The sequence below is a fragment of the Oncorhynchus nerka genome, linkage group LG27 (genome assembly GCF_034236695.1).
Source record: "Oncorhynchus nerka isolate Pitt River linkage group LG27, Oner_Uvic_2.0, whole genome shotgun sequence".
In the NCBI taxonomy this organism is placed as follows: domain Eukaryota; kingdom Metazoa; phylum Chordata; class Actinopteri; order Salmoniformes; family Salmonidae; genus Oncorhynchus; species Oncorhynchus nerka.
The window spans coordinates 85,530,967-85,675,145 of NC_088422.1; the positions used below are offsets into that span (position 1 = coordinate 85,530,967).

Here is a 144,179-nt window from a genome sequence, read left to right on the forward strand (position 1 = left end):
AGAGGTGAAAGAGAATGGACCTTAAAACAGATGGAATACCCTAGTAATAGTGTCACATCCTGACCTTAGTTCCTTTTTTATGTCTCTATTTTGGTTTGGTCTGGGCGTGAGTTGGGGTGGGCATTCTATGTTTTTCATTCTATGTTTTGTTCTGTGTGTTGTATTTCTATGTGTTTGGCCCGGTATGGTTCCCAATCAGAGGCAGCTGTCAATCGAGAACCATACTTAGGTAGCCTGTCCCCACCTGTTGTTTCCTGTTTTGTGTTTTTTCACCTTACAGGACTGTTTCGTGTCGTTCACTCTCTTTTGTCATTCAGTGTTCAGTTTATTGAATTAAATTCACTATGAACACTTACCACGCTGCGTGTTGGTCCGATGATTCCTATTCCTCATCATCAGACGAAGAAGAGAGCCGTTACAGAACTACCCACCACCAAAGGACCAAGCAGCGTGGAAGAATGGACTCCTGGACATGGGAGGAAATCTTGGACGGCAAGGGACCATGGGCACAGCCGGGAGAGTATCGCAGCCCCAGAATTCTTTTTGGGGGGGGCACACGGGGAGATTGGCGGAGTCAGGTAGGAGACCTGAGCCAACTCCCCGTGCTTACCGGGTGGAGCGTCGTACTGGTCAGGCACCGTGTTATGCGGTGGAGCGCACAGTGTCTCCAGTGCACGTTCACAGCCCGGTACGTTACATCGCAGCTCCTCGAATCGGCCAGGATAGAGTGGGCATCGAGCCAGGAGGGATGAAGCCGACTCAGGGCATCTGGTCTCCAGTGCTTCTCCTCGGCCCGGGTTACATGGCACCAGCCCTACGCACGGTGTCCCCGGTTCACCAGCACAGCCCAGAGCGGCCTGTTCCAAGTCTCCGCACTTGCCGGGCTACAGGGGGTATCCAGCCAGGACGGGTTGTGCAGGCTTGTTGCTCGAGACCTCCAGTGCACCTCCACGGCCCAGTGCATCCGGTGCCTCGGCCAAGGAAGAGGCCGCCTGTAGGTCTCCCCAGCCTGGTGAGTCCTGTGCCTGCTCCCAGAACCAAGTCTCCCTCCAGTCCGGATCTGCCAGAGCTGCCCTCCTGTCCGGAGCTGCCAGAGCCTCCCTCCTGTCCGGAGCCACCAGAGCCGCCCTCCAGTCCGGAGCCACCAAAGCCGCCCGTCAGTCCGGAGCCGCCAGAGCTGCCCGAAAACCTTCTTCAGTCTGCTTTACACCAGACACTGGGAGAGGAATTCACCATTCAGCAGGACAATAACCTACAACGCAAGGCCAAATATACAATGGAGTTGCCTACCAAGAAGACAGTGAATGTTTCTGAGTGGCCAAGTTACAGTTTTTTCTTAAATCTGCTTGAAAATCTATGGCATGACTTGAAAATTGCTGTGTAGCCATGACCCCCAACATCTTGACAGAGCATGAAGCATTATGAGACATACCCAAGAAGACTCAAATCTATAATTGCTGCCAAAGGTGTTTCTAACATGTATTGACTCAGGGAGCTGAATACTCATGCAACAACTATATTTTAGTTAATTTCTAACCATCTTTACAATAAAATAAAAATGTATTCCACTTTCACATTACAGAGTATTTTGTGTAGATTGTTGACCAAAAATTACAATTAAATCAATTTAAATCCCACTTTGTAGTACAATAAAATGTGAAGAAATCCAAGGGGTATGAATACATTAGCAAGGTATTGATTCTTGAAGAATATTACTGATAGATGCCTCATGAGCTTAGTTTAACTGTCTTACCCCATCAGAACCCAGAATATAAACTTGTTTTACCCCAGTGTTTTTTAACAATGTAATTGTAAACAAACACTGTACAAAAAGTGTACACAAACCCTGGTTCAAAACACAAATATAATAAGAATAACATGTGCTGTGTACTATGACACAACTTAAAGCCAGCCAGTCTTCAGGAGATCTGCTCTCATCATGGCAAACTGCTGGAGGTTTACTGTCACACCAATCAGCAGTGTATCTGGATGCACTGACTACTGCCTGTGGACACAGCTACTGTATGGGCTGTATTCAGGGCTGCTGGGATCAGGATGATCTGAAGGCTGTCTACAGCTGCCCAGAGTGCCGACAGACACGTTGTCCCAAGACCTGTTCTGAGCAGAAACACTTTGCTTGCTAAAGTGGTGGAGAAACTGACAAATACTGCTCTTTGAGTTGTTCCTCCTGCTCAATATCTTAGCTACTTAAAATAACTAACAGTTCATTAACTGTAATTTGGGTTTCTGTATGATGATATACGTTTCAGTAATCTTAAAATATGTACAGATTGTATGAAAATCAAAGATACAAATCAATTAAATGTACTATATCCATAAAATGTGAAATGACTGTCCATTCTGATTCTAAGCAGGCAATAGTATAACCTTCCTGTAGACGCAATACTGCTTCTGCCACGTCCTGACCATAGAAAGTCTTTATTTTCTATGGTGGAGTAGGTCAGGGCGTGACTGGGGGCTTAGTCTAGTTTATTCTTTCTTATGTGGGTTTTCATGTTTCTATGTTGGTGATTTGTATGATTCCCAATTAGAGGCAGCTGGTAATCGTTGTCTCTAATTGGGGATCATATTTAAGTAGTGTTTGTTCCCACCTGTGTTTGTGGGATATTGTGTTTTGAGTTAGTGCACGAAGCATCGCTGTAGTGACGGTTCGTTGTTAGTTTATTGTTGATTTGTCTTTGCTTAGTTTCACTTTCTAATAAATCATGTGGAACTCAACATCCGCTGCGCCTTGGTCCGACATTTATTCCAGCGAACGTGACAGCTTCTGCCAAGAAGTTACTTGCCCTGTAACTACAGGCTTGCATGTTGACTATGGCGGTTCCCCCTTGATCACTACATTAGTGTTTGTCTGACAGACAGTGAGAGGATGGAACCCTGCCCCCACCGTCAGTATGATAGCCTCTCCTTACTTTAACATGATTAACACATAGTCTCAGTCTGGTCCTTCCTGTCTCCATTGCTTTGACAGGAGCCCAGGGGGCGTGACGGGTGTGACAGACGTTAGTGAACACACAGTTCCTGTTGTGTCCCATCACCAGACCCTCACCAGACCATCACTAGAACACTGATGTAATAAGAGGGATTGAGAGAAAAAGAGACCCAGGCTGTGTTCAGGCAGATTGGAGCCACGTCTATAGACACTGTGTAGTGAGGCTAACTGAAGACAAACAGGATCAAATTAGAGAAACGAGGGTAGTAGTTGTCTGTCGGCCATCTTAGGATGTCAAGGCCAACTGTTTCACCAAAGATAAGTTGAGATGAGACCAACATGTGGGCAACGAATATTCACATACTTTCAAAGAGATAATTGCTGGAGAGAAGAAGAGAGAGACCTATTGCAAAAAGTGCATTAAAATCATATATTTAGATTATTACAAAAGGTGCATTAAAATCTTATGTTCATAAAGAAGCCTAGAGCGCCTGGCGTTGTAGAAGGTTCTCCAGTTCTCCAGAATGCCTGGAGACATTCGTCTACATTTCAGCGAGGTATTGCACAAACTGTTTTGAGGTATTGCACAAACTGAGTCAGAGATTTCACCACCCCATTTGCATGCTATGTCTTCACAGGAAACATAATGGATCTTACTTTTATCCTATATGAATATCATATATGAAATAGATTAGTCTTACATAAAACGTTCAATTTGTATTTGATTTTATATATTTTTGTCCATACCTTTTGCAATAGAGAGAATGAGAGAGAGAGAGAGAGAGAGAGAGAGAAAAAGAGATTCTCATTCACTTTAAGATACACAATCTGGATATCAGGATGCCTAGTTTCCCATTAACCAGATTCACATTTTTCTTGACACCTCCAATCCCAACAAATACATTTCTTCACATACACTCACCAGACGCGCCACCACCCAGACGCATACATTACAATGACACCCCTTAATAATGTATCGCTCACAGCGACAAATATCCCAAACAGAGCGACATTCAGCCATAAACATGTATCATTATTGACATGGGTTTTTTTGCACACTGAAATAATGCATCATGGTTGGAAAGGCAGTACCATGGGGTTTGTGCTTGACTCGCTATAATTTCCCCCCAAAGCAAGAAACCAGGGGATCTTTAAATGAGCCATGCTCTCTAACATTACTGTCCTTTTATGGACTTGTGGATGGAGACACTCTGAATTGCTGGGATGTGCACTCAATGCAGTCCGACAGCTAGGTTATGGCCCATTGTGTTTTATACCTGGTTTCAAGTAGTATTTTTTTTCTTTCAAATACATTGAGGGTTTGATTGAGCTTGGCTGGAGTGCCAGATGGGCAGAGGACACAGGGTTTGGACTTCTGGGACGATTTCATTAGTTCCATTAAGCCAGAAAAACTCCATAAAGTGCCGCTAAAGCATTTGAAAGGAAACCAAGACTATTTGAACCCAAGTCCTTTCTGATGTTGTGCATTTGAATGTTTGACCTGAATATTTACAGTAATGGTGCATTATAAGAGGGTTTGGCTCATATCACAGCGGGAGGATATGGGTCCATTTCTGGTCACAGTGTGTAGTACTTAAGTGAAACAGTTTTGTGTGAATAAACAAACATTATACAGTGTGCAGAACCATGTACACATGGCTCAATAACCATGGTATTGTGTGGAATGAGGGGTATCTACCAGGAATAAATAGGACAGTCATTTATCCTAATCCATAAGAAAGCTTCCATACTTTCCACTGTTGTAAATATGTGTAGACATGACACTGTTTTTCACAACAACAACAACAAATTAAACTAATTGACACCAAATTCAGTTACATTTCCAACTGAATTATGCTGGGATACAATCCAAGGTGCGTTATAGAGCAACACACTGACAATGTGACTTTTAAAGGCAATTTTACAGACGTTTGTGGAGATACATTCCCAAACCAGAAACCGTGGATTGATGGCAGCATTCGCGTGAAACTGAAAGCGCGAACCACTGCTTTTAATCAGGGCAAGGTGTCTGGTAACATGACCGAATACAAACAGTGCAGCTATTCCCTCCGCAAGGCTATCAAACAAGCTTGGCGTCAGTACAGAGACAAAGTAGAATCTCAATTCAACGGCTCAGACACAAGAGGCATGTGGCAGGGTCTACAGTCAATCACGGACTACAGGAAGAAATCCAGCCCAGTCACGGACCAGGATGTCTTGCTCCCAGGCAGACTAAATAACTTTTTTGCCGGCTTTGAGGACAATACAGTGCCACTGACACGGCCTGCAACGAAAACATGAGGTCTCTCCTTCACTGCAGCCGAGGTGAGTATGACATTTAAACGTGTTAACCCTCGCAAGGCTGCAGGCCCAGACGGCATCCCCAGCCGCGCCCTCAGAGCATGCGCAGACCAGCTGGCCGGTGTGTTTACGGACATATTCAATCAATCCCTATACCAGTCTGCTGTTCCCACATGCTTCAAGAGGGCCACCATTGTTCCTGTTCCCAAGAAAGCTAAGGTAACTGAGCTAAACGACTACCGCCCCGTAGCACTCACTTCCGTCATCATGAAGTGCTTTGAGAGACTAGTCAAGGACCATATCACCTCCACCCTACCTGACACCCTAGACCCACTCCAATTTGCTTACCGCCCAAATAGGTCCACAGACGATGCAATCTCAACTACACTGCACACTGCCCTAACCCATCTGGACAAGAGGAATACCTATGTGAGAATGCTGTTCATCGACTACAGCTCGATGTAAAGTTTCTTTGATTTCTTGTTAGTTTGACTTGTACAATTGATCACCTGTGCAATAAACACAACAAAATCCACCTTCTTCACTATCAGTACTTCAGGATCCCTCAAATGATAAACCACACTCTCTGCAGGCTGCGGGGCCTCCATTGCCATTTCTCCCTTCCGTTATTTGCGCTGCCTCTGCATAAGAGACCTGGTGAACAGCCCAGATTCTTGCTACTTCGACCTCCTTCACCCTGACAGGACATTCCTGGAACGTGGTTCCCACCACAATTGCAACACTGTGTATCCACCGACTCTTCCACAACATATTTATTCCATCTGCACACACTTGCCACGTGGCCAAACTTTTTACATGAACAACACTGCAATGGTCTGTTCACAGAAGCTCTCACTGTGTATCTCATATACCCCAGCTTCTGTGGGAAGAGATTTACCATCAAATAGCAATAGCACCGATAGGCTTTGCTCTTTCCTTCACCATACAGTTCAATCATCATACATCCATTACTCCTGGTACATTGTATATTTTCAGCCTCAATTTCCACCGCAACGCCAGACATGACATTTGACCTGTTCCCTCTTCAGAAAATATCAACTTTGAATTATACTCCGATAATTCAGAGAGACACAATGCACTTTCCTTTTGTTCTTCTGACACAATAAATCAACACCATACAGCTCCTGGTCACTTTGATTGACACCACCTTTTCCAGTGGGTCCTCCACCATCTCCTTGACTGCTAATGGATCTCCCAAAAACACAGATTTTCCCATGAAACTAACTCCAACAAGGAACAGACCATTAATAGACCAAAGCCTGTCTTCATGAACAACTTTATCCGGTTTTGCTCCATTCCTCAACGTGACAGTTTTCCACTCATTTCCATTAACGTTACTTAACGCGTCATCCGACTCAGTGCTTCCTCTTCTGCCAACTTTCCCTCAGTTCGGAGGCCAAGAAGACGACCTTCCATGTCACATACTCCTTCACGTGTTTAAATGAAGGTGGGAAGCCGTAGTACTGACAGAATATTGGCACTGAAAACGGCACCTCCTTTACACATAGCTCAGGCTACCAGTCATGCTGTACTGCCTTTTGTTACAGTGGCAAGCAAATAGGTGATGCAAATGTGTTTTGTTTGTGATACCCATGTAAATATTTGCTATGTCCAGGAGCAGCCGTCAGGGTTACAGTTGTCTTCTGGAACGATGGCATTGAGTTGTATTGATGTTTACTAGCAAACAGAATCATATCTAACCTCCTCATTCTAAAAAAGTTAACATTTACATTTACATTTAAGTCATTTAGCAGACGCTCTTATCCAGAGCGACTTACAAATTGGGGAAAGACCATAGTAACACTGCAAAAAGACTAGAAATCATGGTGAATAACAATCTAACACAGGATGCAGTCGAAATAGCAATAGCCTTCAATTCCTACTTTATTGACTCTGTCAGGGTACTGACACAGAACCCCTCCACTGGTTTCTTGGGATCAGTGCTAGTGAATGACACTCAACCTGTCTTCATCATAAGGGAGGTTTCTGAGTCAAAGGTGAACAAGGTGATTAGCTCACTAAAGAACTCTAAAGCCAAAGATGTGTTTGGGATGGACTCTACCTTTCTTAAAAACTACAAAGAGTCACTCATTGGCCCCATTACTAAGGTCACCAACACATCTATTGGTCTCGGTGTGTTTCCAAGGGTATGGAAGTCGGCCATAATAATGGCCATCTTTAAATCAGGCGACCCTGCTGACATGAGTAACTACAGGCCCATTAGTATACTACCTGTGGTGTCAAAGGTTGTTGAAAAGTGTGTAGCAGAACAACTGATTGCCCACCTCAACAACAGCCCCTTCACATTACACTCCATTCAGTTTGGCTTCAGAGCGAAACACTCCACAGAAACGGCCAACTGCTTTCTTCTGGAAAATGTGAAGTCCAAGATGGACAAAGGGGGTGCTGTTGGGGCTGTGTTTCTGGACCTAAGGAAGGCTTTTGATACTGTTAACCATGAGATTCTCATCACAAAATTGTCCAAGTTCAACTTTTCCCCTGATGCCTTGAGATGGATGAAATCCTACCTTGAAGGCAGAACTCAGTGTGTCAGAGTGAGCAATGAGCTGTCGCCCACTCGTAGCTATGATGTGGGCGTGCCCCAAGGGTCAATACTGGGGCCCCTCCTGTTCAGCCTGTACATTAATGTTCTGCCTTCTGTCTGTACTGGGTCTGAAGTTCAAATGTATGCAGATGATACAGTGATATATGTGCATGCAAAGAGCAAACAACAAGCTGCACAAGAACTCACTACTGTAATGGTCCAGGTTACAAAGTGGCTCAGTGACTCGTGTTTGCATCTCAATGTGAAAAAAACTGTTTGCATGTTCTTCACAAAGAGGGCAATGCTACTGAGCCAGATGTCTATGTGTCAGGGCAGAAGCTCCAGGTGGTATCCGATTTTAAGTACCTTGGCATCATACTTGATTCCAACCTCTCTTTTAAAAAGCATGTGAAAAAGGTAATTCAAATAACCAAATTCAACCTAGCTAATTTCCGATTTATACGAAATTGTTTGATTACAGAGGTAGCAAAACTGTACTTCAAATCTATGATACTCCCCCACTTAACATACTGCTTGACTAGTTGGGCCCAAGCTTGCTGTACAACATTAAAACCTATTCAGTCTGTCTACAAACAGGCTCTCAAAGTGCTTGATAGGAAGCCCAATAGCCATCATCATTGTCACATCCTTAGAAAGCATGAGCTCTTGAGTTGGGAAAATCTTGTGCAATACACCGACGCATGTCTTGAATTCAAGATCCTTAATGGCCTGGCTCCCCCTCCACTCAATATTTTTGTTAAACAGAAAACCCAGACATATGGCAGCAGATCCACAAGGTCTGCCATGAGAGGTGACTGTATAGTTCCCCTAAGGAAAAGCACCTTTAGTAAATCTGCATTCTCTGTGAGAGCTTCCCATGTCTGGAATACACTGCCATCAGACACACATAACTGCACCACATATCACACTTTCACAAAATGCTTGAAGACATGGCTAAAGGTCAATCAGATTTGTGAACATGGTCCCTAGCTGTGTGTTGCCGCTTTCCATGTTGTCTGTTGTCTGTAGCTTGTGAGGTGTGGAAACACTTTGTTACTTTTATGAATTTTGTCTTGCTGCTTTTTGTTCTATGTTACTCTGTCTGTATGCTACGTCTTGCTTGTCCTATGTTGCTCTGTCTGTATGCTATGTCTTGCTTGTCCTATGTTGCTATGTCTTGCTTGTTCTATGTTGCTATTGTCTATATTGTAATTGTTTTTAATAACCTGCCCAGGGACTGTGGTTGAAAATTAGCCGGCTGGCTAAAACCGGCACTTTTACTGAAACGTTGATTAATGTGCACTGTCCCTGTAAAAATAAAAAATAAACTCAAACTCAAACTCATTAGTTTACATAATGGTTGGTTTCTCCTGTGCGCTGAAAGATGTCCTAAAAGGCAGGGTTGTGATTATTAGGCCATAACGTAGGAAAACATTTTGCAATGAAAACGTTTCTTATTGGACAAATTCAGATAGTCCTACCTCCCCGTTTGACTTTGTTTTCTTCAATGTTGTACCTAATGAACAACACCATGGGTCGTATTCATTGGAGCACATCATAGCAAAATGCTCAGGTAGTCCCTCCCCTTTTCTTCATTATGAACACGACCCTGAGGTGAACATGTCCTGGATCAACACAGGACACTGGAATGTAGATAGACTGCGAGACTCACATAGACTGTGTTACATGATAATTCCAGATATGACATTAAGAGACTATCGTAGATCTATGTGTTGAACTATTTTGTAATTGTGTTCTTAATGACAGCTGGAATGCATCATATCTTAAAGTGAATGATTTCTTTAAGTCACAGTTTGATCCCAAAATTACCTTTTGGATTTTTGCATTGAGGTATTGAAATAAGAACAGTAAATCCAAAACAAGTGAGATGACCAACATGTTTATTTGTTTGACAGAGTGCACATGCTGTAAATGCTTTCTGGGTTACAAAACACCTCCATGCTCCTCTTTCAATGGAAAGGACTTTATCAAAGCACAAGAACAAAACAAGACAAAACTCAAGTGCCATAATGTTGGCCATAATGTTGGCCTACAGCATATCCCTTGCGGTTGTGGACACAGTGGTTTGTCGCAAACTCCCCATATTCCCCAAATATTGCAATAATATTGACCCGAGCCCTTGGGGACATGGTCTAAAGTAGTGGGAATAGGGTATCATTTGGGATACAGGTGATGATACAAGTTGATGATGATATTCCTCTGTCTTGGCTGGAGCGTTGGATGTGGTGGTTCTAGTGAAGTGTTTCTCCTTGAGGGAGCTTAGAGACATTTGAGGAGGAAGGAGTTGCAGCTGCTGACTCTGCCACAGTCACAGAGCTTCCCAATGCGGGGTCCATGCCTCAAGGCACACCGGTCGCCCATACCACACTGAGAGACCGAGAGAGAGTGAGGGAGGGGGGAGAGATAGATAGAAGGAGAGAGAGAAAGAGATATAGAGAGGAAACACAAAGTAGCTTTATGGCAAAACACAGTCCTTAACTAAAAAAACACCTTTAATTAGGAGAGAAAGAGTTAGTCAGCGATGGTAATGAAAGTTCTAATGAGTTTGCTGTATGAATGAAGCGGTGTTCGCTGGTTCTTTAGACTCTTCCTCCTTTCAGTTAATTAGACTTAGGGACGCTATCTAGAAAAGGCTGTATAATTGCACTCAAATCAAAGGCTGTTGGCATTTCTCCGCTTGCATTTAATTATACTGACAACTTCTACTCGTTAATTGGTTTTACATAAACTTTCAATTGAACTGCATTGAAATGGTGGCCAGACTATAACACAGAGTGGGAGAAACATGGGGGGCTTAACGGGGATGTTCAGGATTTTACAACAAAAAAAAGCCAAATGCCCGTGACATCAAATTAAATATGGAGTTGATTTGAGTTGATTTCAGGTGATTTGGCCATTACAAAAAAAACAGCTCACATGCCACTATTATTGATTGTTAGCTTGTAGTGGCTAAAGTTAGCTGAAATAGGGAATATTTCAAGAAAACCAAACCATGGATTAAAGCTTCTCCTGACCGATGGACTGCTTTCAGGGTGAGGAACTATCTAACATAAAGTTGTCAAATCCTAAACTTCCCCTTTAATAACATGCATTCACATTTTGTGGGGTGTGGTATATGGCCAATATACCATGGCTAAGGGCTGTTCTAATGCAAGACGCAACGCGGAGTGCTTGGACACAGCCATTAGCTGTGGTACATTGGCCATATATCACAAACCCCTAAAGTGCCTTATTGCTATTATAAACTGGCTACCAACTTAATTAGAGCAGTACAAATAAATGTTTTGTCAGACCAATGGTATACTCTGATATACCACAGCTTTCAGCCAATCAGCATTCAGGGCTCGAACCACCCAGTTTATAACACCCCTTTGATACTGAGGATTTTAAACTACTGAGGATTTTAAATGCAGACATAACCTCCATTTGGTCAAAAATAACATTGGTAAAAGTTAGTTTTAAACAGGAACATATTAGGACTCACAGGAGGGATCATCCCTCTCTTCTCATTAGAAGGCAGATGGTTCTGCATCTTCACTAGAAGAGCCTCCATCGCATCCACCTGTGACACGGAGTAAAGGAAACAGGGTCAATGGAATTTCTCATTGCTTTTCTCAAGGGGAGTTTTCAAATCTATACTCCTATATGAGTGCAATTTCCCCATGAGTTGATGTACTACCTAACGACAATGTCAGTGTTATAGAGGCTATATGTTTGTTTCCAGAAGATCCTCTTGTGGAACTTTATCTCTTCAGGTGTCACATGTGACATTTAGCGATATGTTCCAGAGGTTCAACCAGGGATGGACATTAATTAAGATAGCCAGCTAGACCGAGGCCGGTACTTTTCAGACGGGCTAGTAGAAATGTTGGTTTACTGGACACAATCTTTAGCTCCATCCCTGTGTTCAACCATGGATAAAACTGATGGATAAATCGAATTCTCAAGGACACCTTTATCAGGACGAACTGCTGAATAAGGTTATGTTGACCATAATACAATCATGAGCAAACATTTAGATTGCATTTATGTTTCGAATTATATTGACTTAGATGTAGATATTAAATTGAGAACCTGTAGTGCATGAATATATAGATCCGGACCAACATGCCAGGGTAGCCTGAAACAACAAAAGTGATTCCCTATATGAACTTACAAGTTCTTTCTCTGCGGCCGCGGCAGAGTTCTGCGCGCCAAAGTCCTCTGCGGAAACTTCGTGTGACGCCTGTCCTCGGCACATAACGGACATCAGACAGATACACAGCAGTCGGAGCAGCACTCCTGAGCTATCCATGGTTCTGATGCGGTGCGTGGTAAATGCTGTGCAGTCGTTGCGGCAATAAGAGAGCGCAGGGGATCAAAGTGGAGGGTCGGAAGTTCAGAGTGAGTAAATGTGCAACGGACTGCCGGACCTCTGCATTTATACTAGCGAGTAGCCCCGCCTGTAAGGTCATTTAGCTGGGTTTCAAGACCCATTGCGAGGAACTCCAGTCTTCAATGCATCTTGAATAGTTTGAAGGATGACTCTTAATTGTGTTATTTGAACTGGTGGGTTCAAATCCCACACGTTACACTTGCATCCCATAGCTTCTTATTTTGTCAATTGTTCAGATTTAAACTCCCTCTATTTATAATTGTAGATTATGAAGTTGTTTTTCACTCTGTTGCAAGTCCCACCTCAATTACATTGCGTAAGGCAACTGTAGGCTATTACATCAAATATTCCTTGTAGGGGCCATTTCTCACGTTGAATGAGACAATTACAATCCGCAATAGAATTTCAACGGTGATTTTAACTGAGTTGGGGATCAATTGTGATTTCAACATAATTAAAATATCTAATCACTGATATCCATAACAAAACAACCCCGTGTCTCATTTTTCCTTCACAAACCTAATATACAGTGAAATAGAGAAGAACAATGTTCTAATACTGAAGCTAATATAATAATAAAAAGCTCCATTCCCCTTTGACTTTGACTCACAGAGCCATTACCCCCCAACACACACACACACACTGGGGAATTATAGAGAAACACTCATCTGTTCCAGTCCATTCATCCCCTATTGATTCCCTGGCTTAAAGGTGTGTGACATGATACACCTCAGCACTATGTCCAGTCCTCACTTGAATATAACCTGCAATTAAATCTTTGTTGTATTTTCCTTGAACTCACAGCAACATGTTAATACAAGACAACACACTGGCATACCTTTCAGCCTGAGCCTTCCTCAGAGTGTTAGTGGCTCTAACTGGCTCACCCAGAGTCTCTCTGGACAAATTATGGAAATGATTTGCAATTCCTTAAAACGAGTACTCCAGTCAACTCAATGGTGTTGTTCCTGTGTCTTTATCTACAGTCGGAAGTTTAAATACACTTAGGTTGGAGTCATTAAAACTCATTTTTCTACCACTCCACAAATGTCTTGTTAACAAACTATAGTTTTGGCAAGTCGGTTAGGACATTACTTTGTGCAGGACAAGTCGGTTAGGACATTACTTTGTGCAGGACAAGTCGGTTAGGACATTACTTTGTGCAGGACAAAGCAGATGTAAGTAGTTTTTCCAAAGATTGTTTACAGACAGATTATTTCACTTATAATTCACTGTATCACAATTCCAGTGAGTCAGAAGTTTACATACACTAAGTTGACTGTGCCTTTAAACAGCTTGGAAAATTCCAGAAAATGATGCCATGGCTTTAGAAGCTTCTGATTTACATAATTTACATACATTTATGATTTATGATTTACATAAATTTACATAATTTGAGTCAATTGGAGGTGTACCTGTGGATGTATTTCAAGGCCTACCTTCAAACTCAGTGCCTCTTTGCTTGACATCATGGGGAAATCACAAGAAATCAGCCAAGACCTCAGAAAAAAATGGTAGACTTCCACAAGTCTGGTCCATCCTTGGGAGAAATGTTCAAACACCTGAAGGTACCACGTTTATCTGTACAAACAATAGTACGCAAGTATAAACACCATGGGATCACGCAGCCGTCATACCACTCAGGAAGGAGACGCGTTCTGTCTTCTAGAGATCAACGTACTTTGGTGCGAAAAGTGCAAATCAATCCCAGAACAACAGCAAAGGACCTTGTGAAGATGCTGGAGGAAACAGGTACAAAAGTATCTATAACCACAGTAGAACGAGCCCTATATTGAGATAACCTGAAAGGCCACTCAGCAAGGAAGAAGCCACTGCTCCAAAACCGCCATAAAAAAGCCAGACTACAGTTTGCAACTGCATATGGGGACAAAGATCGTACTTTTTGGAGAAATCTCCTCTGGTCTGATGAAATAAAAATATAACTATTTGGCCATAATGACCATTGTTATTTTTTGAGGAAAAAGGGGGACGCTTGCAAACCGAAGAACACCATCCCAACCATGAAGCACAGGGGTGGCAGCATCATGTTGTGGAGGTGCTTTGCTGCAGGAGGGACTGGTGCACTTCACAAAATAGATGGTATTATGAGGAGGGAAAATTATGTGGATATATTGAAGCAACATCTCACGACATCAGTCAGGAAGTTAAAGCTTGGTTGCAAATGGGTCTTCCAAATGGACAATGACCCCAAGCATACTTCCAAAGTTGTGGCAAAATGGCTTAAAGGACAACAAAGTCAAGGTATTGGAGTGGCCATCACAAAGCCCTGACCTCAATCCTATAGAAAATGTGTGGGCAGAACTGAAAAAGCATGTGTGAGGAAGGAGGCCTACAAACCTGACTCAGTTCCACCAGCTCTGTCAGGAGGAATGGGCCAAAATTCCACCAATTTATTGTGGGAAGCTTGAGGAAGGCTACCTGAAATGTTTGACCCAAGTTAATCAATTTAAAGACAATGCTACCAAATACTAATTGAGTGTATGTTAACTTCTAACCCCCTGGGAATTTGATGAAATAAATAAAAGCTGAAATAAATCATTCTCTCTACTATTATTCTGACATTTCACATTCTTAAAAGGAAGTGTTGATCCTAACTGACCTAAAACAGGGAATTTTTACTAGGATTAAATGTCAGGAATTGTGAAAAACTGAGTTTAAATGTATTTGGCTAAGGTGTATGTAAACTTCCGACTTCAACTGTATCTAACAATGACCTCTTATCTCTTCTGCAGTAGATAACCACCTTTGAACTGTGTTGCTGCTCGTTGCTTGTTGTCATTGTAGAGACATATTGCACAACGGTATTCCCAGGGAATAATGTCAAGTAGAAAACTCAGTAGTCTTAGAACAGCATTTACTAAGCTTACATCGGAGTACTGGCTAGAACTGCAAACTGCAAACTTAACATGTGTAAATATTTGTATGAACATAACAAGATTCAACAACTGAGAAAAACTGAACAAGTTCCATAGACATGTGACTAACAGAAATTGAAAAATATGTCCCTGAACAAAGGGGGGGTCAAAATCAAAAGTAACAGTCAGTATCTGGTGTGGCCACCAGCTGCATTAAGTACTGTAGTGCATCTCCTCCTCATGCACTGAACCAGATTTGCCAGTTCTTGCTGTGAGATGTTACCCCACTCTTCTACCAAGGCACCTACAAGTTCCTAGACATTTCTGGTGGGAATGGCTCTAGCCCTCACCCTCCGATCCAACAGGTCCCAGACGTGCTCAATGGGATTGAGAGGCTCTTTGCTGGCCATGGCAGAACACTGTCATTCCTGTCTTGCAGGAAATCACGCACACAACGAGCAATATGGCTGGTGGCGTTTTCATGCTGGAGGGTCATGTCAGGATGAGCCTGCAGGAAGGTTACCACATGAGGGAGGAGGATGTCTTCCCTTAAATGCACAGCATTGAGATTGTCTGCAATGACAACAAGCTCAGTCTGATGATGCTGTGTCATACTGCCCCAGACCATGACGGATCCTCCACCTTCAAATCGATCCCGCTCCAGAGTACAGGCCTCATTGTAACGCTCATTCCTTCGACGATAAAGGCGAATCCGACCATCACCCCCAGTGATACAAAACCGCGACTCGTCAGTGAATAGCACTTTTTGCCAGTTGTGTCTGGTCCAGCGACGATGGGTTTGTGCCCATAGGCGATGTTGTTGCCGGTGATGTCTGGTGAGGACCTGCCTTACAACAGGCCTACAAGCCCTCAGTCCAGCCTCTCTCAGCCTATTGCAGACAGTCTGAGCACTGATGGAGGGATTGTGCGTTCCTGGTGTAACTCGGGCAGTTGTTGTTGCCATCCTGTACCTGTCTGCAGGTGTGATGTTCGGATGTACCGATCCTGTGCAGGTGTTACACGTGGTCTGCTACTGCGATGACGATCAGCTGTCCGTCCTGTGTCCCTGGAGCGCTGTCTTAGGCTTCTCACAGTACGGACATTGCAAGTTTATGCCCTGGCCACATCTGCATTCCTCATGCCTCCTTGCAGCATGCCGAAGGCACGTTCACGCAGATGAGCAGGGATCCTGGGCATCTTTCTTTTGATGTTTTTTGATGTTTTTCAGTCAGTAGAAAGGCCTCTTTAGTGTCCTAAGTTTTCATAACTGTGACCTTAATTGCTGACTGTCTGTAAGCTGTTAGTGTCTAAACTGACCGTTCCAGAGGTGCATGTTCATTAATTGTTTATGGTTCATTGAACAAGCATGGTAAACAGTGTTTAAACTCTTTACAATCTGTGAATTTATTTGGATTTTTACGAATTATCTTTGAAAGACAGGGCCCTGGAAAAGGGACGTTTCTTATTTTCTGAGTTTAATCATTGTCGATGCGTAGCGTGCCTTTAGGAAGGTTATTTCAGTGCCTGTAGTAGGCAGCAGAGGGCGCTGCGCCTGCAGTTTCGCGGAGTGGCTGCTGATGGGCGTTTCCTCGAACGCATACTTTAGGATTTAGGAAGGAACACACACCCCAGTGACATCAGTTAGGTTTGAAGAAGAAAAAAAGTCTCAGCTCTCGACTCAAACCGTGCAGTGGAGCAACAAGGGGGCCGAGAGCGCCTTCCCGACTTTTTCAATTATATAGCCCGCAAAGAGAACTGGACGAAACTATAGGCTATCATCTCAACTACTATAACTTGACCTCGTGAACCCGGGGAGAGAGGATTATAACACTTATTCAGAGAATATGTCAACCTCAGACGAGGCAGACGGGCTGCGGCCGAGATATGGGTGTGAGTATCTAAAAACTTTTCCGGCTCGCTCACCTTGGGATCATATTTTACCTCCGTTTACAGAAGTTTAACAATTTAATTGTTTTAATCAATACATACATTTTCACAGTTTTTTTTCTTCGTTCTATCTATATTCACATGTTTGACTTTGGTTAGACTTTTGACAGCGTGGTAGGTAGGCTCTGACTTCCGCGTTTTCATCTACATCGGCTACAATATTGCAACTTTACGTGGCTACATCGAATTAAATTAGCCCTCATTGAATTTGGTCAATGCAATCCGGGATCCTTGAGACGTCATTGGAGTAATAGAGTTTGAAATGGTTAGGTTTAGTCAAGGGTAAAGGTAGGGGTTAAGGTAGGGACGTCTATGGTAGGATCCGTATAGCACCAACTCATTGAATTTGGACATGTTTGCATTTTTCCCAGTAAAGGATAAGGCTCTACATTGTTTTCTTATCGGGAATCTGAAGTAGCAAGACGATGCAACAGTTGAGTGGTTTACCTGGTCGATTCATTGAACTGTATTGATGGCCTACTATAGTCTATTGATATGTGAACTAATATCCATTGATCTTAATAAAAACACTTACGGTCGTATATTGTCCTTTTCAATTATATTTTACAAAATAATTATAGAATTTTTGTATTGGTTTACATTTGTGATTTTATCCACTTTGAAATGATTCTGTAATGAAAAGTTCTTTACAAATCTAATTTATTCGTTTTTAATTTTATTTATACGTTATTTTACCAGGTAGGTTGACTGAGAACACGTTCTCATTTACAGCATCGACCTGGGGAATAGTTACAGGGGAGAGGAGGGGGATGAATGAGCCAATTGTAAATTTGGGATTATTAGGTGACCGTGATGGTTTGAGGGCCATATTGGGAATTTAGCCAGGACACCGGGGTTAATACCCCTACTCTTACGATAAGTGCCATGGGATCTTTAATGACCTCAGTCAGGACACTCGTTTAACGTCCCATCCGAAAGATGGCACCCTACACAGGGCAGTGTCCCCAATCACTGCCCTGGGGTATTGGGATATTTTTTAGACCAGAGGAAAGAGTGCCTCCTACTGGCCCTCCAACACCACTTCCAGCAGCACCTGGTCTCCCATCCTGGAACTAGACTTTCCTGAGGCAGTCAGTAGCCTTGGTTTAAGTGGGAACCATACCACTGTACTTGCTGGCTTGTCAACTGCTTTCAAGATTACTACCACTGTAAATTACCAAGTTGTTTGATACATTTATTAGGCTAATAAATTAGATTAAGGCCGCTCAATAATAATAATAATAATAATAATTGTAATCATAGTCAGTAGAATAAAACCCCACAATAAAATCCTGGAAATTGTAAGTGGCAATTTTTAGACTTTTCCATTCTCTAATGGTCACGTAGCCTAGGTTCTAATGAATATGCTCGTTATTCAGAAGGCCTAGACATCACCAGAAGGAGACGGAAACAATTAGCTCTTGTAATGCGAGTGCTCATGCCCACTTTTTTTTTCTCTCCCTCCCAGCTCTAAAAATATATTTCCAGCAACATTACCATGCAGGTCTCTTTAATCTAGGCCAGTGGATCCCAACCAGGGGTACTTCGACCCCTGCTGGTACTTGGCCTATCCACAGGGGGTACTTGAGTAGACTCATGAGACCATAGGTCTACTGGTAAAATGCATACGAGGGGGTACTTCAGGGGTACTCCTGGCAGAGAGAAATTCAGTTGGTGGTAGAGTAACAGAAAAAGGTTGGGAACAAGCGTTCTAGACCCTAGCCTAGACCACAGAACTGTGAGCTACGAGCTTTGTTTACCTGCAGAATAGGTTTGATTTATTACGGTCTCTTCAGAGTTCTTTGAAAGAATGCCCATGCATTTCATTTGGCCTATTTGCTGGATCACTTGAAGTGATAAGAGACATTTTCCACAGAAATAAAAAATGTCAAACGCTGGAGATGTTTAAACAAAGTTTGCATAGGCTAGCCTACATTTACCTAGCCTACATGTACCTAGCCTACATGTACCTAGCCTACATGTACCTAGCCTACATTTACCTAGCCTACATTTACCTAGCCTACATTTACCTAGCCTACATGTACCTAGCCTACATGTACCTAGCCTACATGTACCTAGCCTACATTTACCTAGCCTACATTTACCTAGCCTACATTTACCTAGCCTAGCCTACATTTACCTAGCCTACATTTACCTAGCCTACATTTACCTAGCCTACATTTACCTAGCCTACATTTACCTAGCCTACATTTACCTAGCCTACATTTACCTAGCCTACATTTACCTAGCCTACATTTACCTAGCCTACATTTACCTAGCCTACATTTACCTAGCCTACATTTACCTAGCCTACATTTACCTAGCCTACATTTACCTAGCCTACATGTACCTAGCCTACATTTACCTAGCCTACATGTACCTAGCCTACATTTACCTAGCCTTTACCTAGCCTACATTTACCTAGCCTACATTTACCTAGCCTACGTGTACCTAGCCTACGTGTACCTAGCCTACGTGTACCTAGCCTACGTGTACCTAGCCTACGTGTACCTAGCCTACGTTTACCTAGCCTACGTTTACCTAGCCTACGTTTACCTAGCCTACGTTTACCTAGCCTACGTTTACCTACTGTGTAGTGAGTGACTAAAGCTAAGTTGTCCTCCCCGATCAGTAACCCTTGAATCATCTCATTATGTGGAACTGGCGGTGAGGCCAAGTTGTAACCAGACTGGGAGGGGATGGAGTAGCCTAGCGCTGAGGACAGTTCAACATGACAGCTGAGATGAATCAGCCTGTCAATCAATCAACACATGATTTCTTGGGACTGTTTTACATCTTTATGATGGCGGCCAACACGACTATGTCAGTTGTGATATTCAGGATGGATGGGTCAGTCTCTACCCCTCCTACATGCAGAATGAGAGAAGTCTGTCTCACTGTTCATTTGAAGGTTCTTGCATTTTATCTTGTTAATCGTCCCTACTTGTTTGTGTGTCTGCTAGTCCGTGTGTGTTTACTATAAATGTGAGTGTGAGCTAGACTCAACTCAGTGTGTGTACTGTGTATGTTTGTAAATGGTGTTTCTTGTACAGCTATGCTGTTATGAGCGAGCTAGTATTCACCTAGTGAGTGTTGTTTTCCAGCCGTTCTGGATGGTGTCGAGCGACTCACAGCAGAGGAGATGGACGAGAGGAGGCAGCAGAACATGGCCTACGAATACCTCTGTCATCTCGAGGAGGCTAAACGGTAAGAGTGTGTTTTTCATTAGTTGGTAATTGCCTTTTCGTTTGGCTGGTATAAAATGAATAAAAGCAGACAAATACAAATTCTGCCGGATATGTACCTGTGGAGACTTCAACCCGCAGTAGGAAGGGAAGGGAAATGGCTCACCACAGTCTGTGAAGGACAGAGAATGCAAATGGTCTGCCATTGATCCACACTTCCAATGTGAGAGAATACAGAAGTGTTCTTAGGGAGTCTGGGGCCCTATAAGAAAACAGGGGCCCTGTTTCGTATTCTTGCTCCAGTGTTGCATCTCAGCTATTGCAATGGTGTTTGTTGTAATTGCTGTCATGGGCTTTACCTCAGAGTATCATAACATGTGGTTGAACTGCTGCCTATCGGACTTCCGTGTTCAGACTTTAATTGCTTTATTCTTTTTTTGAGGAACAGAGTTGAATTCTCACATACTGCTGAGATCAACAATGTTTGGCAATGTGATCTTGAATAGAAAAGCTTAAGTGTTGTAGATTAAAACGAGGTTTAATGAGCGTCATGCAAGGTGAAAGTGCGTGTGAATATCCTTGTTAATTTCCAGCACCTGGACTGGAACCTGTTGTTCTGGCCTGGTAGTACAAATGTCAGTATTTTCTGAAACATTGACTTCTGTAAGGTTAGACATGTTTTATGTCCATGTCAGCCATAGTGCTCCCTAGGGATCACATTTCAGATCATTTTTGGACTGCCTTTTTGGTGGTCATTATCACTCTGTGTGTTAGCAACCCCTCTTGAGGTTGAGGTTTTTGTATGTGTGTTGAAACCTGCTTGCAATGCTGCAGTTTCCACATTGGATGTGCTGTTTACTTTCTCCCTGTATAACATGTGGTACCAGAACTAACATGCTATACTCATTCATTAATACCTGCTCACTGTCATGTGATGTTTGATGTGTTTCATATTGTAGAAGTATTGAAAAGTGTGTTTTGTCTGTTGTGGTGATCAGGCCTACAGGTTAATGATGCCTGAAGTAGCTAGTGGCCTAGGTTTTGAGAGGACTCAGACACACACCCATCCCCTAGGTCCCCCAGTGGACTCACACACTCAGAAGAGGAAGGAGTGAACGAGACAGGAAGTGACTAAGTCCCTGTTGAGTTTAGTATCTTCCGCTGTTGCCACAGAAACCCCTGGCTGTCATAGCAACGGGTTCCGGTGTGAGTGTTTGTTTGACTGTATGTTGTGAAGATAAACAGCATTGGTACGCTGGTCTGTTGGGTTCTCCTCCTCTCCTGTGTTTTCCCACTGTCTACTAGTTCTCTAAACATGGCTTGACAAATATATTGCTAAAGAGGTGAAAGAGCCTTATGTCAGGGCCTAGGTCCTATGTTAAGTCTACATACAACGTTTTCCAAACACCTCTGAAGTTGTCTGTGGTTCTCATGCAGTTCTGTCCCTACAGTATCTTTAGCAGATGAGGTATCGCTAGCTGGTTAGCCTAGCACCAGAATGAGCGTTGTGTGGTGACGTCACCCTGCCTGAGAATTAAAGTAGTGTCACCCTTGCTCAACAAAGACTAGTTTGTTGTAGCGATTGGTTAGAAGTTACAATGCTGCTAAGTGAGTGTGAATTGTGATGTTCTGTGAAGTGCAGAAAGCCCTGCGTTGACTCCCAGGTCAGGACAGAGACTGGACTTACTCTGTTATATATAATGAGACTCTAGCTCCTCATAGGTAGGTGCTTGTTGTTGTACAGTGTCAGGCTGGGGAGACCATTGTGTTCCAAATGGAAACCCAGCCCATAGGGCTCTGGTCAAAAGTAGGGCACTATGTAGTGCACTAATGTAGGGAATATGGTGCCATTTGGGACACTCCTAGAGAGCGAGAAAGTGAGTGTCAGGTGAAGGAGAGCGGCAGACAGGTGAGAACTATTGGCTTGTGAACAACTCAGCCTGGAGGCAAGGAATGCTTATGCTCATGAAGGTGATGTGTGGTATGACGGGAATACTTCTCTCACAGATGTGGACATGTGAGTAATTACTCTCCCTGTCTCTCTCTTTCTCTGTCATATATGCAAAAAAGGCCTTTGTGTTATCTGTACCAGTCATTTCCATGCATTAGTGTTTAGTTCTATAGCTGTCACTTCTGCCTGTAGATTATGATGGTATCAGAGGAGATATTTGAATATTGCTCATCTCTCACTGACTATTTGAGGAATTTCCTAGGTGGCCAATGACAAATGACCAATAGCTGTAGACATACTGTGTGAGAAATAGAGCTCCAGTTGCTGAAGTAAGGTTGCAGGTTGTTTGAAGCGTTGTTCAGGACTTTGATTCAGGACTACAGTACTACTGTTTGTTCTTTCTATTTGTTTTTCCTCTTTAACTTCTGTCTTCTATTTAGTCCCGTTCTCTCCCTTTCTCTCTCTGTGGGAATGGTCTTTCTCTGCCTCCAATTCAATCTGAAACTACATCAGGAGAAAGTAGTTAGCAGTCAGCTTCTAGGGTAAAGTGGTGAAGATGCTCTGTAAGAGGGTTCCCCTTGGGTATAAAGAAAAGAAGGCTGATGCTTAACGTTAGTAAGTTGTACAACTGAATGCATTCAACAGTAATGTCTTCCTCATTTAACCCAACCCCTCTGAATCAGAGAGGTGTGGCGGGATGCCTTAATCGCCGTCCATGTCATCGGCGCCCAGGGGGCGGGTGTTGTTGGTGGTTAACTGCCATGTTCAAGGGCAGAACAGCCTTGCTGGCTCTGGGATTCGATCAAGCAACCTTTTAGGTTACTGTCCCAATGCTCGTAACCAACGCTCTGACCACTAGGCAACCTGTGACCAGAATACCATGTCATTAGTTATGTTAGTCTGTATAGACATGACAAATAGATACTTACAGTTGAACTGTACACATGCAACAATAACACAACTGAACTACATTGAACAAAAACCAGCTAATTGAAATGTGCAGTTGTTTAAGGCTCCACCTACTGCTTCCGCTCAGTGTGTTCAGTATTACTAGTGTCTGATTGGCCCATCCTGGTATGGGGACATGCAACATCAGGTGGCAGTTGGAAGGTGGATGAAATCAGAAGACAACACCAGGTTCTGGTCTTCTCAGGTTTTGATTGGGTTGTAGGCACCAAATGGAAGAAAAGGTGTTGGAACATTGAGGGATCAACATGGACTTGTCCAATAAGAAACAATCATTTTAGTTTTCTGTTTAAAAATGTTTCAGTTGTGCCCTAATGAACACAACCTTGGTAAACCAGCTCCTAACCCTGAATTGAAGAACTTCCCTCTGTCATCTTAAGCCTGTAAACAGACAGCCTAACACTTTCAGATGTTTTATTGTGTCCTGTTAGAATGTGGGAAAGTGTAAGATAAGGACCAGTTTGCCTTCCCCATTTAGTGTGTTTAGCCTACCCATCCACCCTCTACATGTATCAGCAGTAGTTGTGGAGGAGGGGCCTACCTCTGTTTAACAGTTAAGGAGAGATGTGGATAGCTGGTACATGAGATTACTGTATATACCCTGTATATACCTGACCTAGCAGCACAGACCAACGATGAACCAGAGATCATTCTGAGAGGGAGATCATTCCTTAGTACATCTCAGAACTATAGTGCTCTTAATCCTCCTCTCTTCACTACAGTATACTCACTTACCACCTTATTTCTGTGTTATTTCTCTCAAGCCCCTGCTATTCATGGTATTTGTGCTCCCCTCAGTGGTGACGAGTTGGTGCCTGGTGCTCGTACACAAAACGGGTCTTTTTTTTTTAGAGCGGAGTGAGGGCAACACACACACACACAGGTCCGCCAACCATGTCTTCCCATAATTCTTCTGAGGCAAGGTCCCATCTGTGTTGCATACTGCCCTCCTTCTGTTGACAGATGCACAAGTGGAGTCCAATGTACATAGGTCTTTGATACCATATGGATTTTAGAGGGTTAAATGTACCATCTTGCAGGCATGTACAAGAACATCAATACACACTATTGTATAATCTACTGCTATTTGTCTTTCATCTGCCAGTGTTTACATGTAATGAACATACAGCTAACCACTAAGCAGCATGTTATGCTCTCATGAATATATTTTCAATTGTTTGTTTTAGTGAGTTGGTGTAAATCAACGGATGAATTTGAGATCCGCTGTCTGCTGTGAAAGGGTCTGTAACTACAGTATGTAACTGTAGTTCGCTCTGTCAAGCACAGCAGGCTTTATGTGGAGAAGTATTGGTGAATGGAGGGATGTTTCATAGCAGTAGAGGATGGAGAAGACGTGCAGAGTGAATGTGTGTTAAATCATACCGTTCTGAGTTACTGTATTTCTTGAGAGCCTCCATCTAATCTTCCCTTTTCTTTAGTTCTACAGTATAGTTGTTGCAACGCGTTATGGAACCCCAGCCGTCAACATGAGATCTGCTCGTATGCCCTCATTCCTTCCCTCGATGCCTCCCTCCATCTCTTTACACTGCCTTCCCTCTTCTTTAGTTCTACAGTATAGATGTTGCAACGCGTTATGGAACCCCAGCCGTCAACATGAGATCTGCTCGTATGCCCTCATTCCTTCCCTCGATGCCTCCCTCCATCTCTTTACACTGCCTTCCCTCTTCTTTAGTTCTACAGTATAGATGTTGCAACGCGTTATGGAACCCCAGCCGTCAACATAAGAAATCTGCTCGTATGCCCTCATTCCTTCTCTCGATGCCTCCCTCATCTCTTTACACTGCCTTCCCTCTTCTTTAGTTCTACAGTATAGATGTTGCAACGCGTTATGGAACCCCAGCCGTCAACATGAGATCTGCTCGTATGCCCTCATTCCTTCCCTCGATGCCTCCCTCCATCTCTTTACACTGCCTTCCCTCTTCTTTAGTTCTACAGTATAGATGTTGCAACGCGTTATGGAACCCCAGCCGTCAACATAAGAAATCTGCTCGTATGCCCTCATTCCTTCTCTCGATGCCTCCCTCATCTCTTTACACTGCCTTCCCTCTTTAGTTCTACAGTATAGTTGTTGCAACGCGTTATGGAACCCCAGCCGTCAACATAAGAAATCTGCTCGTATGCCCTCATTCCTTCTCTCGATGCCTCCCTCATCTCTTTACACTGCCTTCCCTCTTTAGTTCTACAGTATAGTTGTTGCAACGCGTTATGGAACCCCAGCCGTCAACATAAGAAATCTGCTCGTATGCCCTCATTCCTTCCCTCGATGCCTCCCTCATCTCTTTACACTGCCTTCCCTCTTCTTTAGTTCTACAGTAGAGATGTTGCAACGCGTTATGGAACCCCAGCCGTCAACATGAGATCTGCTCGTATGCCCTCAATCCTTCCCTCGATGCCTCCCTCCATCTCTTTACACTGCCTTCCCTTCTCTCTAGTTGTACAGTCATTTTATCGCTCTCCCTCCCTTCCATTTACCTCTCCCCTCTTCTCTCTGAACAGTATATTCCTCTTCTCTCTGTGTACAGTATATTTGTTTCATCCTTCCATGTGAGAAACAAATTAGAATACTTTAATGAACTACAGTTACTTAGCTGTACTAAACCACCAATCAACAAGGGATACACAACATAGTTGCATGCAGGTAGTGAATGCAGTAAATTCCCCAGGTCTCTGGCTGTTGCCATGAAGGAAGTCTACCGTGCTTAAAGTCCAATACTTTCTCACACACTCTGGTGCCTAAATGAACAACCCTAATTTCAAACGGAAGTAAACACTCAAACAGGGCAGGGACTTATTTAACTTGTCCAATAAGAAACGCTCATTTTTATTTTCCAGTGCATAACATTTTGAAATGTTTTGCAATGTTTTTATTTTATTTTTTTATTTCACCTTTATTTAACCAGGTAGGCTAGTTGAGAACAAGTTCTCATTTGCAACTGCGACCTGGCCAAGATAAAGCATAGCAGTGTGAACAGACAACACAGAGTTACACATGGAGTAAGCAATTAACAAGTCAATAACACAGTAGAAAAAAAATGGGCAGTCTATATACAATGTGTGCAAAAGGCATGAGGAGGTAGGCGAATAATACAATTTTGCAGATTAACACTGGGGTGATAAATGATCAGATGGTCATGTACAGGTAGAGATATTGGTGTGCAAAAGAGCAGAAAGGTAAATAAATAAATAAAATAAAAAAACAGTATAAAAACAGTATGGGAATGAGGTAGGTGAAAATGGGTGGGCTATTTACCAATAGACTATGTACAGCTGCAGCGATCGGTTAGCTGCTCGGATAGCTGATGTTTGAAGTTGGTGAGGGAGATAAAAGTCTCCAACTTCAGCGATTTTTGCAGTTCGTTCCAGTCACAGGCAGCAGAGTACTGGAACGAAAGGCGGCCAAATGAGGTGTTGGCTTTAGGGATGATCAGTGAGATACACCTGCTGGAGCGTGTGCTACGGATGGGTGTTGCCATCGTGACCAGTGAACTGAGATAAGGCGGAGCTTTACCTAGCATGGACTTGTAGATGACCTGGAGCCAGTGGGTCTGGCGACGAATATGTAGCGAGGGCCAGCCGACTAGAGCATACAAGTCGCAGTGGTGGGTGGTATAAGGTGCTTTGGTGACAAAACGGATGGCACTATGATAGACTGCATCCAGTTTGCTGAGTAGAGTGTTGGAAGCCATTTTGTAGATGACATCGCCGAAATCGAGGATCGGTAGGATAGTCAGTTTTACTAGGGTAAGCTTGGCGGCGTGAGTGAAGGAGGCTTTGTTGCGGAATAGAAAGCCGACTCTTGATTTGATTTTCGATTGGAGATGTTTGATGTGAGTCTGGAAGGAGAGTTTGCAGTCTAGCCAGACACCTAGGTACTTATAGATGTCCACATATTCAAGGTCGGAACCATCCAGGGTGGTGATGCTAGTCGGGCATGCGGGTGCAGGCAGCGATCGGTTGAAAAGCATGCATTTGGTTTTACTCGCGTTTAAGAGCAGTTGGAGGCCACGGAAGGAGTGCTGTATGGCATTGAAGCTCGTTTGGAGGTTAGATAGCACAGTGTCCAATGACGGGCCGAAAGTATATAGAATGGTGTCGTCTGCGTAGAGGTGGATCAGGGAATCGCCCGCAGCAAGAGCAACATCATTGATATATACAGAGAAAAGAGTCGGCCCGAGAATTGAACCCTGTGGCACCCCCATAGAGACTGCCAGAGGACCGGACAGCATGCCCTCCGATTTGACACACTGAACTCTGTCTGCAAAGTAATTGGTGAACCAGGCAAGGCAGTCATCCGAGAAACCGAGGCTATTGAGTCTGCCGATAAGAATATGGTGATTGACAGAGTCGAAAGCCTTGGCGAGGTCGATGAAGACGGCTGCACAGTACTGTCTTTTATCGATGGCGGTTATGATATCGTTTAGTACCTTGAGCGTGGCTGAGGTGCACCCGTGACCGGCTCGGAAACCAGATTGCACAGCGGAGAAGGTACGGTGGGATTCGAGATGGTCAGTGACCTGTTTGTTGACTTGGCTTTCGAAGACCTTAGATAGGCAGGGCAGGATGGATATAGGTCTATAGCAGTTTGGGTCCAGGGTGTCTCCCCCTTTGAAGAGGGGGATGACTGCGGCAGCTTTCAATCCTTGGGGATCTCAGACGATATGAAAGAGAGGTTGAACAGGCTGGTAATAGGGGTTGCGACAATGGCGGCAGATGGTTTCAGAAATAGAGGGTCCAGATTGTCAAGCCCAGCTGATTTGTACGGGTCTAGGTTTTGCAGCTCTTTCAGAACATCTGCTATCTGGATTTGGGTAAAGGAGAACCTGGAGAGGCTTGGGCGAGGAGCTGCGGGGGGCGGAGCTGTTGGCCGAGGTTGGAGTAGCCAGGCGGAAGGCATGGCCAGCCGTTGAGAAGTGCTTATTGAAGCTTTCGATAATCGTGGATTTATCGGTGGAGACCGTGTTACCTAGCCTCAGTGCAGTGGGCAGCTGGGAGGAGGTACTCTTGTTCTCCATGGACTTCACAGTGTCCCAGAACTTTTTGGAGTTGGAGCTACAGGATGCAAACTTCTGCCTGAAGAAGCTGGCCTTAGCTTTCCTGACTGACTGCGTGTATTGGTTCCTGACTTCCTTGAACAGTTGCATATCACGGGGGCTATTCGATGCTATTGCAGTCCGCCACAGGATGTTTTTGTGCTGGTCGAGGGCAGTCAGGTCTGGAGTGAACCAAGGGCTGTATCTGTTCTTGGTTCTGCATTTTTTGAACGGAGCATGCTTATCTAAAATGGTGAGGAAGTTACTTTTAAAGAATGACCAGGCATCCTCAACTGACGATGTTCCCTAATTAGTGCTGAGGGATTCACTGAAATTGCTGTACATTTTCAGTTTTTAAACCACAAATTCACCAACGTTGGCTCAATAATTTGAATTCCATCTTTTTTTTTACCCAAACTGACCTCAAAAGTAACTAATCGCTCAGCACTATTTACATTTTTTAAATGTAACCAGGTAGGCCAGTTGAACAACTTCTCATTTACAACTGCGACCTGCCAAGATAAAGCAAAACAGTGCGACCAAAAACAACAGCGTTACACATGGAATAAACAAACGTACAGTCAATAACACAAATCTGTATACAGTGTGTGCAAATGAGGTAAGGCAATAAAGAGGCCATAATGGTGAAGTAATTTAGGAATTAACACTGGAGTGATAGCTGTACAAGTAGAAATACTGGTGTGCAAAAGCGCAGCAAACAAAATTTAAAAAAATATGAAAATATGGGGATGAGGTAGGTGGTTGGATGGGCTATTTACAGATGGCTGTGTGCAGCTGTAGCGATCGGTAAGCTGCTCTGACAGCCGATGCTTGAAGTTAGTGAGGGAGATGTCTCCAACTTCAGTGATTAAAAAAATATATATATATTTTTTCCGTGTGCAATTTGCTCCAGTCATTGGCAGCAGAGAACTGGAAGGAAAGGCGGCCAAAGGAGGTGTTGGCTTTAAGAATGACCAGTGAAATATACCTGCTGGAGTGTGCTACGGGTGGGTGTTGCTATGGTGACCAGTGAGCTGAGAAGGCAGAGCTTTTCCTAGCAAAGACTTATAGATGACCTGGAGCCAGTGAGTTTGTTGACGAATATGTAGCGAGTGCCAGCCATCGATCATACAGGTGGGTAGTACATGGGGCTTTGGTGACAACAGATGGCACTGTGATAGACTGCATCCAATTTGCTGAGTAGAGTATTGGAGGACATTTTGTAAATGACATCGCCGAAGTCAAGGATTGGCAGAATAGTCAGTTTTACGAGGGTATGTTTGGCAGCATGAGTGAAGGAGGCTTTGTTGCAAAAATAGAAAGCTGATTCTAGATTTAACTTTGGAGTTTACACTCTAGCCAGACACCTAGGTATTTATAGTTGTCCACATTCTAAGAACTATCCCAAATGAACAGGACCCAGTGCTGCTCAGTCAGCCCAAGTTCCCCTTTACTGAGGCCATTTAAGTCATTTCCTGTTTCAGTCTTTTCCAGGCTCACTGGAGTATAGCAGCTACATGGAGGATGATGTAATCACTGTGTTGTTCTAGACAACAGAGCAGCAAGTAGAAGAATGCATCTAGGGCCTTGATGAAATCTAATTGTTTTGATAACATAATGATGCCATATCTCAGGTGATTGTTGTGATGTCATGACAAATTGTATTGATTATTTATGAAGTAATTTTTGCACAAAGTGCTATACAGAAACCCAGCCTAAAACTCCAAACAACAAGCGTTGTAGAAGCACGGTGACCTGGAAGAAACCTAGATAGGTTCCAGGCTCTGAGGGGTGGCCAGTCCTCTTCTGTGTTTGGTGGAGATTATAGGAGTACATGGCCAGAGTACATCGTACATTTCGATTGTAATTTACCTGAGATTATAAACTGGCACAGTCAAAACATATTCAATGGTGGTGAAGAAAGTTCTGCAGGCTCTAGTTTTATCTTGATTTTTGTCCAGTAATATAGTCGAGTGCTGCAAGGAAAGACCTAGTTAAGCTGCATCTGGCCCAGAACAGAGCGGCACGTCTTGCTCTTCATTGTAATCAGAGGGCTGATATAAATACTATGCTGCCAGTCTCTCTCTTGGCTGTGAATTGAGAGACTGACTGCATCGCTTCTTCTGTTTATAAGAAACGTGTTGAAAATCTCATTGTTTGCATTGTCAATTTACACACAGCTCTGACACACACACACACACACACACACACACTTACCCCACCAGACATGCCACCAGGGGTCTTTTCACAGTCCCCAAATCGAGAAAAAAAGCGTACAGTATTATATATATATATATATATAGATAGCTATTATTGCATGGAACTCCGTTCCATCCCATATTGCTCAAATAAACTGCAAACCTGGTTGGTTTAAAAAACAAAGTGACACCTCATGGCACAACACCTCTCCCGTATTTGACCTAGATAGTTTGTGTACATTGATATGTAGGTCACATGTTCCTTTTTAAATGTACTTCTGTCCTCTAGCTGTTCTGGTCTATTTAATGTTCTGTATGATGTCATGTTCTGTGTGAACCCCACTACCTATATAGTGCACTCCTTTAGACCAGAGCTCTAAATGGATGTACTTCTGTCCTCTAGTTGTTCTGGTCTATTTAATGTTCTGTATGATGTCATGTTCTGTGTGGACCCCAGGAAGAGTAGCTGCTGCTTTGCAACAGTTAATGGGGATCCTAATAAAATACCATGATGTCCTCAGGGGACTGTTGGGATATATCATGGTGATGTATTATTCTGACAGTCAAATTGAGGTCATAAAATCCTTAGTCATTGTTCAGTAAAGGCAGTCTGTACATCTAGTCACAACAAATATTAAACAATGGTCACATTCTAGTCTCATTTTTATTGTCAAATTTGAAGGTACAACAGTCATTTTCTATTGGCCCATAAATTAGAAGCTGCAACGTAGTCCTTTTTCAATGGCCCTTAAACTTGGCCTGGTAATATTGTCCTGTTTGATTGGACCTTAAATGTTGTCTTTGTAGGAGAGCCGACTCTGTTGGTCACCTGTGGGTGTCACTGGTGGCTTGGCAACAACAGGGAAAGCCTAACTGTTGTGATGACAGGTACTGACAGTGTCCGCCCTACATTATCTGCCTCCAAGGGAGAGATATGGAGAGAGAGGAACTGAGAGATGGGGAGAAGGGGACAGAGGGCAGGAGAAAAGAAACGAGAGAGGGAGGGGTCAGCACAGCAGTCCGTAGAAGACTAAACGAGAGAGGGAGGGGTCAGCACAGCAGTCCGTAGAAGACTAAACGAGAGAGGGAGGGGTCAGCACAGCAGTCCGTAGAAGACTAAACGAGAGAGGGAGGGGTCAGCACAGCAGTCCGTAGAAGACTAAATGAGAGAGGGAGGGGTCAGCACAGCAGTCCGTAGAAGACTAAACGAGAGAGGGAGGGGTCAGCACAGCAGTCCGTAGAACACTAGAAGTGACTTTTCCGGTTTAGATATCAGTTAGGGGGTAAACCTCAGTGCTTGAACAAGACATGTTGATAAGACCAGGAAGGGAGGTGTGAGAGCGATAGGGGTAGAGAGAGGGGGGTGTGAGAGCGATGGGGGTAGAGAGAGGGGGGTGTGAGCGATGGGGGTAGTGAGATGTTTCTGCAAAGTGTGTGATGGAGAAATGTGGTTTCATGATGTGACTGGTCTGTTCTTCCTCTTGCTTGATCAGCAAGCTTTGCCTTGTCTGGCCTCCTCCCCTGTTTTGAAAAGACACACACACTGACACACGTAACAAGTGAGTAGGACATAGAAGTGTGTGTAGTATTCCTCTTGGCATTGATGGGTAGTCTGGCGTGAGTCAGGCAGGTTGAGCGGAGGGGACATTTCAGACGAGACACTGACTGAATAGAGGAAATGCTTTCTCTTTGAACTGCTCTGATATGGAGCGTGTGTGTGTGAGTTGTAAGTGTTTGAATGTGTGTCGTGTGTTGAATGTTTCCCAGTCACTAGCCCCCATGAGTCAGTCAGGTGTCATCTCTCTATCCTAACCAACAGCTGGAGGGGAGGGGTCAGTCGGGTCAGAAGGATTCCTATGTTGCAGCAAGGCATGTAATGGGCTATTTCGCTTCCTCTCTCTCCCCCCCTCGCGCTCTCTCTCTCGCTTCCCCGGGCCCCGAAGACATGGACGTTGATTAAGGGAGCCCTCCACATCTCTGATTCAGAGGGGTTGGGTTAAATGCGGAAGACACATCAGTTGAATACATTCAGTTGTACAACTGACTAGGTATACCCCTTTCGTTTTGCTCTCTCGTTCCATCTCGCTCGCTCTCTCCATCTCGCTTTCTCTCTCTCGCATTCACTCTGGTGAATCACTGTGTAATTACTACAGGAACCTGGTGATAAAGGTCCACTGTGTGGGGCCATCCAAGTGGAAGAGATTGGGTTACTCACTGTAAAATTATTTGCACATAATTGAATAATATTCTCCTCCAGTTTCCCATCAAAATACAAAGAGAGAACAGACAGCTGGGAGGAAGAGGAGAGTGAATAGAGAAATGTTTCTAGACCTCCACAACATTGTTCTCTAACTAGATAAGGAGCATCATGGATTTGCCTTTTCCTCCCATCTCAGCCCTTTATAAACATACCTGTACACACACACACACAGACACATCTACACAGACTTGACATTGTGCAGAAAGGAACTGGTCAATCAGATCAGTGATTTCATTAAGATAGGAGACAAGGGGTGGCACAATTCTAAGTCCACAGCCTGATCAAATCATACGGATGGAAGGATGGATCTTCGAAGTGTTGGAACTGAGCCTGCAGCCTGATCGGATCAAAGGGAAGCATTAATTAAAGCAAGACGGGAAGAAAGGATGCACTTTTGAAGTATTGGAATGGCACCTGCAGCCTGCTCTGCTCATAGTGGCTATCATCCTGCTTGTGTTTGGAAACAGGCTGCGAGGCAGAATGTGTGTGTTTGTGGTCTGCTGCTCTGGGAGAAACACTGGTGTAAAGTTTCCCCTACATACAGTTCTAGAATCATCTTCAATTCTCCCAATCCTAATATTACCATTAGTGGGGAAAATGCTAAACTGTCCCAGGATCAGCGTCTAGGGGCAACTTAATCCTGGGAGAGAGGAAGGATAGAGGGAGTATGCTCTAGGGATTCTCCATAGCCACAGCAGCTAGCGCTACAGACTGTACCTGTCACCTGACTCAAATGGGGGAGGTACTAGTAACTTTTTCTTCCAGCAAGGTTCCAGCATCTTTGTTGGATGCGTAGCCAGACCTGCACAATGCAGCTTTCCTCGGCACAGCTTTAGTATTGTGGTGTGAAAACGGTATTAAAGGGGACTGGCTAGGCTAACAGCTAGCGCTGCCATAGTGTCCAGTAGAGTCCAGCCCCCCTGCTCTCACACTTCCTGGTGGTGTACATCAGGAAGCTTCCCACAGTACAGAGGTCAGGGGTCAATCCAATAGGAAGAGACTGCTACCTGACGACTGTCTCCTCAGGAAGACCTCCAGATTGTGGAGAAACACTGACTGTTTTCGGTACAGTGGAGGCTGGTGGAAGAAGACATTGAAAGACCATTTCATTGTAATGAATGAATGATTTGTTTTAATACTGTTCCATTGAATCTATTCCAGACATTACAATGAGTCTGATTTAAAGTGACACCAGCCTCCACTGTTGCAGTCGTACCCTGTTGAAGACCGAGAGAAGACATGCTAGATAAAATAGTTCTAGTATCTAATAATAGGCCAGCCTCCAATGTTATCTCTCTGCATTCCTGACAACACTGCCATATTTCAGGTTGTCATTTTATCTCTGGAAAATTGCTTGTGTGTCATGTTCACAACTTTGACATTTCTTCTGGCATCTCTCCTGCGTGCGGAATTCAATTGTCATTGACATTCTGCAGTCCCATTCATAGGTGTGTGTTTGCTCTGGTCTGGCCCCTGTGCCTCTGATAAAATACCCATTAGTATGGCACCTTTATGAAGCCTTTCACTGTGGAGCAGTGAAAGGAGGATTTGTTCCCCTCTGCCCACCACAGCCCTGTTACCTGTGGCCTGGACACACTGGGCCTGTGTTGGGAGACCCAGAGTCATGACTTACTGGGAGGGAGGATTTGTTCCCCTCTGCCCACCACAGCCCCGTTACCTGTGGCCTGGCCACACTGGGTCTGTGTTGGGAGACCCAGAGTCATGACTTACTGGGAGGGAGGACTTGTTCCCCTCTGCCCACCACAGCCCCGTTACCTGTGTCCTGGCCACACTGGGCCTGTGTTGGGAGACCCAGAGTCATGACTTACTGGGAGGGAGGAGTTGTTCCCCTCTGCCCACCACAGCCCTGTTACCTGTGGCCTGGCCACACTGGGCCTGTGTTGGGAGACCCAGAGTCATGACTTACTGGGAGGGAGGACTTGTTCCCCTCTGCCCACCACAGCCCCGTTACCTGTGGCCTGGCCACACTGGGCCTGTGTTGGGAGACCCAGAGTCATGACTTACTGGGAGGGAGGAGTTGTTTCAGATGGAGGGTTTGGGTTTGTTGGCCTGTGTACTGCAAATCGTGTGTGTGCACCTAATACAGGATGTGTGCCAAAAATGGGAGTGTACCTTTTCTTTAAAGAGTTCCTACACGCTGAACAAGGCTGCAAAGCTGAAATGTTTGTGTTCCGTAACCCTGATGCAGTGAAAACAATACAAACCATAATAGAAGAGTTAAGGGAGCTTCATACTACATTTTCTTGACCATCACACCTTTTTGCAGATCTGAATTCACCTGTTTTATGTACCAACCAAACTCTTCTGGGGGAGCGTGAGGGTCCCCTTTTTGAAAAGGGATGTCCAGAAAGAATGTTTTCCTTCCTTCAAAGCTGATTTTTGACAAACTCACTTTGTCCTCCAACTGTGAAATGGCTTCTACCCAAGGATAGACTCTGGGCTTTCACAGCAGAGAACACACACTGCTATGGGTACTGGGACGTTACTAGTATGGTGACCTACTGGGAGGCATGGAACTACTGGGAGGGTTACTGGGAGGGTTACTGGGAAGTTAGTATCCAGGCCCTCTGGTTCTTCAGTGGACTAGCACGATCACGTACATGCTGTAACTGGGGCCGAGCACCGTCTCGTACACGCTGTTGATAGTTTAAAAGTGGCGTTCTCTCATCTCTTCTGTACCCAGAACTGGAGAACTGCAGGTTCCTCAGTGGCTTAGCATCACACAAACACACTGGAAGAATGTATCTTCAGGTCTGACATCAGGGGATTTACATGCCAAGAGGAATGCTGAGAATGTTTAGGTGTGGTTTGTTAGAGGTGAGAGTCCTCTGCTGTACTACGTACTGGACTGGATGTCATCTGCTCCCCTAGTTGACATCTACAGTGGGAAGCAAAAGTATGTGAACCCTTTGGAATTACCTGGTTTTCTGCATAAATTGGTCATCAAATTTGATCTGCTCTTCACAACAATGGACACTGTGCTTAAACTAACACACAAATTATTGTATTTTTCTTGTCTATTGAATACATAATTTAAACATTAAAAGGGTAGGTTGGAAAAAGTATGTGAACGCCCTAGGCTAATGTTTTCTCAAAGCTAATTGGAGTCAGGAGTCAGCTGACCTGGAGTCTAACCAATGAGATTGGAGATGTTGGTTAGAGCTGCCTTGCCCTTTTTTTTTAAATAAAAAAACTCACAAAATTTGAGTTTGCTATTCACAAGAAGCATTGCCTGATGTGAACCATGCCTCGAACAAATTATCTCAGAAGACATAAGATTAAGAATTGTTAACTTGCATAAAGCTGGAAAGGGTTACAAATGTATCTCTAAAAGCCTTGATCTTCATCAGTCCACGATAAGACAAATTGTCTAGAAATTGAGAAAGTTCAGCACTGTTGCTACTCTCCCTAGGAGTGGCCGTCCTGCAAAGATGACTGCAAGAGCACAGCACAGAATGCTCAATGAGGTTAAGAAGAATCCTAGTGTCAGCCTAAGATTTACAGAAATCTCTGGAACATGCTAACATCTCTGACGAGTCTACGATATGTAAAACACTAAACAAGAATGGTGTTCATGGGAGGACACCATGGAAGAAGCCACTGTTGTCCCAAAAAAATCATTGCTGCATGTCTGAAGTTTGTAAAAGAGCACCTGGATGTTCCACAGCGCTTCTGGCAAAATATTCAGTGGACAGATTAAACAAAATTTGAGTTGTTAGGAAGGAAAACACAATACTGTGTGGAGAAAAAAAGGCCCAGCACACCAACATCTCATCCCAACTGTAAAGTATGGTGGAGGGAGCATCATGGTTTGGGGCTGCTTTGCTGCCTCAGGGCCTGGACAGCTTGCTATCATCGGAAAAATGAATTCCCACATTTATCAAGACATTTTGCAGGAGAATGCAAGGCTCTCTGTCCGCCAATTGAAGCTCAACAGAAGTTGGGTGACGCAACAGGACAACGACCCAAAAGACCGAAGTAAATCAACAGAATGGCTTCAACGAAGAAAATACGCCTTCTGGAGTGACCCAGTCAGACCTCAACCTGATATTAAAATGCTGTGTCATGACCTTGAGCGGTTCACATCAGACATCCCAAGAATATTGCTGAACTGAAACTGTTTTGTAAAGAGGAATGGTCCACAATTTCTCCTGACCGTTGTGCAGGTCTGATCTACAGTAAATGTTTGGTTGAGTTTATTACTGCCAAAGGAGGGTCAACCAGTTATTAAATCCAAGGGTGCACATACTTTTCCCACCCTACACTGTGAATGTTTACACGGTGTGTTCAATAAAGACATGAGTTTAGTTTAAGTTATTAGTTTAAGCAGACTGTTTGTGACTTAGATGAAGATCAGATCAAATCGTATGACCAGAAATCCAGGTATTTCCAAAGGGTTCACAGTTTTTCTTGCTGCTGTAACTGAGGTTCAGTTGGTATGAGCCTGGCACTGCCAATGTCATGGGTTCAATTCCTGTAGGGATTACATATTAGTGTTAGTACACATTTAATATACATTTCTGCAATCCCTGTGTGACTTTGGATGAAATCGACTGCTAAGTAGCATCTTATCTATGGTGATATGAACACATGATTTGATGATATACTGTGTATTGGTTCAAATGTAGTGTACTAAACACGCTGTTCGTTTTCTAACAGTAACAGAACTGATACTTTCAGCTCCTAGGAAATTAAATGCTACACTGGTAACTAGAGGCAACAGGAGAACAGAATGGTCCTCTCAGAGATTTATAAACTCTGGAGGGGTGAGGAGTTGAATGTCACTGGGTTTAGTGTGTGTGTGTTTGTACTGCATGTTTTAGGGCTTTAAGCTGACCTTTTTTACAAGGCGCCTGTCTGCTCCTAAGTTGAAAAATGTAGGAGCACAATGAAAATGAGGTAGTAAAACTAGAATCCTTAATTTTCTGTGTACTGTTGGTGTGTGTTTCTGAAGGCACTCGATTCTGTGTATCATGCAGCTCTGAGGTTTATTACCAACCGAAAGCACCTGACTCACCGCTGTGATCTCTATAGTGATGTTGGCTGGTCTTCACACTGCTGTGATCTCTATAGTGATGTTGGCTGGTCTTCACACTGCTGTGATCTCTATAGTGATGTTGGCTGGTCTTAACACTGCTGTGATCTCTATAGTGATGTTGGCTGGTCTTCACACTGCTGTGATCTCTATAGTGATGTTGGCTGGTCTTCACACCGCTGTGATCTCTATAGTGATGTTGGCTGGTCTTCACACTGCTGTGATCTCTATAGTGATGTTGGCTGGTCTTCACACTGCTGTGATCTCTATAGTGATGTTGGCTGGTCTTCATTGACTCAGGCTTAAACATTGCTATACTATCTGTAAGTGGCAGTTTTCCCAAAAATGGCCTTTCTCTGTTCTTTGACAAGGTCAGAAAGGTCTAACTCCTTACTTTTAACGGTTACTAAAATCCAGAATGGATCATGGAAAAAGGTGTTTTAGCTACTCAGCTCTGTGGTCTTGGAATCATCTCCAGACCAGCTTGAAACCCGGCATCTTGTTTCCTTGGAGTTTTTAAAGGTTTGGTTGACTTACATGTTACTGAGACATGATAGTCATTAGGACTTTGTGGTTCTACTTATGATAAAAATCTATCTGTGATGCTTGTATGGTTCTGGAATTCTAATAAATGTGTGTTTACGTATAAAAAAAATAAAAAAGTAAGTTAGTTTGACTTTGTTCCAAACATTGTTCCCTTCTGCTGCCATCCTGGATGGACCAGGTCTCTTGAGAAATAGTTTTTTTTCTTAATGATACGAACCTGGATAAAGGTTAAATAAAAGCTCTTTGTCCTCCAGGTGGATGGAGGCGTGTCTGGACGAGGAGCTCCCGCCCACCACAGAGCTGGAGGAAGGGCTTAGGAACGGGGTGTACCTGGCCAAACTCGGCAACTTCTTCGCCCCACAAACCGTTTCCATCAAGAAAATCTACGACCGCGAACAGACCCGTTACAAGGTGAGGACCGAGGAGATGCACTGCAGACTGTAACACACACGCAACCACACACACACACGCAACCAGACGCACGCACACACACAGGCTCCAGGTAAGTGCAGGTTAAAGGGACAAAGATGTTCTTATAATCATTCAGTTACCAGAGGAGACAAACTCCCTTTTGCCCAACCCGCCAGACTCACACCGGACTATCCATCAAGGTGTAGGGGCAAGTTGCACCTAGACACTGATCTGGGGTCAGTTTAGCATTTTTCACCAATAATAGTCAAGTTTATGATTGGGGGAGGTGACGCTGATCCTAGATCTGTTTCTAGGGAAAACTTCACCCTGGAGCACCTATCAATGCCCCGAGGAACAGACATGCATCAATGGTCCTATTCTATCAACACAGTTTGACTTAAGTTAAATAACCACATTGTTATTACACTGCAAGAATGCGCCCAAGAAATCCCCCATCTCCAGTCTTACCTTGGAAATGTTTTAGTTGAATAGGACCCCAGGTTACTGTGACTCACTGTCTGAGTCGGGCTTGATTTACTCAATGGGGAAGGAATGAATCATGTGTGTATTACTAGAACTGTAATGGCTTGTTTATGTGCGTGTCACATTGTAACTCACTATGTTTTGTGTTTCATTCCTGCAGGCCACTGGGCTTCATTTTAGACATACAGACAATGTCATCCAGTGGCTAAACGCCATGACAGAGAAGGGCCTGCCGAAGGTGAGTGATGGGCTTACACACACACACACACACAGACAGACCGAGCAGTCACTGTATTCTCAATAGCATGGAAGGGTATTTTCCCAGTACCACTCCTGTGTAACAAGCCGGGGGTTGCCTGGATCCCACTCCCAGACTACTGAACCCTCAGCCCTGGGTCACGTTCAATAGGAACAAACGGAAGAATGTTTTTGAAACATTCACATTCTTATTGGACAAGTCCAGGTAATATGTAATTAAATTCCTAGCATTTTAGCATGTTTCGTGCCTAATGAAGATGTCCATCTGTCCTCAGATCTTCTATCCAGAGACTACAGACATCTATGATAGGAAGAACATGCCGCGCTGCATCTACTGCATACATGCTCTCAGGTACACACCATACACACACACAATGAATTTAAATTTGTATAGATTTTCTGAATACTCTAGGAAAACCTTTCATCACAAATCAGAGATGGCAGTGGTTCAAACTGTAGAACCCAGTTCCTACATCTGAATATCAAAGTTTTGTTTGATAAAATACATTATGTTCCGTTTTATCTCTGAGACCCTCAGGATGACAAATCAGAGCAAGATTACTGAGTGCATGTTATTTACCTTCAGAGATGAATGTATCAAACCAGTTGATAAGTGTGCTCTCAAACCATATCATGCTATTTCTTTCACTATAATAGCTACTGTAAATTGGACAGTGCAGTTAGATTAACATGAATTTAAGCTTTCTGTCCGTGTAAGACATATCTATGTCCTGGAAATGTTGCTGTTACTAATAACGTCATTCTAGTGATATTAACGCACTTTAGCAACAACCGTCCCGGTATAGGGACACCGATCCCGTACATCCTTAAGAGGTTTAAAATGATATTAAACCCTGATCTGCCTCTCACAGTGCTACCTGAACTCTCACAGTGCTACCTGAACTCTCACAGTGCTACCTGAACTCTCACAGAAAAGTCACAATAGACAAATTGTCTATCGTAATATTTTATCTCAGTGAAAAATGTTCAACATTTTCTGCTTTGCTCTGTCCTACTCAATACTGCCTGTATGTGAAGTTGAAAACGTAGACTGGATTTGTGCATGTTTACTCTCAGAACTTGGTTTTTGGAAACCTGACACGTTTATGAGGTGAATGGTACGATTTTGGACTGGTGAGGTATTCGGCACCAAGGAGAAACTCCAACCGCCTCAGCCTTGCGATGGCAGTTCACGTCCCAAATGGCACCCGGTTCCCTATAAAGTGCACTACTTTTCACCAGAGCCCTATTGGCCCTGGTCAGAAGTAGTGTACTAAATAGGGAATAGGGTGCCATTTGGGACACAAGACGTCTGTGTTAATAGAACATTCCAGCTGCATGTAAAATGGATGCTGAGCCTGTTCCGTCCAGAGGCTGTACATCTACTGATCCATGTCCCAGATTGCACCATATTTCCTTTGTAGTGCACAATATAGGGAACAGGGTGCCATTTGGGAAGGGTCCTTGGCTTTTAGAGTCAGGAAGTCAACACTACAGGACTGTGTGGCAGAGGGGGGTAGGAGGTGTGTGTGTGTGTGTATAACCCCCAGCTCCAGTCCACACTAGATGAATGGCTGTTTGTTGACTACAATGCCTTCTGGCCCCCTCCCCTGGTGCCGCACACATGCCAGAACACAGGTCCAACAACATGTTTATCTCTCTTTCCCCCACACAGTTTGTACCTGTTCAAGCTGGGTCTAGCCCCTCAGATCCAGGACCTGTATGGCAAGGTGGACTTCACAGGTAAGTGTGTCCCAATACCACAGTGTTACATTTTCTTTCACTCAACTCATTCAGTTTGTCATTGTTAATTCTTTTGTTTTAAAGTTAACACGACTAACATAACATATGATGTTAAACATGATATGTGGTTCAGTTGCTCAAATACTAAACATGGATACATGTACTGTTAGTGACTTTAGATAAAGTGTCTTCTAAGTGACAAGCAGGCATAGTGTTGGCTCCAGTCCTAAGTTACAGTTCCACAGGGAAGGGGTTTTACCAGGCAGCTAGCAACAATGTGAAAGTCATTAGTGATAGAGCAGCAACAGGAAACACCATCTGTCTGCCAAACGCCTGACCAGGGGGTATGTGTATTACACTCAGGCCAGGAACAATCACCGTCTCCTGTCTGTTTAGCCTCTAATATACAGTTAGCCTACTACTTACAGTATGAAGGGTACTTATGTCCATTAAGTACAGCGTTTGGCTCCAACCTAGCACTAAAAAGTCTGATTCTACGAATCGCTTACTCATCAAGACATAATTAGTTGAATCTCTCTAGTCTGTCTATAATCTACCGTTTGAAGGGTACTGTACTTTAGCCAGTGTGGTCCAGTATGTGTAGAGTGTGGTTCCAACCCAGCACTAAAAAATATGTCCAGCCTCTACCCTCAGTCTTAGCCATGCTCCTCTCTCTCCAGACTCTAAGCTCCTCTCTCTCCAGACTCTAGCTCCTCTCTCTCCAGACTCTAGCTCCTCTCTCTCCAGACTCTAGCTCCTCTCTCCAGACTCTAGCTCCTCTCTCTCCAGACTCTAGCTCCTCTCTCTCCAGACTCTAGCTCCTCTCTCTCCAGACTCTAGCTCCTCTCTCTCCAGACTCTAGCTCCTCTCTCTCCAGACTCTAGCTCCTCTCTCTCCAGACTCTAGCTCCTCTCGCTCCAGACTCTAGCTCCTCTCGCTCCAGACTCTAGCTCCTCTCGCTCCAGACTCTAGCTCCTCTCGCTCCAGACTCTAGCTCCTCTCGCTCCAGACTCTAGCTCCTCTCGCTCCAGACTCTAGCTCCTCTCGCTCCAGACTCTAGCTCCTCTCGCTCCAGACTCTAGCTCCTCTCGCTCCAGACTCTAGCTCCTCTCGCTCCAGACTCTAGACTCTAGCTCTCGCTCCAGACTCTAGCTCCTCTCGCTCCAGACTCTAGCTCCTCTCGCTCCAGACTCTAGCTCCTCTCGACTCCAGACTCTAGCTCCTCTCGCTCCAGACTCTAGCTCCTCTCGCTCCAGCTCTAGCTCCTCTCGCTCCAGACTCTAGACTCCTCTCGCTCCAGACTCTAGCTCCTCTCGCTCCAGACTCCAGAGACTCTAGCTCCTCTCGCTCCAGACTCTAGCTCCTCTCGCTCCAGACTCTAGCTCCTCCTCTAGCTCCTCTCGCTCCAGACTCTAGCTCCTCTCGCTCCAGACTCTAGCTCCTCTCGCTCCAGACTCTAGCTCCTCTCGCTCCAGACTCTAGCTCTCTCGCTCCAGACTCTAGCTCCCTCTCGCTCCAGACTCTAGCTCCTCTCGCTCCAGACTCTAGCTCCTCTCGCTCCAGACTCCAGACTCTAGCTCCTCTCGCTCCAGACTCTAGCTCCTCTCCAGACTCTAGCTCCTCTCGCAGACTCTAGCTCCTCTCGCTCCAGACTCTAGCTCCTCTCGCTCCAGACTCTAGCTCCTCTCGCTCCAGACTCTAGCTCCTCTCGCTCCAGACTCTAGCTCCTCTCGCTCCAGACTCTAGCTCCTCTCGCTCCAGACTCTAGCTCCTCTCGCTCCAGACTCTAGCTCCTCTCGCTCCAGACTCTAGCTCCTCTCGCTCCAGACTCTAGCTCCTCTCGCTCCAGACTCTAGCTCCTCTCGCTCCAGACTCTAGCTCCAGACTCTAGCTCCTCTCGCTCCAGACTCCAGACTCTAGCTCCTCTCGCTCCAGACTCTAGCTCCTCTCGCTCCAGACTCTAGACTCTAGCTCTCTCGCTCCAGACTCTAGCTCCTCTCGCTCCAGACTCTAGCTCCTCTCGCTCCAGACTCTAGCTCCTCTCGCTCCAGACTCTAGCTCCTCTCGCTCCAGACTCTAGCTCCTCTCTCTCCAGACTCTAGCTCCTCTCTCTCCAGACTCTAGCCTCAGTCTTAGCCAAGCTATGCAGAGACACCTACAGCTCAGGGAACACCCACTCCCCAGTGCCTGATACCATTTCCCTCCAAGTGCAAGAAATACACTCCCCTTTTGTACCATGATTGTTTACAGAACAACCCCTGCCCTCTTTCAGTACTCCCACCAAACAACTGATAGACCTAATGCCTAACCAACTCTTTCTCCCTCCCCTCCTTTATACCTCACTCTTCCCCTCCTTTCCACCACTCAGAGGAGGAGATCAACAACATGAAGAGTGAACTGGAGAAGTACGGAATCCAGATGCCTGCCTTCAGCAAGATTGGTGGCATCCTGGCCAATGAGCTGTCAGTGGATGAGGCTGCGTGTAAGCACCTATCAGATATCACAGAGGGGCGGGTCTAACTGCCTGTTTGGTTGAGTTCAACACTTTATAACAAATTGAAAATGATGGTATAATATTATGTAACATCTCTTTCCTTTTAAATCCATTTCTGAAAATATTCCACACATTTCTGGTAATGAACTCCTCTCCTCCAGTGCATGCAGCAGTGATAGCCATCAATGAGGCCATAGACCAGGGGGTTCCCGAGGGTACCATGGCAGCCATGCAGAACCCCAACGCCATGCTGCTTCAGATGAACACCTGCTCTGCCCAGCACTACCAGGACATGCTGCACAGTGCCAAGGCTGAGAAGGTGGCCAACTCACGCAAACGGGTATGAGAGCTTGCTGTAAATGCTGGGATAGAGAATGAGTGGCAGGGTTGGGGAGTCAATTCTATCAATTCAGAAAGTAAACCGAAAGTCAAATTCCAATTGTTTTCAGTAATTCAGTTGACTGTCTGAATTGATTGAATTGGAATCCACTTTCTGACTTGACTGATTTGATTTGGAATCCACCCCAATATTGGCTGCTGTAGTAGTAGTGTTTTCTTTTAAGTGTATTTGACTTTCTCTAGCTGTATAGTTCCTGTAAAGCGGTGTCCCTCTATTTCTCCTGGCGAGCTGGACTACAGTAGTGTTTTGGCCTCCGCTAAATGCTATTTTAAATAATAATCTGATGGTCAACACCCTGAATAGCTGAATCAGCTGTTTCACTGCTGAGCTAGGACAAAAACCTGCAATACATTGTTTTTCATTGAGCAGACTTCAGGATCACGGGTTTAAATGTACAATGTTGACGTCACAAATCCATGCTTCTATGTGCAACAGAACTAAAATATATGTATCTTGATGAGCAAGTTCAGATGGTACCTCCCGGTTTCTGAGTGTTTTGTTCCCTTTCATGCCTATTGAACACTACCCTGATGTTGCTCTTGTTGCGCTGTCCCTCCTACTGTAGCTGGGGGAGAACTCTGACGCAGAGAGAGATGTCTATGAAGAGCTCCTCACACAGGCTGAGATCCAGGGCAACGTCAACAAGGTCAACTGTGAGTAACACACACTTCATTCTGTATGTTGATGAATCCACATGAGAATGCAGACATGTGTTTTTAAATGTTTATTAAGTTTGTAGTCAACAGACTAACAGACCTAACATCCCTGCGTTGTTCGTTTTTTGATTCACTGAAGTGAGTTTTGCTGATCTGGGGTCAGTTTTAAAACCTAATCCTAGATTTGTACCTAGAGGAAACTTCATCCCAGAGTGTTCTAATAGGTTTTTCTAACACTTTCCTCCCCCATCAGTGACCAGTTCCCTGAGTGCAGCCGAGCAGGCCCTGCTGAGTGGTGATGAAGACCGGCTGTATGAGGCACTTCGCTCCCAGGCTTTGGGCCTACACCGCCTGCAGGCCCAGAACAAGGGCTGGTACCTCAAACAGCTGATGGCTGCCCGCGAGGACAAAGAACAGGTACAGTAGGTGGAATTATTCCAGGTTATTTGTGATTCATCCCACGTTGGGAGATCTGGAAGACCATTGCTTACAGCGGGGTTGTGTTCATTAGGGCAACAGACATTTGACAGTGTTATGAAACAGAAAAGGAAAAAAATGTCTTATTGGACATTCAAACTCCCTGTTTCAGTCCGTTGTCTTCCTTTTGGTGCTTAATGAGCACAACCCTGGTTGATTTTCTATGTGATGTTGATCACCTCCCCCATTATCTTAGATGTGAGCTTGTTTACACTGTTGAAAATTAAACTGAATATTCCACAACCCTGTTTAGAGTAGTTCCTCTTTCTTTGTCTTTCCCAGAATTCTCCAGGGGAGGCGCTGACTAAAGATGAGTTGCAAACTGGAGTAGATGCAGCCAATGGGATTGCAGCAGGCTACCAGAAAAGTAAGCCACGGTCACTGCTCGGTCTGGGGTGAGGTGTACCCTAGGTACACATCTAGGATGTGCTTCTCTCGCCCAATCCTAACCTTAAAGGTCCAATGCAGACGCTTTTATCTCCAAAATCATTTCTTAGTTGGGTAACAAATTAAGTGCCTTGCTGTTCTATTGGAATGGTCGAAAATAAACAAAAAAAAGCTTCTAAGCAAAGAGCCATTTCTCAAACAAGAATTGAGACTGTCTGGGAGTGGTCTGAGTGGGGAGGGGGAAACTGAAAACTAGCTGTTATTGTCGAAGAGGTTTGGAACATAATAATATTCACAGTATTATTCATAATATTCACAGTATTATTCCAACCTCATTGTATATCTATCTATCTCAGAGTACCATTCAAAAGACACCTACTCATTCAAGGGTTTTTCCTTATTTTTTTTTTACTATTTTCTGCATTGTAGAATAATAGTGAAGACATCAAAACTATGAAATAACACATGGAATCATGTAGTCACCAAAAAGTGTTAAACAAATATTTTAGATTCTTCAAAGTAGCCACCCTTTGCCTTGATTACTGCTTTGCACACTCTTGGTATTAGAATCCTAGAATGCTTTTCCAACAGTCTTGAAGGAGTTCCCACATATGCTGAGCACTTGTTGGCTGCTTTTCTTTCAATCTGCGGTCCAACTCATCCCAAACCATCAATTGGGTTGAGGTCTGGTGGTTGGAGGACCAGTCATCTGATGTAGCACTCCGTCGCTCTCCTTCTTGGTCAAATAGCCCTTACAAAGCCTGGAGGTGTGTTGGGTCATTGTCCTGTTGAAAAACAAATGATAGTCCCACTAAGCATGAAACGGATGGGATGGCGTATCGCTGCAGAATGCTGTGGTAGACATGCTGGTTAAGTGTGCCTTGAATTCTAAATAAATCAGACAGTGTCACCAGAAAAGCACCTCCACACCACCACTCCTCCATGCTTCACGGTGGGAACCACACATGCGGAGATCATCCGTTCACCTACTATGTGTCTCACAAAGACATGGTGGTTGGAACCAAAAATCTCAAATCTGGACTCATCAGACCAAAGGACAGATTTCCAACGGTCTAATATCCATTGTTCGTGTTTCTTGGCCCAAGCAAGTCTCTTCTTATTATTGGTGTCCTTTAGTAGTGGTTTCTTTGCAGAAATTCGACCATGAAGGCCTGATTCACGCAGTCTCCTCTGAACAGTAGATGTTGAGATGTGTCTGTTACTTGAACTCGGGGAAGCATTGATCTTGGATGCAATTTCTGAGGCTGGGAACTCTAATGAATTTATCCTCTGCAGCTGAGGTACCTCTGGGTCTTCCTTTCCTGTGGCGGTCCTCATGAGAGCCTGTTTCATCATAGCGCTTGATGGTTTTTGCGACTGCACTTGAAGAAACTTTCAAAGTTCTTGAAATTTTGCCGATTGACTGACCATATCTTAAAGTAATGATGGACTGTCGTTTCTCTTTGCTTATTTGAGCTTTTCTTGCCATAACATGGACTTGGTCTTTTACCAAATAGGGCCATCTTCTGTATACCCCTCCTACCTTGTCACAACACAACTGATTGGCTCAAATGCATTAAAGAAAGCAATTCCACAAATGAACTTTTAACAAGGCACAACTGTTAATTGAAATGCATTCCAGTTGACTACCTCATGAAGCTGGTTGAGAGAATGCCAAGACTGCAAAGCTGTCTTCAAGGCAAAGGGTGGCTACTTTGAAGGATCTGAAATATAAAATATGTTTTGATTAAACACTTTTTGGTTACAACATGCTTCCATATGTGTAATTTCATAGTTTTGATGTCTTCACTGTTATTCTGCACTGTAGAAACTAGTACAAATAAAGAAAAACCCTTGAATGAGTAGGTGTCCAAACTTTTGACTGGTACTGTGTGTAAGAAAATAAATAAAAAATATGTTTTACATACAGTAGGGTTAGGGTTAGACAGTACAAGTCAAAAGTTTGAACCCACCTACTCATTCAAGGGTTTTAATTTATTTTAACTTTTATATTCATAAATATAAGTGTCTTCAGACCCCTTGACTTTGTCCACATTTTGTTACGACAGACGTTTTCTAAAATGTATGATTTTTATTTAATCCATCTACACACGATACCCCATAATGACAGAATGAAAAGTTTTTTTTAGAAATGTTTGCAAATGTATTAAAAATGAACAGATACCTTATTTACATAAGTATTCAGACCCTTTGCTATGAGACTTGAAATTGAGCTCAGGTGCATCCTTTTTCCATTGATCATCCTTGATGTTTCTACAACTTGATTGGAGTCCACCTGCGGTACATTTTATTGATGGGACATGATTTGGAAAGGGACACAGCTGTCTACATAAGGTCACAGATGACAGTGCATGTCAATGCAAAAACCAAGCCATGAGGTCGAAGGAATTTTCCGTAGTGCTCAGAGAGGATTGGGTCAAGGCACAGATCTGGGGAAGGGTACCAAAACATTTCTGCAACATTTTGAAGGTCCACAAGAACACAGTGGCCTCCATCATTCTTAAATGGAAGAAGTTTGGAACCACCAAGACTCTTCCTAGAGCTGGCTGCCTGGCCAAACTGATCAATCACGGGAGAAGGGCTTTGGTCAGGGAGGTGACCAAGAACCCGATGGTCCCTCTGACAGAGCTCCAGAGTTCCTCTGTGGAGATAGGAGAACCTTCCAGATGGACAACCATCTCTGCAGCACTTTACCAATCAGGCCTTTATGGTAGAGTGGCCAGATGGAAGCCACTCCTCAGTAAAAGGCAGATGACAGCCTGCTTGGAGCCTGCCAAAAGGCACCTAAAGGACTCTTGGACCATGAGAAACACAATTCTGGGGTCTGATGAAACCAAGATTGAACTCTTTGGGCTAAATGCCAAGCATTACGTCTGGCGGAAACTTTGCACTTTGCTACGGTAACGCATGGTGATGGCAGCATCAACCTGTTGATGTTTTTCAGCGGCAGGGTTTGGGAGACTAGTCAGGATCGAGGGAAAGATGAATGGAGCAAAGTACAGAGGTCCTTGATGAAAGTCTTCTCCAGAGTGCTCAGGACATCAGACTGGGGAGAAGACTCACCTTCCAACAAGACAATGACCCTCAGCACACAGCCAAGACAACGCAGGAGTGGCTTCAGGAAAAGTCTCAATGTCCTTGAGTGGCCCAGCCAGAGCCCGGACTTGAACCCGATCGAACATCTCTGGAGAGACCTGAAAATAGCTGTGCAGCAACACTCCCCATCCAACCTGAAAGAGCATGAGGATCTGCAGAGAAGAACGGGAGAAACTCCCCAAATACAGGTGTGCCAAGCTTGTAGCATCATAACCAAGAAAACTCTAGGCTGTAATCGCTGCCAAAGGTGCTTCAACAAAGGAGTAAAGGGTCTGATTACTTATGTAAATGTGATATTTTAATAAAACATTTATTCTAAAAACCTGTTTTTGCTTTGTCATAATGGGGTATTGTGTGTAGATTGAGTGAAAAAAACAATGTAATCCATTTAAGAATAAGACTGTAACATAAGTGTGGTTTAAAGTAAAGGTCTGAATACTTCCAGAATGCGCTGTACACACACAACACAGGATAATCACTGTTAACTGCACTGGTGGGGAAACTACCTTAGGGTTACCTCTTCACTCCTCACTCATTACCAACTGGTGTTCACGTTATCCTCATGAGGACATGGCCTGCAGCAGAACACTGCAGTTTACCCTTTAGTTACCCACATCACTGGCTGTTTCATGTTCCTGTGCTGATTGCAGTATGCTTATCGCGTGTCTCTTCCACATGGTTTTTAACCCTACTGATAGTCAGGCTACTCTGTGTTCCGTCTGTGGGTTTGACCCTTTGTGTCTCTCTTTGTGCTGTGTATTTAAAGAGAAGGTTTATTTTTGCTTGTTGACGTTTTAGCTTATTTTTCACTTCACAACTGCCGCAAGGATTGGCTTACACTTCCTCTCTACCTCTCTTCCCCTATATACAACCACTTACTGATTCAATCTGTTTCCACTAGTATTGCTACAGAACATGCTCAAAAAATACTTGCCACCCTGTATCGCTCTGTCTAGTGTGTTAGTCCTGTCTCTGTTGTATTTAATCATGTTCCTCACCCTGTCTCTCTGTGTATTTAATCATGTTCCTCACCCTGTCTCTCTGTATTTAATCCTGTTCCTCACCCTGTCTCTCTGTGTAGTGCGTTTAATCCTGTTCCTCACCCTGTCTCTCTGTGTAGTGCGTTTAATCATGTTCCTCACCCTGTCTCTCTGTGTAGTGCGTTTAATCATGTTCCTCACCCTGTCTCTCTGTGTAGTGCGTTTAATCATGTTCCTCACCCTGTCTCTCTGTGTAGTGCGTTTAATCATGTTCCTCACCCTGTCTCTCTGTGTAGTGCGTTTAATCATGTTCCTCACCCTGTCTCTCTGTGTAGTGCGTTTAATCATGTTCCTCACCCTGTCTCTCTCTCTGTGTAGTGCGTTTAATCATGTTCCTCACCCTGTCTCTCTGTGTAGTGCGTTTAATCATGTTCCTCACCCTGTCTCTCTGTGTAGTGCGTTTAATCATGTTCCTCACCCTGTCTCTCTGTGTAGTGCGTTTAATCCTGTTCCTCACCCTGTCTCTCTGTGTAGTGCGTTTAATCCTGTTCCTCACCCTGTCTGTGCGTTTAATCCTGTTCCTCACCCTGTCTGTGCGTTTAATCCTGTGCCTCACCCTGTCTGTTTAATCTGTGCCTCACCCTGTTTAATCCTGTGCCTCACCCTGTCTGTGCGTTTAATCCTGTGCCTCACCCTGTCTGTGCGTTTAATCCTGTGCCTCACCCTGTCTGTGCGTTTAATCCTGTGCCTCACCCTGTCTGTGCGTTTAATCCTGTGCCTCACCCTGTCTGTGCGTTTAATCCTGTGCCTCACCCTGTCTGTGCGTTTAATCCTGTGCCTCACCCTGTCTGTGCGTTTAATCCTGTGCCTCACCCTGTCTGTGCGTTTAATCCTGTGCCTCACCCTGTCTGTGCGTTTAATCCTGTGCCTCACCCTGTCTGTGCGTTTAATCCTGTGCCTCACCCTGTCTGTGCGTTTAATCCTGTGCCTCACCCTGTCTGTGCGTTTAATCCTGTGCCTCACCCTGTCTGTGCGTTTAATCCTGTAATCCTGTGCCTCACCCTGTCTGTGCGTTTAATCCTGTGCCTCACCCTGTCTGTGCGTTTAATCCTGTGCCTCACCCTGTCTGTGCGTTTAATCCTGTGCCTCACCCTGTCTGTGCGTTTAATCCTGTGCCTCACCCTGTCTGTGCGTTTAATCCTGTGCCTCACCCTGTCTGTGCGTTTAATCCTGTGCCTCACCCTGTCTGTGCGTTTAATCCTGTGCCTCACCCTGTCTGTGCGTTTAATCCTGTGCCTCACCCTGTCTGTGCGTTTAATCCTGTGCCTCACCCTGTCTGTGCGTTTAATCCTGTGCCTCACCCTGTCTGTGCGTTTAATCCTGTGCCTCACCCTGTCTGTGCGTTTAATCCTGTGCCTCACCCTGTCTGTGCGTTTAATCCTGTGCCTCACCCTGTCTGTGCGTTTAATCCTGTGCCTCACCCTGTCTGTGCGTTTAATCCTGTGCCTCACCCTGTCTGTGCGTTTAATCCTGTGCCTCACCCTGTCTGTGCGTTTAATCCTGTGCCTCACCCTGTCTGTGCGTTTAATCCCCTGTCTGCCTCACCCTGTCTGTGCGTTTAATCCTGTGCCTCACCCTGTCTGTGCGTTTAATCCTGTGCCTCACCCTGTCTGTGCGTTTAATCCTGTGCCTCACCCTGTCTGTTTTAATCCTGTGCCTCACCCTGTCTGTCTGTGCCTCACCCTGTCTGTGCGTTTAATCCTGTGCCTCACCCTGTCTGTGCGTTTAATCCTGTGCCTCACCCTGTCTGTGCGTTTAATCCTGTGCCTCACCCTGTCTGTCTGCCTCACCCTGTCTGTGCGTTTAATCCTGTGCCTCACCCTGTCTGTGCGTTTAATCCTGTGCCTCACCCTGTCTGTGCGTTTAATCCTGTGCCTCACTGTCTCACCCTGTCTGTGCGTTTAATCCTGTGCCTCACCCTGTCTGTGCGTTTAATCCTGTGCCTCACCCTGTCTGTGCGTTTAATCCTGTGCCTCACCCTGTCTGTGCGTTTAATCCTCACCCTGTCTGTGCCCTGTGCCTCACCCTGTCTGTGCGTTTAATCCTGTGCCTCACCCTGTCTGTGCGTTTAATCCTGTGCCTCACCCTGTCTGTGCGTTTAATCCTGTGCCTCACCCTGTCTGTGCGTTTAATCCTGTGCCTCACCCTGTCTGTGCGTTTAATCCTGTGCCTCACCCTGTCTGTGCGTTTAATCCTGTGCCTCACCCTGTCTGTGCGTTTAATCCTGTGCCTCACCCTGTCTGTCCCAATCCTGTGCCTCACCCTGTCTGTGCGTTTAATCCTGTGCCTCACCCTGTCTGTGCGTTTAATCCTGTGCCTCACCCTGTCTGTGCGTTTAATCCTGTGCCTCACCCTGTCTGTGCGTTTAATCCTGTGCCTCACCCTGTCTGTGCGTTTAATCCTGTGCCTCACCCTGTCTGTGCGTTTAATCCTGTGCCTCACCCTGTCTGTGCGTTTAATCCTGTGCCTCACCCTGTCTGTGCGTTTAATCCTGTGCCTCACCCTGTCTGTGCGTTTAATCCTGTGCCTCACCCTGTCTGTGCGTTTAATCCTGTGCCTCACCCTGTCTGTGCGTTTAATCCTGTGCCTCACCCTGTCTGTGCGTTTAATCCTGTGCCTCACCCTGTCTCTCTGTGTATATAGTGTTGCAGGCGGTGGAAAGGATAAACGCGGCCGTCAGGGCGGGTGTGCCCGAGAACACGGCAGCAGAGCTGATGAACCCTGATGCCCAGCTGCCCGAGGTCTACCCCAGCGCTGCCGACCTCTATCAGAGAGAGCTGACCAGCCTGCAGCAGCAGAGTCCAGATGTACGCACACACACACTAATGCACACACTGTCTCAATCGATGTGAGACACAGTTGGACATTGTCAGGCATTACAACTGTATTGATGATTGTACTTATTGACAATACATCTTGAAATATATTTTCAGAAAGACATATTAGTTAGCTAAACTGTCAGTGATCCACAGGTTTCAACATGGTTGTGTATTAGAAGGCAACTATATTGATGACTTAAGTACAATATATTGATAAATGTATCGGAGGTATGGATTAGTTGAACGTTCTGGTTGTGTTCCCCAAGGGTTCTCTGTCCCATCCGGAGCTGCTGGTTGCCGTGGAGATGTTGTCGTCGGTGGTGTTGATAAATAGGGCGTTGGACGTGGGCGACCGGAATTCCATGTGGAGACAACTGGCCAGCACCGTTACTGGACTCAGTAACGTAGAGGACGAATACGCACAGAGGTACGCACAGAGACAGGCCGTGACAGACACTTGTCTGTCACTAGTTGTGTAGATCCTGCTGTATGCCTTTGAAGACATCTTCAGGCCTCGATCCCAGATTTGGATAGACTGGCACCATCTACAGTTACCTCAGAGATATGAAACTATAAATGACGTATTAATGTGTTTTCTACCCGTCTAACCAGATCTTGTAAACGTCTGTCATGTTGTTGCTGATGACAACTACATTTACGTTGTAGTAAACATGTACGTCTGTAATCGACAGTAATTCATTTTCTGGCACTCAATAAATGTCCCGGTTTGATGTTGTCTGTTCAGTTGACTGGTTAGTCTGTAACTATGAGGTTTAATGTTGTCTGTTCAGTTGACTGGTTAGTCTGTAACTATGAGATTTGATGTTGTCTGTTCAGTTGACTGGTTAGTCTGTAACTATGAGGTTTGTTGTTGTCTGTTCAGTTGACTGGTTAGTCTGTAACTATGAGGTTTGATGTTGTCTGTTCAGTTGACTGGTTAGTCTGTAACTATGAGATTTGATGTTGTCTGTTCAGTTGACTGGTTAGTCTGTAACTATGAGGTTTAATGTTTGTTTAGTTGACTGGTTAGTCTGTAACTGAGGTTTGTCGTTGTCTGTTCAGTTGACTGGTTAGTCTGTAACTGAGGTTTGTCGTTGTCTGTTCAGTTGACTGGTTAGTCTGTAACTGAGGTTTGATGTTGTCTGTTCAGTTGACTGGTTAGTCTGTAACTGAGGTTTAATGTTGTCTGTTCAGTTGACTGGTTAGTCTGTAACTATGAGGCTTGTTGTTGACTGGTTAGTCTGTAACTATGAGGTTTGATATTGTCTGTTCAGTTGACTGGTTAGTCTAACTATGAGGTTTGATATTGTCTGTTCAGTTGACTGGTTAGTCTGTAACTATGAGGTTTAATGTTGTCTGTTCAGTTGACTGGTTAGTCTGTAACTATGAGGTTTGTTGTTGACTGGTTAGTCTGTAACTATGAGGTTTGATATTGTCTGTTCAGTTGACTGGTTAGTCTGTAACTATGAGGCTTGATATTGTCTGTTCAGTTGACTGGTTAGTCTGTAACTATGAGGTTTAATGTTGTCTGTTCAGTTGACTGGTTAGTCTAACTATGAGGTTTGATGTTGACTGGTTAGTCTGTAACTATGAGGTTTGATATTGTCTGTTCAGTTGACTGGTTAGTCTGTAACTATGAGGTTTAATGTTGTCTGTTCAGTTGACTGGTTAGTCTGTAACTATGAGGTTTAATGTTGTCTGTTCAGTTGACTGGTTAGTCTGTAACTATGAGGTTTGATATTGTCTGTTCAGTTGACTGGTTAGTCTGTAACTATGAGGTTTGATATTGTCTGTTCAGTTGACTGGTTAGTCTGTAACTATGAGGTTTGATATTGTCTGTTCAGTTGACTGGTTAGTCTGTAACTATGAGGTTTAATGTTGTCTGTTCAGTTGACTGGTTAGTCTAACTATGAGGTTTGATGTTGTCTGTTCAGTTGACTGGTTAGTCTGTAACTATGAGGTTTGATGTTGTCTGTTCAGTTGACTGGTTAGTCTGTAACTATGAGGTTTAATGTTGTCTGTTCAGTTGACTGGTTAGTCTGTAACTATGAGGTTTGTTGTTGACTGGTTAGTCTGTAACTGTAACTGAGGTTTGATATTGTCTGTTCAGTTGACTGGTTAGTCTGTAACTATGAGGTTTGATATTGTCTGTTCAGTTGACTGGTTAGTCTGTAACTATGAGGTTTAATGTTGTCTGTTCAGTTGACTGGTTAGTCTGTAACTATGAGGTTTGTTGTTGACTGGTTAGTCTGTAACTATGAGGTTTGATATTGTCTGTTCAGTTGACTGGTTAGTCTGTAACTATGAGGCTTGATATTGTCTGTTCAGTTGACTGGTTAGTCTGTAACTATGAGGTTTAATGTTGTCTGTTCAGTTGACTGGTTAGTCTGTAACTATGAGGTTTGATATTGTCTGTTCAGTTGACTGGTTAGACTGTAACTATGAGGTTTGATATTGTCTGTTCAGTTGACTGGTTAGTCTGTAACTATGAGGTTTGATATTGTCTGTTCAGTTGACTGGTTAGTCTGTAACTATGAGGTTTAATGTTGTCTGTTCAGTTGACTGGTTAGTCTAACTATGAGGTTTGATGTTGTCTGTTCAGTTGACTGGTTAGTCTGTAACTATGAGGCTTGATATTGTCTGTTCAGTTGACTGGTTAGTCTGTAACTATGAGGTTTAATGTTGTCTGTTCAGTTGACTGGTTAGTCTGTAACTATGAGGTTTGTTGTTGACTGGTTAGTCTGTAACTATGAGGTTTGATATTGTCTGTTCAGTTGACTGGTTAGTCTGTAACTATGAGGCTTGATATTGTCTGTTCAGTTGACTGGTTAGTCTGTAACTATGAGGTTTAATGTTGTCTGTTCAGTTGACTGGTTAGTCTGTAACTATGAGGTTTGATATTGTCTGTTCAGTTGACTGGTTAGACTGTAACTATGAGGTTTGATATTGTCTGTTCAGTTGACTGGTTAGTCTGTAACTATGAGGTTTGTTGTTGACTGGTTAGTCTGTAACTATGAGGTTTGATATTGTCTGTTCAGTTGACTGGTTAGTCTGTAACTATGAGGTTTGATATTGTCTGTTCAGTTGACTGGTTAGTCTGTAACTATGAGGTTTGATATTGTCTGTTCAGTTGACTGGTTAGTCTGTAACTATGAGGTTTGATATTGTCTGTTCAGTTGACTGGTTAGTCTGTAACTATGAGGTTTGATATTGTCTGTTCAGTTGACTGGTTAGTCTGTAACTATGAGGTTTGATATTGTCTGTTCAGTTGACTGGTTAGTCTGTAACTATGAGGTTTAATGTTGTCTGTTCAGTTGACTGGTTAGTCTGTAACTATGAGGTTTGATATTGTCTGTTCAGTTGACTGGTTAGTCTGTAACTATGAGGTTTGTGTTCAGTTGACTGGTTAGTCTGTAACTATGAGGTTTAATGTTGTCTGTTCAGTTGACTGGTTAGTCTGTAACTATGAGGTTTGATATTGTCTGTTCAGTTGACTGGTTAGTCTGTAACTATGAGGTTTGATATTGTCTGTTCAGTTGACTGGTTAGTCTAACTATGAGGTTTGATATTGTCTGTTCAGTTGACTGGTTAGTCTGTAACTATGAGGTTTAATGTTGTCTGTTCAGTTGACTGGTTAGTCTGTAACTATGAGGGTTTGATATTGTCTGTTCAGTTGACTGGTTAGTCTGTAACTGAGGTTTGATATTGTCTGTTCAGTTGACTGGTTAGTCTGTAACTGAGGTTTTTTGTCTGTTCAGTTGACTGGTTAGTCTGTAACTATGAGGTTTGTTGTCTGTTCAGTTGACTGGTTAGTCTGTAACTATGAGGTTTGATCTGTTCAGTTGACTGGTTAGTCTGTAACTGAGGTTTGATGTTGTCTGTTCAGTTGACTGGTTAGTCTGTAACTGAGGTTTGATATTGTCTGTTCAGTTGACTGGTTAGTCTGTAACTATGAGGTTTGATATTGTCTGTTCAGTTGACTGGTTAGTCTGTAACTGAGGTTTAATGTTGTCTGTTCAGTTGACTGGTTAGTCTGTAACTATGAGGTTTAATGTTGTCTGTTCAGTTGACTGGTTAGTCTGTAACTATGAGGTTTGATGTTGTCTGTTCAGTTGACTGGTTAGTCTGTAACTATGAGGTTTGATATTGTCTGTTCAGTTGACTGGTTAGTCTGTAACTATGAGGTTTGATATTGTCTGTTCAGTTGACTGGTTAGTCTGTAACTATGAGGTTTAATATTGTCTGTTCAGTTGACTGGTTAGTCTGTAACTATGAGGTTTGTCTGTTCAGTTGACTGGTTAGTCTGTAACTATGAGGTTTGTCTGTTCAGTTGACTGGTTAGTCTGTAACTATGAGGTTTGTCTGTTCAGTGTCTGTTCAGTTGACTGGTTAGTCTGTAACTATGAGGTTTGATGTTGTCTGTTCAGTTGACTGGTTAGTCTGTAACTGAGGTTTAATGTTGTCTGTTCAGTTGACTGGTTAGACTGTAACTATGAGGTTTGATATTGTCTGTTCAGTTGACTGGTTAGTCTGTAACTGAGGTTTAATGTTGTCTGTTCAGTTGACTGGTTAGACTGTAACTATGAGGTTTGTCTGTTCAGTTGACTGGTTAGTCTGTAACTATGAGGTTTGATATTGTCTGTTCAGTTGACTGGTTAGTCTGTAACTGAGGTTTGATATTGTCTGTTCAGTTGACTGGTTAGTCTGTAACTATGAGGTTTGATATTGTCTGTTCAGTTGACTGGTTAGTCTGTAACTGAGGTTTGATATTGTCTGTTCAGTTGACTGGTTAGTCTGTAACTGAGGTTTGATATTGTCTGTTCAGTTGACTGGTTAGTCTGTAACTGAGGTTTGATGTTGTCTGTTCAGTTGACTGGTTAGTCTGTAACTGAGGTTTAATGTTGTCTGTTCAGTTGACTGGTTAGTCTGTAACTATGAGGTTTGTCTGTTCAGTTGACTGGTTAGTCTGTAACTATGAGGTTTGTCTGTTCAGTTGACTGGTTAGTCTGTAACTATGAGGTTTGTCTGTTCAGTTGACTGGTTAGTCTGTAACTGAGGTTTAATGTTGTCTGTTCAGTTGACTGGTTAGTCTGTAACTATGAGGTTTGATATTGTCTGTTCAGTTGACTGGTTAGTCTGTAACTATGAGGTTTGATATTGTCTGTTCAGTTGACTGGTTAGTCTGTAACTGAGGTTTAATGTTGTCTGTTCAGTTGACTGGTTAGTCTGTAACTATGAGGTTTAATGTTGTCTGTTCAGTTGACTGGTTAGTCTGTAACTATGAGGCTTGATGTTGTCTGTTCAGTTGACTGGTTAGACTGTAACTATGAGGTTTGATATTGTCTGTTCAGTTGACTGGTTAGTCTGTAACTGAGGTTTAATGTTGTCTGTTCAGTTGACTGGTTAGTCTGTAACTATGAGGTTTGTCTGTTCAGTTGACTGGTTAGTCTGTAACTATGAGGTTTGTCTGTTCAGTTGACTGGTTAGTCTGTAACTATGAGGTTTGTCTGTTCAGTTGACTGGTTAGTCTGTAACTATGAGGTTTGTCTGTTCAGTTGACTGGTTAGTCTGTAACTATGAGGTTTGATGTTGTCTGTTCAGTTGACTGGTAAGTCTGTAACTGAGGTTTGATATTGTCTGTTCAGTTGACTGGTTAGTCTGTAACTGAGGTTTGATATTGTCTGTTCAGTTGACTGGTTAGTCTGTAACTGAGGTTTGATATTGTCTGTTCAGTTGACTGGTTAGTCTGTAACTATGAGGTTTGATGTTGTCTGTTCAGTTGACTGGTTAGTCTGTAACTGAGGTTTGATATTGTCTGTTCAGTTGACTGGTTAGTCTGTAACTATGAGGTTTGATATTGTCTGTTCAGTTGACTGGTTAGTCTGTAACTGAGGTTTAATGTTGTCTGTTCAGTTGACTGGTTAGTCTGTAACTATGAGGTTTAATGTTGTCTGTTCAGTTGACTGGTTAGTCTGTAACTATGAGGTTTGTTGTTGACTGGTTAGTCTGTAACTGAGGTTTGATATTGTCTGTTCAGTTGACTGGTTAGTCTGTAACTGAGGTTTAATGTTGTCTGTTCAGTTGACTGGTTAGACTGTAACTATGAGGTTTGTCTGTTCAGTTGACTGGTTAGTCTGTAACTATGAGGTTTGATATTGTCTGTTCAGTTGACTGGTTAGTCTGTAACTGAGGTTTGATATTGTCTGTTCAGTTGACTGGTTAGTCTGTAACTATGAGGTTTGATATTGTCTGTTCAGTTGACTGGTTAGTCTGTAACTGAGGTTTGATATTGTCTGTTCAGTTGACTGGTTAGTCTGTAACTGAGGTTTGATATTGTCTGTTCAGTTGACTGGTTAGTCTGTAACTGAGGTTTGATGTTGTCTGTTCAGTTGACTGGTTAGTCTGTAACTGAGGTTTAATGTTGTCTGTTCAGTTGACTGGTTAGTCTGTAACTATGAGGTTTGTCTGTTCAGTTGACTGGTTAGTCTGTAACTATGAGGTTTGATGTTGTCTGTTCAGTTGACTGGTTAGTCTGTAACTGAGGTTTAATGTTGTCTGTTCAGTTGACTGGTTAGTCTGTAACTATGAGGTTTGATATTGTCTGTTCAGTTGACTGGTTAGTCTGTAACTATGAGGTTTGATATTGTCTGTTCAGTTGACTGGTTAGTCTGTAACTGAGGTTTAATGTTGTCTGTTCAGTTGACTGGTTAGTCTGTAACTATGAGGTTTAATGTTGTCTGTTCAGTTGACTGGTTAGTCTGTAACTATGAGGCTTGATGTTGTCTGTTCAGTTGACTGGTTAGACTGTAACTATGAGGTTTGATATTGTCTGTTCAGTTGACTGGTTAGTCTGTAACTGAGGTTTAATGTTGTCTGTTCAGTTGACTGGTTAGTCTGTAACTATGAGGTTTGTCTGTTCAGTTGACTGGTTAGTCTGTAACTATGAGGTTTGTCTGTTCAGTTGACTGGTTAGTCTGTAACTATGAGGTTTGTCTGTTCAGTTGACTGGTTAGTCTGTAACTATGAGGTTTGTCTGTTCAGTTGACTGGTTAGTCTGTAACTGAGGTTTAATGTTGTCTGTTCAGTTGACTGGTTAGTCTGTAACTATGAGGTTTGATATTGTCTGTTCAGTTGACTGGTTAGTCTGTAACTGAGGTTTGATATTGTCTGTTCAGTTGACTGGTTAGTCTGTAACTATGAGGTTTGTCTGTTCAGTTGACTGGTTAGTCTGTAACTATGAGGTTTGTCTGTTCAGTTGACTGGTTAGTCTGTAACTATGAGGTTTGATGTTGTCTGTTCAGTTGACTGGTTAGTCTGTAACTATGAGGTTTGTCTGTTCAGTTGACTGGTTAGTCTGTAACTATGAGGTTTGTCTGTTCAGTTGACTGGTTAGTCTGTAACTATGAGGTTTGATGTTGTCTGTTCAGTTGACTGGTTAGTCTGTAACTATGAGGCTTGATGTTGTCTGTTCAGTTGACTGGTTAGTCTGTAACTATGAGGTTTGATATTGTCTGTTCAGTTGACTGGTTAGTCTGTAACTGAGGTTTAATGTTGTCTGTTCAGTTGACTGGTTAGTCTGTAACTATGAGGTTTGATATTGTCTGTTCAGTTGACTGGTTAGTCTGTAACTATGAGGTTTGATATTGTCTGTTCAGTTGACTGGTTAGTCTGTAACTGAGGTTTAATGTTGTCTGTTCAGTTGACTGGTTAGTCTGTAACTATGAGGTTTAATGTTGTCTGTTCAGTTGACTGGTTAGTCTGTAACTATGAGGTTTAATGTTGTCTGTTCAGTTGACTGGTTAGTCTGTAACTATGAGGCTTGATGTTGTCTGTTCAGTTGACTGGTTAGACTGTAACTATGAGGTTTGATATTGTCTGTTCAGTTGACTGGTTAGTCTGTAACTGAGGTTTAATGTTGTCTGTTCAGTTGACTGGTTAGTCTGTAACTATGAGGTTTAATGTTGTCTGTTCAGTTGACTGGTTAGTCTGTAACTATGAGGTTTAATGTTGTCTGTTCAGTTGACTGGTTAGTCTGTAACTATGAGGTTTGTCTGTTCAGTTGACTGGTTAGTCTGTAACTATGAGGTTTGTCTGTTCAGTTGACTGGTTAGTCTGTAACTATGAGGTTTGATGTTGTCTGTTCAGTTGACTGGTTAGTCTGTAACTGAGGTTTAATGTTGTCTGTTCAGTTGACTGGTTAGTCTGTAACTATGAGGTTTGATGTTGTCTGTTCAGTTGACTGGTTAGTCTGTAACTGAGGTTTAATGTTGTCTGTTCAGTTGACTGGTTAGTCTGTAACTATGAGGTTTAATGTTGTCTGTTCAGTTGACTGGTTAGTCTGTAACTATGAGGCTTGATGTTGTCTGTTCAGTTGACTGGTTAGTCTGTAACTATGAGGTTTGATATTGTCTGTTCAGTTGACTGGTTAGTCTGTAACTATGAGGTTTAATGTTGTCTGTTCAGTTGACTGGTTAGTCTGTAACTATGAGGTTTGATATTGTCTGTTCAGTTGACTGGTTAGTCTGTAACTATGAGGTTTGTTGTTGACTGGTTAGTCTGTAACTATGAGGTTTGATATTGTCTGTTCAGTTGACTGGTTAGTCTGTAACTATGAGGTTTGATATTGTCTGTTCAGTTGACTGGTTAGTCTGTAACTATGAGGTTTAATGTTGTCTGTTCAGTTGACTGGTTAGTCTGTAACTATGAGGCTTGATATTGTCTGTTCAGTTGACTGGTTAGTCTGTAACTATGAGGTTTAATGTTGTCTGTTCAGTTGACTGGTTAGTCTGTAACTATGAGGTTTGATATCTGTTCAGTTGACTGGTTAGACTGTAACTATGAGGTTTGATATTGTCTGTTCAGTTGACTGGTTAGTCTGTAACTGAGGTTTAATGTTGTCTGTTCAGTTGACTGGTTAGTCTGTAACTGAGGTTTGATATTGTCTGTTCAGTTGACTGGTTAGTCTGTAACTGAGGTTTAATGTTGTCTGTTCAGTTGACTGGTTAGTCTGTAACTATGAGGTTTAATGTTGTCTGTTCAGTTGACTGGTTAGTCTGTAACTATGAGGTTTGTTGTTGACTGGTTAGTCTGTAACTGAGGTTTGATATTGTCTGTTCAGTTGACTGGTTAGTCTGTAACTATGAGGCTTGATATTGTCTGTTCAGTTGACTGGTTAGTCTGTAACTGAGGTTTGATATTGTCTGTTCAGTTGACTGGTTAGACTGTAACTATGAGGTTTGATATTGTCTGTTCAGTTGACTGGTTAGTCTGTAACTGAGGTTTAATGTTGTCTGTTCAGTTGACTGGTTAGACTGTAACTATGAGGTTTGATATTGTCTGTTCAGTTGACTGGTTAGTCTGTAACTGAGGTTTGATATTGTCTGTTCAGTTGACTGGTTAGTCTGTAACTGAGGTTTGATATTGTCTGTTCAGTTGACTGGTTAGTCTGTAACTGAGGTTTGATATTGTCTGTTCAGTTGACTGGTTAGTCTGTAACTGAGGTTTGATATTGTCTGTTCAGTTGACTGGTTAGTCTGTAACTGAGGTTTGATATTGTCTGTTCAGTTGACTGGTTAGTCTGTAACTATGAGGTTTGATATTGTCTGTTCAGTTGACTGGTTAGTCTGTAACTGAGGTTTAATGTTGTCTGTTCAGTTGACTGGTTAGTCTGTAACTATGAGGTTTAATGTTGTCTGTTCAGTTGACTGGTTAGTCTGTAACTATGAGGTTTGTTGTTGACTGGTTAGTCTGTAACTGAGGTTTGATATTGTCTGTTCAGTTGACTGGTTAGTCTGTAACTATGAGGCTTGATATTGTCTGTTCAGTTGACTGGTTAGTCTGTAACTGAGGTTTAATGTTGTCTGTTCAGTTGACTGGTTAGACTGTAACTATGAGGTTTGTCTGTTCAGTTGACTGGTTAGTCTGTAACTATGAGGTTTGATATTGTCTGTTCAGTTGACTGGTTAGTCTGTAACTGAGGTTTGATATTGTCTGTTCAGTTGACTGGTTAGTCTGTAACTATGAGGTTTGATATTGTCTGTTCAGTTGACTGGTTAGTCTGTAACTGAGGTTTAATGTTGTCTGTTCAGTTGACTGGTTAGTCTGTAACTGAGGTTTGATGTTGTCTGTTCAGTTGACTGGTTAGTCTGTAACTGAGGTTTAATGTTGTCTGTTCAGTTGACTGGTTAGTCTGTAACTATGAGGTTTGTTGTCTGTTCAGTTGACTGGTTAGTTGACTGGTTCAGTCTGTAACTGTAACATGAGGTTTGATGTTGTCTGTTCAGTTGACTGGTTAGTCTGTAACTGAGGTTTGATGTTGTCTGTTCAGTTGACTGGTTAGTCTGTAACTGAGGTTTGATATTGTCTGTTCAGTTGACTGGTTAGTCTGTAACTATGAGGTTTGATATTGTCTGTTCAGTTGACTGGTTAGTCTGTAACTATGAGGTTTGATATTGTCTGTTCAGTTGACTGGTTAGTCTGTAACTATGAGGTTTAATCTGTTGTCTGTTCAGTTGACTGGTTAGTCTGTAACTATGAGGTTTAATGTTGTCTGTTCAGTTGACTGGTTAGTCTGTAACTATGAGGTTTGATGTTGTCTGTTCAGTTGACTGGTTAGTCTGTAACTATGAGGTTTGATATTGTCTGTTCAGTTGACTGGTTAGTCTGTAACTATGAGGTTTGATATTGTCTGTTCAGTTGACTGGTTAGTCTGTAACTGAGGTTTGATATTGTCTGTTCAGTTGACTGGTTAGTCTGTAACTGAGGTTTGATATTGTCTGTTCAGTTGACTGGTTAGTCTGTAACTATGAGGTTTGATATTGTCTGTTCAGTTGACTGGTTAGTCTGTAACTGAGGTTTGATATTGTCTGTTCAGTTGACTGAACTGAGGTTTGAGTTGTCTGTTCAGTTGACTGGTTAGTCTGTAACTGAGGTTTAATGTTGTCTGTTCAGTTGACTGGTTAGTCTGTAACTATGAGGTTTGTTGTTCAGTTGACTGGTTAGTCTGTAACTATGAGGTTTGATCTGTTCAGTTGACTGGTTAGTCTGTAACTATGAGGTTTGATGTTGTCTGTTCAGTTGACTGGTTAGTCTGTAACTATGAGGTTTGATATTGTCTGTTCAGTTGACTGGTTAGTCTGTAACTATGAGGTTTGTTGTTGACTGGTTAGTCTGTAACTATGAGGTTTGATATTGTCTGTTCAGTTGACTGGTTAGTCTGTAACTATGAGGTTTGATATTGTCTGTTCAGTTGACTGGTTAGTCTGTAACTATGAGGTTTAATGTTGTCTGTTCAGTTGACTGGTTAGTCTGTAACTATGAGGCTTGATATTGTCTGTTCAGTTGACTGGTTAGTCTGTAACTATGAGGTTTAATGTTGTCTGTTCAGTTGACTGGTTAGACTGTAACTATGAGGTTTGATATTGTCTGTTCAGTTGACTGGTTAGTCTGTAACTGAGGTTTAATGTTGTCTGTTCAGTTGACTGGTTAGTCTGTAACTATGAGGTTTGATGTTGTCTGTTCAGTTGACTGGTTAGTCTGTAACTATGAGGTTTGATGTTGTCTGTTCAGTTGACTGGTTAGTCTGTAACTATGAGGTTTGATATTGTCTGTTCAGTTGACTGGTTAGTCTGTAACTATGAGGTTTAATGTTGTCTGTTCAGTTGACTGGTTAGTCTGTAACTATGAGGTTTGATATTGTCTGTTCAGTTGACTGGTTAGTCTGTAACTATGAGGTTTGTCTGTTCAGTTGACTGGTTAGTCTGTAACTATGAGGTTTGATGTTGTCTGTTCAGTTGACTGGTTAGTCTGTAACTATGAGGTTTAATGTTGTCTGTTCAGTTGACTGGTTAGTCTGTAACTATGAGGTTTGATGTTGTCTGTTCAGTTGACTGGTTAGTCTGTAACTGTTCAGTTGAGGTTTAATGTTGTCTGTTCAGTTGACTGGTTAGTCTGTAACTATGAGGTTTGATATTGTCTGTTCAGTTGACTGGTTAGTCTGTAACTATGAGGTTTGATATTGTCTGTTCAGTTGACTGGTTAGTCTGTAACTATGAGGTTTGATATTGTCTGTTCAGTTGACTGGTTAGTCTGTAACTATGAGGTTTGTTGTTGACTGGTTAGTCTGTAACTATGAGGTTTGATATTGTCTGTTCAGTTGACTGGTTAGTCTGTAACTATGAGGTTTGATATTGTCTGTTCAGTTGACTGGTTAGTCTGTAACTATGAGGTTTAATGTTGTCTGTTCAGTTGACTGGTTAGTCTGTAACTATGAGGTTTGATATTGTCTGTTCAGTTGACTGGTTAGTCTAACTATGAGGTTTGATGTTGACTGGTTAGTCTGTAACTATGAGGTTTAATGTTGTCTGTTCAGTTGACTGGTTAGTCTGTAACTATGAGGTTTGATATTGTCTGTTCAGTTGACTGGTTAGTCTGTAACTATGAGGTTTGATATTGTCTGTTCAGTTGACTGGTTAGTCTAACTATGAGGTTTGATATTGTCTGTTCAGTTGACTGGTTAGTCTGTAACTATGAGGTTTAATGTTGTCTGTTCAGTTGACTGGTTAGTCTGTAACTATGGGGTTTGATATTGTCTGTTCAGTTGACTGGTTAGTCTAACTATGAGGTTAATTAGAAGAAATGAGATGGTAACAATAATTCCCATTCATTTAGGATCAGCACTCATTAACCCTGGTGTTGGTGTCTCAGGTATATGGATGAATTGATGCGGCTGAAGGCAGTGGCCAGGGAGGAAGGCAGTGACTATCTGACCTGGAACGACATCCAGGCCTGTGTTGACCAGGTCAACTTGACCATACAGGAGGAGCACGAACGTGAGTGGACCACACACTTGCAGGAACACACATGCACATACTTGCCAGAATGCATGTACACACACACACACACACACACACACACACACAGCAGAACTCTACTTCCAAGACTTGTAACCATAAAATAGGTCTAAAAGAGGAGACCACTGATAATGAGTCACTCCACCTCATTTATTTGGCTTTTCAAGATCACTTGACCTCAGTATTCCTCAACATGTTTGAAAGTCTGAGACATTCCCAAAGGAGATGAGCTCTCATGTACTTCTCTATCTTTATAATGTCCTCTAGTGTGACATTGGCAGTGCCGTGAAAGCACTCAACGGTGATGCCCATGCTAAACAGGCTTTGGGCCAAGTGCACCCTCTATGCAACTCTATGGACATTCCTCATCAGTCTGAATTCTGAGTTGAAAAAGAACATAACGGTGATTTCATAGAAACAGTGGTGTCATAAAATAGATCTCTTCCACTAAGATGGACAATGCTAACATGGGTTTTAAAGTGTCTAACATACCAGATTTTCTCTTCTACCTTCCCATATCTGTCTCAGGCTAATCCTTATGTTTGTCACTTGTGATGTATTATATGCCCTTGTGCTCATAAATGCTTCAAAGGATTTGTCCTTTGCTAACAATAAAGATGTGTTATCTTAATCAACCCTTTGTTGTGTGTGTGGTGTGTAGGTATTGTGGCCATCGGTCAGATCAACGAAGCGCTGGATGGGGGAGACCCACAGAACACCCTAGAAGCCCTCCTGCACTCTGCAGCCAAGCTAACAGACGTAGACCCCTCTGTCGCCCAGCACTACTACGACAAACTGCTTGAGGCCCGCAGGGAGAAGGCACATGTAAGGACCAATTGATGCGTGTACACACACACACACACACACACACACAAAATGGGTGTGTTTTGGCACAGAGCTGCTTGACTGGGTGGGTTTTGGCACTGAGCTGCTTGACTCATGTCACACCTTAAACACACTTTACGTAGCACACAAACGCATATTACACACCCTCTCCTTTCTGCTTTACTGGGACAGTGTCTTTCTCACCTCATTGTAATGAACTGGACCAGTCACCTGGGTTTCAGGCATTACTGACTGTGGGGGTCTGTCTGGTTTCAGACTCCTCCTAGTTTCAGAGCATTACTGACTGATGGGAGTCTCCTTCTGTGCTTGTCTCTGGTTTCAGAGCATTACTGACTGATGGGAGTCTCTGGTTTCAGAGCATTACTGACTGATGGGGGTCTGTCTGGTTTCAGAGCATTACTGACTGATGGGGGTCTGTCTGGTTTCAGAGCATTACTGACTGATGGGGGTCTGTCTAGTTTCAGAGCATTACTGACTGATGGGAGTCTGTCTGGTTTCAGAGCATTACTGACTGATGGGAGTCTGTCTGGTTTCAGAGCATTACTGACTGATGGGAGTCTGTCTGGTTTCAGAGCATTACTGACTGATGGGAGTCTGTCTGGTTTCAGAGCATTACTGACTGATGGGAGTCTGTCTGGTTTCAGAGCAGTACTGACTGATGGGAGTTTGTCTGGTTTCAGAGCAGTACTGACTGATGGGAGTTTGAGCATCTGTGTTGGATGCCCTTGAATCACACTAGCATAGAGCTAGCCCTGCAGATGTTTTCATTTGATAGGCTTTTTTGACCTAAAATGACAGAAAATTGAAAAAGTTTGATGCAAAAACACACTTGACCCAACTATTTACATGTAATATGCAAAGTAGAAGCAGATAATATGGTACTGTAGATATTTAACACTTTTGTTTACAGTTGAGTAGAGCAGCAGTTTCTCGTCAAAGCGTTTGTTTGCTTGGTGATGGATAGGTCCCGAGGTCGGCAGGGGTGTGTTGGAGTGCACAATACTACGTCGGGATTATACAAACACCCGAGGCACTGTATGCAAATATAGCTCCTCTACAGTTAGTTCACAGGGGTTTTTTCAGTAGGTTGAGTGTGTCTCTAAGACAGACCTTCAAATATAGTGCCTAACCTTTGTTCCAACCTACGCTTAATAAGTATGGTGTATAACAATTGGCAACATTAGTGTCAGAAGTGGGATGAGGCTACCTTAAGGACTACAGGCTCTGTACTATAAGTAAACATTTAACTTTCTTTTAATATACACATCTGCTAAACAACCAGAATATAATTGTAGTCATGCGTAAATATAATCGTTAGTCTGTGTACAAATATTATTTTTGAGTGGTGTTTTCTTGGCTGATGTCCTGAGGGACAGTGGACTGACTCCATGTGATTCAGCCCCATCATCCCCACATGACTCCCACTAACCCCCTCAGTGATGTCATGGTGTGATCATGCTTTCTGCTGGTCCTGCTTACCCCTCCCACTCACTTCCTGTCTGTCTCGCACCCCCATCTTTTCTTTCATTTTCATTCTCTCTCTTTTTGACTCTCCTTCCTTCTGTCTTTTCTCTCTTTATCATTTGAATTGAATTCAAGGGCTTTATTGGCATGGGAAACATTAATATTGCCAAAGCAAGTGAACTCTCTCTTTCCCTCCTTCTCTTTCATCTCGCTCCCTCTTTCTTTCTCCTTTCAACTTAACAACAAAAGGACTGACTAAAATAGTTTATGTACAGCAGTCAAACTGTACAGCCCAATTCAAAGCCAAATGGGCTGACCGAGACTGTCAGTCTTGTTACTGGGAAGTAGATTAGTGTAGATACAAGCCATAAACTCATTAGACCTGACACACACACACACACACACACACACACACACACACACGGCCTCTGACTAACTTAACTGTGTTATCTTGCCTGGGTGGGGTGATGAGTGTCATTGTTCTGGTATGTGCACATCTATGTAATGGTCCCATATGATGTCACCGCTCTGGTCCCACATTTGGTTGTGTTTGCTGGTGAAACAGAAACCAGACTGTAGAAGATGCAGGTGGGGGTCAAAAGGGTAAGGGCCATGGTTTACCACAGACAAAAGTGCCGATGTGAACTGCTGTGGGGAAGACTGTAGATGGAGAACCACACAGAGAAGTCACATATTAGGAAATTCTGAAATAATTATTGGGCCAAAGCTTTAGTTTCGCTCAGTGAGCTGCACTTTCCACAGAAGCTGGCTTGTCCAAGTTTTTAACCAGAATGACTCATCATTGCTAAAACTTAAGGCCAGAAGCATTAAATAGAAAGTGTCCAGTGTGTGTATTTCTCACAGTTTTTCCTGTTAGAAGTTGGCCTCCGCCCTTGTACTCTCACAGCCAGTGTGCGGGAGAATGTTTTAATTGTCAACAATGGGCCGTTCACATCTCAAGCGTTCCCGTCGTGGCAATGTGACGTTTGTTTGCCAAGACCTTTTTCCAAATCACGCTTTTAGGGAAAGAAGGAAGGAAGGAGAGCGAGGGAGGAGGGGAGTGGTAAAGAAAGCAAGCCATTTCCCTGGTGATCTTTTTCACAGGCATAGGAAATAACAAGGCAGGACTACTCTGTCTGCTTCCTTAAAAGGGCACGAAGCTGAGCACTACATCAGAAGGGGACTTTTCACAGTAGACCCATTTAGTTGGTTTCACCTGGGCCCTCTGGGGCTCTCGTGGCCCCTCCATGGGTCTGATAGCTGAGGATTCTCCTTTGTGGTGGGTTTGTTTTGGACAAGACCGACAGCCATTCACTGAGTGTACAAAACATTACGGACACCTGCTCTTTCCATGAGACTGACCAGATGAATCCAGGTGAAAGCTGTGATCCCTTATTGATGTCACTTGTTAAATCCACTTCAATCCGTGTAGATGAAGGGGAGGAGCCGGGATAAAGAAGGATTTTTGAGCCTTGAGACAATTCAGACATGAATTGTTTATCTGTGCCATTCAGAGGGTGATTGGACAAGACAAAATATTTAAGTCCCTTTTGAACGGGGTATGGTAGTTGGTGCTAGGTGCACCGGTTTGTGTCAAGAACTGCAACACTGCTGGGTTTTCACTCAACAGTTTCCTATGTGTATCAACAAGGGTCCGACACCTAATGGACATCCAGGCAACTTCACACAACTGTGAGAAGCACTGGAGTCAACATGGGCCAGCATCCCCATGGAACACTTGAGTCCCTGCCTTTGTGAATTAAGGCTGTTCTGTGGGCAAAAGGAGGGGGGTGCAACTCAATATTAGGAAGATGTTCCTAATGTTTGGTAAACTCTGTGTGTACACACACCACACACACGTAGGGGACAAATATCTTCATCGTCTCCAAAGGATCAAATCCATGGCTGAAAGTCCTGCTCTAGGAGGGACTCTACTACGCTGCGTTCAGATTTGGATGACTCAGTCAGACACGCGGCACAGACACAGGAAGTTGTTAGAAACAAGAGGTTCCGGCTGGATTTCAAAGGCCTGATGCTGCTCATGTGCTCCACAGCTGCAGGTGGAGGGGGTTGATGGGACATGGGGATAGTAGCAGATGGGAAGGAATGGGAGCTGTTGAAGGAGAACGAACACAGGGGTATATTCATTATGGTGGAACTTTCAGATCATATCTGGCTGTATCTGTTCTATTCTTTTCTGTAACATCACGCCCTCCTGAACAGGCCCCAAGTTAATACATAGAATCTGATTTCAGATCCTAGACCTACTGTAGATCTATACTTTTGTGCAATGATTCACTAATGAATTCTTTAGCCTTTTGGTGGACCATAGAGCAATTTGTTTGAGATATAGTTTTGTATACACATCTAGGTTTCTAGTGTGTGACTAGGCCCCTGTTAGAGCACGCCGCAGCAAAATGTTTGTATCAGAAAAAGAATAGGAGTTTCTTATTGGACAAGTTCAGATAGTGTGTCCCTGTTTCACTCCACGTCGTGCCTTCTGAACACGGCCCAGATTTCTTTCTCAGACGCTGATGTTTCATCAGGGATTGTTCATGTGATGCCAGACATCCATGTACAGCCGGTGATATATATTTCTGTGCCAGTCTTGTGGTCTGAGGGTTCAGCTTGACGGCCAAAGTAAACACGGTGGGGGGAAAAGTCTCTGTACGAGTCCAGCTTCATCGCTCACATCATCATTAAAGCATGTACGGCTCTGTGTGTGTGTGTGTCCATGGGGTGCATGTGCACTCGCTGTGTTGTGATGTTTGTATGTTATGTTTACGTTCACAGGCTGTGTTGTGGTGTTTGTATGTTATGTATACGTTCACAGGCTGTGTTGTGGTGTTTGTATGTTATGTATACGTTCACAGGCTGTGTTGTGATGTTTTTATGTTATGTATACGTTCACAGGCTGTGTTGTGATGTTTGTATGTTATGTATACGTTCACAGGCTGTGTTGTGGTTGTATGTTATGTTTACGTTCACAGGCTGTGTTGTGGTGTTTGTATGTTATGTATACGTGCACAAGCTGTGTTGTGATGTTTGTATGTTATGTATACGTGCACAAGCTGTGTTGTGATGTTTGTATGTTATGTTTACGTTCACAAGCTGTGTTGTGATGTTTGTATGTTATGTTTACGTTCACAGGCTGTGTTGTGGTGTTTGTATGTTATGTATACGTTCACAAGCTGTGTTTGTATGTTATGTATACGTTCACAGGCTGTGTTATGTTATGTATACGTTCACAAGCTGTGTTATGTTATGTTTACGTTCACAGGCTGTGTTGTGATGTTTTTATGTTATGTATACGTTCACAAGCTGTGTTATGTTATGTATACGTTCACAAGCTGTGTTGTTTGTATGTTATGTATACGTTCACAGGCTGTGTTATGTTATGTATACGTTCACAAGCTGTGTTATGTTATGTATATGTTCACAGGCTGTGTTATGTTATGTATACGTTCACAGGCTGTTTTATGTTATGTATACGTTCACAAGCTGTGTTATGTTATGTATATGTTCACAGGCTGTGTTATGTTATGTATACGTTCACAGGCTGTTTTATGTTATGTATATGTTCACAGGCTGTGTTGTGATGTTTTTATGTTATGTATACGTTCACAGGCTGTGTTGTGACCACTGATGATACCAGTCAACATCCTGGAATAGAGGACTTCTCTGTAGGAAGACTTTATATAAGGACATGTAGGGACTAGACTGCATTACTGAGGCAATGAAGGGAGGGTTCACTGGCTAAGAACACCACCCTATCGGCTTTCACTTCCTCTATTCGGATCATGGTTCATAAGGGCACACAGTGAAAAACATTTTAAAATCTATTGTAACAAATTGAGCATTTCAGTCCCTCCCTGTTTTAGTCTGTTTTCTTCTGTTTGGTGCCTAATGAACACAACCCAGCAGTTGTGTGTTTGTCAGGAGTCCTAGTTAATAAGATGTGTCCTTCTACTCCCATCCCCTCTCTGGCACCACACCCTTTCTGTATCGCTTACCTGCCCCCAGCTGCAAGGCTGATTTCCAAACCAATATGAATTAGCACTAACCCCTTAATTACTGTCAATAAAGCTATCCTGCCACTGACGGATTGAGAGCCAGTGTTCCCCTTAGGTAGAGCTCTAGGATCTGCTTCCCCACCCCAATCCTAACCTTAACCATTTGTGGGGGAAATACAAAACTGACCCTGTATCAGCATCTAGGGGCAACTTCACCCTGAATGTTGCTAGTGCAGCCACTACCTGCCTACCTGGCTTGCACAAGGAACCACACCTACCTAGAGTTTTGGTATCGGTCTCCCCCAGCCCCCCTCCCCTGAAACAATGCAGGTAGGTGGGGGAGGGGCAGGTAGGTGGGGGAGGCACAAAGAGGGCCTGTCCTGTTGGCCTATTAGCAGCTAGCCCCGCTCCCAAAGGAAACCAGCTAGTAGAGAGAGAGAGAGAGAGAGAGTTAGCTAGCTGTCTGTGCTACTGCGTACTTAAAACAGAGACGTGACAAAGTGTTTCGAACTGTCATGTCAAGGTTTCAGTTAGCTAATATGCTCATCCAATTGACTTGTCATGATGGTCAAGCGTGTACACAGGGAGGGAATGCTGTTGCAGGAATGTGGACTGATATGAGGTATTTCATACTTCTGCAACTTAGATATCAGACTAAAGATGTAGATTCTCACTGCCTGCTGTAGGCCTTTACACTAAGCAGGTGTTTAGTGCTATCAGATGTTTGGTTTATAACATCAGCCATTATTGACTTCTGTTCTCCATCTCCTGAGATTGAATTGGATTTCTGTTGAAATAAGTGGAATGACCAATGTCCTGGATTTTCATATGGAATTCTGTTGTAAATTGTGTGGGCATGACACCCTGTACTAGTCTATAGAGTTCCCTTTCCTGTGGTCTCATGCCAGTGTGGTTGGATGCCATTTAGACCCAAGTCCTCTCATTCAGCAGGAGGAGATCGCCCTCCAGTGGTAATTCAGTAGAATGGCAGTAAATATGCTGCAGACCCGGTGCTGGGTGTGTGTGCTGTTTTGGGGTTACTGACCACCTCACTGTGTGTTCTTCCAGGAGACCGAGGACCCCTCTGCTGTGCTCTGGTTGGATGAGATCCAGAACGCCGTACTGATGTCCAATAAGGATACCCAGGAGGCCTTGCAGTGTAAGAATAGTACACACCCTATCTGTCCCACAAGCACCTCAGGGTTCCAAGCAGACCTGGGTTCACATATAGTATCTGTTTTATTTCAAATACATTTGATTGACTGCCTGAAGTGTCATATGGGCAAGCTTAGCACATTTGGGACTATTCCATTTTTCCAGCGTGTCAGAAGGGCAAGCTTAGCACATTTGGGACTATTCCATTTTTCCAACGTTTCAGAAGGGCAAGCTTAGCACATTTGGGACTATTCCATTTTTCCAGCGTGTCAGAAGGGCAAGCTTAGCACATTTGGGACTATTCCATTTTTCCAGCGTGTCAGAAGGGCAAGCTTAGCACATTTGGGACTATTCCATTTTTCCAGCGTGTCAGAAGGGCAAGCTTAGCACATATTCCATTTTTCCAGCGGAGAAGGGCAATTCCATTTGGGACTTTCCATTTTTCCAGCGTGTCAGAAGGGCAAGCTTAGCACATTTGGGACTATTCCATTTTTCCAGCGTGTCAGAAGGGCAAGCTTTGGGAGCACAAGCTTTTGGGACTATTCCATTTTTCCAGCGTGTCAGAAGGGCAAGCTTAGCACATTTGGGACTATTCCATTTTTCCAGCGTGTCAGAAGGGCAAGCTTAGCACATTTGGGACTATTCCATTTTTCCAGCGTGTCAGAAGGGCAAGCTTAGCACATTTGGGACTATTCCATTTTTCCAGCGTGTCAGAAGGGCAAGCTTAGCACATTTGGGACTACTCCATTTTTCCAGCGTGTCAGAAGGGCAAGCTTAGCACATTTGGGACTATTCCATTTTTCCAGCGTGTCAGAAGGGCAAGCTTAGCACATTTGGGACTATTCCATTTTTCCAGCGTGTCAGAAGGGCAAGCTTAGCACATTTGGGACTATTCCATTTTTCCAGCGTGTCAGAAGGGCAAGCTTAGCACATTTGGGACTATTCCATTTTTCCAGCGTGTCAGAAGGGCAAGCTTAGCACATTTGGGACTATTCCATTTTTCCAGCGTGTCAGAAGGGCAAGCTTAGCACATTTGGGACTATTCCATTTTTCCAGCGTGTCAGAAGGGCAAGCTTAGCACATTTGGGACTATTCCATTTTTCCAGCGTGTCAGAAGGGCAAGCTTAGCACATTTGGGACTATTCCATTTTTCCAGCGTGTCAGAAGGGCAAGCTTAGCACATTTGGGACTATTCCATTTTTCCAGCGTGTCAGAAGGGCAAGCTTAGCACATTTGGGACTATTCCATTTTTCCAGCGTGTCAGAAGGGCAAGCTTAGCACATTTGGGACTATTCCATTTTTCCAGCGTGTCAGAAGGGCAAGCTTAGCACATTTGGGACTATTCCATTTTTCCAGCGTGTCAGGCAAGTAGAGCATGATGAAAAACCAAGTAAAAAACCTTGATAAATAAATGACTCGTCTCCCTGTTTCCTCGTCAGTCTCCCAGGCCATCCAGGCCATCAACAGAGCGGTGGACAGTGGCGAGGCGCCTAAGACCCTGGCTGCGCTGCGCTCCCCTGGGGCCGGCCTCTACGGAGTCACCCCTGAGTGTGTCCAGAACTACCAGGACGACCTGGCCAAGATCAAACAGGACAAGACCCAGGATGGTGAGGAGGATGGTCATGGCTGCATCCCAAATGGCACCCTTTTCCCTACATAGTGCACTATTGACCAGACCCCTATGGAGGGGGATATACTGTATATGCCCTATATAGGGCATTGGGTGCCATTGGGCCACAGTCACACACTGTGGCCAGTTTTCTTTCATTACTTTTATTGTTTTGTGTTCATTACCTGCAATTAGTTTCTTCTACAATGGAGTTAGTGCAGGAACATGTAGGTTCCATTAGTAGATGTGACTAAATGGCATCAGCCAGAGTTAATGTTCATAGTCAAAAGATGTTTCTTACCCAGGAACTGCAGATATAAAGGATCACTTGCTTTAGTACAACAGACAAGGTCTACATGGTTCCTTGACTGACAGATGGATGGAGCCAGATATATCAACATGTACAGTCTGTAAATAACTTGGTGAGAAATATGTCCATAACGCTGTGTGTTCATGCTCCAGGTGACAACGGCAGTGACTGGATGAAGCACTGGGTGAAGGGAGGACACAACTACTACTACAACCTGAACACAGGAGAGGGCTCCTGGACTGAACCTGCACACTTCCTCCAGAACAACACCCAGCTCAACAAGGAGGACATCCAGGTAGGCTAAGATGGATACTGGAAGCCCTGGGGTGAAGTTTCCCCTGTGTACAGAGCTAGGATCAGTTCCTCCTGCCCAAATCATAACGTCAACCATTAGTGGGGAAAATGTAAGCCTGGCCGTGTCTAGGGGCAGTTTCACCCTACACCATACAGAGCTTTGCCTCTTCCTCTCTGGCTGTATTCATTGAGGTGAAACATTCAGAACCTTGCAGATAGAATTGTAATGAATAGAACGTGCATGATTCCCTCTTACATGAGACTCCTCTGTTCTACAAAATGCATTTCTATGTGGACGATCTATAACGCTGCACCCAGCTGAACAGACCGCAGTACTGTGGTGTTGTAGTGATGTAGCTTTGTGTCTCAATTCTAATGCTAAACTCCACCGTAGCTAAGTGGACAACCTCCAGTCTTACATTGTTTATGCTCATGCAGGCGAATGTATAGTTGAGATCATTATGTGCAACTCAGACCTTAATATAAATCATTCAATAATATCAATAGTAGACTTGCCAAAAAAATAGTTAAGTGCGTGGATCCCAAGTCTGAATACTGTCATGGTCCATACAGACTACTTTCTTGGTTATTTGTACGATTAGGTGAATTTGCCATTTGAGATGCTCCTTTATCATTCTCACTTAACTCCCATCTCTTTTGCTAAAAACACACACACCTTCCACTGCCACCCCTAAAGCTGTGTTGATAGTATGTCATTATGTAAGTGGGTCTGTGTGTGACTGGCTCTCTGTGTTGTCAATCAGGCTGTGGTTTCCGGGGTGACCACCACCTACAACCGGGAGCAGTTGTGGCTGGCCAATGAGAGCCTGATTGCCAAGCTGCAGGCCGGATGCCGCGGCTACCTGGTGAGGAAAGGCCTGAAGGAGAGAAAAGACTTCCTGAAATCTCAGGACCCAGCCATTACCACCATACAGGTCAGAGGTCAAACTATTCCCTTCCTTTGGACATGGAGTGAATCTCAGTATTTCCTTGATTCCTCACATCCTTTCTCCTCATCTCCTTCTCAAAGTCCATTGGAGCAGAAGACTTGAGATTCCTCCCCTCAGATCTTCTCCTCCAATGTGCTTTGAGAAGGAGGCGAGGAGAGGGGGCGCGAGCAATCAAGGAAATACAATTGAGATTCACCCATAGTCATTACACATTTCACAGTACACACTTTGAAAATGTATATATTTTAAATGTGACCTTTATTTAACTATGCAAGTGAGTTGAGAACAAATTCTTATTTACAATGATGGCCTAAACCCGGCCGACGCTGGGCCAATTGTGTGCCGGCCTATGGGACTCCTAATTATATATGCCTATGGGACTCCTAATTGTATATGCCTATGGGACTCCTAATTGTATATGCCTATGGGACTCCTAATTATATATGCCTATGGGACTCCTAATTGTATATGCCTATGGGACTCCTAATTGTATATGCCTATGGGACTCCAGGGGCGGCAGGTTGAGCTTGGACTAGTAACCGAAAAGTTGCTGGATGGAATCCCCGAGCTTGTCGTGGTAATTTCCTGTATTACTAAGTGAAAGGAGAGTTTACAAACCACACACAAGTCAGAGTTATACTTTAAACTTAATCTTTTAGTAATATGAGCTTCACCATAGCCCTTTGACTCTCAGATCAATTCAGTAACAATAAATTAATTCTGAGTGTCAACATAATGGCAACAGATCTTTTATAGCAAAGATCCACCCCTCTCAACTCACAATGACGAACCACAGGTCTTAGGAAAACTGCATAAAGGAAGACTTTTACTTGAGAGAGGAGTATCCCATAGCCAGACAGCATTAGCTATAAATTATCGTTCAGTTTGCTCTCTTAGACAAGGTTCTACTTCTCGTTCTTGATATTACCAAAACATTACCTCATCCAATGGCATATCAATTGTCAATTCTAGATTCTCCCATCTCAAATACAATCCCTTCAGGACAACTCACGGAGAGGAGTGAGCCTCTAGGTCATATACCATGAAAGACTAGTTGGGACATCAGAGGGGACATACAGTGGTTCCAGACACTGTCATACTCCTCCCCCCCCAAATGGGAAAAGTAGGGAGTGACTGGCACACAGACATTGTGGAGCCAAGAGATAATTGTTCCCCCTCAATCATCCCTCACATGGTTTAAAAGATCTGTTCACATATGAAGACAAGCCTGACCTCTCCCCTCTCTGGGGGCCAAGTAACTTTCCCACATAAGCATATTTCTGAAAGTTGATAAAACATCTTATTTATCAATGTTCCCTAACTAATTCTGATTCTGCTGCGACAAGCTGACGAGGTTCAAATCTGTAGTTCTGCCTCTGAACAAGGCAGTTAACCCACTGTTCCTAGAGCGTCATTGTAAATAAGAATTAGTTCTCAACTGACTTGCCTAGTTAAATAAAATCATGTCTGGATGTGATAGAACATACACAACCCCAGTGCTACACAGCCAGTCTCATCATTCCCTTAGCCCTAAGCCTTCAACAGTATCTACCCAGTTCTGCAAACACTGAAGGCTTTGGGCCAAGTGGGAACTGCTGACATTTTAAAGAAAACATTGTACCACTTTATTGCCATGTTTAACTTTAAGGGACAGTTTCTCAGACTGGTCTAAGAGCACTTTCAATGGTGATTCTCCATTGAGCATGATTTTTAGTCTAGGACTCAGACTGTCTGTGAATTTGGCCCTACAAATGCTCTTGTGCTTAACACTGGTCCTGTGTATTTGTCTGTATCTTACAGGCTCATTTTAGAGGCTACAAGCAGAGGAAGGTCTACATAAAGAGGAAAGAGTACCTGAATGACCACAGTGAGGATGCTGTAAAGGTAAGGTCTCCACCTACTGTACGTGTAGTCATCTTTATAATAAAACAACAATACATGACCTTGATTGGTGGGTCCTGTTCATTGGGGCATGCAACGTTCTAAACGTTTTGCAAAATAAACATATACTTATTGGACAAGGCCAGGTTGTCCCTCCGTTTCAGTCCATTCTTTTCTTTTGGGCCTTAATGAACATGAGTCTGTGTTGCTGCTTTTCCTTTAAGTCTGAGGTTTTTGGTGAATTTCAAATCTTTTTTTAGTATTGACTTAGTTGAGTTATTGTTTTAGATCCAGTCGATGGTGAGGATGCACCAAGCTCGCAAGAAGTACAGAGACCGCCTGAAGCACTTCAAGGACCATGTGAGTTGATGTATTTAGTTAACCCTTATTTTACAAGATACACAAGTCATTTAAATGTATTAGTAGCGGGTAGTTTGAATCCCAGATTGAACAATGTTAACCATTTGATATATTAGGGGTATTCAACTGTTACCTTACGAGATCTGGAGCCTGCTGATTTTCTGTTCTACCTGATAATTAATTCCTGGTGTCCCAGGTCTAAATCAGTCCCTGATTAAAGGGGAACAATGAAAAAATGCAGTGGAACTGGCTTCCAGGTCCAGAGTTGAGTTTGAGGGTGAATTACTATAAAACAAAAAAAAGGTATTTCTAGAAAATGAGTGAATCTTTGACGAAAGACAAGTAGCTAGAAGGTCCAGTAGCTTGTAGAGTCTGGTTCCTGTAAAGGTTTCCTGCTCTCAGGGAATGTTGCCTTGTTACTATGCTACTACTTGACTCTAGCCCAGGTAACAGCGACGCATGGTGTCAATTTTGTGAAAAGCGCTACATAAATGTGATTGCTTGAGGTGAGTTGTAGTTATATGGTGTGCCCAGGGCTGTCTGTTCTCTAGTCTTCTGTATTCACTGTATGACGTCACATCTAACTCTTTATATCCTCGCCTGACACTTCCACTGACATTTACTCTCTCTGCGTCCCAATGGCACCCTATTCCCTAAATAGTGCACTTCTTTCAAATAGTGCACTACTTTTGACCAAAGCCCTATGGGCCCTGGTCATAGTAGTGGACTATATAGGAAATTGGGTGCCATGTGGGACACACTCGTCCCACATTTAAATGTTATTTCAGCTTAATGAGACTACTAGGCTAGATGGCTCACTTAACTCTGTACCCTGACTAACTACAGATTACCAACGTAATCTTTCTCTTTATAAAAGTGCTGCTTCCCAAATGGCACCCTGTTCCCTATATAGTGCACTACTTTTGACCAGAGCTCTATTAAGGGAATGGGGTGCCATTTGGGACACAGTCATGTTCTTGATCAGTGAAGTGACTGCGGTTTGCTCTGCTGTGGCAGATCAATGATGTGGTGAAGATCCAGGCGTTCATCAGAGCCAACAAAGCCAGAGACGACTACAAGACACTCAGTGAGTATGATGATGATGATGAGAACCCTCACCCACCACTGGCTGTCTCTTTTCACCATCTTCTCTCCGTACTGAGTCTCGTCTCCCAGCTGTTCTTTCTGCCATATACGACTCCATCCTGACTGAATCCCTCTCTCTCACTGTCTCTCACTGTCTCTCTCACACAGTCAACGCTGACGATCCTCCCATGGCGGTGGTGCGCAAGTTCGTCCACCTCCTGGACCACAGCGACCAGGACTTTCAGGAAGAGCTGGACTTGATGAGGCTCCGGGAGGAGGTGGTCACCAACATCCGCTCCAACCAGCAGCTGGAGAATGACCTGAACCTGATGGACATCAAGATCGGCCTGCTGGTCAAGAACAAGATCACCCTGCAGGAGGTGGTGTCCCACAGCAACAAGCTGACCAAGAAGAACAAGGGCGAGCTGTCCAACCTGATGATGATGAACAAACAGAGAGGAGGCCTGAAGGCTCTGAGCAAGGAGAAGAGGCTCAAGCTGGAGGCCTATCAGTATCTTTTCTACCTGCTGCAGGTACTGAAGATGCTGTGTGTCAACGCATATATGTATCGATCTCCTCAAACAGTTAGCAAAGCTGTACTGCGAAGGGAATCACACTCGCAAACAGTTGAGAAACATAAAATACTGTAGGTGACAGTAAGCGAGAGACTAGAAACGGAACAGGAAAACATCCAATCTAACCATAGTTAACGTGTTTCCTTTCTGTCCTCCCTGCAGACCAACCCCACCTACCTGGCCAAGCTGATCTTCCAGATGCCCCAGAATAAGTCCACTAAGTTCATGGACTCTGTGATCTTCACCCTGTATAACTACGCCTCCAACCAGAGAGAGGAGTACCTGCTGCTCAAACTCTTCAAGACTGCCCTGCAGGAGGAGATCAAGTAAGGAGCTAATACTTGAAACAATAGGATTCATCAATAAGGCCTGGAGGTGTGGTATATGGCCAATATACCATGGATAAGGGTTGTTCTTATGCATGACGCAACGTGGAGTGCCTGGATACAGCCCTTAGCCATGGTATATTGGCCATATACCACAAACCCCCATGGTACCGTATTGCTATTATAAACTGGTTACCAATGTAATTACAGCAGTAAAAAGTGTTGTCATACCCGTGGTATACGGTCTGATATACCACGGCTGTCAGCCAATCAGCATTCAGGGATCGAACCACCCAGTTTATAACTTAGCATATGCCACTTACAGTCGTGCATATTTCATATGGTTAGCCCTAGCGGGAATCGAACACATGAGCCTTGGCGACGAAGCGCTATGCTCTACCAACTGAGTCACACAGAAACACTTATACAGTCTAGCAGTGTCTCACCATGTTCCTAACCTTGTGTTCTCAGATCCAAAGTGGATCAGATCCAGGAGATCGTCACGGGCAACCCCACGGTCATCAAGATGGTGGTGAGTTTCAACCGTGGCGCCCGAGGCCAGAATGCACTGCGTCAGATCCTGGCACCTGTCGTCAAGGAAATCATGGACGACAAGACGCTGAACATCAAGACTGACCCGGTGGACATCTACAAGAGCTGGGTCAACCAGATGGAGACACAAACTGGAGAGGCCAGGTGAGAGGAGGAGGAGTCTGGGTAATGGAGTTCAGAGGAGACTGTCAGAGAGGAGTTGGAGTTTGGCGTCAACTGTTCAAAGATGGAAAGTATTAGAGCTGTCGGTACAATTTCTGAGTGAAATTGTATGACTGTGTACCTTTCTCTCGCTCTTTCCCTCCCCCCCTTTCTGTACCACCTCTTGCCCCTTCTCTCCTCCAACAGTAAACTACCCTATGAGGTAACACCAGAGCAGGCTATGAGTCACGAGGAGGTGCGCACTCGCCTGGAAGCGTCCATCAAGAACATGAGGACGGTCACAGACAAGTTCCTGTCCGCCATCATTGTCTCTGTGGACAAAATCCCGTAAGTGTCTCTAGCTCTGTTCTCAATAGAATTACGAGAAGGGACAGAGCCCTTCAGACCACAGCAATTTGATTGGAACACTCAATATGTCTGCCTGTCCACCCGTCATCTTGAATGAGAATGTCCATTCTAGTCATTTATATTTCCATGCTGCTCTCATTTAATAGGGGTCGGTCCAAACTACTACTGCCCTCGAGGGCCACATCTACTAGTTCTCAACCTTGCCTTTTTATCAACAGGTGATTTAGACCTGGAATCTATGACATTAATTGATAGTTTTAAATGTTGAAAAGGAGAAGCAGCAGACATTAGATGTAGCCTGTGTGACTCCCTGTTTTTCATCCCTGCTCTACAGAACATGAACCAGCAACTGTGGGGGTTATGATGCCTATCACTTCTATGAGAGAGGGTCACTTATAGGGAATAAACCAGTTCTAAATACACTAGAAAAGTAAAGAAATGGGTCTTTGTGTGTGTCAGGTATGGGATGCGTTTCACCTCCAAGGTGCTGAAGGACACACTCCATGAGAAGTTCCCCGACGCTACAGAGGACGAGCTTCTAAAGGTGTCAATATATCATTCTTATACCATAGTCAACTGTTACACTGTACTGCTAGAACTGGGCTCTGCTCTACGGGGCTCTGCTCTGCTCTACGGGGCTCTGCTCTGCTCTACGGGGCTCTGCTCTGCTCTACGGGGCTCTGCTCTGCTCTACGGGGCTCTGCTCTGCTCTACGGGGCTCTGCTCTGCTCTACGGGGCTCTGCTCTACTTTGCTACTTGCACTGTTATCCTGGTGAGCTTGACTTGGTATCACTCTTCTACTGAATGTGGTTTCCTTCTTTCTCTTCCCTCTCCTTAACTCCATCTCTCCTCTTTCCCTTGTTCTCCTTCTCTCTTCCTCCCCTTTCTACAGCTATGCTCTCTTCCCTTGTCTTCTCTCCTCTGTTGGAACATGTCTTTCTGTACTCCTGCTGAGACAAGGTGAGACAGTCCCCCCTCCTTCTCTACAAACACCCAGGCTGCATACCAATTCTGTTAAAAACCTTCCTTCCTCTTCGCTGCAAACTTCCCTCGTCTCATTTTCTCCCTGACTACTAAGTTTGAATCTCTGAACATTACTTAACTTTTCAAGTCCAAGATTAGTGGCTATAATGTATTGGCTATAAAGGAGTCCAAGATTACTGGGACACAGCAACAGTTTTATACAACCAGTAAAACCCTGTCCACTGGTGTCCCTTGACAGGCTTGGTGTTGCCTACAGGAGGTACAGTGCTCTATCTAACGGGGGTGTGTCTGTTCAGATCGTGGGTAACCTGCTGTACTACCGCTACATGAATCCGGCCATCGTGGCGCCCGACGCCTTCGACATCATCGACCTGTCGGCCGGAGGTCAGCTGACCACAGACCAACGGCGGAACCTGGGCTCCATCGCCAAGATGCTGCAGCACGCCGCGTCCAATAAGATGTTCTTGGGGGACAACGCCCACCTCAACCCCATCAACGAGTACCTCAGTAGCTCCTACCAGAAGTTCAGGTGCAGTGGAGGACGGTCTTTATGGGTCGTGTTCATTAGGGCATGCTATGGAAAACATTTATCACTTTTATCTCTTAAATATTATCTTGGTGCGTTTAATCCCCATCTAAGCATCGACATTGAAATGGATGCAGATCAAAAAACATTGTTGATCCTTTGAAGGGGCCTGGCGTGTGTTTGAAGGGGCCTGGCGTGTGTTTGAAGGGGCCTGGCGTGTGTTTGAAGGGGCCTGGCGTGTGTTTGAAGGGTCAGAAGACATTTACAGGATCATAACAACATGAAATTGTGCTTTGTACAAGCAAGAGTTAGAATATGTGTTGCTTCTCTTTTTTAAAATAAATCGTCAACCAAAGATTGTGACAAGTGACTTTACATCTAACTTAAACATGGAAATAATGGCTGGTAAGAGTGCGTCCTGAGGTGGGAGGGGCATGTGCGTAGCTTCTTACCCTCCTTGTATCTCTGTCCCTCCCCAGGCGTTTCTTCTTGGCGGCGTGTGACGTCCCGTCATTGGAGGACAAGTTCAACGTGGATCAGTACTCTGACCTGGTCACGCTTCAGAAACCTGTCATCTACATCTCTATAGGGGAGGTCATCAACACACACACGGTCAGTCTCACACACACACACACACACACACACAGGAAGACATGCTTATTTCTGCCCTCATAAATAAAAATGAGTACTTGCTTACACACTTATCTCAGTGAGTTTACTTTTTCTCTGTTGTGAAAAACCCAAATTATACATGGAGTCATTTTGTACAATTTGTGACTAAGTACTAGTGTATTTTCTCATAGCCAGTACCACAGAGGGATAATGTGTTTGTGTTTGCTCCCATATGAAGCCAAAGGCAAATGTCCACATTGTGTGAACAATAAAGATTTTCACATTGTAATGTTCCTGCTCGTCCCCACCCCCCACCCCAGCTGCTGTTGGACCACCAGGATGCCATCGCCTCGGAGCACAACGACCCCATCCACGAGCTGCTGGAAGACCTGGGAGAGGTGCCCACCATAGAGTCCCTCATCGGTCAGTACCGTAGATATGCCATAGTCCCTCATCGGTCGGTACCGTAGATATGCCATAGTCCCTCATCGGTCGGTACCGTAGATATGCCAGAGTCCCTCATCGGTCGGTACCGTAGATATGCCAGAGTCCCTCATCGGTCGGTACCGTAGATATGCCAGAGTCCCTCATCGGTCGGTACCGTAGATATGCCAGAGTCCCTCATCGGTCGGTACCGTAGATATGCCAGAGTCCCTCATCGGTCGGTACCGTAGATATGCCAGAGTCCCTCATCGGTCGGTACCGTAGACAAAAGTATGCTATATTCATACATGTAAAATGTAGAGGGGCAAGATGCAGGCCTAATAAATGTTTCCTATGTGTCCGTGGTGTATCTGCTCTGTCCTACTCCATCAGTGAAGAAACCATAGTCTTCTAAATGTCTCACCGGTCATCGCTCTCCCCTCTTAGAGCTTCCTTCCATCCTCCCCACAACTTCATGGAAGACCTGGGAGAGGTGCCCACCACTATAGTGGATGTGAATGACACAACTTCCTCTCCTCTAACTGTCCCCTGTTCTCCCTCCAGGTGAGAACCCCCTCCCCCCAGGGGACCCCAACAGGGAGACGATGGGGAAGACAGAGGTGTCCCTCACCCTCGCCAACAAGTTTGATGTTCCCGGAGAGGCCAATGCCGAGATGGACGCCAGGACTCTACTGCTTAAGTAAGAGTAATATTTGTATACAATAAAAAAATACACACTTTCTTAGGGCTCTTTCTCGATTGTCTAAATCGGTCCTCGCTTCGCCTTCTCGACTGCTCTTATCTGAAAGAACTGACCAGGAGGAAGCCATATGAGCTGCCACCATATTGTTTTCACCTGCCAAGTTTCATTTCCAATCAGTGCAGATGAAGGGGAGGAGATGGAGAAGACAGATTTTTAAGCAATTAGATCTAAGGTGTTAGTTCAAAAGGAGGCCAAATTGAGTTCCCGGACTCCTCAGTTTGTGCGTTCCCGGCTGAACCTTATCTTCCCTCTTTCTGGCCTGCTACACTAGATGCGTAACCTTATCTTCCCTCTTTCTGGCCTGCTACACTATAGAGGCAAAACCTTTGCAGAGCGTGAGCCGCTCCAATGAATTGAAAGGAAACCTGTGTGTGAGCGCCGGCTCCACGGGAGACTCACGCTGATCAGAATGGTTTTTCGCTCTGGTTGTAATTTCCAGATTTCGACTCACAGCTCAACACCCAAGAACAATAGTATAGTGGCTTTCGCTCTGCTCACACCCAAGAACAATAGCATAGTGGCTTTCGCTCTGCTCACACCCAAGAACAATAGCATAGTGGCTTTCGCTCTGCTCACACCCAAGAACAATAGCATAGTGGCTTTCGCTCTGCTCACACCCAAGAACAATAGCATAGTGGCTTTCGCTCTGCTCACACCCAAGAACAATAGCATAGTGGCTTTCGCTCTGCTCACGCCCAAGAACAATAGCATAGTGGCTTTCGCTCTGCTCACGCCCAAGAACAATAGCATAGTGGCTTTCGCTCTGCTCACGCCCAAGAACAATAGCATAGTGGCTTTCGCTCTGCTCACGCCCAAGAACAATAGCATAGTGGCTTTCGCTCTGCTCACGCCCAAGAACAATAGCATAGTGGCTTTCGCTCTGCTCACGCCCAAGAACAATAGCATAAAGTGGCTTTAGCATAAAGCTCTGCTCACGCCCAAGAACAATAGCATAAAGTGGCTTTCGCTCTGCTCACGCCCAAGAACAATAGCATAAAGTGGCTTTCCCAAGCTCTGCTCACGCCCAAGAACAATAGCATAAAGTGGCTTTCGCTCTGCTCACGCCCAAGAACAATAGCATAAAGTGGCTTTCGCTCTGCTCACGCCCAAGAACAATAGCATAAAGTGGCTTTCGCTCTGCTCACGCCCAAGAACAATAGCATAAAGTGGCTTTCGCTCTGCTCACGCCCAAGAACAATAGCATAAAGTGGCTTTCGCTCTGCTCACGCCCAAGAACAATAGCATAAAGTGGCTTTCGCTCTGCTCACGCCCAAGAACAATAGCATAAAGTGGCTTTCGCTCTGCTCACGCCCAAGAACAATAGCATAAAGTGGCTTTCGCTCTGCTCACGCCCATGAACAATAGCATAAAGTGGCTTTCGCTCTGCTCACGCCCATGAACAATAGCATAAAGTGGCTTTCGCTCTGCTCACGCCCATGAACAATAGCATAAAGTGGCTTTCGCTCTGCTCACGCCCAAGAACAATAGCATAAAGTGGCTTTCGCTCTGCTCACGCCCAAGAACAATAGCATAAAGTGGCTTTCGCTCTGCTCACGCCCAAGAACAATAGCATAAAGTGGCTTTCGCTCTGCTCACGCCCAAGAACAATAGCATAAAGTGGCTTTCGCTCTGCTCACACAGGCTAAAAGTTACGCTTCCTCTAGCAGCTAATATAAACCTACTGTTGTCTTGACACCCTAGAATAGCTCCTATGTCTCTTTCCCCTTATCTTTCTCTCTCCAGCACCAAGCGGCTGATCGTGGATGTGATCCGGTTCCAACCTGGAGAAACACTCACTGAGATTCTGGAGGGTGCTGCCAATCCTGAACAGGTGAGACACTGAGGAGGTAGGGATGAATGAGGGAGACCTGGACAAAACGTTTCAGTGCAATAGTGAAGGTGTGAACTGGGAGGATAACGCTTAAACAGTACACTGAGCTCAAAGTATTGGGACGGTGACACATTTAGTTGTTTTGGCTCTGTACTCCAGCACTTTGATTTGGGTCTACAGATCCGGGTTTGATCCCAGGCTGTGTCGCAGCTGGCTGCAACCGGGAGGCCCATGATGCTGCACAATTGGCCCAGCGTCGTCTGGGTTAGGGGAGATTTTGGCCTTGTCCCATTGCTCTCTAGTGACTCCTGTGGGGGGTCGGACACATGCACGCTGACACGGTCACCAGCTGTACAGTGTTTCCTTCTACACATTGGGTTAATGGAGCAGTGTGTGGAAGCAGTGCGGCTTGGCAGGGCCGTGTTTTGGAGGACACATGCACGCTGACACGGTCACCAGCTGTACAGTGTTCTACACATTGGGTTAATGGAGCAGTGTGTGGAAGCAGTGCGGCTTGGCAGGGCTGTGTTTTGGAGGACACATGCACGCTGACACGGTCACCAGCTGTACAGTGTTCTACACATTGGGTTAATGGAGCAGTGCGGCTTGGCAGGGCCGTGTTTTGGAGGACACATGCACGCTGACACGGTCACCAGCTGTACAGTGTTCTACACATTGGGTTAATGGAGCAGTGTGTGGAAGCAGTGCGGCTTGGCAGGGCCGTGTTTTGAAGGACACATGCACGCTGACACGGTCACCAGCTGTACAGTGTTCTACACATTGGGTTGAGCGAGCAGTGTGTGGAAGCGGTGCGGCTTGGCAGGGCCGTGTTTTGGAGGACACATGGCTCTCGACCTTTGCTTCCCCCGAGTCCGTACGGGTGTTGCAGCGATGGGACGAGACTAACTACCATTTGGGTACTTTTTCCAACACTGCAAAACAAGGTAGAAACTGAGATGCACTTCCTAACCTCCTTCCAAATGTATGACTATATTAGATACACACATTTGCCTCAGATTACACAGAACCACAAAGGATTTGAAAACAAATCAGATGTTGATAAACTCTCATCTATTAGGTGGAATACCACAGTGTGACATCACAGTAGCAAGATTTGTGATCAGTTGCCACAAAAAAGAGCAACCAGTGAGGCACAAACACCACTGTAAATACAACCCATATAGACTTTTTATTGATTTTCCCTTTTGTAACTTCAACTATTTGCTCATTTATACAACACTGTACATAGCCATAATAACATTTGAAATGTCTCTATTCTTTTAACTTGTGTGTAATGTTTACTGTTCATTTTGGATTGTTTATCTATTTCATTTGGTTTGGCAATGTAAACATGCAAATAAATGCCTTTGACTTGAGGGGGAGGGAAGGATGTAAAGCTGTAATATTAGTTAGCAGCTCACTAACACTCTCTTTGTTTTTGATGATATCGTTGTGCCATAGAGGTAAAGCAGAGAGGCACACCACTAAAGACTGGTAGCTTGCACCAGTTTCAAGTAGTCAACTGAGTACGACTTCCTCTGGGTTCGGGAGTTATCACTTCTGCATGGCTTTATTCAACTATGATTTGTGCACAATGACAGTATATGGTGAAGTTGCCCCTAGACGCTGATCTTGAGTCAGTTTAGCATTTTCCCCACTACTGTTTAGGTTAGAATTGGGGGAAGGGAAGCTGATCCTAAATCTGTGCCTTGGGGAATCTTCACCCCAGCGCCACAGCAACACATGACACCACCCCTGTTTTCCCCCTTCCAGGAAGTGGAGTACCAGCGTGCTATGCAGCGGCGGGCCATCCGCGATGCCAAAACCCCAGAGAAGATGAAGCAGGCCAAGCCGGTGGTGGATGACAGCCTGACGCTGCAGGGCAAGAAGGACAAGATCAGGAGCAACCTGCAGCGCCTGGCAGAGCTGGGCAAGGTGCACCCTGAGAACCGCTACCAGGACCTCATCAACGACATCGCCAAGGTACTGTACAGCTCGCTAGTTGAAGCTGTGTGTGTGTCCACCCCTTGAACCACTTCCAGGACCCTAATCAACGACATCGCCAAGGTACTGTACAACTCGCTAGTTGAAGCTGTGTGTCCACCCCTTGAACCACTTCCAGGACCCTAATCAACGACATCGCCAAGGTACTGTACAACTCGCTAGTTGAAGCTGTGTCCACCCCTTGAACCACTTCCAGGACCCTAATCAACGACATCGCCAAGGTACTGTACAACTCGCTAGTTGAAGCTGTGTCCACCCCTCGAACCACTTCCAGGACCCTAATCAACGACATCGCCATGGTACGGTGTGAGAGGGAGTCAGTGTTTCTGTGTCACGTGATGTGTGTGTGGTACTTATAGTATACGTGTTTCTGTGTCTGTCACGTGATGTGTGTGTGGTACTTATAGTATACGTGTTTCTGTGTCTGTCACGTGATGTGTGTGTGGTACTTATAGTATACGTGTTTCTGTGTCTGTCACGTGATGTGTGTGTGTGGTACTTATAGTATACGTGTTTCTGTGGATGTGCCACATAAAATATAAGGTGTTTGTTCCAGGACATCCGAAACCAGCGGCGCTATCGGCAGCGGAGGAAGGCAGAGCTGGTGAAGCTCCAACAGACAAATGCCGCCCTCAACTCCAAGACCGCCTTCTACAACGTCCAGATTGACTACTACAACCAGTACATCAAGACCTGCATGGACAACCTGGCCAGCAACAAGGGCAAGTGAGTGGGCTTTGTCTTCATACCAGAGGGAAGACGCTAGCCTCCAGGTTTGAGAGGTGGGCAGGTGACCGGGGGGATGCAGGTTGGAATCCCAGGGTTCACGGAGGATGTTTTGTGTGTCAGTAGAATAAAGGATCAAGAGCTCAACTCTGAACTCTTATTACAGAAATGTTGTTTGGTGTAAGTGAATAAGATAGATGGGGAAACTTGCACTGCAGAGGTCAAGGGTTTGAACCTATTAGAGGGCTGGGTGGAGCCATCGTCATACTTTTTACATCTGGGTTGTGTTCATTAGGACACACGTTAACAAAATGTTGAAAAACGTAACAAGTGTTTGTTATTGGACAAGTCTAGGAAGTACCCCTCCATTTTATTAAGTTTTAATTCCATGCCTAGTGAACACGACCCTGAAATGGAATGGAACTACCAAAATGTTAAGTTTCTAGCAGAAGGCAACTGCAACTCAGGTTGCAGGAACGTCATTACATGGACTGCTACTTCCTCTGTTACGATGTTTGACAGTGTTATGGACACTATTCTCTCCCTCCCTCCTCAGGCTGTCAAAGAAACCAGGTGACACCAAGGCCAAGAAGAGTAAACAGGTGTCTCAGAAGTACACCGCCGCTCGCCTCCATGAGAAGGGTGTGCTGATCGAGATTGAAGACCTGCAGACAAACCAGTAAGTTAAAGATAGACCTTGGATGTTTAGTTAATAATTGTTTACCAAATGTTGTCTTGAAAGTTAGCTGTATGGGATTTATGATGTAATATGGATACATCTCATGACATCACATAAATCCTTAGTTTTAGGCAAGCAATTGACATCCCCCCTCCCCCACACACAGGTTTAAGAACGTTATCTTTGAGATCTCTCCGTCGGAGGCGGTTGGAGTATTCGATGTGAAGGCTAAGTTCATGGGAGTGCACTTGGAGACGTTACAGTTGGAATACCAGGTATACATGTGAATGATGTACAGTGATGCTGGGATGTGAAAAAGGTGGTCAAATGGGATTTTATAGTTGATATTTCTGTCTTTTTAAAATACTTTTTCAAATGATTCCTTCTCCCTTTCTCCATTTCTCCTCATCTCCCTCGCTCTCCCCTTTCTCTGCTCCTCTTCCTGCCTCTCGTGCTCTCCCTTCCTCTCCATCTCATCTCTCTTACTCTCCCTTCTCTTCTCTCTCCCAGGACCTCCTGCAGCTGCAGTATGAGGGTGTGGCTGTGATGAAGCTCTTCGACAGGGCCACCATCAATGTCAACCTGCTCATCTTCCTACTCAACAAGAAGTTTTACGGGAAATAGATGGCTGAGATGGATGGAAAGAGAAGGAGAGGGGGCTACAGACACTGTTGAGAACAGAACATCTAACAGAGGGCCTTGGCTCTCTGCTGTCTTATCTTAGCTCGGTTTCCCCCCTCTTCCGCACTACTTTAAGTATATGTATTCATTATGTGCCTTATTGAGATGGAATATTCACCGTACGGTATGTGCCTTATTCGCCAAGGAAAAGTCCACCGGAAGCCTGCTGGATGCTCCAAGTGTATCCTCGTCAGGATCCAGAGTGCTTGTTGCGTTTTGTTACTATGTTACTGTAAGACTGTCAAAGGTATAAGATATGGATTTGTCTGTCAGGTTGTTTTCCCGTTATTTGAAACGCAATTCAACAGTTGCATGTTGATGACATCGCAAGCAATTTTGTCATACAGTATAACTTTAAGAAACTTGCAAATCCACTATTGGCATAGGAAATAGCCTTTCAAGAGTAGACTGAACAATCAATGTAGAAAAGATGTGTTATGCTTTGTGTTGAATAAATTTATCAAAGAAAACTGTCCTTATTTATTATTTGTTGTCAGTCGTCCATGTATAGTTAAGGTTACTTTCTTTTATTTTCCTTTTAAGGAGCATAGTTGTCAGAGCAAATCACACTTCATAGTTCTTTAGTCACACATTCACTATTAAATGAAAATAGGGTGACTTCAGTTGATTTGACTCCGTTCACCACTCTGAAGGAAACCGTTCATACACTCAGTCTAGAGTGCAGTATTCTATAACAATGACGAGAGATATGCTTTAGGTTCCAGTAGATGTCACTCGCTGTACACTAAACAAACTGTCTCGGGCACAGAATCCGTATGACAATCTGCTCCCTTTCAGAAGACTGGAAAGTGTGATCTACAGTACTGCCCTGTCAGAATGGTTTTGAAATGTTTTTTAACCAGTGTACCCTTGTATTGAAGTTAATTTACACTGGGCCTAACCAGGATATAGTTATCTAGGAGCCTAAGCTCTTTCGCCCGTAGTCCATAGAATGTTTTACATGTTTTAAAGAATAAAGCTTTAATAATGCTTTTTTTCGTGAGATACATATTACCAGTGACGTATAAAAAAAATTGACAATTTAAAACCATTAAGATTTTTAAATTATTAAATGCTAAGAATGCTTACACATGATTATACATTTTAATGTTTATAAATTGTTAAATACACATTGGTTATTATGCACACTTTATGAATAGTAAATAAACTTGAAGGGAAGGTTTCCCAAAACCAGATCCAGCCTAGTCCTGAACTGAAATAGATTTCCAATAGAGATTCAGGATTAACCTAATCTGTGTCTGGGAAACTGGTCCTATTAGTTAACATGGATTGTTTTGCAGAATGTCAGTATTTCATTTGCATTGTATGATGTAATATTTGATATACAATATTTTTTCTCCATGTGGACACAAGCCAGCAGGTTCTAGTTCTGTATGTCCATGGATGATTGGATAGGTTTGAGAATGAAAAGTACAAGAAGAACCTGAATAAATTTAGCTAATTTACTTTCACGTGTGTGCCACTGTGTTAAAATACATATTTACGATTGTTATGAGCACTTAAATGTTTCCTTCATTTATTTCGTAGACATTTGAATCCAGGTCAATTACCATTCAGTTCACTAAATAATGAGGCTGAACAAGCGTATGATAAAGGCTAGGCCGGAAGTATGACAAATATAAGCACCCATCTCATTTGTATTATTATTTAAAGGCAATTTCCAATTGAGATGATAAATATCTGCAGCGTTTACCTAGAATGTGAACATGGTAACATTACTTTTAAAAGGCCCATTGTTGACAGGCCGATCTGATTAAATCCTGGCCTAGGTGTCCCAAGCAAAACACGTGTTCCCCATGGTTTCAAATACACAAAATTATGTAATATGCAGTTTCTTATCTTAGTGGATGCTATGATTAAATGATGTACAAAATGAAGCAAAAACACTTTTTCAGACAAAGGCTATGTTTGAATTCCTAGGCTATATTCAGAAGTGGTTACAGTCATATTTCAGTGTATCAACTGATCCCTAGTGTCAAATAATCTCCGTTTGGCAACCATCTCTACAATGAACTAGGTTTCCATCCAATTGATGCCAGATTTTCATACAAATATAAAAAAATCTGCATAAAGAAAATGGGACTTCTTGTGGATAAAAATCAGTGTGATGACGTAGTGCACACAAAATGTACTTTTTCGCTTAAGTTTTCAAGTTCATTGCGTTTCCAGTGCATTTTCAACTCTACCAATAGTTTTGTCACAAAAACTGTGCTCTTGGCACATGTGCTCAAGCCAACAGCTCACAGATACATTGCGGGTAGGCTAGTCTACATGATAAGATTATGGATAAGAGTGAGAATATTTGTATTTGTCAAATGGCAGTTAAGCATCGATCATCATGTCTCCGGAATAAGACCCTCGATATTTAGTGGAAAGAAGCATCAAGCTTATTGTGCACTTTCACAACTTATTTCATCTGTATTCGAATCAACTACATGGTTTCCTTGTAGAGTCGTAGTGGGAGGACCTCACACCATATCATCATGTGACTCCAAGTTTATATGATGGTTATTATATCAATATTTGCGCATAAAGGTGCTTGACCGACATTTCTTCCATAATTTATTTTATCGAAACAAAAAGATCCCACCATGTCGAACAAACAATTTATCTGTTGGCTTTTATAAAATTGTACCAAAACCTCTGTTTCTATCACAGCTATCTTGACTTTGTATTTATACTGTATGACTTAACTCGCATAAAAACTGGATGGAAACTTGTTATTGGCTGCAGTGAAAAGGATTCCTTTGAAGTGTTTCTATGCTACAATATTCAGTTGGATAATGCGGCCAGGTACACATCCCCTTTAAGAGTTCTTCATTGCCCTCCTGTGGACATAACCGGTAAGGTTGTTTTACAGTTTCAAGCTGTTTTTTATTTTTATATGGCAGGATCAGTGAGAAAGGATCTCACCAACGAGAGCCGACAAAAATATGGAGCGATATGCAACAGGAGACAAGACGAGAAGAAGCCCGACTTTACCGCATGGATTTGAATGTTTACATGCTAACTAAATATAGCCTGTAAAAAATAGTTGTAGCTGTTACAGTCGACCTGCCTGCCTAATCAGAGGACCAGAATCGAAAGCAATGTTTTTGAGATCGAGAGAGTGGATTATGTTACATGCTGATTTGGATAACCCTCGCGCTGCAACGGCAAGATCTTTCCTACACTTGTTGAAATTACATTTCGAAATCTTCTCCACGAGGGAAAGTATTCGCTAATGAAAACATTGCTAACAACTATATTTGGGCAACGTTAGCAAATATTGTTTTAGTTTACAAATCTTTAGCCAACGTAAGTTGCGCTTCTCTTCTGCTGTTCGTGTCGCGTTACGCGGTAGCTACTGTACGAGCTTGCTGCGTAGCTGTAATTTTTATCGAACATTTTTATACACTGCATAAAATGACAGTTTTGATAGCTTTGAAGAGGTTGAAGTACTTATTATTTGTTATTTAGCTACGCGTGTTGCCTCACTTGACAATGCATTGCTGGATACGTCCTCATAACGTTACTATTTTAAGCTAAATTGTTAATGAAGAAAATGGAAGTGACAGGTAGCTAGCTAGCACTGGCACTCTCTCACGCTAGCTAGTTAACATAACTAGCTACTGATTGAGTTTCAAACAAGTTGTTGGCTTATTAGTTTAACTAACTATTTACAAAGGTAAATATTTTCCAATGCATTGACAATACGCTGGGATGTATAGAACTCAATAACTTCGGTAAGCGTTACCTGCTGGCACCGTAAACACATATTTTGGAATGTGTTTGTTTACAAACACTTGTCAGCTGAACTGTTCACTATTGTTAACTTATGTGGCTATCAAGCTAACGTTAGCTAACACCGAAAATTTGCCAACGCGACGATTTGAAGCAGCACTGATGGATTCGCTAAAAGTGGACTGACAATCAAAACCACACTCTCTATATTTGTGCCCCAAGCACTCGCTTTACATTTTTTAAGTAACATTTTTAAACTGTGCGGCCCACACCATGTCCGGATCCCCGGGCTCGGGTGGCTCAAACCCCAGGAAGTTCAGCGAAAAGATAGCGCTGCACAACCAGAAACAAGCAGAGGAGACGCTGGCCTTCGATCAGCTTATGACAGATCTCACTGTCTCAAGGGTAAGCAGTTCCCTGTCTATAAATATCGAATTATTAAGTGTGATTTATCTGTGCATGAGTGGTCTCAAGCTAGATAGGAATGCCATGTTTAGTTTGATCAAGGAAGTTGGGCAGGCAAGCCAGCAGGGTGTGAATGCTCTCTGCTGTCAAGCAGCGGGGCACCTGTCAAACTTGTGTCACAATTCATTGAGGTTATGGTTAGGCAGGTTACTTCGAAATAAGGCTAGCTGTTTAAAAAAAGAACCATATGGCTATTGTTTACTATATAACTACAATGACTGTAGTTAACAATACGGTTTTTAATACTTACAAGGATAATCCTTAAATCAAAGTTGAATTCATCAGTGTTGTTTGGAAATATATTTAGCCTAAACAGGGGGCTATCAATCAATGGGTGATTAGTGGATGACAGTTCACACTCACTACTTAGACATAGGTCAGCATTGATCACTGCCGTGTGTGATGTGAACAGAAACACCACCAGTAAACATTCTTTCTGCACCACCCACTCTTGCACTCATCAGCCTATTTTTGAATGAAATGATTGGTTAATAACCAGCCAGCTGCTGCATATTCTTCTATGAGTCATCATTAACAGCAATGTGTTGTTGTCATATGATGTATAGATGGCAATTGTAATGGCGCCTCTAATTTTGCCTGCACAATAAACTGTGACTTAACTACATTCCCCTGTAATCATCCATTTGAATATACACTCAAGAAGTGAGGTCTTCGGTCCTGCCTTTTCTGCACTGAATGGGACCCAAACTGCAAATAATGTGCCGATCTCATCCATTTAACTGTTTATTAAATTTTCATTTTAGTCATTTAGCAGACGCTCTTATCTAAAGCAATTTACAGCTACTAATGTTAACGTAGCTACGGTAACATTGAATTGGGCAGTCCTTTACATTTGTGTGGACAATTTAATTCTAAAACACCCATGCCCAGTTTACTGTGTTAGGCTGCATCAAGGTCTCAAATCAATCCCCTCTATTGTGAACGAGCAACTCTCACATTGCTTTACAGTGGGACATACACACAGTCATGCTTCTCTTATCTTCAATTGAGCCCTCGAGGGCTTTATCTCCTGCATGTATCTTAATGGAGTAAAAAGGCAGAGTTATTGGGGGCGTTGGGTGACTCATTCCTGGTTTTGCTCATTGTTGGTAGCCTGCAACCGTTGGATTTTGGCAGGTCGAATATAAAGATTACAATGGCATCCATGTATTGGGGACTTATTTGTTGAGGAATGTAACTGTTTTTCTGGGTGATTTGTGAGGTTTTAATTGCACTTCCCAAGACTGTGTTTTAATGTGTGTGTTAAATCAAATGAATGGCCAAAGCTTGCTGGGAACCATGTGTAGACATACCAGCCCCGCCTCATCTGCTAAGTACTCATAACAAGTTCACCATGTGTATCCAGCTAGATGGGAAGGAAACTTCTTGTGTGTCTGATTCATTTGAAATGTACCAGCTTTGCATCCAATGTCATGTTTTTCTTGTTGCCGACTACTTCTGAGACTATTTTAATACCAAACAACTAGCACCACAGCTGCTATGTAGGGACACTCTTAGGGACTTACAGTCATTCTTCTCACAACTCCACACAGATGGAATCTACAAGGGTAGCATTTCTTGCAGTTGCTACATTAATTTTAGACTTTAATGATGTGTATTAGGGTAGAAATCCAATAGCGATTTACATTTTTTTAATGTAGTTCTTTACCAAATATTGTGATTTGACAAAGGTCATAACTCTTGGTATAACTTTTGGAATCCTAGAAATAAAATGACTTGTATTAAGAAGCAGAGTGGAAAGCAGAATCGTTTGTTTTAGAATAGAGGATGACCGATTATGATTTGTCAACGCCCATACCGATTATTGGAGGACCAAAAAAAGCAGATTTTCTTAAAATATATTTTTTAATTTTTATATATATAATTTTATTTATTTGTAATAATGACAATTACAACAATACTGAATGAACAACGAACACTTATTTTAACTTAATATAATACACAAATAAAATATTTTTAGTCTCAAATAAATAATGGAACATGCTCAATTTGGTTTAAATAATGCAAAAACACAGTGTTGGAGAAGAAGGTAAAAGTGCAATATGTGTCATGTTAGCTTTTTACATTTAAGTTCCTTGCTCAGAACATATGAAAGCTGGTGGTTCAATGTTCCCAGTTCTTCAATATTCCCAGTTAGGAAGTTTTAGGTTGTCGTTATTATTGGAATTATGACTCGTCGACTATTTCTCTCTATACTATTTGTATTTCATGTACCTTTGGCTATTGGATGTTCTAATAGGCACTTTAGTATTGCCCGCCTAATCTCAAGAGTTGATAGGCTCGAAGTCATAAACAGCGCTGTGAGTCAAGCATTGCTAAGAGCTGCTGGCAAACACAGTAAAGTTTGAATGAATGCTTACGAGCCTGCTGCTGCCTACCACTGCTCAGTCAGTCTGCTCTATCAAATATCGAATCAGACTTAATTCTAATATAATAAACACAGAAATACGAGCCTTTGGTCAGTAATATGGTCAAACCAAGAAACTAATTTCGAAATCAAAACATTTATTCTTTCAGTGAAATACAGAACTGTTCCATATTTTATTGAACGGGTGGCAACCCTAAGTCTAAATATATGCTGTTACATTGCACAAACTTCAATGTTATGTCATAATTCTGGAAAATTAGTTCGCAACAAGCCAGTCAGCCTAAACTGTTGCATATACCCTGACACTGCGTGCAATAAATGCAAGAGAAGTGACACAATTTCCCTAGTTAATCTTGCCTGCATGAATTTCTTTTAACTAAACATGCAGGTTTAAAAAAATATATATCATTTTGTGTATTGATTTTAAGAAAGGCATTGATGTTTATGGTTAGGTACATTTGTGCAATGATTGTGCTTTATTTGCGAATGTGCTTTTGTTAAATCATCCCTCGTTTTAGCGAAGTAGGCTGTGATTCGATGATAAATTAACAGGCACCGCATTGATTATATGCAACGCAGGACAAGCTAGATAACTACATATGGTTGATGATATTACTAGGTTAACTAGTGATTATGTGAAGATTGATTGTTTTTTAAATAAAATACGTTTAATGCTAGCTAGCAACATACCTTGGCTCCTTGCTGCACTCGCGTAACAGGTGGTCAGCCTGCCACTCAATTTCCTCATGGATTGCAATGTAATCGGCTTCCAAAAATGCTGATTACCAATTGTTATGCGAACTTGAAATCGGCCTTAATTAATCGGCCGACCTCTAGTTAGGCCAAATGCAGTCAACCGATTGTTCCAAACAGAACAGCAAGCAAACTTCTAGTGAATCTAACAGCGAGGACGAGGAACTGTGCCTCATAGTCCGCCCCATCCCGCATGCGGTATCGTTACTACAGCCTCAAGCTCATTACCATAACGCAACGTTAGCGATTTCTAAAAATCGCAAATGAAATGAAATAAATATGCCTGCTCTCAAGCTTATCCTTTTCTTAACAATCCTGTCGTCTCAGATTTTCAAAATATGCTTTTGAACCAGAGAAAATCAATAATTTGTGTAAGAGTGGTGATGGCTAGCTTAGCATTTAGCGTTAGCATTTAGCACGCAACATATTCACAAAAACCAGCCAAGGAATCAAATAAAATAATTTACCTTTGAAGAACTTCAGATGTTTCAATGAGGAGACTCTCAGTTACATAGCAGATGTCCAGTTTTTCCTGAAAGATTATTGTGTAGGACACATCGTTCCGTTTTGTTACTATGCATTTGGCTACCGAAACTAACCGAAAATTCAGTCACCTACACGTCGAACTTTTTTCCGAAATAACTCCATAATATCGACTGAAACATGGAAAACGTTGTTTGAATCAATCCTGAAGGTGGTTTGGCATATATCTCTCCATTGAAAGCCCAGTCCTTGAAGCAAGCTTTGTTCTCTGATTCTAATGGAAAAATACTGGGACCTGACTTTTGCGCACCAATTGCCACGCAGACACCAAGCGGGACACTTGGCAATTGTAGTCTCTTATGGTCAATCTTCCAATGATATGCCTACAAATACGTCACAATGCTGCAGAGACCTTGGGGAAACAAGATAAAGTGTCCGTTCATTCCTGTCGCATTCACAGCCATATAAGGCTATCATGGAAAACGTAGCCTCAGAAATCCTGTTCATTTCCTGGTCGGTCAAACATCTTGGTTTTGCCCGAAGCATTTGTTCTAGGGGACTCACAGTGAAAATCTTTGCAGTTCTGGAAACGTAAGAGTGTCTTCTTTCCAAAACTATCAATTCCAAGCATATTCAAGCATCTTTTCGTGACAAAATATTGCGCTTAAAACGGGCACGTCTTTTTATCCAAAAATGAAATACTGCCCCTATAGGACTAACAGGTTATTAAGTGACAGAGGCGGCTCAACGTCCCCAGTGTCTGGCGCGTGAAGTCATTAGCTCTGCTGGTTGGCTACTCCATAGCAACCTAGCGGTGCCAAAATCGCTGGTCTGCCCTAGAAAGCCTGTGTCAATTACGATCGCCAGAACGGCCAAACCAGAAGAATTTAGGTGCCTGTTTTTGAGCTCTAAAATGTGTTTTATTTTGATCAAGTCCCAATGGTGAATAGTTATAAAGTTCGCTACAAATCAAGATATTTTAATTAAACAGTGATCCATTCTGATTACTACATTTGTTGTCACACAGGACCACGTGCTGACAGACAATCACGGGCCGGCAGGCTACGAGGATGCTCGTGCCCTCATGCACGTGTCTCTCAGGCAGGATGAAAACGACTTACATCGACCATAATCCTTTGCTAGTTACGGTCACTTTCACTTAATTTCTTTATATTTTTTATACTTCCAGCTTAATGCGCTGTCGGGAGTTTCCATAGCGATGACGTCATCCATTCCTATCACCATCTACTGGTTTTAATGTCTATGGGAGGCACTTGGTGTGTGTGTGGGATGCAGCTGCAAGAGGAGAAAAAAAATGGAGTAAACTATAGCAAATGTTACAAGTGGCTGAGATGTTTCAGAATATAGCATGCGATATAAGTCTCTTGTGATGTGGATATTGCACATGTCAATATTGCGATTTTGATGTGATCTACACACAATACCATGACGACAAAGAAAAATGTTGCTAGTTTATTTAAAAGAAACATTATATTTACATAAGTATTGAGACCCCTTACTCAGTACTTTGTAAACGCTGCCAAAGGTGCTTCAAGTCTTCTTGGGATAACGCTACAAGCTTGGCAGACCTGTATTTTTGGGAGTTTCTCCTGTTCTTTTCTGTAGATCCTCTCAAGCTCTGTCAGGTTGGATGGGGAGCATCGCAATACAGCTATTTTCAGGTCTCTCCAGAGATGTTTGATTGGGTTGAAGTTTGTGCTCTTGCTGGGCCACTCAAGGACATTGAGACTTTTCCTGAAGCCACTCCTGTGTTGTCTTGTTGGAAGGTGAACCTTAGCCCCAGTTGAATAACCTGCTACAGAACGCTCAGGACTTCAAGGATCTTTCTGTACTTTGCTCCGTTCATCTTACCCTCAATCCTGACTAATCTCCCAGTCCCTGCTGCTGAAAAACTTCCCCACAGCATAATGCTGCCACCACCATGCTTCACCGTAGGGATGGTGCCAGGCTTCTTCTACCTGAATGCCAAGCATAACATCTGATCTTGGTTTCATCAGACCAGAAAATCTTGTTTCTTATGTTATGAGAATCCTTTAGTTACCTTTTAGGAAAGCCCGCTTGGCGTTTTATCTTGTGCCTTTTTATTGAGGAGTGGCTTCTGTCTGGCCACTCTACCATAAAGGCCTGATTGGTGTAGTGCTGCAGAAATGGTTATCCTTCTGGAAGGTTCTCCCATCTCCAAAGAGGAACTCCAGAGCAACCAAAAGGCTCTTGGTCACCTCCCCGATCAAGGCCCTTCTCTCCTGATTGCTCAGCTCTAGGAAGCGTGGTGGTGGTTACATACTTCTTCCATTTAAGAATGATGGAGGCCACTGTGTCCTTGGGGACCTTCAATACTGCAGAAAGTTTTTGGTACCCTTCCCCAGATCTGTGCCTCGACACAATCCGTTCTCTGAGCTCTACGGACATTCCTTCCACCTCATGGCTTGGTTTTTACTCTGACATGCACTGTCAACTGTGGGACCGTATGTATATAGGCAGGTGTGTGCCTTTCCAAGCCATGTTCAATCAATTGAATTTAGAACAGGTGGACTCCAAGTTGTAGAAACATCGCAAGTTGTAGAAACAGGAAGCACCTGAGCTCAATTTTGAGTCTCAGAGCAAAGGGTGAATAGTTAGGTTATTTCAGTGTTTTATTTTTAATACATTTTAAAAAATGTCTAAACTGTTTTCACTTCATTATGGGCTATTGTGTGTAGATTGATTGATTTGAATTACATCCTTTATTATACAATGGATTTAACATAACAATGTGGAAAAGTGAAGGGGTCTGAATACTTTCCGAATGCGCTGTATATACAAAAATATAAACACAACAACAATTTTACTTCGTTACAGTTCATGTAAGGAAATCAGTCAATTGAAATAAATGAATTAGCCCCTAATCTATGGATTTCACATGACTGAGCAGGGGCGCAGCCATGGGTGGGCCTGGGAGGTCATAGGCCCACCCACTTGGGAGCCAGGCCCAGCCAATAGTAATTTGTTTTTCCCTACAAAAAAGGGCTTTATTACAGACAGGAAATACTCCTGTTTCATCAGCTGTGAGGGTGGTTGGTCTCAGATGATCCCACAGGGGAAGAAGCCGAATGTGGAGGTCCTGAGCTGGCGTGGTTACACATGGTCTGCAGTTGAGTCCAGTTGAACGTACTGCCAAATTCTCTAAAACAACGTTGGAGGAGGTGACTTATGGTAGAGAAATTAACAGGTGGAGGGATAACCTTAGCAAAGGAGAAATGCTCATTGATAGTGACAAATCAACAACCTAAAACTGTCTCAAACACAGGATTAAAACAAGCTTATATTTTGGGTTCTGATTGGGTACGACAGTTGAACTCCACTCATGAAGCATATATTCTTCAAGATATATATGTATATGTATATACTGCACAAAATTATAAACTCGTGTAAAATGTTGGTTTCATGAGTTGAAATAAAAGATCCCAGAAATGTACCATACGCACATAATGCTTATTTCTTGCCAATTTTGTGCCGAAATTAGTTTATATCCCTATAGTGACTAGGCTAAACCAATGCTTCTATAGACGTCTAACAGGCTTGTTGTTTGTGACCTGTTAAACATGATTCCTAATGTCCATATTGACCTACTTCTTCAGATGTGGAGAATATCAATAACATCTCATTCATTCCCCCTTCTCTCCTCTTCCACCCTTCAGTTACATTTATCCTGTACTGTGGATTGGGAGCTGACAATGGTTGCATTCATTAGGCACCAAACAGCAGAGAACTTGAGTTAAACAGTGAGGTATTAACTGCACTTGTCAAAATAAACGCTTTGTCATTTTCTGTTGAAAAGCATTTCAAAATGTTTTGTTGTGCCCTAATGAACAAGGTCAAAGGCAGCTGTTAAGAAAGCCCACCTCCACGCAATCACAAGCTGAATTGAAATATCTCTTGATTTGATTCATTTTCTGCCTCCTGAAACATGAAGGTACACATGCACAGAGTTAAGAAAACTAACATGATCTCCTGGGAAAAAATATAAAGGTTCCATTCACATTATTTCCATACCATCACTTCACAATGTCTTCTTTTATGAGAGGCCAGAGTTTGAAATGGTCGGTTAAAGGAGATGTGGTTTGGAGGCTACTCCGAGTGATGTTGCCTGTAAGGTATGAACTGTTGATGACCCGTGAGAGACCGAGGCCCAGTGAGTGGGTTGCAGTTGTCAGAGTCCATGAGACGCTGCCAGAAAACGTCTGTAATTAAAACTCACTGTTTCAACATTCACAACAGGCCACTACAGGCTGAGTTGAAAGTGCTCGAGTGGCTCTGTGTTTGGGTCTGTTTTAGGGCTGGGAATTGCCAGGGACCTCTCGCAATACAATATTGTCGTGAAATGTTGGTGCCGATATGAATTACAATTCTATACAGTGAGCTCAAAGTATTGTGACTGGGACACTTGCCAGAACAGCATAGGCAGATGGTATAGAGTACAGTATATACATATGAGATGAGTAATGTAGGGTATGAAAACATTATATAGAGTGGCATTGTTTAAAGTGGCTAGCGATACATTTAATTACATCAAGATGGCAAGATGCAGTAGATGGTATAGCGTACAGTATATACATATGAGATGAGTAATGTAGGGTATGTAAGCATTATATAAAGTGGCTAGTGATAAATTGATTACATACATTTTTCCATTATTAAAGTGGCTGGAGTTGAGTCAGTATGTTGGCAGCAGCCACTCAATGTTAGTGATGGCTGTTTAACAGTCTGATGGCCTTGAGAGAGCTGTTTTTTAGTCTCTCGGTCCCAACTTTGATGCACCTGTACTGACCTCGCCTTCTGGATGGTAGCGGGGTGAACAGGCAGTGGCTCGGGTGGTTGTTGTCCTTGATGATCTTTATGGCCTTCCTGTGACATCGGGTCACTACTGTTCCATCGATGTGGATAGGGGGCTGCTCCCTCTGCTGTTTCCTGAAGTCCACGATCATCTCCTTTGTTTTGTTGACATTGAGTGTGAGGTTTCCTGACACCACACTCCGAGGGCCCTCACCTCCTCCCTGTAGGCCGTCTCGTCGTTGTTTGTAATCAAGCCTACCACTGTAGTGTCGTCTGCAAACTTGATGATTGAGTTGGAGGCCACGCAGTTGAGTGAACAGGGAGTACAGGAGAGGGCTGAGAACGCACCCTTGTGGGGACCCAGTGTTGAGGATCAGTGGGGTGGAGATGTTGTTACCTACCCTCACCACCTGGGAGGCGGCCCGTCAGGAAGTCCAGGACCCAGTTGCACAGGGCACAAAAAGTGCTGTAATTTTCTAAATGATTCACCCGATATGGTGTAAATACCCTCAAATTAAAGATGAGTCTGCACTTTAACCTCATTTGTCATTTTATCATTTCAAATCCAAAGTACTAGAGTACAGAGCCAAAACAATTGAAAATTGATACTGTAACTTTATTGCAATTTGATGTTCCAAACATATTGCTCATGCAGAGGGACGAGAGACCCATGAGAATACTTTTTGATCAGTCATGGAATTAAGTGCTTAAAACAAATTGGCTCCCTTTTTGTTAAAATATGGAGAACATGCTATGAAGGAAAAATGTTTTTGGTGCAGGTACAGCCAACTAGTGCAAAAATCATATTGCGATATTGTCAAATAATATCCCAAAATGTAAACTAGCGATTTTTTTTTTTTTTTTTTTTTTTTTTTTTTTTTTTTTTAATTTAAATTTTGCACCTCACTAGTCTGTTTTCCCACCACTGTGCATAGTAGACCTAGGCTATTTCACTGAATGGTCAAGGAGTTTGCCAGCTAATGTGGATAATGCATAGGGTAGTCTACATGTAGGCTTATACAGATTTGTCTGTTTCTACTGAAAGCAAAGTGTTCATGTGTCTTTATAAAGATATTGTTGCACACTCTCTTTAGGAAAGTAAACTAGCAAAGTGTCTTCCTGCTCTGTGAAAAGGTCTACACCGGTGCTTCGTGGTCTGCAGATGCTTTCGACTTCTCCTATGTTGTTCATCTGCAGTTTGTCACTAAGGCCCTCGTATAAGTTGTTGTGGAAATGGATTTCCTCTTTTAACCCATGGGAATAATGTCACCGCAAGGTCTTTGACATTTTGTCCCTCTGTGCCATCTTTATGAATAGTATTATTGGATACTCTGAGGCGCTGGAATGTGTGTTCTGTTTATGATGGATATATTTTTGGGTTGTCTTGTTGCATTATCCCGTCCTCCGGAACCCCATTTGTTAAGCACTGTTTTACCCGATTGGCTGGGAGTATTTAAAATAGTCGTGCATTTTGTCTTTGGTGGGACAATCTTGTGATAGGTCATTTTTTATATTAAGGTGTGGTCTATGCCAAGTTAGGCTATGACCATGTTAGGTAGGCTACCTATCTGGGAAGCTGGGATAAACAGACATGAGATTGCTATGCATTAAGGGGAAATTCCCTCTCGAGTTGATCTTGAGGGGATGTTGGATTCAGAACAGATTGTGGTTTTTAAATGCTCAGTCCAACATAGGTCTGGGCGATTAATATCAAATTGATTTCAATGTATGTTTAGTCCGACGTTCCAAATGCTTATATCGCAAGATTCAAGGTATAAAAACAAATTCTCCCCAGTTTTTGACTGTCTTTTTGGTCTTGTCTCCTTCTGTGCTGTGTTCACTGCACTTTCCCACTTCTACACAGACACCAAGACCCTCCCCCTGCCACTCAAAACAAAGACTAAAGAACACTTCTTCCTCACTGACAACAAGCAGTTTAAACTCTCTTTTTGCATTTGAGGTTTGGTCCTACAGAATCGGTCAAATGGACACCGAAACGCTTAAACTTCGTACAATTAAATAATGAAAAATGTTCTAACGATACCCTTTTTATGTCTCAACTCCCAAAATGTAGAATAGAGCAGACCCTACTAAAATGAGAGTCCCAATAAACATGATTTTGTTGAATGTAATGCAGCATTGCGGTACCAAATACCGCTAGCAGCATTTTAGCAACAGGCTGTTATGTGCTAGCTGTCTGGTCTGTGTTTTTATAAATGTGCAGTGAGTATACAAATACAGATTTCTATAAGAAATTGGCAACTCCTTCTGATTCTTAGTAATAAGCATCTTATCCCGGTAGGCCACTTGATTTCAATATCTAAACAAAGTGAACAGTTTGTTCAAACAGGTGGAGATGGACAGGAGGGTGTATTCAGAACAGTTCAACTGTTATACCATGTTAGCAAGCAAATACACCCAAGTTGGCTAGACTTGAAATATAAAGTTTAGGTGGCTACTCATTAGCACGTGATTGTTTGAGACCTGTATTCATATTTTATGACTGCTACAAGAAGTTGGGCACTATTGCTGAAATGTGCATATTCTGGTAAAATGTCTAACAACATTGCATTTTCATAGACCGACTTGAAAGCCAGATCAATGATTATTGCAAAAAAAAATGCAGATGAAACTTTTGATGAAATTGGGTCTTTATGGTTGTGGAAGTCATATATTTTTAGCCAAGGTATAATTTTACAAGCCGTGAATTCATTAGATTATGCCTGACTGTTTGAAATGGGGTGTTTTGACCATAAATTGTGGAACAACGCTTTATTTAGAGAAAGTTAAAGTGTCTGTGTGTACAGTTGTGGGCAAAAGTTGAGAATGACAAAATATTAATTTTCACAAAGTCTGCTGTGTCAGTTTGTATGATTGCAATTTGCATATACTCCAGAATGTTATGAAGAGTGATCAGATGAATTGCAAATAATTGCAAAGTCTCTCTTTGCCATGCAAATGAACTGAATCCCCCAAAAAACATTTCCACTGCATGTCAGCCCTGCCACAAAAGGACATAATTTCAGTGATTCTCTCAGTAACACACGTGTGAGTGTTGACGAGGACAAGGCTGGAGATCACTCTGTCATGCTGATTGAGTTCGAATAACAGACTGGAAGCTTCAAAAGGACGGTGGTGCTTGGAATCATTGCTCTTCCTCTGTCAACGATGGTTACCTGCAAGGAAACGCGTGCCGTCACCATTGCTTTGCACAAAAAGGGCTTTATAGGCAAGGATATTGCTGCCGGTAAGTTGCACCTAAATCAACCATTTATCGGATCATCAAGAACTGCAAGGAGAGCGGTTCAATTGTTGTGAAGAAGGCTTCAGGGCGCCCAAGAAAGTCCAGCAAGCGCCAGGACCGTCTCCTAAAGTTGATTCAGCTGCGGGATCGGGGCACCACCAGTACAGAGCTTGAATGGCAGCAGGCAGGTGTGAGTGCATCTGCACGCACAGTGAGGCGAAGACTTTTGGAGGATGGCCTGGTGTCAAGAACGGCAGCAAAGAAGCCACTTCTCTCCAGGGAAAAACATCAGGGACAGACTGATATCCTGCAAAAGGTTCGGGGATTGGACTGCTGAGGACTGGGGTAAAGTCATTTTCTCTGATGAATCCCCTTTCCGATTGTTTGGGGCATCTGGAAAAAAGCTTGTCCGGAGAAGACCAGGAGAGCGCTACCATCAGTCCTGTGTCATGCCAACAGTAAAGCATCCTGAGACCATTCATGTGTGGGGTTGCTTCTCAGCCAAGGGAGTGGGCTCACTCACAATTTTGCCTCAGAACACAGCCATGAATAAAGAATGGTACAAACACATCCTTCTAGAGCAACTTCTCCCAACCACCCAGGAACAGTTTGGTGATGAACAATGCCTTTTCCAGCATGATGGAACACCTTGCCATAAGGCAAAAGTGATAACTAAGTGGCTCGGGGAACAAAATATTGATATTTTGGGTCCATGGCCAGGAAACTCCCCAGACCTTAATCCCATTGAAAACTTGTGGTCAAGCCTCGAGGCGGGAGGACAAACAAAAACCCACAAATTCTGACAAACTCCAAGCATTGATTATGGAAGAATGGGCTGCCAAATGCCATCATTTATGTGGCCCAGAAGTTAATTGACAGCATGCCAGGGCGGATTGCATAGGTCTTGAAAGAGAAGGGTCAACACTGCAAATATTGACTCTTTGCATCAACTTCATGTAATTGTCAATAAAAGGCTTTGACACTTATGAAATGCTTGTAATTATACCTTAGTATTCCATAGTAACATCTGACAAAAATGTCTAAAGACACTGAACCAGCAAACTTTGGAAATGTAATATTTGTCATTCTCAAAACTTTTGGCCACGACTGTATACACACAACTGTTCAAAAGTTTGGGGTCACTTAGAAATATCCTTGTTTTTGAAAGAAAAGCACTTTTTATCAATTTAAAATAGCATCAAATTGATCAGAAATACAGTGTAGACTAGGAAATTGTAGCTGGAAACGGCAGGTAAAAAAAAAATTGAATATCTACGTTGGCGGAGAGGCCCATTGTCAGCAACCATCACTCCTGTGTTCCAATGGCACGTTGTGTTAGTTCATCCAAGTTGATCATTTTAAAAGGCTAATTGATCATTAGAAAACCCTTTTGCAATTATGTTAGAACAGCTGAAAACTGTTCTGATTAAAGAAGCAATAAAACTGCCCTTTAAACTAGTTGAGTATCTGGAGCATCAGCTTTTGTGGGTTCGATTACAGGCTCAAAATGGCCAGAAACAAATGACTTTCTTCTGTCACTTGTCTTTCTTATGTAACATTCCATGCCAGAAATTGCCAAGAAACTGAAGATCTCGGACAACACTGTGTACTACTCCCTTCACAGAACAGCGCAAACTGGCACTAACCAGAATAGAAAGAGTGGGAGGCCCCGGTGTCCAACTGAGAAAGAGGACAAGTACATTAGTGTCTAGTTTGAGAAACAGACACTTCACAAGTCCTCAACTGGCAGCTTCATTTAAACAGTACCCTCAACACCAGTCTCAATGTCAACAGTGAAGAGGTGACTCCCGGATGCTGGCCTTCTAGGCAGAGTTCCTCTGTCCAGTGTCTGTGGTCTTTTGTCCATGTTAATCTTTTCTTTTTATTGGCCCGTCTGAGGTATGGCTTTTTCTCTGCAACTCTGCCTAGAAGGACAGCATCCCGGAGTTGCCTCTTCACTGTTGACGTTGAGACTGGTGTCCATCTGGTTTTTAGCCATATCGCTCAGCCTTAGTCCAACATCAGTGGTCTTCTCTTTTACTTTGTAGACAGACATTGGCTCATCTTACACCTGCAAGCAAGATGTTGCCGGCTTGTCAGACACACCGAGAGAGAACAGCTTTCCCTGGAGCTCGAGCCACGTGTTCAATTTGAATGACATTTAATCACAACAAGAGCTAAAGGTCTCCTGAATGTCCCTGAGGCTGTATAGTGTTAAATTAAACCTAGCTTAGCTCCTTGTCAACTATTTTACTGTCCTCTCTTCTCTGAGAGTTCCTCTTCTGTGTAAACCCATTGATTGCATCAAATGAGGTCAGTCTTTGAGATTCAAATTTTGTCCTTTGGTTAGTGTGAGGAAGAAATGCCCCACGGATTTGCCTTTTCCTGATCAGAATTGATAATTGGAACTGTTTACCTTAGCCGAACAAACCATGCTCTGTGTGGTCCCTGAGTTGGTCCTGTGTTGGAGGAGCACAGGGTCTGTATCCACAAAGTGTCTCAGAGTAAGTGCGCTGCTCTAGGATCTGTCCATATAGCCTACTGTTATTCATTATCAGCACTCCTACTCTGAGACACTATGGATAAGGGGCCCGGTGTGGAGACAGGCTGCTATACCAGACTAATTTCTATGAATTGGTGAATGGATAGGTTACAAAACATTTGCTTCTGGGGGTTCCCTTTAATGAACAGATGTATTCTCCAGAACCTAGACTACGTCATTGGACAGAAATGACACCTCCCCACACCCATGAGCAAAAGCGTAACCTAAGTATTGTTTGTCTAAAACCTAAGGATTTCTGTAATTTCATTAAATAAGAAATTGATAGTATATCATGTATATGAACCATACAGCCAACATTGAAGGCAATGTTTGATTTGAACCAATAAACTAAACCAGCAACACAACTTCCATTGTCTTATTTCTCTGATGTGCAACTTTCTGTCACTCTTGCTGTCTTGTACATATTAGCCCAGGGGTGACCATTGGCCAATCTTAGTCATGTAGGCAGGAGTAGGAGAGGAGTCGATGCTGGGCTGGAGCAAAATAAAGCGGAGGGCATGCTAAACAACTGGTGTTTTCTTTAGCGCGGCTGTGCTGTGGTCATAGGTACAGGGCGGAGCAGAGTTTAAAAAAGTTGTTTCACACAACCTCGAGCGTACAGGAGCCTTTCTTCAACGGGTTACCATTAAATGTTGAAAATAGGCTACTTTCATCCCTCAACGAAAATATAGGCGTAGTTCTGACACATCTATGGTTGCTAGTCAAGCGGGCTGGCCGTTGACTCTATCGGTTTGGTTGCCAGAGACGCGGCACATACGTTAGTTGTTAATGTTCCGTTGCCGTCCTGGCTGGCAACGCTCTTATCCCTTTCTAGCTAGCAAACTACGGCTAACACAGTCAGCTCAAACAGTGCAGCTAGAATAACAGCAAAGTAGCTGCAATTGCATTTGTTTAAGATGTTTTGGACACATTCATAACAATGAGCTAATGATGCGTGATTTTTTTCCCTTCATAGAAAATGTGCTTTCTTGTCAGGGCACTGTTCATAGGAGCTAGCCAACTACACAGCTAACGCAATTACTTCAAACTGAAGCTGGTAGGACAGCAAACTAGCTGCATGTCGTTTGACCTGTTTCTGTATTTCTTTGTATAGATCCATAAATATTATGCTGATTTCAACTGGTTGAGAAAAGATTGAACGTGTCAGGATGAGACTTTCTTTCGCAGGACCGCTATTGGACATCCCTCTAATAAATCCTGCTCCTCCTTCCCCTGTGGCTCCTTGGTTACTGACTGCCGTTTTGTTGTTGACCAACAGGTGCAGTTCCAGAAGATCCAACAGCTACGTCAGACCCAGACCAGGGCCCAGTACTATGGAGGCTCCCTGCCCAACGTCAACCAGATCGGCAACGCTAGCGCCGACTTCCAGGTGAGCCCCCCCCTACAATCGTGCTCTTTTATTTATTTTAATTGTATTTTTTTCCAAAAAATGTTTTATATTCGGTGCCTTCAGAAAGTATTCATTCCCCTTGACTTACTCCACATTTTGATGTTACAGCCTGAATTCAAAATGGATTAAATATATTGTTTTATTCTCATTCATCTACACACAATGACAAATTGAAAACAACATGTTTTTAGACATTTCTGCAAATGTATTGAAAATAAATTCAGAAATATCTCATTTCCATAAGTATTCACACCCTTGATTCAGTACTTTGTAGAAGCACCTTTTGTGGTGATAACAGCTGTGAGTCTTTCTGGGTAAATCTTAAGAGCTTTGCACTCCTGGATTGTACAATATTAGCCCCAACGTCTTCAAGCTCTGTCAAATTGGTTGTTGATCATTGTCCTGATTACAAGTATTCCCATAACCATTGTTCCCTCTAAGTTGCGTGCGGGCACGCAGTACCCCCGAGACTCCATCGCAGCTCCCCAGTACTGCTGCGCAGAAGAAATATCAGCCCACGGAGAGAAGCACGAGGATTGAACTACATTCAACTCTCTAGAGATTTCCCCATTAGTTAACACTATCAACCATTCCCTTTACTCTGGCAATTGTGCTTGTATCAAGGCAATATTAGCCACTTTCAATGCAACATACCGAAACTAAACAAATAATGCAAAAGACTTTGTTGTCGGCAGAACGCATCGGAGTAGGATTGTATTACACAGGACTCCGCCCATAACCAAACAGCGCTGCAGTAGGTCTATATGCAAATAGGCCATTGCTGTATATGGATCTGTGCCATTTACTTTGAACTGGACTCTGTTTACAGCTGTGGTCATGAGTAGATGCTATTGTGTTGAGATCAAAGTGAGCGCTGCATGTAGCCACGTGTGCACTTTTAGTTCATATCCTTTGCTAGTTAGTGAGTTATTATGCCAGGTACAGATTAGAGGTCGACCGATTAATCAGAATGGCCAATTTAATTAGGGCCGATTTTTAAAGTTTTCATAACAATTGGAAATCGGTATTTTTGGTTGCCGATTTGCCTTTTTAAACAAAAACAAAACAAAACAAAAATATATATATACCTTTTTATTTAACTAGGCAAGTCAGTTAAGAACACATTCTTACTTTCAATGACGGCCTAGGAACCATGGGTTAACCGCAATGTTCAGGGGCAGAACGACAGATTTTCACCTTGTCATCTCGGGGGATTTCGATCTTGCAACCTTACAGTTAACTAGTCCAATGTCTAAAAACACAATAACGACCTGCCTCTCTCTCGTTGCACTACACAAGGAGACTGCCTGTTACACGAATGCAGTAAGCCAAGGTAAGTTGCTAGCTAGCATTAAACTTATCTTATAATAAACAATCAATCATAATCACTTGTTAACTACACATGGTTGATGTTACTAGATATTATCTAGCCTGTCCTGCGTTGCATATAATCTGACTGAGCATACAAGTATCTAAGTATCTGACTGAGCGGTGGTAGGCAGAAGCAGGCGTGTAAACATTCATTCAAACAGCATCTTCGTGCGTTTTGCCAGCAGCTCTTCGTTGTGCGTCAAGCATTGTGCTTCGTTGTGCGTCAAGCAAGCCTATCAACTCCTGAGATGAGGCTGGTGTAACCGAAGTGAAATGGCTAACTAGAGGGACGGAAGCTATACTGTTACACTGGCAATACTAAAGTGCCTATAAGAACATCCAATAGTCAAATGAAATACAAATGGTATAGTGGGAAATAGTCCTATAATAACTACAACCTAAAACTTCTTACCTGGGAATATTGAAGACTCATGTTTAAAAGGAACCACCAGCTTTCATATGTTCTCATGTTCTGAGCAAGGAACTGAAACGTTAGCTTTTTTTACATAGCACATATTGCACTTTTACTTTCTTCTCCAACACTTTGTTTTTGCATTATTTAAACCAAATTGAACATGTTTCATAATTTACTTGAGGCTAAATTGATTTTATTGATGTATTATATTAAGTTAAAATAAGTGTTCATTCAGTATTGTTGTAATTGTCATTATTACAAATACATTTGTAAAAAATTGGCCTATTTTTTATTTAATTTATTTATTTTTTTAAATATTTTTTAAATATATTTTTTATTTTATTTTTTAAATCGGTATCTGCTTTTTTGGTCCTCCAATAATCGGTATCGGCGTTGAAAAATCATAATCGGTCGACCTCTAGTACAGATCATTTGGAATCAGGAATAGGGGAGGGAAGACGTCTTTGAAAAGCGAGTAGGTAAAGAGCTTATTTTTGTCTTAAAGGGGCAGTGTTGTATTTTGAGACAGGCTTGAATAAGCTAAGTAGGCAGATGGTAGCATCATTTGTCTGATTCTCTGTTGTAATGCTATGGGAATAATAATGTATTTTATTTTGTAAAGTGGTTTCTTCCATCAAACACAACAACATTGTCAGTCACCTCCTGGATAAACAGGTTAATGTCAAGCCCTGCATGTTTTTTTTCAATGTAGGCCTAACATTGGCTGCTACTTTAGGCTGAGTGATAGAACAGCTATTTCCATGTAAAAATGTTATGGGATGCATTATTAACTTCTCCATGCTCAAAGGGATATTCAATATCTGCTTTATTTGTACCTATCTACCAATGGGTACCTTTGACATTATGTGTAGGCCAGTGATGAGGGACCAGGAAGTGAACTCCGGTCTCTGGTGTGGGGATAACATGTGGACTAGTTGGCTGTGTTACACCCTCCGCCAAACTCAGGCACAGGGTACCATGACCCGTCAGTAATTTAAATGTCAATATTGTACAAGTCTGCCAAGCTAGACTAAGTAGTAGGGTACAACAGTGTTATGGAACATTTGGATAGAACTGCTTTCCTGTCCGGTACAGTAAGGTCTAATGTCCATGTTGGACTTGACATTTCTAGCTGTTTCAGTGCGTTGCACCCTCCCGAATGCAACCAAGTCCAACTATAACGCCATAACTGTAACTCTCACAGCTGCCAGGATTACAGTGCTACTATGATGGCAGTAGTATAGATGCATATAAACAACTGAAGTTTTCACTGCTTGGTATGGACTTCAAGCTGACAGAGCATGGTCCCTTGCTGTAGCAGATAAAATGGCTAGGTAATGAAAACATTTTTTTAAACAATATTACTGTAGACTTAAAGGGAAACTTCTGGATTTTGTCAATGAGGCCCCTTATCTACTTCCCCAGAGTCAGATGAACTCGTGGATACCATTTTTATGTTTCTGTGTCCAGTATGAAGGAAGTTGGTTGGTAGTTTTGCGAGCTAATGTTAACTAGTGTTACCCATAGCGCAATGACTGGAAGTCTATCTGCTAAACCTAGGCCTCCACTTGACGTGTTTGGTCATTACTTATATGGCCAATACATTTATATGCACCAACTAGACATTCAACCAAGAAGGTCCACCAGATTGGTATGAGTATATATTTTGAAGAGTAGTCCTACTCACACGTTTGCATGGTTTTGGCAAAGAGATCAACCAAATTGTGTCCCTTTGCCCAGCAACACACACTTACAGTAAAAACTACAGTATGTTTGGTACACTTACTGTAAAAACCACTGTTTGATGCACATTTTATTGTAAAGACTACAGCATGTGTGACAGTTTCTGGAAACGGAGACTCTCCTTGTAATCACTGCCTGAGACAATGTCCCTCTCAACAAATGCAGACCTCAATGACGCCCTAGATGGTCCCACACACACGGCGCTCTGCACAGTATAGCACTATACTTTCAGAAATTCAAAACAGCAAGCCTCTCTTGAGGACTCTTAACTAAATAATTCAGATGTTATCCTACCCAGACAAGCAACCACAAAGTACTAAGATCTGTGTTCTGGCTTCGGTCTGTCTCATTCAGAATAAACACACAGTGGGTGAATGTGATAGCGCTGTAGCTGCCCACGTGGGCTTGCCTGAATCGGTTTGCCCTCAGAGGATAGAGCGCTAACGTTAGCCTAGATGTGTATGCTACAATACAGTAGCTCCAGGTAAAAGTGCCCTTGTTGTGTTGAAGAATGGCTCTTTTGAGGGGTGGGATTAGGGGTCTAGGTGTGCATTCTAAATGGTACCCTATTCTCTTTTTATAGTGCACTATTTTAGACCAGATCCCTATGGGCCCTGGTCAGAAGTAGTGCACCATAAAGGGAATGGGGTGTCATTTGGGACGCAGACCTAGAAACCAGACTCGATCACAGTAGAAGAACATGACTCTTTACTCCTTAGAGATGCTAGTACAGGTTTAATGGACCTGGCTGCACTTGATCCTAATCATTTGTTAGTGCTCGTTCATTGTAACTGTAGTGTTTTCATTTTGGTTAGGGTTTGAGTGTTTTAATGAATGATATCCGTCTGAAATCATGGAGTAAAGTAGGTTGTTAGTTGTGTAGTACCTAAACACTGTAGACATGATTTAAAGCTGTTATCTTGCTTTTTTATTATTTCTCTCTCTCTGCCCCAGCCTGTCTGTCTGTCTGTCTGTCTCTCTCTCTCTTTCTCTCTCTTTCTTTCTGCCCCAGCCTGTCTCTCTTTCTCTCTCTTTCTGCCCTAGCCTGTCTCTTTCTCTCTCTCTCTCTTTCTGCCCCAGCCTGTCTCTTTCTCTCTCTCTCTCTCTCTCTCTTTCTGCCCCAGCCTGTCTCTTTGCCTCTCTCTCTCTTTCTGCCCCAGCCTGTCTCTTTCTCTCTCTCCCTCTCTCTCTTTCTGCCCCAGCCTGGCTCTTTCTCTCTCTTGCTCTCTCTTTATACCCCAGCCTGTCTCTTTCTCTCTCGCTCTCGCTCTCTCTCTCTTTCTCACTCTCTCTCTTTCTGCCCCAGCCTGTCTCTTTGTCTCTCTCTCTCTACCCCAGCCTGTCTCTTTGTCTCTCTCTCGCTCTCTCTTTCTACCCCAGCCTGTCTCTTTCGCTCTCGCTCTCGCTCTCTCTCTCGCTCTCTCTCTCTTTCTGCCCCAGCCTGTCTCTTTGTCTCTCTCTCTTTCTGCCCCAGCCTGTCTCTTTGCCTCTCTCTCTCTCTCTCTCTCTCTCTTTCTGCCCCAGCCTGTCTCTTTCTCTCTCTCTCTCTCTCTCTCTTTCTGCCCCAGCCTGTCTCTTTCTCTCTCTCTCTCTCTCTCTCTGCCCCAGCCTGGCTCTTTCTCTCTCTTGCTCTCTCTTTATACCCCAGCCTGTCTCTTTCTCTCTCGCTCTCGCTCTCTCTCTTTCTTTCTCGCTCTCTCTCTCTCTACCCCAGCCTGTCTCTCTCTCTCTACCCCAGCCTGTCTCTCTCTTTCTACCCCAGCCTGTCTCTCTCTTTCTACCCCAGCCTGTCTCTCTCTTTCTACCCCAGCCTGTCTCTCTCTTTCTACCCCAGCCTGTCTTTGTCTCTCTCTCTCTTTCTACCCCAGCCTGTCTCTTTTGGTTTCTCTCTCTAATAATAGCATTACATTTTAATAGTTCTAATAATATTAAGAGCCACAATGAGAATAACAAAAGTAATGCTGGTACTAGTTGTAACATGATTTCTAATAATGGAATAGTTATGGCATGGAAGCATTTTATGCTTACGGACTGTCCCTCAGGTTGTGGCAGGAGACCAGGTATATGGTTCGTGTGTGTGTCTCTTTCTCTCTCATTTTAACATCTCCCTCTTCCTCAGGGTGGCTTCCCAGGGGCCTTGGACAGTGTCAGGGGGACACGTCACCATGGCCTGGTAGAGAGGGTGCACCGGGACCGCAACCAACGCATTAACTTGCCTCACCGCCGGCCCATCGACAAGCACGGACGGCAGATATCCTTCCACAAGTAGTACCAGTAGGAACCAGTTACCAGTAGTATTTGGTAGTAACTCGTGCATATAGAAACTAGTACCAGTAGTACGTAGTCAACTTACCTGTAGCAACTATTACCACACTTAGTACCCATACAACATCTGGGGCCCTCAGAAATGTGTTTTACTTCTAAACTGTCAGAATTCTCACAAGCATGTTGACAAAGCTGATTACAACGATTTACAACTAATAAATGCTATAATTTGTCAAACTGTCAATCAATCCATTACGTCTGAATTTCAGCATAGAGGTTCATGTTGTAGCCTATGCAGAGGGCTGCACGACCCTTGTTGTGCCATTGGACTACAGTGTAGCTTACCCAGCATGTGATGTGCTCTTAAAATGCATATCTATGGAATTGTTGATTGCATTTATTTCATCTTTGTTTTAACAGGGAGTCACCATTGAGACCAAGGTCTCTTTTACAAGGAATCAAATACAATGTAAAATATTGTAGCAGCTAGCAAGATGGTTGCACTGTTGGTGTTTGCTGTGAGTCCTTTTGGCAGGTTTGTGTGTGGTGTGAATTTGTGTGTGCTCACTGACCTTTGCTAGTGTGGGCAGAGTGTTGTTGAAGCCCAAGGCTCAGTTAGTCATTATAAAAACATGACATGTAATACATTGTGCTAGTCACTGACAGTTCGGCTTAATGGACATGGACATTGGTGGGAGAGTGTGCCTGTGTTACTGTTGTGATTCCCCTATATTCATTTAGCAGGGGCAAGCAACTTCTGCTAAATCGCTGCCGCCACTGATAAAATAAATAGTCATTTATTTTCTGAATGGTAATGTTTTCAGAGTAAACTTAAGCGACACACTTACTGACCAATTTATTAGGTACACTCATCTAGTGCTCTGTCGGACCCCTCTTTGCCTCCAGACAGCATGAATTCTTCGGGGCATTCTACAAGGTGTTGGAAACATTCCACAGGGATGTTGGTCCATGCTGACGCGATGGCATCACACAGTTGCTGCAGATTGAACGGCGGTACATTTATGCTGCGAACAGCCCGTTCCATCTGGGGATTGTGCAAGCCACTCTAGTAAACTGAACTCGCTGTCATGTTCCAGGCAATGTTTTTCCACTCTTCAATTGGCCAGTGGTGATGGCCTGCCCACTGGAGCCGCTTCTTCTTGTTTTTAGCTGGTAGGAACGGAACCCTGTGTGGTCATCTGCTGCAATAGCCCATCAACAAGTTCTGCACTCCACTGTTGTACTGCGTGGTTATTTTGCTCTTTGTGGCCTGCCTGTTAGCTTGCACGATTCTTGCCATTCTCCTTCGACCTCTCATCAACAAGCTGTTTTTCGGCCACAGGACTTCTGCTGATTTATATATATATATTTATTTTATTTTTTATGATTCTCGATAAACCCAAGACACTGTCGTGCGTGAAAAGCTCAGTAGGGCAGCCGTTTATGAGGTACTGGATCCGGCAAGCCTGGCACCAACGATCATACCATGCTCAAAGTTGTTTTGCCCATTCTAACGTTCAATCGAACAGTAACTGAATGCCTCGATGCCTGTCTGCCACGTGACTCAATGTCTGTTAGAACGATAAATTTTTTGAGAACTGGGTGGTGTACCTAATAAACTGAGTATATGAAGTATGTAGAAAAGATAATGGAGCCACATATCTTTTTTAATAAGATCATCTTTGAGAACTAACACCAAAATAAAAACTATACAGTCAGGGAGGATGTAAAAATCCAAAACAGTCATGTCATTGGGCCTCTGTGCCATAGAAAAATGTGTAGAATTGCAGGAAATTGCTTTCAAACTGCACATATTTGGTTTCTAACTGTGTGGGTTAGTAGGAGGACTGAGGTGGGAGTGGGTCTGCGAGCTCTTAACGCTCAAATTCTCAGTAGAGAAAGGATGGTCTTTCTTTGGAAACACCAACTGTCAGTCAGCGCCTTAAGAAACCCTTTCTTCAAGCACTGTCTCTGAGCCAGTATATTCTCCCATACACTACTCGACTGTGTGGTTTGCTTGTGTTGCACTCTTTCACACTGCATGCAAAGAAAGACTGTGTAAGTTGGGGGGGAAGCAAGTGAGTAAGCAGGGCCTAAAATTAATACCTGTGGGTAAGATGTCTTTCACCAGCCACATTGGTGGGTGGGTGGCCAGGGCTCCACAGTGTGAGCATTTCACTTGTATTTGTGAATAAAAATAGTCAAGTATTATCACATTTATAGCAGAATAAATGCTGCAGTAGTCTACTGAAGTGAAACTTTGTCCTTGTTTCTTGGCTATTTACATTTATCTGTTCACAAGCTATGTTGAGTTTCAACTGCTAGGGAAGAGAAGCAACACTGATACGAGTCGGATTCAATCTCACAGGCACAAAACATGACACTCATCACATTACCACGGTAACCACCCGCCCTAAAGGGGCAGGTGAAATGTTTTCTCTCATCTGCGATATTTTCATTAAAGACTTGGGTCATCAAAAAGGAAAAATTGAACAATACTACTTCTTACATTTGATTGTTTTAGAAACATTACAAAACATGCTCATCAGTTTTTTGGTGTTCATGTAATTTTTGCAAAAAAACACTGGCTGGTAAAAAAATAATATGAGTGGATGGTAGATTTTTATCTGCAGTGGCTGGTGGACCAAAAAGCACATTTTAGGTGTTTGAGTAAGGGAGATTTCGTGTTTACATGCATTTAGTGTTTGTGCCTGTAAAAAAAAAAAAAGGAAAAAAAAGTGGAAGAGCAAGTATCAGAGAATGTGGGATGGTGTGAGTGAGACACACAGTGAGTGTGTAAAAGAGAGCTGAGAGTGTCTGAGGCTGCAGTGTTATGTAAGCACTAGTGACACTGACATACATACTGGCTAGCTGTAATGCTACACTGTGACATGCATACTGGCTAGTTGTAATGCTACACTGTGACATACATACTGGCTAGCTGTAATGCTACACTGTGACATGCATACTGGCTAGTTGTAATGCTACACTGTGACATACATACTGGCTAGTTGTAATGCTACACTGTGACATACATACTGGCTAGCTGTAATGCTACACTGTGACATGCATACTGGCTAGTTGTAATGCTACACTGTGACATGCATACTGGCTAGTTGTAATGCTACACTGTGACATGCATACTGGCTAGTTGTAATGCTACACTGTGACATACATACTGGCTAGTTGTAATGCTACACTGTGACATACATACTGGCTAGCTGTAATGCTACACTGTGACATGCATACTGGCTAGTTGTAATGCTACACTGTGACATACATACTGGCTAGCTGTAATGCTACACTGTGACATACATACTGGCTAGCTAGCTGTAATGCTACACTGTGACATACATACTGGCTAGCTGTAATGCTACACTGTGACATGCATACTGGCTAGTTGTAATGCTACACTGTGACATGCATACTGGCTAGTTGTAATGCTACACTGTGACATACATACTGGCTAGTTGTAATGCTACACTGTGACATACATACTGGCTAGCTGTAATGCTACACTGTGACATACATACTGGCTAGTTGTAATGCTACACTGTGACATGCATACTGGCTAGTTGTAATGCTACACTGTGACATGCATACTGGCTAGTTGTAATGCTACACTGTGACATGCATACTGGCTAGTTGTAATGCTACACTGTGACATACATACTGGCTAGTTGTAATGCTACACTGTGACATACATACTGGCTAGCTGTAATGCTACACTGTGACATACATACTGGCTAGTTGTAACGCTACACTGTGACATACACACCTACTGGCTAGTTGCAATCCTACACTGTGACATACACACCTACTGGCTAGTTGTATTGCTACACTGTGACATACACACCTACTGGCTAGTTGCAATGCTACACTGTGAAATACACACCTACTGGCTAGTTGTAATGCTACACTGTGACATACACACCTACTGGCTAGTTGTAATGCTACACTGTGAAATACACACCTACTGGCTAGTTGTAATGCTACACTGTGAAATACACACCTACTGGCTAGTTGCAATGCTACACTGTGACGTGCACACCTACTGGCTAGTTGCAATGCTACACTGTGACGTGCACACCTACTGGCTAGTTGCAATGCTACACTGTGACGTGCACACCTACTGGCTAGTTGCAATGCTACACTGTGAAATACACACCTACTGGCTAGTTGTAATGCTACACTGTGAAATACACACCTACTGGCTAGTTGTAATGCTACACTGTGACTTACACACCTACTGGCTAGTTGCAATGCTACACTGTGACGTGCACACCTACTGGCTAGTTGCAATGCTACACTGTGAAATACACACCTACTGGCTAGTTGTAATGTTACACTGTGAAATACACACCTACTGGCTAGTTGTAATGCTACACTGTGACATACACACCTACTGGCTAGTTGCAATGCTACACTGTGACATACACACCTACTGGCTAGTTGCAATGCTACACTGTGACATACACACCTACTGGCTAGTTGTATTGCTACACTGTGACATACACACCTACTGGCTAGTTGTAATGCTACACTGTGACATACATACTGGCTAGTTGTAATGCTACACTGTGACATACATACTGGCTACTTGTAATGCTACACTGTGACATACATACTGGCTACTTGTAATGCTACACTGTGACATACACACCTACTGGCTAGTTGCAATGCTACACTGTGACATACACACCTACTGGCTAGTTGCAATGCTACACTGTGACATACACACCTACTGGCTAGTTGCAATGCTACACTGTGACATACACACCTACTGGCTAGTTGCAATGCTACACACACCTGGCTGACATACACACATACTGGCTACTGGCTAGTTACATACTGGCTAAATGCTACACTGTGACATACATACTGGCTAGTTGTAATGCTACACTGTGACATACACACCTACTGGCTAGTTGTAATGCTACACTGTGACATACACACCTACTGGCTAGTTGCAATGCTACACTGTGACATACACACCTACTGGCTAGTTGCAATGCTACACTGTGACATACACACCTACTGGCTAGTTGCAATGCTACACTGTGACATACACACCTACTGGCTAGTTGCAATGCTACACTGTGACATACACACCTACTGGCTAGTTGCAATGCTACACTGTGACGTACACACCTACTGGCTAGTTGCAATGCTACACTGTGACGTACACACCTACTGGCTAGTTGCAATGCTACCTACACACCTGGCTAGTTGCATGCTACACTGTGACACCTACTGGCTAGTTGCAATGCTAACTGCTACACACCTGTGGCTACAATGCTACACACCTACTGGCTAGTTGCAATGCTACACTGTGTTGCAATGCGTGACACACACCTACTGGCTAGTTGCAATGCTACACTGTGACATACACTACCTACTGGCTAGTTGCAATGCTACACTGTGACGTAATGCTACACCTACTGGCTAGTTGCAATGCTACACTGTGACATACACACCTACTGGCTAGTTTGCAACTGCTACACTGTGACATACACACCTACTGGCTAGTTGCAATGCTACACTGTGACATACATACTGGCTACACAATGCTACACTGTGACATACACACCTACAATGCTACACTGTGACATACTACTGGCTAGTTGCAATGCTACACTGTGACATACACACCTACTGGCTAGTTGCAATGCTACACTGTGACATACACACCTACTGGCTAGTTGCAATGCTACACTGTGACATACACACCTACTGGCTAGTTGCAATGCTACACTGTGACATACACACCTACTGGCTAGTTGCAATGCTACACTGTGACATACACACCTACTGGCTAGTTGCAATGCTACACTGTGACATACACACCTACTGGCTAGTTGCAATGCTACACTGTGACGTACACACCTACTGGCTAGTTGTAATGCTACATTGACCATCTCCCTGTTTGACCCTTGGAGCTCCCTTCCGCCCTTAAAGTGGACTGGCCGCAATGACCAGCAGGCACAGATCTAGGATCAGCTTCCTCCCCCAATCGTAACTCTGCAACTACTCCTAATATTTTCTCTTTTTAAGTTCCTTTCTGTGAATCAAGTTGTTATGCAGATGTTCTTGCCTTGGAGGCTTGTCCAAGTTACATAACTGGAGAATTAAAAGAATGGCTGAGAACTGGACTGAGAATGTAGTAGTTACTGTTGCTAGCAGATCAAGTTCTGGGAAGTTGTCTTGGAGACAGACGGGAGTGTGTGAGAGGGGGGGGGAGAGTGTGTTTTGAAGGCGAGAGAGAAAGGGGGAGTGTTTTCGCATGTCACTCTGTGCGCGTGTGTGATCTCGCCATGTTGCAGTAGAGAGAGAGAGAGAGAGAGCGAGAGGGTGAAGTCTTTGGTTTTGAAGGATATTTCATCTGGACAACTCCCTGTTAGCCTGTAGTAAAGAGTGTTGCTAAGTTATTCAGAGTGAGGCGCGCGCAACACAACACACTCTTAAAATAAAAGCGTGCACAAACACACATTCCTTCCGCTCCAGTATTTGTATTTATTAGGGATCCCCATTAGCTGCTGCCAAGGTAGCAGCTACTCTTCCTGGGGTCCAAGCACATTAAGGCACTTACATTACACAAGATAAAACAGTTTATCATATAACATTATTATATCACTACATATTTACAATACAAAATGTATAATAAGTTATTTCAATGTGCCTGTATGTGTGTCTCTTCACTGTCCCTGCTGTTTCATAAGGTGTATTTTTGCTTTTTAAAAATCTGATTCTACTGCTTGCATCCGTTACCTGATGTGGAATAGAGTTCCATGTAGTCATGGCTCTATGTAGTACTGTGCGCCTCCCATAGTCTGTTCTTGACTTGGGGACTGTGAAGAGACCTCTGGTGGTATGTCTTGTGGGGTATGTATGCATGGGTGTCCGAGCTGTGTGCTAGTAGGTTAAACAGACAACTCCGTGCATTCAGCATGTCAACACTTCTTCCAAAAACAAGTAGTGATGAAGTCAGTCTCTGCTCCACTCTGAGCCATAAGAGATTGACATGCATATCATTAACTTCAGCCCCCCGTGTATATCTAAGGACCAGCCGTGCTGCCCTGTTTTGAGACAATTGTAATTTTCCCAAGCCTCCCTTTGTGGCACCTGAACACACGACTGAACAGTAGTCCAGGTGTGACAACACTAGGGCCTGTAGGACCTGCCTTGTTGATAGTACTGTTAAGAAGGTAGAGTAACACTTTATTATGGACAGACTTCTCCCCATCATAGCTACTGTTGTTTCAACATGTTTTGACTGTTTACAATCCAGGGTTACTCCAAGCAGTTTAGTCACATCCACTTGCTCAATTTCCACATTATTCATTGCAAGGTTTAGTTGATGTTTAGTGAATGATTTGTCCCAAATACAATGCTTTTACATTTTTTAAATATTCAAGACTAACTTATTCCTTGCCACCCATTCTGAAAAAAACTGCAGCTCTTAAGTTTTGCAGTGATATTAGTCGCTATAGTAGGTGACGTTTATAGTGTTGAGTCAGTATCTCTGGAGAGGAAGGGACTAACACACACAGTAGTAGGCTCTCCTGGTTTTTGGCTCTGTGTGTGCAAACAGGCCCTTTGTTTGTGTAAATAGAGGTTGCTCCAGTGTGTGTGTGTGTTTGAGGTCTGGATACTGAGTCAGCAGCACCCTGCAGCATATGATCTTCACACTGGGAGAAGGAAGAGGCCGGGCAGAGGAGTATCCTCCAGCCAAAATGTGTTTTCACTCTGCAGGCAATCTTTTTTTCTTCCCCCCCCCTACATGCCAGATGTCCCTCACAGTTGGAGCTTGTTTTTCACTCGAGTCGGACTGGTCGAGTCTGCCAAGATCAGAGAGGCGGTGAAAGAGAGCCGAGGAGATTTCACTACGCCCACTCTTCTAGAACATCCTCTCCTTTTCATCCCCTCTTTGCTCTCCACTCAGGGTTTTCTGAAGCACTGTAGATTTTAGCAGCAGTGGTTGGACTGTACTGTAGTTGTTTAACTAACCTACTACTACAGTATACACTCGACTATCCTCCCATTTCTCTCGTTTATTTCAACACCCTTCACTCCATGTGGGTTTACTAACTGAATGAACTGAAGAAGGCTTTTAGTTGAAACGTTTGTGTGAAGGCGTCTGCATGTTTCCCACACGAAACAGTTCTGTTCGGGTGCACAACATTTTTTTTTTTCTCGAGGCAAGCCGAAGTCTACCCCCTTGTCGGCGATTGGTCAACAGTAGAAGTTCTTCAATGAAGTGCCTGTTGTCTTTCAACGAGACACTACTTGTCCTAATGCACATGCTTTCACTTGAGAAATACTGCACCAAACATCCTAGTCAGATAAAAAATTGCCCGACTGCAAAAACATAAACTAAAGAAATCTCATTAATTTTTATCTTTGATTAATTCTAACTATTTTGAGTAAGTGTATACTGGCTATGGTGTCTCAAAAGGGACAAACAGTACTATTGGCACTTTTTCTTGTTTTTCAAGTGAAGGTCTATTAAGGGAATATGCTAGCACACTGGTTCGGTTCACCTTCGGCTGGGCTCCAGCCGAAGTGAAGCATGCTGACGCTTTAAAATTCCTCTTAAAACTCCTGTGTGTGTAGACATATGTTATTTTTTATTTTAAATTGTCACTGTTATAAATGAGATGGTATCAGTTTTCTGGCACTGTTGTAAATGAGGTGGTATCAGTTTTTGGCACTGTTGTAAATGAGGTGGTATGGGTCTTCTGGTGCTCTTGTAAATGAGGTGGTATGGGTCTTCTGGTGCTCTTGTAAATGAGGTGGTATGGGTCTTCTGGTGCTCTTGTAAATGAGGTGGTATGGGTCTTCTGGTGCTCTTGTAAATGAGGTGGTATGGGTCTTCTGGTGCTCTTGTAAATGAGGTGGTATGGGTCTTCTGGTGCTCTTGTAAATGAGGTGGTATGGGTCTTCTGGTGCTCTTGTTAATGAGGTGGTATGGGTCTTCTGGTGCTCTTGTAAATGAGGTGGTATGGGTCTTCTGGTGCTCTTGTTAATGAGTTGGTATGGGTCTTCTGGTGCTCTTGTAAATGAGGTGGTATGGGTCTTCTGGTGCTCTTGTAAATGAGGTGGTATGGGTCTATAGTCAGTCATCAGGTCTGGTCAGTTTACTAGCTAATCTATTAAACTCTCTGGCAGGGTGATGCCAAGCACCCAAGTACTGTGATGTCCAGAAGAGCATACTGTGTGTGCTCTAGTCCCTTTCTCTCTAGACATACTGGAGCATAGGGATCATTTGTGTGTATGCGTTTATTTTATGTGTGTACGTGTCTCACGTCTCACTCTGAATAACTTACCAGCACCCTGTTTGCCACAGTCTGTCAGGGAGTCATCCTGATGAATTATGGGGAATGGAACATGCAACTCAATATCCATCCAAATCAAAGACTTCCTCTCTCTGCTGCTGAAGCCCGGCGAGATCACGCACACACTCTCCCCCTTTCTCTTTTGCTTTTTCACACACACACTCTCTTTTCCCCCTTCTCTCCTCTTTCCCTTTCTCACACACACCCGTCTGTCTCCAAGACCAACAATAGACAACTTCCCAGAACTTGATCTGCTAGTAACAGCAACTACCGCGTTCAGTCAAGTTCTCGGCTATTCTTTTAATTCTCCAGGTTTATGTAAGTTGGACAAGCCTTCAAGGCAAGAACTGAAACATCGGCATAACTATAACTTGATGCACACAGACCTGAACAGTAAGGAACTCCTTATGGAAAAAGAAAAGGTTGAATAAATATATATTAATGTGATGCAACTCTCAGAGCACCTCACCTAGTTGGCTCGATCCAACGCTCTTAACCGCTAGGCTACCTTCTGTTTACTTATGGATCATTCAAAATCTGAAGATGACCACAACACTGAAGTTTTCAGTATATCTAATGGTGCTTTTTTTAATTAAAAAATACTGGGGCAAAATAAACCATATAATTGAAAAATCTGTCAACGTACCCTTGAGCAAGGCACTTAACCCTAATTGCTCCTTAAGTCACTCTGGATAAGAGCATCTGCAAAATGACAAATGTATTGAAGAGGGTGGACAAAGCTTTCAGTGTGAATGCTCTCTTTTCCTCCCTCTACCTCTTTCTCCATCTACCAATCCATTTCCTGTCTATTTGCTTTTTTTCTCTACCTTGCCATCTGTCTTTCTTTGTACCTTACTTTCTTCTCTCTCGCTCTCCCTCATTCTTTGTCTCTCTCTCTCGGTCTGCATTAGCAGCCCACTTTGAGTGTTATTAGATCTCCCCCAGTGGTAATCCATCCGTTGCTTCTGGCTTTGCGGACCAGGAACATGCATGTCATAATGTCTCCCAGTTGCCCCGTTGCGATGTCATGTAACTTTATTGATCACATCAACATAGAACATGTTTTGCTAATCCCTGTCTTCTAATCAGCCATGTCAGCTGGCCTATTAAGAGGATCGCACCGTGTTCTTGTTTTTCAGAGCTTTCAGGGTTAGGCTATAGGCAGGATGCTAGTCCCTTTTTAAATTGCACTGCGTTACCCTTAGGCTGACCAAGACAAATGTCTGTCTGTGACAATTGCTCCAGGCTTCACATGTGAAAAATGGACACACTGCTGTAAGTTGCTTTGCAGCATATTATTATATTCTGATCATCACATGTCCTGTCGTTGCAGCGAGAGCTTTCCACTCAGTGATATCTATCTACACCTATATATTATGTAAAGGTTAGCTTATTGCACTGTACACACCTTTTTCTATTCATATACTGTCCATACTGTCTTTACACACCATTATATATTTAAGCAATAAGTCCCGAGGGGGAGAGGTATATGGCTCTTCTTTCGCACGACGCAACGTGGAGTGCTAGGACACAGCCCTTTGCCATGGTATATTGGCCATATATCACAAACCCTCAAGGTACCTTATTGCTATTTTAAACTGGTTACCAACCTAATTAGAGCAGTAAAAAATAAATGTTTTGTCATACTCATGTTATACGGCCTGATATACCACGGCTTTCAGCCAATCAGCATTCAGGGCTCGAACCAAACCGTTTTTATTGGATTGTGTGTGTTACATTGTTGGTGCTGTACTGTTGGAGCAAGAAACACAAGCATTTAGCTGCACCTGCGATTAACATCTGGAAATCTGTGTATGCGACCAATAAACTTTGATTTAAAATGTCGGCTGAGCCACAACGGCGATTTCTATTTACTATAATATTTGTCCTAGTTCTTGTTTGGTCACAGACAGTGAGCATAGCAGTCATCTCTAAATTATGAATCATTCATTTCAGTCCAGGGTGAGGGTCACACTCCTTAATCTCTAGAGCAGGTATTCTCAAATTCAGAGGTGTGTGTATATATATATACATACATACATACATACATACAGTGGGGCAAAAAAGTATTTAGTCAGCCACCAATTGTGCAAGTTCTCCCACTTAAAAAGATGAGGCCTGTAATTTTCATCATAGGTACACTTCAACTATGACAGACAAAATGAGAAAAAACATTCCAGAAAATCACATTGTCACACACCACTCGTTACCTGTATTAATGGCACCTGTTTGAACTTGTTATCCGTATAAAAGACACCTGTCCACAACCTCAAACAGTCACACTCCAAACTCCACTATGGCCATTAATACAGGTAACGAGTAGAGGACAGAGGAGCCTCTTAAAGAAGAAGTTACAGGTCTGTGAGAGCCAGAAATCTTGCTTGTTTGTAGGTGACCAAATACTTATTTTCCACCATAATTTGCAAATAAATTCATTAAAAATACTACAATGTGATTTTCTGGATTTTTCTTTCTCATTTTGTCTGTCATAGTTGAAGTGTACCTAAGATGAAAATTACAGGCCTCATCTTTTTAAGTGGGAGAACTTGCACAATTGGTGGCTGACTAAATACTTTTTTGCCCCACTGTACATACATACATACATACATACATACATATTCTAAGCTTTTTCTTTATTTTTACTGTTTTCTACATTGTAGAATAATAGTGAAGACATCAAAATAATGAAACACATATGGAATCATGTAGTAACCAAAAAAGTGTTAAACAAATCAAAATAGCCACCCTTGGCTTTGATGACAGCTTTGCACTTTCTTGGCATTCTCTCAACCAGCTTTGAGGTAGTCACCTGGAATGCTTTTCCAATAGTCTTGAAGGAGTTCCTACATATGCACTTGTTGGCTGCTTTTCCTTCACTCTGCTGTCGAACTCATCCCTAACCATCTCAATTGGGTTGAGGTCGGGTGATTGTGGTGGCCAGATCATCTGATTACAGCACTGAATCACTCTCCTTAGTCAAATAGCCCTGGAGGTGTGTTTTGGGTCATTGGCCTGTTGAATAACAGATGATAGCCCCACTAAGTGCAAACCAGATGGGATGGCGTATCGCTGCAGAATTGTGAGATTGTGAGGACCCCCTGCAGTACCTCCGGAGGCCAGATTTCAAAATACTTAAAAACAAATAATAAAACATACTTTTTAATATGAATAATACTAACTTTTTTTATTGATATGGAATAGGTTTAGAGTGTGTAATGTAATACAATGTATCTTCATAACCCTTGGCAACATGGGCCTGGGAGGCTCACAGGGATAATGGTATCCACTGCAGTATTGAGGCGGAAGGTAGCCTAGTGGTTTGAGCGTTGGGTCAGTAACCGAAAGGTTGCTAGAACGAATCCCTGAGCTGACAAGGTACAATCTGTCGTTCTGCCCCTGAACAAGGCAGTTAACCACTGTTACTAGGCTGTCATTGTAAATTAGAATTTGTTCTTAACTGACTTGCCTAGTTAAATAAAGGGTCAAATAAATACATTCTACCAATTTATACAGTGTTCAACTCTATACTGATTGTGTTCCCTAATTATTTTCTTACATAAATGTCACAATGTGTAGACTTGCAGGATATTAGCTTGTCAGGCTGCAACAACACAATCTCTCTGCCCCATGACAAAAATGTGTATAATTGATGTAAGTTAACTTGAAAACTGCTAAATGTTCTCTTATCCCAAGAGGCAGGCTTTTAAAATGTTCTTTCCCAGGGCCCGAGACTTGGTTCGTCCAGCCGTGCACTGCCGAAGTAAAAGTACTTGTATGCTTTTTATTTATCAATCTCACTCTAGTTGTTTTCTGATTTTGGATCGGGTCCCTGATGAATTTGCTATCACAAATATGGTCCTTGGCCCTAAAGTTTGAGTACCCCTAATCTAGAGTACAATTCTGATTGCCTTAATGCAGACTGGACTGAAATAACCTGTTGGGATGGGATATTTTTGTTTTCATGGATTTATGGGCAATTCACAATATACAGTAAATCTCTAAATAAGCTTTGTTGTACAATTTAAGTTCAAATACACTGCATTTCAAACAGTCAGCAATAAACTCATCAATTCAGGACTTGTGAAATTATACTAATCCTAAATATAAGCCTTGCACATCCACAATTTTATCAAAATAGTTTAACCTGCTTTTTTTTGGTAATCACTGATCTGTCTTTAAATCTGTCTATGAAACAGACAGATTACAAATATAACCACAACCATGCATAATGCACATTCACTAATAATGACTAACTTGTTGTAGCAGGCATTCTAGATAATTAACACCAGTCTCATAAACACACTCAATCCCATGTGCTAGTGAGTAGACCACTAATCTTTATATTTTAAATTTAGCCTACTTGGGTCTATTTGCTGTCTAACAAGGTAGAACAGTTGAATTGTTATGAACACACCCTTCTGTCCTCTCCAACTGTTTGAACAGCATGCTAGCCTGTCTACTTAGTTCAGATGTTGAAATAAAGTGACCCAACTTATTTCTCAAAATGAGGTGCCAATTTATATAATTGATTTATGAAACACTGACTAGACAGCTAGTATAACAGTCTGGCTAAAATGCTGCTAGCAGTACCGCACATGACAAAATGAGCATTCGTTTTCCAGGCATTTGGAATATCGCACGGAAACATTACATTCAAATGAATGTGATATATTGCCTAGCCCTTAGTGTGTGTGGTGTTTTGATTGCAGCGAGCCAGAGTCACTGAAGGAGATCTGTGCTAGGGGTTGCCAGGAGGGCACCAGGCTCCATCTGCCCCAGCCAGCCAGTCACTCTGTAGAAATGACTTCATTTAACCAGACCCTTTACAAATGATGGCTGGTAATGAGAGTAGTCTAAGTCCCTATTATCAAATCAAATCGAAATCAAATCCAATTTATTTATATAGCCCTTCGTACATCAGCTGATATCTCAAAGTGCTGTACAGAAACTCAGCCTAAAACCCCAAACAGCAAGCAATGCAGGTGTAAAAGCACGGTGGCTAGGAAAAACTCCCTAGAAAGGCCAAAACCTAGGAAGAAACCTAGAGAGGAATCAGGCTATGTGGGGTGGCCAGTCCTCTTCTGGCTGTGCCGGGTAGAGATTATAACAGAACATGGCCAAGATGTTCAAATGTTCATAAATGACCAGCATGGTCGAATAATAATAAGGCAGAACAGTTGAAACTGGAGCAGCAGCACAGTCAGGTGGACTGGGGACAGCAAGGAGTCATCATGTCAGGTAGTCCTGGGGCACGGTCCTAGGGCTCAGGTCCTCCGAGAGAAAGAAAGAGAGAATTAGAGAGCGCATATGTGGGGTGGCCAGTCCTCTTCTGGCTGTGCCGGGTGGAGATTATAACAGAACATGGCCAAGATGTTCAAATGTTCATAAATGACCAGCATGGTCGAATAATAGTAAGGCAGAACAGTTGAAACTGGAGCAGCAGCATGGCCAGGTGGACTGGGGACAGCAAGGAGTCATCATGTCAGGTAGTCCTGGGACATGGTCCTAGGGCCCAGGCCAGTTGAAATTAGGGATGGGAGGCGCTCCAACATATTTATTTAACAAGACCCTTTACAAATGATGGCTGGTAATGAGAGTAGTCTAAGTCCCTATTAGAGATGGGAGGCGCTCCAACATATTTATTTAACAAGACCCTTTACAAATGATGGCTGGTAATGAGAGTAGTCTAAGTCCCTATTAGAGATGGGAGGCGCTCCAACATATTTATTTAACCAAGTTTCTGTTTGATTTTCGAAATACATATAGAAAATCAGTGTGTGTGCTAATGGTGCATAATTTCTGCTTACTGGTAGGCTTTTTAATGATAGTCTTTCTTCTTGAAAAGCCCAGAGTTTGGCTGCTAGAGGAACATATTTGTATATGCACTAATTTGTCTGGCATCGTCGTCTCCGCACTTGAACCATCTAATGATAGCTTTTTGGCCTGAAACGTGTTTTTTAAACTAGCTAGAACTTGATAGAATCAAGTACTATTTTGCTTTTGAGTGAGTTCCGCCTGTCCTTTCTCAATGAAAAGCACAGAGACCCTCTTACCTTACTTTCATGAGAGTGAGATGAGTCTAACTGAAGGTCTAAAGCCGTCTATAGTCTGACTCTACATTGCACTTCACTCCCTACTGCTCTCTAGACAATGTCAGGAACTCTGCTCCGGGGGTTGGGCCTAGTCCAGGCAGCCATATTGTTCACAGAACCTCGCACCACTATTTCCTGCATGCGTTTATTCAGTCCCATATCACGTGTGCGCGTATAGAGAAATCTTTACTCTAGGTAGAATATGCAATCTCATACTCCATTTGAATCAAATGAGGAATTAGACTAGAATGTAGTAATAGAATAGTTAAGTAGTTTTACTGTTAGGAAATGTAGTCCACTGTTATTTAGAAATGCATGAAATGTAATGTTTTGTTATGGCAGAGTTGTGTTCCATTATTGTCATTTCCTTAACTGAGCCCCACATGGAGAGCTCCCCGTACGGAACCGTGTACCTGTCCCCTCCGCCGGACAACAACTGGAGAAGGTGAGTGGCTTTACAGATACTAGTATTTGTAATGCTGTGTAAAAACAACTAACAAAAAAAGCTGTTTTTAACATAATTGTAATTTTTGATCGACATGGAACACTGGACAGCTACTTTAACTTACTCTGAATCAAGATTATGGCCCAGTAATACCCTTGTGCAGCAGGCAGATTTGCATTAAGCATTGTTGGATCCCAAATGGCACTCTGTCCCTTTTATATAGGGCACTACTTTTGACCAGGGTCCAGGACTCGTGACTACATAATGCACTACTTTTGACCAGGGCTCATGACCTATATAGGGCACTACTTTTGACCAGGGTCCAGGACTCGTGACTATATATAGGGCACTACTTTTGACCAGGGTCCAGGACTCGTGACTACATAATGCACTACTTTTGACCAGGGCTCATGACCTATATAGGGCACTACTTTTGACCAGGGTCCAGGACTCGTGACTATATATAGGGCACTACTTTTGACCAGGGTCCAGGACTCGTGACTATATAGGGGATAGGATGCCATCTGAGATGCAGCCATTGTATCTACTCAGAGATGCTCAGTGAAGGGATCAGATTGCCATGTGAGGCACCCAGGTGGGCCACGCGTCTACAGAGGTGCTTCTGACAGATAGCCTTTTGGTTTAAAGGTCAGATGCCGTCATTCTAATGCTCTACCTGCCGCTGTTGTGACTCATTGCTGTCATAGGGTGAATCCGGCCCACAAGTCTTTGTGGTCTTCCTGTGCTTTGCTTAAGTATCTCCAGCTTAAAGGGGAAATCAACACCATTTACAAAATTTGATAATGTCATGGCTTATTAATGCTCGTTAGGTACCACTGCCATGTGTGTGCATGCGTGTTTGTGCGTGTGTGTTTCTTCAGTTAAACTGCCTGCCTGGTTTTACCTACCTAGAGAAGGCAGCAGTGTAATTACTGGACAGTTTTCTCCCCCTCCAGTGTTTACAAGGCAGTGAATTGCAGCCCTGCAATAAAGGGCTTAGCCGAGCCCCTCCCTCTCCCGCTCTCTTCCTCCCTCTCTCGCTCTATACAGTTGTGTGTTTTGAATGTTGGCTTGGCCGGCTGCCAGTCGCCCTGCCTTCTCCTCTCACCCCCGTAGAACTGCAGCCTCTGAAGCCCAGCATGGACACACATGGCCTCCATCTTTGCTCTTACTGTACTGTACTGGAGGACAGTGTCATAAAACCTGGTTTCCCCTCCCCAATCCTAACCTTAACCAATAGTGGGGGAAATCCAAATCTGTCCCAAGATCGGTGTGTAGGTCGGCAGGTCCACACCCTCATGTCGTTGTTGACAGACAAAAACAGGTTGGCCTGTGATGACAAACCTCCTGACCGAGCAAACAGATGTGACCTCGTGTTCCCAGAAAGAGCAGGGAGGGAGTGCCATGTGCATCATACACACAGGCATGTGCTACACAAACATACGGACACAGATTTACTCTGGATTTGGGTTGGGATTGATTCACACTGCCTCTTGGCTCCATCACAATTGACCCGTTGTGGGATAGTGATAGCCTAGATCAAATCTGATTGGGTTTGGTTGAACAAGATTAAGCGTTGTTGAAGTTTTAAACTTTTTGACAGCGCCTCTATTACTGTTTAACCAAATTGTTTATGTAAAGACATTTCTGAAGCTTCGCTAATTACGCACATAAACAATAAAACCAGAGAAGGTGGGCCTATGTTTTAGTTGAAAAATCAGGTTGTGATTATGAATCCGACTGCGTTAGGACATTAAATCAGGATTTCAGTGTAGTTATACTTCAGTGTTTTCCTTCAAGAATCTCTCTTGGGGATAATTTATTAGCTCAAATAGGAGCATATTTAACCCCTAGACGGTGAACAGTGATGTATTTGTTTTAGAGCATTCAGCCTCGGCAGACAAACACAACTTTTCCCACTTCCTCTCTTCAGTTACTGCCCTGAACTGGTTAAACGTGTTGACTTGGTATCCAGTGTTTTATGTGTACATCCCTCATTCAGATGGCCGCTAATCAAGTGCTTCCAGAGGCCACCCAATGGATTTTCAGCAAACCAAGCGATCCTAGGCATTATGTGACATGCTAGCTACACAGTATAGAATACATCATATGAGCAAAAGTGACTTGGCTAATGATGATTGTCTTTGAGGTCCTCTTGTTAAGGCTCTGTTTCACCATATTCTAGGGATTGATTGAATGACTCTTGTTTTTGTGGTTGCTGAAAGACATGTTGTTAATGCCTTGTGTTGATGCACAGTTTTAAATGTCTGTGTTTTATTGATGTCTATGACCTGTCTTAATGCTTCTCTCTACTGGACCAGAGGCCCTGGTGTCCACCCAACTACTCACCACATGCATTCTTCTCTGACTAACACACTTCCACCCCTCAAGGACAGAGTTGTGTGGCCAGCTTACCGTTCTCTTTCTATATTGCTTTCTCTCTCTCTTTTAGGTATTTCTTTTAGATATCTCTCCATATCTCTATCCTTTGCTCGCTCTCTCTCTCTCTTTAAGGTATCTTGCCCCATGAAATATAAATGGCATAATTGAACATTTTATTCCAGTCTCTCTCTCCCTCCTCTCTCTCCATCTTCCTTGCTCCCTCAGCATTATTGGCACTAACCCCTCCATGGCCCTGCTGGCCAATCCTAGCCTCCCGCTCCACTCCACAGTGTTACAGGGATATGCTCCCCTCTGTTGGCTCTGACTACTGTGTGCACCGCGTGTGTTAAGGTCACATCCGTCCCTCTCTGTTTTTTGGTGCTCTCGGTAGGGTCAAAGGGTGAAGCGAGCTCTGCGATCTGTTCCAGTTCATCTGTGACTCCACTGTTTATAGTTAATCTTTTCAGTTGTTGTTGGAGTTTTCCACCACATTGACTCTCTGCTGAACTTGGCGTGAAGTCTGTGTTGTGCGTTTTTGATCCTTTCTGGGTCTTGATTCTCATGTCACCACTTAATGTTAACTGATGAAGGAAAACATAACATAAGTTTGTACACTGAACAAAAATATAAACGCTACATGTAAAGTGTTGGTTCCATGTTTCATGAGCTGAAATAAAAATAATCCCACAAATGTTCCATATGCACAAATTGGTTTACATCCCTATTAGTGACCATTTTTCCTTTTCCTTTTCCCTTCCAAGGTCATTACACAGGTGAACCTTGTGCTGGGGATAATAAAAGGCCACTTTTGTCACAACACAATGCCACAGATGTCTCAAGTTTTAAGGGAGCGTGCAATTGACATGCTGACTGCAGGAATGTCCACCAGAGCTGTTGCTCTAGAATTGAATGTTCATTTCTCTACCATAAGCTGCCTCCAATGTCATTTTAGAGAATTTGGCAGTATGTCCTCACAACCGCAGACCACGTGTAACCACGCCTGCCCAGGACCTCCACATCCGGCTTCCTCACCTGTGGGATCGTCTGAAGGGGTCGGGGGGGGGGGTGTATTTCTGTCTGTAATAAAGCCCTTTTCTGGGGAGAAACTCGTTCTGATTGGCTGGGCCTGGCTCCCCATGGCTGCACCCCTGCCCAGTCATGTGAAATCCATATATTAGGGCCTAATGATTTTTTAAAATTTGACTGATCATTCAGTAAAATCTTTAATTGTTGCATTTTATATTTTTGTTCAGTATATTTATTTCCCCTCTCAAAGTCACCGTGAAGCTCAAGCTAGATTGGTGAGAAGATCTGGGAGTAATTTGGGTCTGTCTTGTATTTGAAGTGCTTTTCAGTGGTAGCCCCTGCCATCAAGTCAAATGTTATTGGTTGCATACGCATATTTTAGTAGATGTTAATGTGGGTGTAGGGAAATGGAGAAAGGCCAAGGTTGTCTATGAATCCGCTCTCTGTGTAGATTGTGTTGTCTGATTCATGTTATGCAGTATGGTAGATACTGGTATTGTGAGCAACAACCTGCTGTGACCCAGAAGCAATCGGCCACAAGTGGCTTCTGATCCACCAGTTGAGAAGCAGGTTCCCAGCAGACCTATGCCCTCCACATTAGTGCTGTAAGTACAGATCTAGGATCATCTTCCCGAATCCTAACCTTAACCATTAATTGGGGAAATACAAAACTGACCCAAGACCAGCACCTCGAGGCAACTTCACCTTACCCCAACAAAGTAGAACTAGCTACTTAGCAGTTAGCTTTGCGTCTGCTGACTGTCTGTTGGATGGCTGAGTTTCAAGCCCACTGGACCTTGGTGTTTGTTGATATAGGCCTTGTTCTATTTTTGACCCTGAGGTTGTGTGCTTACATGTGTTGTGGTGGTAGTAGTGCCCATGCCATGTTACATTCTTCAAAGGCCAATGGGAAGTGGTTTCCTCTTTTAGATGTTTTCCTTGACCTAAGAAGTTCTCATATCTACAGGCTGTAGATTTGTATTGAAACCAATTAGTGTCAGAATGTGTTTCAGTGGGCGACAGCAGATCTGGACTGTGGGCTTGTTACGGTTTTCTTCCGTCGAAGGAGAGTCGGACCAAAATGCAGCGTGGTTAGTTCGATACATCTTTAATGAAGAAAAAACACGAACAATACAAAAACAACAAACGGAATGTGAAAACCTATACAGCCTATCTGGTGACAACTAACACAGAGACAGGAACAATCACCCACGAAATACTCAAAGAATATGGCTGCCTAAATATGGTTCCCAATCAGAGACAACGATAATCACCTGACTCTGATTGAGAACCGCCTCAGGCAGCCATAGACTATGCTAGACACCCCACAAAATCCCAAGACAAAAACGCACCACAAAAACCCATGTCACACCCTGGCCTGACCAAATAAATGAAGACAAACATACTATACTTCGACCAGGGCGTGACAGGGCTGGTCTGTTCTTCCTAGATAATGGAAAATACATTTGGCATTTTGGTCATTAAGCAGATGCTCTTACACATATCAACACAGACGAGAAGGCAGCATTCGGTCTGTGAGTGTGTAGTTCTTGGAAGTGTATCGATCTGGTAGTATTTCAGGTCTGTGCCAATAAGGGTCTGGTAGTGTTGGTGGTGTCTGTTTTGTGGCTGTCAGTTTGGATCGGTCACTGTGTTTTTGTATATTGAATTGATTTGTTAATGTGTCTCTGCTTGACTCTGTGGTCTTGTTGCTGAGATTCAGTCTGGGTCTGGGAGACAGATGCTCCAGTGCTGGTCCATCTCAGGGGAGAGAGTAGAGTGGGGAAGTGTTTACAGCGCCGACCACATCTGCACTGCATTACCGCCTCGGCAGGTTGCCTGGAGACGGGCCACAAATCCCCTTAACCCTTTCAGCTCTGTCCGCGCCCCAGAGAGCAGATCAGAGCCCGCTGTCTATACACAGGCTTAGTGTCCCCGGCTGTCATCAAACAGACAATTACGAGAGGATGAAGTGCTGATCCAGAGTGTAGATAGCAAGTGTTTCTCTGTGTGTGTTTTTCTTTGGAGGCTTTGTATCCATTAGTATTGTATGGCGGTCTGTATGTATACTACACGTACGTGTGTGTGCTCTTGTCTGTCTAGCGTTGTGAAACCACTCCAGTGCGTTGAGATGCATTGCAGGCTGCTGGCTTGTCTAAAGCCTGCTTTCAGATCAGTGGGCTTAGAGACCAATGGGGTCAATGCTCTGGGATTGGCAGCGCGGGCCAGGCAAGCACGACAGATATGCAGCTAGGGGAACCGCACCGTTCACACACACACAGTCCCTGGTTACGTCCCAAATGTCACCCTATTCCCTATGTAGTGCACTGTCCTCTCTCTGACTAGCTGTCGGGACAACATGTTTTATCATTATCTCCCCCTCCAGATTGTTATTTTAAGGTTGTGGTTCTCTCACATCTAAATATGGCTGCCTGACCTGTTAGATCTCTCTGGAGGAATTGATCAATTTGGTGCAAAATACCCTCTTTTCCTCTTCCTTCCTTTTGGTCTCTCCATCTCTCGCTCTCCCTTTCTCCCTCCCCCTCTTTCTCTCTCTCGCTCGCTCCCTTCCCCCTCCTCTTCTCATGGCCTGTTATAGTGGGTGTTCAGTGTGTCTGGTGTGACCCCAGTGAAGAAGGGGTCAGGTTGTGTATTTGGAGCTGGTTTCTCAGTACACTACTCCCCAAGAGGGAGCCATGATCCCACCGGTGTCTGGGTAGAGGCGTTCCTTGGCTAGGGCCCTGCACCCTGGGTCTGGAGACTTGGGCCCTGGGCAAGAGGCACTGATGTGTCCCTATGGAGTCCAGCTGGACCAGGGTCAGTCACCGGGGTCTCTGGCTCTCTCCCTGTCCCACGCCCTCCTCCACCCCCACCTACAGTGCCGTCAAAGTATTCACACCCTTTGTACAGCCTAATTTAAATTGGATTAGAATGATATTTTGTGTCACTGGCCTACACACAATACCACATAATCTGAAGGTTGAACAATGTTTAACATTTTTACAAATGAATTAAAAGCTAAAATGTCTTGAATTGGTAAGTATTCAACCCACTTTGTTATGGCAAGCCTAAATACTTTCATGGGTAAAAATGTGCTTAACAAGACACGTAAGTTGCATGGACTCACTCTGTGTGCAATAATATTTTTTAATGACTCCATCTCAGTATCCCACACAATTATCTGTAAGGTCCCTCAGCTGAGAAGTGAATTTCAAACACATTCAACCATAAAGACCAGGGAGGTTTTCTAATGCTTCACAAAGAAGGGTACTTATTGGTAGATGGGTTTAAAAAAAGAAGACATTGAATATCCCTTTTGAACATGGTGAAGTTATTACTTACACTCATTTGCTGGAGAAGAAGGAAACCACTCAGGGATTTCACCCTTTTTAATAGTTAGTTTTTAATGGTTGTGATAGGAGAAAACTGAGGATGGATCAACATTGTAGTTACTCCACAATACTAACCTAATTTGACAGAATGGAAGAAAGGAAGCCTGTACAGAATAAAAACTATTCCAATACATGCATCCTGTTTGCAATAAGGCACTAAAGTAAAAACGTTATGTTTGGGGCAAATCCAACACAGAGTCCTGCTCTTCATATTTTCAAACACTGTGGTGGCTGCATCATGTTATGGTTATGCTTGTCATCGGCAAAGTTTAGGGAGTTTTTTTTATGATAAAAATAAACTAAATTGAGCTAAGCATAGGCAAAATCCTAGAGGAAAACCTGGTCCAGTCTGCTTTCCAACAGACACTGGCTGATAAATTCCCCTTTCAGCAGGACAATAACCTAAAACATAAGGTCAAATCTACACTGGAGTTTACACAAATCTACACTTCTACATGAAGACAGTGAATGTTCTTGAGTGGCCTGGTTACAGTTTTAACTTAAATTGGCTTGAAAATCTATGGCAAGACTTGAAAATGTCTGTCTAGCAATGATCAACTTGACAGAGCTTGAATCATTTTAAAAAGAATAATGTGCAAATATTGTACAATCTAGATTTGCAAAGCTCTTACAGACTCACCCAGAAAGACTCACAGCTGTAATTGCTGCCGGAGGTGATTCTAACATGCATCGACTCAGGGGGTTGAAGACTTATCTAATCAAGATATATTACTGTTTTATATTTCATAAATGTTTTACTAATGTTCTATTTTTTTCTTCCACTTTGACAAAGAGTATTCTGTGTAGATAGTTGACAAAAAAGAACAATTAAATCCATTTTAATCCCACTTTCTAACACAACAAAATGTGGAAAAAGTTAAGTGATGTGAATACTTTCTGAAGGCACTGTACACACCACCCATATTTCCATGGCCCTGCTCTCTTCCCAGCCTGGCCTGTTCTCCACAGGGATAGGCTCTTACACTGACCTCCCCCAGGGATAGACTAACTTAAAGGCCTTCCTGGGAATGGGATCTTACACTGATCTCCCCCGGGGATAGACTAACAAAAAGGCCCTCCTGGGGATGGGATTTAGACATTCCTGTGCTCTCTCTGTGTGAGTGTGTGATGTATTTCTGATTCTAGAGAACCTTTATCCTCTGCTTAGGTGGTCTGTTTAATTATTTACCACCACTCACCCATTAACAACAAGCCTCTATTTTGGTTAACGTATGTTAAGATCACTTCCTCTCTCTCACACCAGCTCAGTGTGCCCTCAATGGCACCCTATTCCAAAGGTGCACTGCTTTTGACCAGGATCCATAGGGCTCTGGTCAAAAGTAGTGCCCTATGTAGGGAATAGGTTGCCATTTGGGGCGCAGAATAAATCAATGAGCCCAGCCGTGCTGTAACTGTACAGTTGAATAGCTAAAAAAGACCGTTGACAACGAATGGCATCAGACGGCCAAAGCAGCATGCACCATGCACACGATCCTCTGAGCAATATTTGACCGCTTTGGCTGTTCGGTTGTGTGATTCGTAACAGCTAATCCTCATATCTGTGATTCTCCTCTGGCCTCTGTACGGCCTCTAATCGTCTAGCAGTCCGTATTGTTGTCACAAGTCTTTTCATTTACAGATTTGTTTCTATCCTCTGAAGGGATGGGAAAGAAGGATATTGTGTTTTTATTCATCCTTTATTTAACGAGAGATGACACATGGAGACATCTCTTTTCCAAGTGAGCCCTGGAGAAGCAGCATACATATAGTTCCATATGAGACAACACAATGAATGGAAGTTAAAACAGTGCAAAGTGCATAAGAGAGCTTAAAATAACAGGTTTCAAAACATATGCAATATGTTGTCAGCAGCCCTCCAATCTGGGATTTAAAATCATCAATCAGAATAAAAAAGATCCCGTTTTAAATGATTTTGTAAAATGTTCCACAATGACGGGCCAGCAAAGCTAAAGCCCCTCCTACCAAACTCTGTTCTTGTGTTGAGAATATTATATCAAATAATATTATGATAATCTTCATGATTCTGTAGGGTGAATATTAAGTATACTGGCAGCTGCCCTAAGATGGTCTTGGAGACAAACCAGTACCAGTGAGTCTGTCGACCATCCTGCTAACTGGGACGGATGGATGGAGACAGAAGACAGGGATGGTGAGGAATGGACCGAGAGAAAGGGAGAGATGAATACAGACGAAGGGAGAGATGAATACAGACAAAGGGAGAGATGAATACAGACAAAGGGAGAGATGAATACAGACAGAAAGGGAGAGATGAATAGAGACAAAGGGAGAGATGAATAGAGACAAAGGGAGAGATGAATAGAGACAAAGGGAGAGATGAATACAGACAAAGGGAGAGATGAATACAGACAAAGGGAGAGATGAATAGAGACGGAAAGGGAGAGATGAATAGAGACGGAAAGGGAGAGATGAACAGAGACGGAAAGGGAGAGATGAAGGGAGAGCTGAATACAGACAAAGGGAGAGCTGAATGGAGACAGAAAGGGAGAGATGAATACAGACAGAAAGGGAGAGATGAAAGGGAGAGATGAATAGAGACAGAAAGGGAGAGATGAATAGAGACAGAAAGGGAGAGATGAATAGAGACAAAGGGAGAGATGAATAGAGACAGAAAGGGAGAGATGAATAGAGACGGAAAGGGAGAGATGAATGGAGACGGAAAGGGAGAGATGAATAGAGACGGAAAGCGAGAGATGAATGGAGACGGAAAGGGAGAGATGAATGGAGACGGAAAGGGAGAGATGAATAGAGACGGAAAGCGAGAGATGAATAGAGACTAGAGGTCGACCGATTAATCGGAATGGCTGATTAATTAGGGCCGATTTCAAGTTTTCATAACAATCTGTATTTTTGGGCGCCGATTTGACGATTATTTTTTATTTATTTTTTATACCTTTTTTTATTTAACCTTTATTTAACTAGGCAAGTCAATTAAGAACACATTGTTATTTTCAATGACTGCCTAGGAACGGTGGGTTGACTGCCTTGTTCGGAGGCAGAACGACAGATTTTCACCTTGTCAGCTCGAGGGATCCAATCTTGCAACCTTACAGTTAACTAGTCCAACGCGATAACGACCTGCCTCTCTCTCGTTGCACTCCACAAGGAGACTGCCTGTTACGCGAATGCAGTAAGCCAAGGTAAGTTGCTAGCTAGCATTAAACGTATCTAATAAAAAACAATCAATCATAATCACTAGTTAACTACACATGGTTGATGATATTACTAGATATTATCTAGCGTGTCCTGCGTTGCATATAATCTGACTGAGCATATAAGCATACAAGTATCTGACTGAGCGGTGGTAGGCAGAAGCAGGTGCGTAAACATTCATTCAAACAGCATTTTAGTGAGTTTTGCCAGCAGCTCTTCGTTGTGCGTCAAGCATTGCGCTGTTTATGACTTCAAGCCTATCAACTCCCGAGATGAGGCTGGTGTAACCGAAGTGAAATGGCTAACTAGAGGGACGGAAGCTATACTGTTACACTGGCAATACTAAAGTGCCTATAAGAACATCCAATAGTCAAATGAAATACAAATGGTATAGAGGGAAATAGTCCTATAATAACTACAACCTAAAACTTCTTACCTGGGAATATTGAAGACTCATGTTTAAAAGGAACCAACAGCTTTCATATGTTCTCATGTTCTGAGCAAGGAACTGAAACGTTAGCTTTCTTACATAGCACATATTGCACTTTTACTTTCTTCTCCAACACTTTGTTTTTGCATTATTTAAACCAAATTTAACATGTTTCATTATTTACTTGAGGCTAAATTGATTTTATTGATGTATTATATTAAGTTAAAATAAGTGTTCATTCAGTATTGTTGTAATTGTCATTATTACAAATAAATGTTTAAAAAATCGTCCAATTAATTGTTATCGGCTTTCTTGGTCCCCCAATAATCGGTATATGTATTGGCGTTGAAAAATCATAATCGGTCGACCTCTAATAGAGACAAAGGGAGAGATGGATGGAGACAAAGGGAGAGATGGATAGAGACAAAGGGAGAGATGGATAGAGACAAAGGGAGAGATGGATAGAGACAAAGGGAGAGATGGATAGAGACAAAGGGAGAGAGGGATAGAGACTGAGAGAAAGGGAATGCGAGAAGGGCAGGGGAAGGCATGTGTGGCTGTTCCAACTCCATATGGCCCATGCTGCTAAGCCCCAATACAGTACAGGGGGAGGAGGGACACACAGCTTTACATGGAAATGTGTAATAAAGCCGCTGTCATCTGGGGAAAGCAGCTCATGAGACGTGTGTGTGTGTGTGTGTACTGTTATAGCATTGCAGAACACCCAGCTGCAGTGTACCTACTGAAAGTGCAGGGTGGGTGGAGTATTTGGTATATATCCCACTGGCTCCAAAGTCCGTCTTCCTGGAGTGTGTACTTTGCTGGGTGAGTCTAAATACAGCACCCCCAGTGTGTCTAGGAGCTTAGTGATATGACAGGTTGGTGTGGACCATTTTTATTAGCCTCCCCCCACACTTTTTAATAGAAGGGAGGTGACGATGCAGTGCAAAGCGCCCCTCAGGAGAGAAGCAGAGATCGCCCCCTGTAGGCAGATGGGAGAACTGCTGGCCTTGGCAACGATGGATCCCATCTAAGAAGATCATGTTTGGACTGGGAAGTTGGCTGTCCCCCTTACTCTGGCCCTGAATCCCAAATCAAACCCTACCCACGGCCCCGAGGCAGTGTACTTACGTAGATTTGAGAGGATTGCATAGGTGTAAACAATATGCCGACCATTCCCCTGGTCTATCAGAGGGCGAAATGGATCTCCAACACACGGGTCATTCCACTGCAACAGAGTGACACTGAGACTCAGATCTTTCACATTACAATGTATGTCAAACAAAAATAGATGATTGCAAAGTTAAAACCATACAACTCTATGCACAAGGAATATTAACATTTTCTGCAGAACATTTTTACAAAAACACATTTACTTGAAAGTGCAGATGCAATGTTTGGTAAGAAAATTCAGTTTTGTGCAGTCATTCTGCTACCAAACTTTGCATCTGCGCTGTTCTTCAAGTAAATGTTTTGTAAAATCTTCAGTGGAAATTGTTAAAATAGTCCTTGTGCATCGAGTTGTATGGTTTGTTTATCTTTTCAATCATTGCTTTTTGTTTGAAATACATTTCTAAGAGGATACAATTTTTTAAAATCAGTGACACTGTGGAATTGCCCACAACCACCATATTTCTTACATTTCCAATCCTCTCAGATCTACACAAGTGACTGGGGG

The 144,179-nt window shown here is 43.2% G+C and overlaps 3 protein-coding genes across 6 annotated transcripts in view; 2 read left to right on the plus strand and 1 right to left on the minus strand.

Moving 5' to 3' along the window:
* Positions 1–9,704: 9,704 nt before the first annotated feature.
* cartl (cocaine- and amphetamine-regulated transcript-like) lies at positions 9,705–12,261 on the minus strand. Its single transcript, XM_065012172.1, has 3 exons — positions 11,998–12,261; positions 11,326–11,403; positions 9,705–10,208 (listed from the first exon to the last, which is right to left on the minus strand). Exons 1-3 carry the CDS (start codon positions 12,133–12,135, stop codon positions 10,101–10,103), a joined length of 324 nt encoding a protein of 107 aa, XP_064868244.1. The 5' UTR covers positions 12,136–12,261; the 3' UTR covers positions 9,705–10,100.
* A 4,471-nt stretch (positions 12,262–16,732) lies between these two features.
* On the plus strand, positions 16,733–91,019 carry iqgap1 (IQ motif containing GTPase activating protein 1). The gene is made up of 37 exons (XM_065012171.1): positions 16,733–16,982; positions 20,144–20,246; positions 38,507–38,663; positions 39,307–39,384; positions 39,680–39,756; positions 41,080–41,147; positions 43,516–43,629; positions 43,803–43,981; positions 44,607–44,694; positions 44,951–45,114; positions 45,457–45,541; positions 52,362–52,525; positions 52,804–52,964; positions 65,243–65,367; positions 66,050–66,213; positions 72,780–72,870; positions 74,306–74,473; positions 74,938–75,080; positions 75,844–76,014; positions 77,830–77,913; positions 78,199–78,270; positions 79,288–79,357; positions 79,525–79,889; positions 80,094–80,257; positions 80,729–80,953; positions 81,158–81,298; positions 81,779–81,863; positions 82,601–82,833; positions 83,310–83,442; positions 83,763–83,865; positions 84,430–84,565; positions 86,372–86,459; positions 88,233–88,442; positions 89,020–89,189; positions 89,746–89,868; positions 90,035–90,143; positions 90,379–91,019. The coding sequence occupies exons 1-37, from the start codon at positions 16,937–16,939 to the stop codon at positions 90,490–90,492; spliced, it is 4,971 nt and encodes a 1,656-aa protein (XP_064868243.1). The 5' UTR covers positions 16,733–16,936; the 3' UTR covers positions 90,493–91,019.
* Positions 91,020–93,428: 2,409 nt separating this feature from the next.
* Positions 93,429–144,179, plus strand: part of crtc3 (CREB regulated transcription coactivator 3) — a 91,565-nt gene continuing 40,814 nt past the window's right edge. For all 4 annotated transcript variants that reach the window (XM_065012173.1, XM_065012175.1, XM_065012174.1 and 1 more), the window contains exons 1-4: positions 93,429–94,698; positions 110,282–110,392; positions 116,062–116,193; positions 132,018–132,079. In XM_065012173.1, coding sequence (XP_064868245.1) covers positions 94,567–94,698; positions 110,282–110,392; positions 116,062–116,193; positions 132,018–132,079 — 437 coding nt within the window. In that variant the 5' untranslated portion in view covers positions 93,429–94,566. The remainder of the gene's footprint in view (positions 94,699–110,281; positions 110,393–116,061; positions 116,194–132,017; positions 132,080–144,179) is intronic.

Excerpts from the sequence above, each read along its gene's own strand:
- cartl (XM_065012172.1), bottom strand. The coding sequence starts at position 12,135 with ATGGATAGCTCAGGAGTGCTGCTCCGACTGCTGTGTATCTGTCTGATG. Across the intron at positions 11,404-11,997 it reads CGGCCGCAGAGAAAGAACTT|GTGGATGCGATGGAGGCTCT; the intron begins GTAAGTTCATAT and ends TCCGTGTCACAG. Across the intron at positions 10,209-11,325 it reads AGAGAGGGATGATCCCTCCT|TGTGGTATGGGCGACCGGTG; the intron begins GTGAGTCCTAAT and ends TCGGTCTCTCAG.
- iqgap1 (XM_065012171.1), top strand. The coding sequence starts at position 16,937 with ATGTCAACCTCAGACGAGGCAGACGGGCTGCGGCCGAGATATGGGT. Across the intron at positions 79,358-79,524 it reads AGACGACTACAAGACACTCA|TCAACGCTGACGATCCTCCC; the intron begins GTGAGTATGATG and ends TCTCTCACACAG. Across the intron at positions 90,144-90,378 it reads CGTTACAGTTGGAATACCAG|GACCTCCTGCAGCTGCAGTA; the intron begins GTATACATGTGA and ends TCTCTCTCCCAG.